A 144179-nucleotide genomic window follows, 5' to 3' on the forward strand; every position below is an offset into this window, starting at 1 on the left:
TCTAGCTCTACTACCCCAGCTAGAGGGCAGTGGCATCATCATAGCTCATAGCATCCTCAAACTCCTGGGCTCAAGCTATCCTCCTGCCTTCAGCCTCCGTGTAGCTGGGACTACAGGCACGTGCTACCATGCCTGGCTAATTTTTTTCTATTTTTTTTTTTTGGTAGAGACAGGGCCTTGCTCTTGCTCAGGCTGGTCTTAAACTCCTGAGCTCAAGCAATCCTCCCTCCTCGGCTTCCAAGAGCACTAGGATTAGCAACTCTTTCTGTGGAGGAAGTGAGTTCATAGAGTGGTTAGAGGAAGCAAAAGTGAGTCAGGACACACATGCACATTCCTTACTTACCTCAAAAATTATGCAAAATAGCATGAATAATTTTGACCAAGCAAATGTTTGAGGTTTCAGACCTCAAAGTTCTAAGTAAATTTTTAAAAACATTGCAATTGAAGGCATTAACCATAAAAACAAAACAAGGTCTAAAACCCCAAGTCAGGTGAAAACCTTGTTCTGTCTTAACCACGACTTGCTACATAGAAAATTTGTTTCACCACAAACACTCCCAGGGAATACCTGATGGGGGCGCTGTTCCCGCCCTGAAGGAGTGCAGAGTCTAGCGGAGGGGGCTTGCACCGTTTCAACAGAACATTCACGTTCCGACTACGTATGTACAAAGTGCCACAGCAGCCGTCCATGGGAAGGACTCAACCCGTCTGCGTGAGCTGGAAAGACAATTGAATTTGGTTATAAAGAATGAGTACAAGTGAGCCGGGTAGACCAGGTCTTTGTTCATTCTACAGACAGTTATTGAGCCCCTACCGTACGTTAAACACCCTGCTGGATGGGGGAGAGATCATGGAGAGTAAGATAAATTTCTTACAGTCTGAGGGGTACACACAATAACAGACAATTGTGACAAGAGTTCTGATAGGGGCTCCAGGGACCTCTGGGAACCTGTAGCAGAGGAGCCCATCCCAGTCGGAGAAGCAGTGGGAGGATGCTTTCCCACAGGCAGTGAGTGACCACTGGAATTATTCAGGTAGAAAGAAAAGAATTTCAAACAGAGGGGACATTGTGTGCAGAGGCTGGAGGCTGGAGAAAGCACAGCTGCCTTGAAGTGCTGAAAGTCTTGCCTAAGGACAGAGCACTCAGTCTGAGGGAGGAGAGACAGGGCCAGAGATGTAGGAAGGTCCCAGGGCCTGTGGTCACGCTAAGGAATTTGGATCTGTCTTAAGAGAGGTAAGAGGCTGTTGAGGGTTTCAAGCAGGAGCCACACATCATGATATCCACATTGTTCAGGGTTCACTCTGGCTATAGCATAAAAAATGGGTCGAGAGGGACCAAGACTGGGAGAAGGTTGGGTTATCCAGGTGATTCAACCCATGAGCAGGACAGTGGCAGAGTAAATGCCAGGAAGTGGAGGACTGGAGAGCCAGCTGGGATGTAGGAGTGGAAGACCTGGCCATAGAACGGATGTTGGGGGAGGAGAGCAAGACAGGGTGGAGCCCGACCCTTGGAGCTCTGCATGGGGCAACTGCATGGGTGATGGCAGCACTCCCCGAGACAGGGAACACTAGTTTGGCTTGGGTGTGGTGAGTTCCATTTCAGATAAGTTTAAAAGTACCTAAAAATATCCAAGTGGATACATGGGCAAAGATAACAGACGGGGAAACACTAGCACCAGAAAGGTAACTGGAGTCCTGGGCACAGGTGAGACCACTCAGGGGAACTGTGGAAAGGCAGGACGCAAGGTCTCCGGGACAGCTCTGGAGAGAGTGGGGTGTGCAGCAGGAGAGGAGGCTGGAGACTGGGGAACAAGGAGACTGTTGGTGTAGCAGGGGCTGTGCTCCACAGGGGATGAAACTTCAGTGACGTCATCCTCCATTAGCTGGTTAAAGGTGGGAGTAAGAAAGCTAGCTCCTGGGATCGATCCCTATGAAAACCAATTAATTTTACTCTTTTCCAGAGTTAAGGCTGGCACCTCAGATAATTTGTAAATGAACTTGCACCCTATTTGTAAGTAAATGCTTCTGGTGAAATGGACCTCCAAATGAGAGAATATGGCTAGACTAATACAAGTTCATCAGCATCACTAGACAATCAGCAGCACAGTGCTCTGAAGGGGAGGTGAAGGAGTTATACTCTCTCTTTTGACTCAGGAGACCCACACCCAGATCTAAGTTTGAGAGACATTTTTCCTGTGTCACATAGAAAGCAACTGTTTTTCTACGCATGTTTCATATGGGACTGTGGAATTGTTCTGGATTTCTGCTTAATAAACTATAACACTGGCAAATTTTATATGAAAAATAAAATGTTTCTACCCTCATTGAAACCATAACACGTATAAAAATGTTAACTAACGTGTATTACTTTCTTCCCCACAGCCTAGCATTCAAACTGCAAGCGCTTTGGATATTTGAAATGCACAGTGTCATCTAATGGCCACAAACGATAAACCCAAGTGGAAGAAAGAGAATCGGAACTAAAATAACAATAATGATGATAAAAGTAAAATCTAATAAGTTTCAAGTTTCAAAATTGTACAGTTAATGGCTTGGCATACAACAATTTTATCTGTCCCCCTAATCATTATCATGTGAGTTACAAATGATCATATTTCAGAAATAACTATATAGATTACATTTTAAATTTAATTCATGACAAACTTGAAATCATAACATATACTTTTTTAAAATCACAAAATCATTAGAAACACCTTGGGTGACATGTATGTTCAACTAGGAAAATTTATTTTTCTTTACAAAAAAAGGAAGCGAAATTAGGAGGATAGGACTTAATCTTGTTTCTACAGGATTAGTGCATGGCCAGTATTCTGGATGGAAAATAATTATTCCAACCACTCCCCCCGGAAGCCTCTCCAGACTAGGGGGATTATGGGGCTATTGAATGAATCTTGGCTCTAGAGAAAGAAAGTCAAGCTGAGATCCATTGGTTCTGTTTTAGAAAGATGCAGCCCATGGTATGATCTCTTCACAGCTCAGGTCTTGGGGCAAAAGTGTGGAGAGGGAATGGGAGGAACATATCTGTATATCATCGTAGTGGCTCTCCCCTGAGGAGCAGCCATGTTTGCAACCCTAAGAACAATGGCTCCCAGACAATGCCTCACGGCTTCATGGCCTCTTCAAGGCGAGGTCTCTTTAATCTCAGCCCTTCTGAGATGACTTGAAACATATTCTATACAAATGATAACTCTCCATAAGAACTGCTTTAAAAATATCCTGCTCTAATTTAAAAAGGATTTAAAAAAAAATAAAGCATGCTATTTTACTCTCCCCTCTCCTGTCAAGTGAGATATTCAAGATGACAGAAATTCCTCTAAAATGCTAGGATGTGAAAAACTGATATTTTACTGATTCATCTTTTCCACTTGGCTTTAAGTTCTTTGCTGAGTGAAGATCACACGTTGCCCAGCAGATTGCTTTATGCACAATTGCAAATATTCAAATATTTCTTGAGTTAACTTCCAGACTCACCTGAATTGTAAGGGGGATTTCCATAATGAGAAAGCCACACACACAAAAAAGCAAAGAGTTAAACAAAAGAGTTAAAACACAAGTTATTTTATCCAGGGTATATTAGTTTATTTATATGGAGAGTATCACAATGATTTTCCCAAATTGGCAGCAACAGTAACAACCATAGTAAGCCATTGTTTTCTTTACTTCCTGGGCTAGAAGTGTTGCAAAGGGAGAAGAGGTTAAGAACCATGGGCTACATGTTATAAAAGACCAGCATTGTCAATTCTGAGGCTTTAGCATGTGCCAGGCACTGGAGTAGGCAGATTGCATACCTTACCCCATTTAAGCCTCACCGCCATCCTTCAAGACAGATGTTAATATTCCATGTTGCAGCTCAGGAGATTTTTCTCTGGAAGCTTGAGTAACCTGAGTTCCCACAGCTAGTAAGAGGCAGAGGAGTTAGGTGTGTTTGTAGGTAATTAAATGGTTCTATCATCTAGCTGGCCAGGAAATGGCAACATTGGTATTGCCTGGTTATTCTCCCAGGGAAGATGTGTTTAAAGATCTCTTCCAGTAATTCTGTTCAACAGGGCAATCTGAGAACCACTCTGTTGGATCTGAAGGAAAGTCTTTAGAGACCACAGGAGTCTCTTTGAGTCTTTTTTCTTTTGAATTTTTTAAAAAACACAAAATTCTTTCTTGTGTCCTCTGTTTATAAAAGCAATCTATGCCTGTTAAATTATTTTTTAGAAGATACATGCAGGTATTAAAAAGAAAATGAATCATTACTGGTAGCCTGACCACTCAGATAAACACTGACCTGATTTTTTGGTGCATCTCTTTGAAGGCCTTTTTCTATGTTTATATATGCCCAAACACATTTGTAAGAACAATGGAATAAAAGATGCATTGTATTCAATGATTTTTTTTTTCAGTTTTCCATGTACTATGGACATCTTATCATGACAATATATAGGTTTGCAACAACATATTGAATGCTCATCTTATATCCCATCCACCAATAAACCTACTGCCACAGTCAACATTTTTATTAGCGACTTGGATGAAGGGGTATATTGATCAAATACTTGGGTGATACAAAACTGGGAGGGATGGCTAATATACTAAAGAATCAGAACATAATCCATGTTAATAAATGGGAATTATGATCCTAAATTCATATAAAATTTAATTAAAAAATATAAAACCTCAAACAGTGTCCATCTGGTGTCTCTGTCAAATCCCATATTTCTGGGATTGGGGAGCACGCTGTCTCTCTGAGAAGGGGGCGAAGGCAAGGCGGACAACTTGACTGACCTGTCCACGTCAGTCAGGCACTAACAAACAAACAAGGGTGGCCAGATTAGCAGGGCAACCTAAGCAATGGAAATTGTTAATGGCCACCGTGCAACACATATGTTCTGCAAAGTGACCCCCAAATGCTGAGGGAGTCAAAAACCAAAAGAATAAGGCAGACAAATTCAGTTTTTCAGTATACGATGACTTATTGGGGGGCTTAGGGGCAGAAGCATAGTCATGGGCAGCTGCAAGACAAGTGGACCTCCACACCCCAAGCCCCCAGACCCAGGGCTTTTATCTGGGGGAGAAAATCTACGTGTTCTGGAAGGAACATGTAGGTCGCTGAGAGAATGCTGCTAGTGTCACAGTGTACCAGCATCAGGGGCTGTTTTAGAGAAAAAGCGAAGACACTTATAATGAAAAGGTCAGGGTTAGGGAACCTTTTCATATCGGAAGGCCACGTTAATTTAGCTGTAATCAAATAAGGCCACATTCAAGAAACTTCAATTAGATATACTTAAAAATATACATTATCTTGTAAAAGTCTAAATAGTATATACTTAATAATTTCAAAACGTGAAAACTATTTGTTAATTTTACAGTTAACTAACCTTTTAATTACTTTGTTGTGTCTGCTTTTTGTTGGAAAGTATTTGAATATTTGGCTGCAGCATGGAGGTCTGTAGTTTCAGCTGATCCTCTAGACAGGTATCAGTCATCTGTGACCTAAAGGACATCTTGATTTGGGTTAGGTAGGAGAATGTAGATTCCCAGCATTATGGTTGAAAAGCAAGAAAGCATTTTTCAGCCATGACTATTCCATTGCATTTTTCCATATTTCAATTGGACCTTTCTTAGCATCAAATAATGACTTTAAAATGTCATCTACTGAGAGCTCAATCAATTCTGTCCGTAGTTCTTTAGATGCCTTGGAGATATCAACTAGGTGAGGCTGAAATGCTAATTTGACTGTGATGTCATGATTCTCAAAGTGAACGTTTCATTGTATTCTCCAATTAATAGGTCTATAACAGCTGCGTATTCTTCAAAATGATTTGCATATATCATCCTGCTCATTAAAGACCTTTGCTACCTGGGGAAAATGTTCATCTGAAATTTCCTTTTGAAGAAGATGTGTTTGGAAAAAAGATAGCTTTTTTTGAAATGCTTGGATTTTTTGCCACATATCATAGATAGACTTAGTTTTACCTTGCAAAAAATATTCAAGTCATTTTGATTTGACATGATCTCACCCAGAAATACTGCATTCCTATAGAAATCTTCTTTCAATAATTCACATTGCTGATTCTGTTCTTCATAACATTTAACTATCTGTTTTCACAGTGATAAAATTTTGTTAACACCTGCCCCTACAATAGTCAACACACTTTAGAATGATAAGGCAAATCCACACTGAATACCTTATTCTTCAACTGTAGCATGTTATGAAACAAATGATGCCGTGTTGCATTTACACAAATATAGTTAACAATACTTATAACTTGTTGCAAAGTGTCACTTAAAATAGCAGCTTTAGCACAGAGATTTTGCTGATGCAAGATACAATGAAATGAGAACATCTGGATCTGTTAATACTTTTTAAATCTGTGCAATAAACCCTTCATGTTTTCCTGGCAATAGAAGGTGCACCATCTACACATACACTCGCTAAATTTACCAAATTTAGTCCAACTTCATGACATTTATCCTGAAAGTTTTTAAAGACATCTATTCCCCACGTTCTGTTTGCAGGAGTGTCCAAAGCAAGAACTCTTTATATTAATAGAAAAGAAAATCTTCTGTTATGACCCGAATGAAGTAAAAAATCTTCACCAATTCAGTAGTATCAGTTGATTCATCCAAAGCAATTGAATAATATATATTTTCCTTTTGAAGTATTACATGAAGTTGCTAAGTTGAAGGTAATTCATGCTGCCTATCAGTTATGGTTCTCCTTGAAAGAGGCCGTTGTTTGTACTTTGAAATGTTATTGAGGTCTAAGCATCCTACAACTTCGAGAACGCATTCTTTCACAATTTCTGCATTACTGAATGGCTCCCATTTTTTCCCGAGTATATAAGCTACTTTGTAAGTTGCTTCAGTGGTATTATTTCCAGGTCTTATTGCTGCTTGAAAGAATTGCCTTTGTTTTTGCTTTTCATCTTTTAATTTCTGCAATACAACCTTTCATGCCTCTCCCTCTAATTTAAAATATCTGCAGTTCTTATGAGTGTTATAATGCTGATGAGCATTGAATTTTTTTAATGTTGATATTGCAGTATCACAAAGCAAGCAAATCACCTTATCTTTAGCAGAAACAGGATAATATTGTAATTTCCAATCCTCATTAAAAAATCTGTTTTCTTCCTTCATCGTTCTCTTGGTCTTCTTTGACACAATGGGCTGTTAGGCAGACAGAATTAAAAAATACTGTCGAGCTGTGCAGCTATTCACAAATTCCACTTCAGACAGAAACACAGTGCACCATTTTCAAAAGCTGATAGAGACTGGCATACTGGACCCTCATAAACTCTCACTAACCAGCCTCATGCAGTAGTGGCACCAGGCAGGCGGGGGAAGTTAGAACTAAATCATGAGTGTAGCAGCCATCAGTTTAGTCCTTCTGGCTTACTAATGTTCTAATTGTGTCATTCAGGGAGGATTATTTCATTGAAACTTATTTTATTCTTTGGCATTTTAAATGTGTTCATTTTAAAAATTAAATAAAAATATAAAAGGTGAACAAAAATGTATTAATAAAAGTAAAAGGATTTGTTCTGTAATATTTGGATTCAGTCAAAAGACTGCACTTAAGGACCTAGAAAACCACATGTGGCCTTAAGGCCACAGGCTCCCCACCCCTGGAATAGGTTTTCCTACGTAGAGTCATACATCAATTAGACATTTTGGAGGCATTCCCAGACTCAGGGTTAGTCAGGTGGATTAGCATTTAAAAATAAAGTCACTCTTGTCCCCATAACATGAAATGTAAAACTCAATATAAACATATCATTAGCTTTAAAGAGCTTGGTCATTCACTCTGTTAATAGGCAGGTTCTACTTGGACACAGTGGTGCGCACCTGTAATCCCAGCTACTTGGGAGACTGAGGTGGGAGGATCGTTCGAGTCTAGGAGTTTGAGTGCAGCCTGGGGAACATGTCAAGACCTCGTCTCTAAAAACAAAACAAAACAAAAAAACAGGTTCTGAAGCAGTGCTTTGCTGGTAAGATTCTCCTTGCAGCCCTACTGAAGTTCAGATCGTAGGTGCTGTCTGGGAGCTAACTTGTCACAGCTTGCAAGCAAAGGCTGACAGCTCTAACTTTGCGAACCGGTCAGAGACAGACCTGGAAGTAGCTTCTATTACTTAGCATATTTTAAAAATCAAGCTAAATAAAAGTACATCTTGGAGAAGATGTATTATCACCCACAGATAACTTCTAATAGATAGCCCTAATCTTAGCTAACTTATTCACTAAAACAGTTTTTTTTTTTTAGCCTTCAGGTGTTTTTGGGAACTGAATCATTTGGTCTCCTTGGTGAGTGTTGTGTGTTTGTACAAGCTGGGCAGAGGGAACTCTGTCATTTTAATGTTGGGATAAGATACCCAATGTGAGGTCAGCCAGAGGTGGGCTGTGCGGGCCCACAGGGGTGGGGACAATGCGGGCAGTGGGGGGTTTCTTCCTCTGCTCCTGGAAGGAAGACCTGGGACCAGTCCTTCCTAAATCTGTTCTTTGTTGCTGTCATACTTGCTGCCCAGCCTGCCAGACTTCTAGGCTCCGGTGTGCTGCCCCTGCCATGGTCATCTGAGATGAGGTGGAACGGGCCTGCTGATGGCCACGTGCTTCGGCTTCCAGCACCAGCTGACGGGCCCTTTGCGGAGGTGGCAGCGCTATCAGTCCATGCAGCTGTGGCCAGTCAGGCATTTTAGGGCTTTGCCCTACTGTGGTCCCCAACCCCTGGGCTGTGCTGGCCCATTACTGGTCCGTGGCCTGTTAGGAAATGGGCCACGCATCAGCACCTGCGCTCCGCACCATACGCCCCCACTCGCAACATCCCACCCCCGCATCCCCCAGTCTGGAAAAAGTCTGGAAAAATCATCTTCCGTGAAACCGGCCCCTGGTGCCAAAAAGGTTGGGGACCGCAGCAAACAGACAGTGGGTCTGTACCTCTCCTGTTGCCACCTTGGGAGGTTAATGAAGATTCTCTTATACTTTATTAATTTTACAACTTTCCACTCCCACTCTCCAATCATCTACTACTATTAATATAATACATAGGGCTCCTCATATATATACACTATTCCCACAGAACTCTTGAAACGGAAGTTGAGTCATTGCACGGTTTTTTGAGTAGTGAGGGAAGACCCCTTGGTGGTGGTATTTTTAATAAGAAATTTTTTCTTATTGATTGGACCAGAGTTTGTTCTATCCTATTTTTCTTAAGGGCAATCTATTACACTCTTCCTTCATTACTAGGTGGTCCATCTAAAATGATGCCACTTTCCTGCTTGATAAATTATAAATTTGGGGACTCTTGGGCCAATGTTCTACTCAAAGTCAGCTATAGGCACAGCTGTTTCACCACTGATCATTACTAAATTCTTTGTCAATTTTGTGGAGCAATCTGATAAGGAAAGCCTAAGAGTGCTTGCAGTTTTTATTGAACTTTCTGTAATCTTTGACTCTGAGAACTGAAAAACTGAAGTCAGTTATAGGCCAAGGTACAGAAGCTCAATATTGATTTCCCATCTTCACCTTGACCCTCAGCCACAAAGGCTTATAAGAAACCTGTACTTAATGCCACTATGTTTCAAGATTGAGAGTAATAGTCCATTGATGGACAGATACAGTGTTTACTCCAATTACAGCGTATAGAGAGACTTCCCTTCTCTGGTTCATCAACGCCAGGGTCATATTATCAAGAATCCTGAGGGCATTGATAAGACAGCTGATCCTACCTATGATTAACACAAAGAAGGGCCAGTGGCTCTAAATCCAAAACCATCACTTTCCTAATTTATATATATTTGTAAATTTATGTATATCCTTTTCAATATAAAAAGCTAGATGTTCTATGAGAGACTTACTGAGATTTGTTTATGGATAAAATAGACATCTGGTTATAAGAAATTTAAAGTTTTTTCAAGCTAAAATCACTGAAGCTGTATTTTGTGTATCATCTTATCAGAGCAAACACCAAATTATTTCTTAAGGAGAATCTGAGTGTGGACAGATGGTCCTTTCTTAGCCCACCTCCAAGCGGAGATGCAGTGGCCTTCTGTCCACCATATGTCCTTGCTAGCTACCTCAGATTTAATAAGAAGTTGTCAATCCCTCCCTAGATTGCTTGCTTATTAAAGCATATGGCTCTGTCTGCATTTAACTGGAAACATAGAAGCTCTGTGCTCCAGGAACTGATTATCAGGATGTTTAATCTTGGAACTCATTGCACATCCTTCAGTACTGAAAACTTTGGGAAATGAACAATATTTATGGAGGAGGATTAACTGAAGGGGAGCAGTGTACCCATTCTTTCAGTTCAGCAGTTTCCAACTTTTTTTTAAGGCAGTTTTGAATCCTTGTTCAAACGAAGTCTTTCTTAGAAGCTCCGGGATAGGAGAATGGGATGTTGGGAGCAGCTTGGAAATCACTGCGAGGTCCTCTGGCACATCCACAGACATCAGGGCAGAGACCCATGGAGTGGCACACCCAGCCTGGATCACAGGGCCTTTGTAGAATTGCTTTTCTGATTGTGCCTTGACGAAGCATCGTTATATCTCACTCTGGCAGACGTTCTAAGAAACAATTCTAGGAAATGATTGAAGTATTTACCATAAGGATGTTGTTAAAGATGTTTTTTTTTTACCTGATTTCACAACATCTTCTCTGGGAGAACCCTAAGGAGAACATTTTTCCTATTCTTTGTAGCTAAAATCATTAAAGTTCTGAGCTAATGGTTTGTTTTCTTTCATGGATGCAGTGATTCATCCTTCCCCTTTTCTGGCCACTAGAAAACTTGAGAAGCAACTCTACAGACTACCATTGCACAGGATTTCATACTGGGTACTTCATGAACCAACTTCTTTTACAAAATATATTCCCTTTGCCTTCACTCTTGTGCTTTGAAGCTTTTTTTCTACGTTGTTCTATCGTATAGTTTAAAGCTACCCTCAATCCTTAAAAAAAAACACTACTGGGTAGAAATAGGTAAATTATTGAATAAGAACATCTATAAACTCCAGCTATGTGTAAAGGAAGGGGACCAGAATGATGAGGCTCTAGATCCAAAGAGTACCAGGTCAGGGAACGAAGCTGGTATGGGCTGGACATAAAAATCTTGAAGTGAGCGTGATAGCCATCCTCAGCATTCTCAAAAGGCAAGGACTAAGTTTATTCTATCTTATTCCAGAGAATGAACCTAGAATACATGATGATTGTTACCAATGAAACAGTCGAATTCTTAGAACTATTGGACAAGGAATGGACCTGCAAAATGGTGAGTTCCTTCTCAAAGGAGGGCTCAAGGGGAGCCCAAATGACCCCCTACCTGGAAGTCACAAAGGTGCAGCAAACACCCTGCGGATGTTTAGCCAGACCTCATCCCCTCCCTCGGAAGAGTCCCCTCAACTATCACTGAAGAGGTGGACATAGGCAGCTGTGTGTGTGTGTGTCTGATGGGACCTTCCCCCTCCACTGCCACAATTGTTGGGACCAGGGCCAGACCCTTGACACCAACTGCAATCTCTCTTGAACTGAAGAACATGACTCCCAGAGTCAGAGGGAACTGTCAGGTGGTACAGCACTGGTATCAGAGTCAGAGCTGTGGCAACCAAAAGCGATGCAAGCTGAGCTTTGGAGGAGCAACAGCGAAGAGCCTTAGTAAGAAGATGGCCTTCCCGAGGTGCAGAGAGAAGCAGAGGCAAGACACAATGCAGAGAGAGGAGAGCTGCTTAATGATTTTCTACTGCTGTGACTTCCTTCAATTCCTTCCTTCTGTGACTTCCATATCTCTGAACAATAGCAACCCCTTTATTAAAGCCGGCTTGAATAAGTTTCTGGTTCCTTGCATCCCAAAAAATCCTTGACAAGATCAAAGAGAATCCCCAAATGGAACATGAGGCTGGAGTAGATTAAGGGCTCCCAAGGCTCGGCAATCACTAGAGTGCTCTGTGTTAGCTTCCTGGGCACCGGCTCCTGGAGATTGTGATTTAGCGGCAAGAGGAAAATTCCACGGAATGTATGTTTTTAAAAGTATCCTCCTGCCCCCAATAATTTTGCTACTTGGCCAGTTTGGGAACCACTAGATATATCTTATAGCATCTAGGTTCCATTAAGATTCCCAAACTTTGGTTTAGAAATTGATGCAACACAATCATCCTCACAGTACTCTTCATGAAGAAAGAAAATTAAAAATTTAAACACAACCACTATGCATTCAGAGTTACTATTCAGAGAAAAAAAAGTCAGGCTGCCCCCGCAACCCTCCATGGATATACAATCTCCAGATTGAATATTAACAAGTCAATATTGATCAGCACATAGGAAAGTACAGGTTCCCAAGGCCAAAGTATTTTAACATTTGAATCAGCAACCTAGATAATGGACCCAGAAGTATGTTTGTTCAGCTCATTAATGATGTCGACCAAGGAAGAGCACCTAAGCAGGTCTTTATGAGGCCCCTCAGTTTTCCTAAGAGGATGTCAGCCCTCCCTCCCCAGTTTATGGTTGTTAGAACATATGGCTTTGCCCTGATATAACAAATACTTACTTTATTCAGTTTCAAAATCTGATAACTTTCTGAAATTTCAAAAATGTTCAATTATTTACTCCTGATACATAAGGCATTCCTAAAGTTTTAAATAGATACTGTCACTGCATGAAAGGGAAAGCCAGTCTGAGGTCACTGAGGTGAGGCCTTCCCCAAATTGGCAAGGTTCACTCCAGCAGGGACAGGGATGAGAGGAGGTGGCCTCTAGCCTCAACAGATTGGCTGGCTCCACAGATACTCGGTCTTGGTGTCCCCTTCCCTCTTCCAGTTCCCACGCTGCATATAAAGCCCCCCTCACCTGCCCTGCTGGACAGTCTAATTCAGTTTTGACTCAACCCCTTTTCTTCTTTCAAGTTCCACAGCTCTTCCTTCCCCTGTGTCTCAGTTCTATCACCCAACTTGTCCTCTCCCTATTATGGGTCTCTCTCTTACCAAGTACAACCCCTACAGCCAAACTCCATCCACACAGTTCAAGTCTAATCCCACCCTTGCTGGTTTATCCACCGTCTTTAACCTGGCCATCCCACATCCAACACCTCTGCCATTGAAGACCTACTGTCATCCATCCCAGTCCCATTTTCCATTCGATACTGCCCCCTGCAGCTCAACCCACCCAACTCCGCACACAGTTCACTCTCAAATGACTTCCACTGTTTTGCAGTAAGTTAGTGACAAGGAACCAACACACTGCAGCAAGGAGTGGTGAGAAAATTTGCGTCTGTCTTTTGTACCTCCAGTGTTTACAGGGCTAGTTAACCGAAGTTTCTCCGCACCTTCCACTAGGGGGTACCACCTCATAACTTTTGAAACAGGAAGTCTGTTGAATGCTGTTTTTAATGAAAAATGAAGTCCAGGCACATTGAATTTTTAAAAACTTTTCTGAACACATGCTGTAATTTTATGAAGCAATTTAACTTGATTCTTTTTAAATAAAACTTGCCCCATGGGCAGAGTAATAGGCAACAATCTTGAGCAGTATAAACCTATATAAGGGAATGCCAATTAAAAACCTAGGCTCTGTTACAGTAAGATAAATAGTCATGAATTAAATGAAATAAATGCAAAAACTGAGTATAGCCAGACAAGTGAAGTTATTTTTACTTTAGCAAGAGAAATGGGCATGCCAAACAAAAGTTTGCTTTAAAACAAAAGCTTTTGTAAAAACAAAAATAAAGGAAACTCAGATGTTCTGGAACTCTTTGTATAAACAATACAGAATTCTCTTATCTTTGGGGTATAAGAGAAACCTGCAACACTAAAAACTGGTTTAAGGCTGAAGCCTTTGGAGTTCTCTTGAGGAGGAAGTATGCCAAGACATTACAGTGTAGTGGCTGAAAATGCAGGATGCTAATTAGGGTAAAGCTGAGCTTTGAATGCCTTACCTCCTGGTTACCACTAGGAGAACTTGGGCAGCCTTCATCACATTAGCCTGACTCTTAGTTCTGCATCAGTTCATTGGGTATGATAATTGTACCCACTGCCTCTGTTTGTGATGTGAATTAGACAAGATAATATATATAAAGTGTTCAAAGAATGATTGACCTACAGAAATGCTATTTATTTAATGAATAATTCTAAAGAAGATCATTGAGATAATTAGGAACAGAAATCTTTGCTTTGAAAGAGGAACTATCATTTTGGCAAACATAACCGTACAGATAAGCAATCACGAGACTAGAGAAGTTAAGTGATTTGACCAAGGTTGCACAGTTATTTCCTGGTGAACTTCAGGGTAGAATTTAGACTTCCTTAATGTCAGGCCAGCATTCTTTCTCCTATCCAAGTCTCCTAATATCTGATAGTTTACCAGCATAAATTAAATCTATTCTGTGGATAGCAAGTGATTTTGTTGGCAAAATTTTGGTGAAAGTAGCAAAGTATATGTTAATACATTGTTGTGGCAGTGTAAGACTCCAGCCATATGTATCTTTAAAGAGTTTGACTTTTAAGACCCTTTCCTACTTTTAGAAATTTATCCTAAGGAAAAAAATTAAAGAAAAGATTACACATGAAAAGTCATCCACTATTATATTCTTTGAAATACTGAAAAATTGGAAATAATTTACATATCCAACATTAGGAGAGGAGTTAAATATTATAGACCCAAGAATTATGGAACTATTAAAAAATTATGAAGAACACAAAGGAACATGGAAAATATTTCATTCTTCATCTCATTCTAAAAGGTGATTTGATATAGTGATAACAATTGTATTTTTATAATTACAAGCAATGAAAAATTAAATATTTACATGGATAAAATTTAAAAATAAAATGGAAAAATAAAGTGATTTTAGGAATTTTTAGATTATAAACGCCTTTTTCTTTTCCTTTGAGTTCTCTCAATAATGATGATGCAATAAAGAACTATTTAGAATGAACTCTTTTTTTTTACTTTATCGGTACTGAAACATTTATATGACCTACATGTCCTTTAAAACATCATGATAACATGTATAATAAAATGAAAGGTATGGTTATACAATGAACTCTGAGGTACACAACGATGTATACCAATCTTCCACCTTTTGGAACCTACAAGTTGGTAGGAAATGACATATACATGGATCTCGGTGCTGCTCACCTCCAAAATCTTTCACATCCCATTTCATACCAGTGCTTCTTCCTCCCAGCTTTCATGCCACCTGCCTGTTAACATCATTAGGACTGCCAGTGTATGGGTCCCTTCCTTTTCTTCAAATACACAGGCTTGGTTTCATTTTCTTTGCCATTCTGTTAAATACTAAGGCTCACCACTTTAGCCACCCCAACCACAAGGACTGAAATATCTCAAACCTTTATCTTTCTACTTCCCCTGTCCTGAAAACCCCCATATGCTGGCACATGCAGTCATTTGCCTTCTCCCAACCTGAGTTTTGGCAGCCCAAACACCAGTTGCATTCTGCATCCATCCTTATTCCCTGCCCTCCAGTTTTGAAGGTGAGATAACCCTGAACCTGTTCACTGGAACCAGTTGATCCAGTGGGTGGATCAGTGCCTCCAGCCTGCTCCTGCCTTTGTACCACCTGTAAGCTTGTCATCCTCTCTCCAGCCTCAGGTGCACTGTATCTTCTTCCCTCAGAATAAACACTTCTCTGCCACCTACGAAGAAGCCTTTCCTTTAGGATATATGCTCTTCTAGATAATCACCACTTGCTTTTCTCCTTCCCTTCCCATGCATTTCTTAAAAGAGTCTTCCTACCACGGCTTTACTCCCCTTTCCCTGCACCTGCCTCCTCCTGCCTGCCTCCTACCACCCCACCACCCAAATGTTCCCACGGAAGTCAAACCCAATGGCTCCTTTTCATTTCTTATCTCCCCTGAACCCTGAGCTGTGTGGTTCACCCTGTTGATCATTCCCTGTCTTGAAATATTCTCCTCTTTTACCTTTGGAACTCCACGTCACCTTAATTAGCAGAATAAATAAACCAATATTTTTAGGTCATCCAGGGAGAGTAGACAAGGAGGAAAGGCTTTGAGTTCAAGGAGAGCCTGTGCTTTTAGGGGTGTGGTGGTGATGCAATGGTTAGACTTAGGATCTACTAGTTAAAGTGGGGAGAACCGAATTCCTTCCTAGACACTAGTTTCGTGAACTCTGTACCAAGCTTACTGATGATTCCATGATAGAGGGGAGGGTGGAACTCAGCCACACCACCACAAAGAACTATTTATTCTTTTTATCTTATTGAAGAAAAGGTGAGTGGAGAATGGATCACACTATGGGAACTTGTTGAGAATGTTGGAATTTCCTCTCTTGTGGTGTGATAAGAAGTGTGGGAAGTGAAACTCAAGTCACTTTGGTCGCTCAGTATTCTCTAATAGCTAAAGCTTCCAAACTGCATTCATTCAACAAAATGGAATCAATTTTCCATTATTAAAATAATATTACTTTTTAATTTTAGTGTGACTCTTATAAAGCACGATTTGGTGCTTGATTACATGCTATTTATTGCCTATCTTGATTATTTCTTACTCCTTAGTAATATGCTCCCTATCAGACTGCAAATGCAGTCAAGGGTCAAGGGTCCTTTTTGGTCTTATTAGCATAGGGCTGAACATTTGGAAGATAAAAAAATTTCTGTTGTTCAATTTAATGAGTATTTTAATTTTCCAAGTTTTTCTGGATTTTGAACAATTCATGAATGCAATATATCATGCTGAGTGCAAAAGTGTACTAGAGAAAACATTTAAATTACCTGCATTTTATATGCTGGAGAAGCAAGAACATCTCAATACCTGAGGAAGATTTAGCACAAAGTCAAAATGTTCCAATGCTCCCTTGTGTATTTTGTACCAGCCTAGATTCAAAAGCCAGAATCCCAGGCAATGTTCAGGGTTAATTTGAGTTCTTTTTACAATAAGTCCTATAAAAATCATTATAGTTCACCTCCTCAGGCCAAACATTCCAAATGTCTCTGTGGATAGCAGCTAGGTCTCCTGGGACTTTGGATCAAGCCTTTCTCCAGCGGGGCAAATAATCTGAAAAGAAAAAGAAATCACATGTAGTCCCATGCATTTTTTTTCTTTCCTAGTTTCTCCACCAGCTAGAGAGATATTTAAAGGCTCTGAACCTTTCCAGTCTTTGATTCCCTTTAAGGGTCATTTTATTTTTAGAGAACTTTCTGCCTTTCTTAGTTATACAGCCAGACTGGGGGATCTGGCCCAAAAAAATCATTTCCCTTAAAAAAAACAGTAAAATTTGAATGCTACAATTGAATTCCAAAAGATTTATCATAGCTTACCTCCCTAGGCACTTTAATTTGAGGCTGAAAGCTCGGTGAAAAAGGGTCCATAAATTAATCTACAAAGGCAAAAGGGTCTAGAGTCATCCTCCCCACCCCCCCAAATAAAGGAGGATTAATAACCTGAATTCTTCAAGCTTCTAGGACCGAGGTGCAATCCCTGAGTGGATTTCTGCTGGAGGCTGCAGCGCCTATTATCTCGGGAAAGAATGGCCCAGACACTCTCGAAAGGCGGAAGGGAAGGTGGTACCTGAGCAAGGTATGAGCCACTCAGAGGCGGCCTCAGGCTGCCACTTACCTGGGGGAGGAGGAGCTGGCGTCCGAGCGATCCGGACTGGGAAGAAGCGCAGCCTGAGCCCGCCAGGTGCGGTAGTGAACGCCCGCGCGGCTCACCTCGGCAGGGGCGGGGCGAGGTGCGGCTCCCGGGTGCCGCAGGGGCGGGGCCGGCCCGGATCACCTGGGCGGAGGCGGAACTGGGGGGTCTGGTCGCGGCACGTAGAACCTGGAACTCAGACTCACCTGTGCGCGAGGCGGAGGCGGGGCCAGAGCAAAAGCTCACCTGCGCCGGAGGGAAACCGGCCTGGGAGCAGCCCTCGGGTTCGCCCAGGGCGGAGGGGGAGGCGTCCCGCGGCCGGCCCCGGGCAACCCTCCGTGGTCCGTGCGTCCGTCCCGGCGCCGCCGCCATGACCTGGAGCGCCACGGCCCGCGGCGCTCACCAGCCCGACAACACGGCGTTCACGCAGCAGCGCCTCCCCGCCTGGCAGCCGCTGCTGTCCGCCAGCATCGCGCTGCCGCTCTTCTTCTGCACGGGCCTGGCCTTCATCGGCCTGGGCCTGGGCCTCTACTACTCCTCCAACGGCATCAGGGAGCTCGAGCACGACTACACCGGCAGCTCGGACGCCGGCAACTGCTCGGAGTGCGCCGCGGCCACCGAGGGCGGCGCGCCGCCGCCCAACTGCTCGTGCGCCTGGTACTTCTCGCTGCCCGAGTTCTTCCAGGGCCCCGTGTACCTCTACTACGAGCTGACCAACTTCTACCAGAACAACCGGCGCTACGGCGTGTCCCGCGACGACGCGCAGCTGAGCGGGCTGGCCAGCGCGCTGCGCAACCCGACCGACGAGTGCGCCCCCTACCGGTACAGCGCGGCCGGCCTGCCCGTGGCGCCCTGCGGCGCCATCGCCAACAGCCTCTTCAACGACTCCTTCTCCGTGTGGCACCAGCGCCAGACCGGCGGGCCCTACGTCGAGGTGCCGCTCGACCGCACCGGCATCGCCTGGTGGACCGACTACCACGTCAAGTTCCGCAACCCGCCGCTGGTGAACGGCAGCCTGGCGCTGGCCTTCGAAGGCACGGCGCCCCCGCCCAACTGGCACCGGCCGGTCTACGAGCTCAGCACCGACCCCAACAACACCGGCTTCATCAACCAGGACTTCGTGGTGTGGATGCGCACGGCCGCGCTGCCCACCTTCCGCAAGCTGTACGCGCGCATCCGCCAGGGCAACTACTCGGCGGGGCTGCCGCGGGGCGCCTACCTCGTCAACATCACCTACAACTACCCGGTGAGCGCCTTCGGCGGCCACAAGCTCATCATCTTCAGCAGCATCTCGTGGATGGGCGGCAAGAACCCCTTCCTGGGTATCGCCTACCTGGTCGTCGGCTCCCTCTGCATCCTCATGGGCTTTGTCATGCTGGTTGTCTACATTCGCTACCAGGACCAGGACGAAGACGACGACGACGACTGATTCTAGCTTTCCAAGGACCCTTCCTTCCTGCTTCTTGCCAAAACTCTTGCGAGCTTCTTTTGGCGTCTCCTCCACCCCTCACCCAATTCCAACCTTGCCACACTTTGCCTCCCGTTGTGGATGAGAAGGCCAGAGAAAGGAATTACTCCCTTTCTCTTGGGGGCTGCCGGACTCTCTTGCTAGGATGTTTGGACTGCAGAGTGAAACGTCCTTGCAAATTCTCCCCATCTCCTTCACAACACCGAGTTGACATGTTAGGTTCTTAAAGTCTGTAGCACCTGAGAGGTGAAGGAATGGTAGAGACTCCTATTCAACCCATATCAGATGAAGAGATTGAGAGACCTAGCAGTGTTAAACAACTCATTCAAGATCAGGCAGCTAGCTGGCAGTTGGCTCCTGACTCTGAGTCTAGAGCTTCTCCTTTTTGAGGGGGAGAAGGGGAGGTTGGGATACGGAGTGAGGCCCACAAATCACCTGCAGAGGCATGAAGGGGTGGGGGTGGGGGAGAATATACTTGTTAAATGTGTAAGTGGATTAGGAGGTGCCAAGCCCAGAGATTCTGATACCATAAGGGCTGGGGTGAGACCCTTGAAGCTGTGTGTTAACAAGCTCCTCTGGTGATTTCTGTATTCTCTCAAATTTAAGAATCATTACCCTGAGCTAGGTTGGTGACTTCCTGAAACAGTCACCTAAATCAAATTTATCAGATTGTAATTTGTTCCCAGGAGCAATGATAATCATGTTGTAGGTTTGGTTTAGCACTCTGCCTTGAATGTAGGAAGTTCTTGATGATTTATGGAATGAATGGGGGAAAAAACTGCTATCTCCAGAAAACTAGTTGGTGTATAGATTTGTGGGACAGGGTTTGTGTTGATTTGTGTAATATGTTAGTGTAAAAATAAGACACTCAAACTTCACCAGGTACTGTGTAGAAACTTGAAAATGCAGGGCCAGTCTGTACAGTTCAGAGGGAATGTTTTAATTTTAGAATCAGATAGCTGAAAGGGATCTTACAGGGAAAGTAATTTCCCTAAAGTCACATCTGTGTCTCCTGACTTCTGGCTGAATCCTCTTTGTCACCTATTATTATTATTTTTATGTTTAGAGAGGAAGGGCTTTATTCATACCTTTCCCTTGGATCTGAAAAAAAAAAACCCCTTAAATTTATATTCTCAAATGAAACACGTAAGTTTCTAGTAATCATGTTTAAATGAATACTAAGGCATATAGTCTTTTTTTTTTTTTTTTGGTTGCTGAGGTAGGATGGCATATAGTCTTATCTGTAAATTAGAATCTTAAGATTATTTGAACCTTTGAGATAATGTTAAAACACTTGACTAAAATCATTCAAGTGATTTTATTGATCAACATCAATCAATATGTATAAAGTTATCCTAAGAAGAAATAGAACATTTTTATTTAAAAAACCTTCCTTTTATGGCAAAATAAAAACTTTAAAAAAACCCATCATGATATCATCTTACTGGTTTATTTGCTAAACACAGTTATTTGGCATTTGTCAGACGGAATTCTCCAGTGCCTGCTGTCTGTTACAGCTACTTTCCAGTTGCTACTGTTTATGCTCATTTCCTTTAAGGCAGTGCAAGATCTTGAAGTATTTTTTTTTTTATTAGACGAAGAAATTTTGAATTGTATTGAATTTTTATTACACAAAGAAATTTTGAATTGTATTGATTTTATTTTACTCTATTCTAGTTCTGAGATTACTGACCAGTGGGCAGTATGTGTGTGTTGATGTCTGTCTTGGGTCTTCTGGGACAATTATGATTTGGAAGATTCTGTCCCACCATTTATGCATACCAAAAAATACTTTCCCAATTCCTGAATATGACACTTTATTGTCAGATTTTGTATTGTGATTTTAGGCTATGAAAACGTGATCATTATATGTACATGGAGTGATCTTTATTTATTGTGAATGTTTGAGTAGCTCACTAGCCCAGCCCTCCTCTATGTTGGCTAAGAGAGTTATTACATTTTTTAACTGTGTATTTCAGAGCAACATGTATTTTGCTATCGTTTTTAGATAGCTATTGCTATAACATTTTAAATGAGACCAGGAAATTTAAGGGACTCTGAATCTGATTAAGTTAATGAATATGGTTCCAGGCTCTTTCCTCTGGGTTCTTGAAAGAGAATAAAGGTTATGTTTATCTTACCTTTGTTATCAGGTTTGCTTAATTCTTTTGGACTATGATCTTAAAGGCGCAAACAGTACCAACCACCTTGCTCATTTGTTAATAGCAGATTTATATTGCAACAAGAAAATTATTTTTCAGAATAAAGCTCAGTTAAAATCAACTTAATTCATTGTTGAATTTCTAAAACAGAATTTGGACTTATATCAACATCAACATGTATATGAGCTAGATGGTCCTCAACTATTTTCTGAATTTAATAAACGGTCAAGTTTTAAAAAATTTTAATATTAAAAGTTATTAAAGAATGTGGTCATAACAGTCTTACCTCTGCATTTTCTTTGAATTGTAAATTGTAATTTGTTGGGTATTTTGGGCTATAAAGCGCAGAAACTTTAAAAATGAAAATGTGAAACATTTTCCTGCAATGATCCCTGTGCATTTTTTCTGGTGTCTCAAGCTTCCAGTTGGACTTAAATTCCCATGTTGTCCAGTAAATATTTCCCACCTAAAGGTGTATCTTCTAGGAAGGAGACAGAAAAGAGTGAACTTCAACAATTTGACTAGAAATGAGCTTTGACCTACCTTGTAAAACAAAAGCACAAACAAAAGAGAAAGTGTTCTATGAGAGCTCCCAAAACAGAATAATATAACAAGAAAGATTTTCCAGGTATCTCCACAATCAAATCAAATCCACTAAACAAACAATTTGCTGACTATGTAATTGTTAAAATCAGAGACAGAATAATAGTCTGGAATTTCCTTTAGAACATATAATCACAATACTTTCTGCCTCATTTTGTTGCTCGCCCTCTTCCTGTAATCGGAGATCTCATCTATCTTTCATTACTTCTCTCAAAGAGAGTTGTCCATAGAGCTGCAATGTTATCAACCAGTTCCTTATAAACCCTTGGATGTAAGTCATCCGTTTCTATAATAAAAGTAAATTTCCTCTTCCTTTATTTTTACTGGGCATTGCTCTGTGTCCCAGATTTTTTCTCTCTACCTAAAACAGAGCTGGCTGATTTCAGATGGTGAATTTTAAAGATATTTTTAACTTTAATTTTTTTCCCCAGCAGAATTTATCTTAATTCTCCTCCAACAAAAACAGAGCAGTTTTTAAAGAGTCACTAAGAAGGCCTTAGTGAATCTGACTGAAACAAATAAGTTCCCAAAGAACTTATTTGACAAATGTCAAAGAGCAGCACTTTGTAAAGAATTTGCAAAATTTGTAAAGAATTTGCTCTTACATAAGAGCAGCACTTTGTAAAGAATTTGCAAAATTTTCTAACAGTGTTGGTGCTATGTACGTAGGCATCATCCATAATTTTCCTGATAAGACTAACAATGTGTATTCAGAAAAAAATACTTCCCCACTGTTTTGCCACCTTGCGTTAGGATTACCATCATTATTGGCACTCATGTCAATTAAGTCACTGGAGCACAAGCCAACATTCCTTTATTTAATGTACGTGGCTGTCCAAGTTCATGTAGAACAGAGAAAAATCCTGCAGTGATGGAATCCAGCATAGACTGGGGGTTGTAGAGAGATAGGAGAGGGAGAGTAAATGGGAAAGGAGGTATGAAGCATGAGGCTTTTTTTCTGGGCCAGCAGGGTCCCCAGAAGGCAAGGAATTGGCAGCCAGGGAAGGAAGCCCATGCAGAGGGCAGGGCTCACCAGCAGGGCTCATTGATGACAGAGCCTTTGAGAAATTCAGTAAGTAGATGGTGGCTCACCTCCTTCTGAACCCCTCAGCTTGTCTTTTGATCAATTTGAGTGTGATTTATCTTTTTCCTTAGAAGCAAAGGTATTAGTGTCAAGAACCTTAGCTAATAGCCTTGCCCTCTACATTGAGCTCCTAACTAAGTTCCTATTAAAGTTGCTGAAACCTTACATTACCGATGAAAACTGTAAATGATGTGTCATTAATAATGATATTCTGTTCTTCTAAAAGCCCTTTGTTCTGAAAGTCCAAGGTGCTTAACACTATGCAGTCTCATTTATCTTATCCATCAAAATGCATGAGCTTTTTAGAAAGTCATCAAGACCAATGAGGTAGAAATATATTCCTTTCTATTTTGCTCAGTTTTGTTTAGAACTCTATAAAAGTAAGTAAGTGTTCTTAAAGAAAAAACAAAAGCATAACTTCTGGATGAGGCAGTGATAGTCATTGAAATGGACCACTTGAATAATTTCCCAAAAAAAGACTTGATTAATTTTTGTTATGATTTTAATAAGTAAAAGACATTTCCTTCCCGTTGTTGTTAAAGAATCAAAAATGGGAGATGCAACACTTCATGTTCATACTAAGTGATAGAATGTGAAATACTTTCTACTCTTTCCCTTTTCATTTTTTCCTACAGGTCTTGGAGGATTAAGACATCTATTATTTCAATGTAATTTGCAAATCGCTGAATTATAGTATTTCTCAAGTTTTACTTAGAAGAGCAAATTAGCTCGCATATTCACTTTCATGAATGTTTAAAAACATCATTGAATATCACATATATAAGTCACATATCTCTGTCTCCAACCCTAACCTCTCCAAACTCACATTTCCAAACACCTCTTGGACACATCTAAATGTCCTACAGGTACCATAACTTCTGTGTGTTCAGTACTAACATCATCGCAAACTCTCCTCTAAACCTGTCCTTCCAAGTATAGACCCAGATGATGAAAATGACTCCTCTGTCCCTCAATGAGCCCAGCCAAAAACCTGAACTGCCTCCTTGACTTCCCCATCTCTGTTTCCTCCCATAATCTGACTGGCTAACAGATCCTGTTGCTTCTACATCCCAAATGCTCTCTCAGTCAATTCTCTCTTTATCACTGCTGTGGCCCAGGACTTTGTTATTTCTCATTTGGAAGTTGGAGGAGCCTCCTAACTGGGCTCCAGTTTATGTTCCACATCACAGCTGCAATGAGCTACCCCAAACACATATCTTAACCAGTTACTCTTCAACTCAAAATCACTCGTCTATGCACAGCCTGCAGGAGGAAGTCTAAATTCTTAGCAGGACATACAAGCCTTCGTGGCTGGTCTCAGTCTAAGTCTTCATCTACTTTCCCTCCAATGCCCCACCAAATTCCATCCATATTGAATGATTTGAAGAGATTGAACCCAATGTCCCCTCATGTCTTTGCTCATGCTGGTCTTGCCATCCACCTGACCACCTGCATCTCCTCACTCATTCTTCACCCAGACTCGGCTGTGTTTCCATCCTCTGCAAAGCCGTCTGCAAAGCCCCCTTCCCTCCTCCATGCCCTGTCCTCCCTTCGTGCTGGTTCCATTCCTCCCTCAGAGCATTTACTGTGCTGCCTAGAAATGGATTATTGATCTATCTACTTAGTCAGACTGTTCTATAAGAGCTGAGATATTTTTCTTCTCATTCATACTTATTATTGTCAGTGCCAAGTACCATGACCAGCACATGGTAGGTCCTCAAACATTTGTTGAATGACAATTAGAAAACCAATGATTCCAGTACTTTACTACCACTGAACACTATATTTCCTACAATATAGTTGAATGCACAGGAAATAATTCAGGAAACAGATGAAGAGATGGCACTCTAAACATCTGAAATTTTTAAAGTAACGAGTGCTGGGAATGTACACATATTTTTAGCATGGAAATCCTCAGCTTAAAGTTCCCATCTGGATAACTTAAATGTACAATCAGGTTTTCCTCTATAAACTAATTTGCAGAAATGAATAGCAGATGTGTCACATTAATCCACTGATACTGGGGACAGTTACTTTATGCTCAAAGCTAATCAATGCCTTTCCTATTAAACTGCAGTATGTTAATGGAATGTTTACATTTTTGTGGTGCTTCTAAGTTTATAGAAGAGAATTTTTTACATACTGTAGTATTCTATAATAAAATGTAAATGAACATTGCTTTCCCCTGCTGGGTAATTACCCCAGAATCCATTTAAACAAAAATAGCATTTGTAGAGAAATATCCAGAAAGGAAGGAAAAAATAAATGGAATAGTAGTTGTCCCATTTGCCGGCTGGTGTTTGGTTTATAACATTTGGCACATCTTGATATCTACATAATAGTAGTTTTAAAGCCATAAATAATATTTTACAGAGGTCACACCATAGTTATTTAAGTTCAGGGGTTTATTTCCCTGAGCACTAAGTAGCTATGAATGAATTATGTTTAGTCTGATCTGCCACAGAAGGGCCATAAACCTCCAAGTCATAGCAAACCGTGGAATATTACTTCAATACGTCAGGAAAATTGTACATGTAAAAGAATAATGCATGATAAGGGAAAGGTATTTTTATTTTTTTAAAGTAATATATGTTACTGGGCAGGAGCTATAAAATTTTGTTATGTTAAACTTTCCTCTGATTCTGGAAAACAAGTTAAGAAATGGCTTTGCATTGTCTGCTCTAAGCCAGTAAAGCAGGCTGTGGAACCAGAGGAAAGAACCAGGAAGGAGAGTTTGGCCCTGAATAAGGAACAGTTTCTGCTCCTGAGCTCCCTGCACTCAAAAAGTTGAAAACAAAGAAAAGTTGCAAGATCACAAGAGGTGATTTTACAAACTTCTCTTTACTACCAGCATTCTTCCCCCAGGCAAGTGTTTTTGTAGATACCCAGAAGTACCAGTAGAGACAGTTTTTAGCATTAAAATACACATCACTTTAAAAACAAAATCTAATTAAAATACTGAAATTAAATTGTTGAGCACTTACAACATGCCAGACAATCCACTAAGCAATTTCCCTTGGTTTTCTCATGTAATCTTTACAACAGCCCTAATATTATCCCCATTTTGCAAATTTGGAAACAGAGGTTTGGAGAGAGAAAGAAACTGGTCCGAGGTTCCACAGCTGGTGGGAGACAGCTAGGGTTCCAGCCGAGGGCAGGATGACTTCAGAAGCTCCCTGGCTATTCAAAGTCAACAGTGAAAATGTAAATGGCTGACATTTGTCAAGAACTTTCTAGGTGATGTTTTAAGCGCCTTGCCTATATTATCACATTGTAATTCTCACAACAATCCTATGTAGCAGGTACTGTTATAATATTATCTGCATTTCACAGATGAGGAAGCTGAAGCTCAGAGAGGTTAGATACCTCCCCAAGGCAGCACAGGGAGCCAGGATTCAAACCCGGTCATCAGACTGAGGGGGCTGGCTAAGGGACTCAACTTCTCATCCTCTATTTTTCTTTCATTTTTTTTTGTGCAAATGATGATTAATTATGAATGCTAAGACTAATCCTGTGACGGAACAAGAATAGTCAAGAGAGCCCTGAAAAAGAACAGGGGTTGAGGGAGTGAGGAGGTGGGTGGGACTTGGCTTGACCTACTAGAAATGAAGACTTACTAAAAAGCTTCAGTAATTTGGACAGGGTGATTTTAGTGCAGGGACAGACAACTAGACCAATGGAACAGAATAAAGACGGATTCATACTATGAAGAAAAACCCAGAAAGGATTACAATTTGGGAGAATGGTTACCTCTGAGAGAGAAGGGGGAGAATGGAAGCAGGGCGCCAAAGTGCTGGTTGGATTCTGTTTTTTAAGCTGGGAAGTGGATATTCTGGTGTCTACTTTGTCATTATTCCTTAAGTTGTGCTCATATTATATGCACTCTTTAGTATTGAAAAAACAACAACAGTCTGGGCAATTTACTCTGTACTGACGAAAATCTGTGGCCAGGGTTCTACATCTACACTTTCAGGACAACTCTAGATTCTACTCCTTTCTGCACTGTTTCCAGCGCTTCTATAGCCTCAAGGAACACACAAGGTTAGAATAATTCATTCTTTAGCATTCGTTACTTCATTAAGGAACTTGGAAAAATTTCTAATTTAACATTTTCTTTAAATCGAATAATAAAAATGGCATTAGGTGGACCACTGCCCAATGCACTCCATGTTAATCGTAAGTTCAAAGGAACAGAGGCGCCTCTGCCGCTCAGTCCCCTTGGAATTCTGGCGAGTGCAAACACCGTGGGAAGGAAGCAAAGCGCTAGCCAGTGCTAGTGGGGAGGTGCCTTCGTGTTAGAGGATATCCACGGGACCAAAGCCTGGACATCTCCTCATTGTCATTGTCTTTCGTCAGAGCAGAAAGCAGGGGGAAATGCAATCTAAGTAGAATTAACTCTAAGAAATCTTGGGAAGGGAATGAGCTACATTTTAGCCACATTTCCTCAAGTTTACTAGCAAAGGTAAGCTCAGCAGCCAATCAGTTGGGCTCCTCCAAGGCTGTCTGCATGTCACAGAGCCTCGCATTTTTCCTGCTGCTCGCACACCTCAGGGCTGGGGGAGGAAATTCCACAGAACTGGGAAGAGGAGTCTTCAACTCTCCCAGCCAGACCCCTAAAGTCACCTGGTCATGCCCTCGCTGACTCTGCCAAGGACTGTGACCATGGCCTGACCGCAGCTAGTGTCCGGTTTCCCAGGTTGATGTCTGGCCAATCCGTAAGGGGAACCCTGTTTCTAAAGGTGGGCACCACTGCCCTCCACTGGATGGACACAGAATCACCAGCATTTAACTCCTTTTGGGCCTATGGCAAGTGGAAAGAAAAAAAAAATCTGCTTTTATGTGATTGGATATGTGAAATACATGTATGAAATATTAGCTTTAAAAATTAAAGTTCATGTTTATCTTTAATTTTTATTCAAATAATATGGAACATTTTCTTCAATATAGTTCTAGTGATTACTAACAATTTCATTTTTTCTTTAAAAATTCTTTCTCACAAAATGTGTTTGTTTTAGAGCTACGTCATAAAGAAAAATCTTGGCTCCAAGGGTTGGAAAAGTACATGTCATTTACTTTGTCATAAGAGTACGCACAAAAATGGAAAGGACTGCTACTGTTCTTCTTTTTACCAAAAGCTTTGCCAGATAGACATGAATATGTTTTTTTATATTTGAAACTGTGGGTTTTTTTTAAAATGAAAGACTAATAAATATTGGCAGGATCCTTTCCCAGGAACTATATGAAATTGCTTCACAGCTTGGTGGACGGACATGCAAGTCAATAGCCACTTCTTTCAAGAAGAGAGCCTCTAGAGTCTTTCTAGAAGCAAAATTAAGTGTGCTCAGTTATAATCCTATGAATTGCTTACACTGAAACAGTCAATCTAAGTAAAAAGCTTTAGGTGTGAATGATTTTAAACTTGGAGTACTTTTCTGAGATTGATATTGAACCTAAGAAATAGAAATAGAAATTTTTTGTAAAATATTTTAAAATTTTCTGTAAGCAAATCTGGTACCATGCTTCAATGCCAAAACAAACCATATTTCTTTCATTCTAAAGTGCACATTTTTTTTTTCACATTTTAACATCTCTAAAATAAGGATGTATCTCAAATTCTTGGCTTCTCACAATCCATGGCAGCTTACAATTGCTGGCACTTAGGTTCACTGTCAGCCAGGCACTGGTCACCACGTAGTTGTCATTGTGCTGTGTCATTGCATTTGGGGGCAAAACACTGCATTGTGTACAATCACATAAACATTGAAGATTCTGTCTCTAAAGAGATTCAGAAGAGTTGGACTCTGAATATGAAGAAGTTTTAGGAAAACCTTAGCCAGTTTATATTACATATATTTTCCTTTGTATGTATGCATAAGCATGATCGTAACAAAAACCTACCTAAATAAATATAAAAGAACCTTTTTAATAAAAATAAAGTACAAAAAATTAAATGTAAAAATTATTAGGTTATAGTTTAATTGGAAGCAATTTTTTTTTCTTAGCAGTACATAAAGTAATGGTGCTTCTTGTGATTAATGACATCTTACATTCAATGAATTATACAGTATAATAACAGAGCAGTGGGGAAAAAATGCTTCTGAATTCAAAACCAGATGACATAAGATGGAATTAACTGAAAAGGCACATTCACTCAATTTCCACTGCCTGCACCATCAATCAATTTTGAGAAGAAAGTGGAATTTTAGAAATTCTCATACTCCTCAGATGTACCCGAATATTAAAAGAAGGAAACAGTGTGCCAGATGCCAGCATGGATCATTCAGCATCTCACTATAATTATTGGATACAGGCCAGCGAACCTTTGGGATCACAAGAAAGGTAGGTGAGGGGCTCAGGCATCAAAGCTGCCGTGTAGCTCATCTGAAGCCCTTGTAATACAGCTCACTGAAAGGACGCACAGGGGATTAGAGTGTCAGAAGAGTGAGAATATTGAAGAGTCTTTCTCAGTCCCTGAGGTCTCCTTTGGGCCGGTAAGCTTTGCCGGGTAGGCATACATCACGGCTCTGAGGCTTCCACCTCTCTGTGCTCTCTCAACGTGAGTTGTGTGTGAGTGTGTGAAGCTGATGACCAGATATAAATCAGAGTTATTTCTGTTGACAGGAAAGAAAGTTAGACTATCAGACATACTCAGAGCCAATATCTGCTTTCATGTTTTTCAAAGTTATAGGGGAAAGATGTCTTCCATTATTGTGAGTGCACTGTCAGACTGAAGACTGAGCCAGTTCTGTTCCCGTCCAGGTTCTTTTCTCCGCCAAGAATGGAAATCGTACTGTGCTAAAACGTTGCCAAAGGAGAGTTCCAAATAAAAGCCTCCCTGTCTATTTAGACTTGGCGTGGTCGAAGCCTCCCTTCAACTCCACCCTCTACTACACTGCCCAAGGAATCAGGTTTTTGTTTTTCCTTCAAAAACTGTTTCTTGTTCCCCACCACCCATCCTTACCTCCTCATTTCCCTCCCTCAATGAAGCCCAGGGAATCAGAATTTTTTTTTTTTTAACATACACAGATTCTTACAAGAGTTTTAGGGCCTCTATGAGCCTTAAATGTATACAAATAAGGGGAATAGCGGGTTTATAGACAACCCAGGCTTATAAAACCATTTCTATTATATGCTCTTATGAGAGACAATTCCTCTTCTGGACCTTCGTAAAACAAGTTTCCATCTGTCTTCACCCGAGGTCCACATTTCAGTCCTGAGTCAAGCCAGAGACTCCAGAGACTCATGAGTGACTCTCCCTGTACATCCCCCTGCAATGCACTCTACCTTTCCTGCGCCCTCAGAAGTTCCTTGCTTTCAAAAACTTTCTCACCTGCTTGCTTTACGCAGCTTCAGGGTCTATTTGTCACTGCATGCTTTCTGGACCTATAATTTTTCTGAAAGCTCTAATAGCCTTTAAAACTCTTTCCCTCTCCTGGAGCATCCCTTTTTCAAATTCTTGGGCTCTTCTTTGGAGCTGTCTCGAGATCCTATTCTCCTAGCCCTGTCCCACCCTAGGCAAACTTTAGCACAGTACACTAATGTAGCAACATTTCAGTTTTATGTTTTCAATCCCCCACTAAAATGATTCTAAAATTTACAGAGGATTTAGGGTTGGGACATATTAAAGGTGTTTTTCATGGCAGAGTGATGACAGAGACAAGCACTGGCTTGGGAGGTGGGGAACCTCGGTGATGGTCCATTTTCTGCCTGAGCATGTGACCTAGAAAAGTTATTTAATGTTCTGTGCCTCCTCTCTAAACCAAGAGGTTGGACTAAACCATTGGATTCATTTCCAGAGGTAGAATTCTGTGACTTAGGATTTAGATGGAAGTTTTTACAGTGGACTGGGCATAGGACTTTTTTTTTTTTTAAATATTGAAGGATTACTCATTTTCCTAAAATGTCGTCTATAGGTTATTTCTGTTTTCATGAAATGCTGTATGTAGTTGTTTTGCTGCAGTGTGGTGAGAGTCCATGGTCAAACAAGTTAAAATAAAGTTTCTTCCCTGTAGGACTTTTCAGAGCCCTTAACATGACAACATGCTTAGGAATCTCCACGAAGGAAAGCAAGTGTGTAGAATTATGCCAACATATTTGAACAGTGCCTTTTTTTTGTTCTAACACCAATTACCATCTTGTAGACAGAGGGTTCTACATAAGACATGTTGGAGAATGGTGCTCTAGGAATGGTTTCTTGAAGAGAAATGCAATTGTCAAAATTGTAAGAGTTTATAACAGAGGATAACCCTGTTATTTTCCACTGAGAATCTTTTAAAGGTTATACGGAGGTTTGTTTTGGATTTGGTTCCTTCCAATGTCAACTTCTAACCTTTTAAAAAAATTGTAACGATATGCTTATGTTACCTCCCAACGTGTGGTGGGGCAGGAGCACTGGGTGTCTGTAGTGATCTTAAGCCTCTTCCTACTTCAGTTCCAGCCCAACACATCCTTCTCCATCCCTCCTTACTCTCCTCACTAACAACACAGACTCTTCTAGAATCCAAACTGAGCCTGCATCATGAACCACACTGGCCAAAATCTAAAGAATTCAAGCCTCTATGTTTCACTGCCAGGCACTAGTCCAAAGAGGTCACTAATCTTTGAAATCAGCCAGTTCCTAAACCCACTGAAGGGGGTCAAGAGAGTTAAAAGATTCCAGATGAGGCCAGAGTAGTCTCTGCAATTTCTTTTGGCTCTGTTGCTCATTCAGGGTGTGACCTGCACAGGTCACTAAAGCTGTATGTGCTTTCAACTCCTCATTTATAAAATTTGGCCAATATTGATTTCTAGGATGTTTAGAGATATTTGAATTAAAGTCACTACAAAGAGCAAATTCTCTACCTGGTTTTTGTGTTACTACCAGTGAAGGCCCTAGGCACAGCTTGACAATCAGAAAGCAACAATGAATGAGAAATCACTAAAATTGGTCAAAATCAGGCTTTCTTAGCTCTGGGACCCCAGCTACCCAATTAAATCTGCACATTCACATAGGACAACATCTAGTTTATAAAGGCAAATATTTAATTAATGGGACCGTAGGACTGGCAATACTACTTCTAACACATGTAACAAGATACCCTAAGCTTGAGAAGCAAACCCTGTAAATTTAAACTACTGTAAAATTATAAAGTTTAACATACAAATGGAAAATCTTTAAATAGCTTTTTTGTGCAATGTTCTTAACAGACAAGACTGCCACACAATGGAACTGTGTAACTGCTAGCAGCAGGCACTCCAGGAAGATAAAATAAACTGGCTTTATGGACCCAAGGAATTGATTTTTAATGAGATTCTGCTTGGCCGTAATGGCATCCTGAGAGAGTGATCCAGTTTCCATGGCCTCTGGTATACAGTTATAAGATGCAGACCAAGGACTTGGTTAAACAATGTTTGTGCATTTGCCCTTTTAGCATATGAGATTAAATAGAATAAGGATGTTGTTCTAAGACACTCTCCAGAAAGTACCCATGCATGCACATACACACCCATATGTGCACACATACATTACTCTGCCTTTAGATGCTTTTCCTAAGACATTACCTGCTTGTATACTCTGACTTTTAGAGGACTAAACCCCTTGAAGTTATAAGTGTATGTTAATATTTCTCTACCAGAGTATAATGACCCGTAAATTATTAGATGAATTTGGCCGATTCTTTCATATTTCATAACCTGGGTTCCCTGTTGACATTTATATTTGTAGCAATGGATATGGGTGGGCATAGGTATAGACAGAGATAGGGCTATAGATAACAGGCAATATAGAATTGATAAGGCAGTGGAGCATATTAGTTAAGAGCTTCAGCTTTGAATCTTGCCTCTGCCCCTTCCTAGCTATGTGTCCTTGGGCATATTAATTAACTTCTCTGAGCCTCAACTTTATTTTCAATAAATGTAGATAGTAACTATTTCACAGGGTTGTAGTATAGATTAAATGACATAGAAACACACATCAATTTAGATGAATCTTAGCAATTAAATTAAAGGAAAAAAGTAAATCCCCAAAGATTATGTACAGCATATTTTTTCATAAAGTTAGAGCTAAATACCACTGAGATCTATTTGTTTATGCTTTCTTATAGCATCAATAAAATTATATATAAAAAAGTGAAAAGGAATCATAAACACAGGGTTCAGGCTGGTGATTATTTTGAGTTGGGGGAAGGTGGGAGAAAGGGAGGGAGAGTAGATCAAATAGCAAGATAGCAGGTTACAGTTAAGGTTTGTGCAGTGGGCTTGTGAATACATATTATGAGTAAAATAACTAGTTAAGTAAAACTAGCCATGTATGGACCAATGAGAATGTGTCATGAACCAGGGAATATGAGTAATCCAAGTCTATGTACTGGAGGGTCAAAGAAAAAGAGATTAAATGAAATAATACATATTAAAGTGATTAGCACAGTGTTAGACCCTTAGTAAGCACTCAGGAAAATTTTAGGTAGATGTCTAGGTATTTCTACAGACATCCACATGTATTCTCATTCTTAATTAGTTTAACTTCCCCCAGCATTGTCAATTTCCCCCATTTTCCTTATTTCCTGATTTCCTCATCCTTTTTTTCCTGTTGCATCACCTGTATTTCCTAAATCCCTAACTTTAATTTTTAAAAACTTTGAGATATTATTTACATAGAGTGCCATGTACAAATCTTAGGTGTTCAGCTTGATACATTTTGTCAATTGTATTCCAAATATAACCATGATTCAAAACAAGATATAGACTATTTCCATCACCCCAAAATGTTCCTTTGTACCCTTTTCCAGTCAATTATCCCCCTGCAATGCAACTCTTTCTGACTTCTGATGTCTATCACTGTCGATTAGTTTTGCCTATTCGTGGACTTCATATAATGAATTATATTGCTTGTACTCTTTTATATCCAGCTTCTTTTGATCAACATAATGTTTTTGAGACTCTCCATATTTTTGTATATCAGTAGCTCATCCTTTTATTGCTGAGTGGTGTTCTGTTGCACAAATACACAAATTCAATTACCCTTTCTTTCTCCTATGGGTGGACATTTGGGTCGCTTCCAGTTTGGAGCTATTATGAGTAATGCTGCTACGAATATTCTTGAATGATTATTTTTGTGGACATGTCTTTTGATTTCTCTTGGGTAACACCTAGGAGTGGAATTGCTGAGTTGTAGGGTAAATATCTGCTTATCTTTACGAAAACTGTCGGTTTTCCAAAGTGGCTACATGGGTCCAAATCCTTAACTCTGTACTAATTCCATTTAAGAAACCACACCAAGAAGGATCCATTTGTGTCAGGTTCATGTCTTTTACCAACTCCAAGAGGGCTTCTAGGCCAAGAAAAATAAATGAAAAAAAAAAAAGATATGGATGTAAATGGCAACAGATGAATTTAGACTTGTCTGATGCTAGAATGTATAAAATCAGAACAGTAAGAAAGCACTTCCCCGCTGATTCAGACCACAAAATGAATCATTTTTAAGAATACAACTTAGGTGAAGTATGAGCCTAAATCATATGTTCTCCAGCTGGGTGGATGCCCCTTTCTGCTCTTGGCCTCAATAGTCAGACCAAATAATCTTTCAGGGGAATGGGTGGGTGACCGATGGTAGGGACATTAATTGCCTTCCACTGGCTGGTTGATTTGGCTGTAAAGAGAAATGCCTGCCCAATTCCCAGAGAGCTTACATCTGTTTCTCATACAGCCCAGCCACCCATGCTGCTTCAACCATCCCTACTGCTGGCCAGGCTACCACTTTATTGATTTTTTTCCCCTGCCCTTTTAAAAAGATGAAAGTTCCTAAAAGCTTTTTGCATGTAAGTGTGTGTGTTTGTATGCTATGCACATGTGTGTTGGTGACAGCAATGGTTTAGTTTAACAAACTAAACCACAGCCTGGTGAGTCATCCATGAGTCGATTGGTTTGTTTGGTGTTTTTTTTTTTCCAATTACTCTAGGATTGTACACCCCTAGTGCTGGAATTGGCAAGGGCATAACAATTAGAATGTGCTGACAACAACTTAAAGATAATTAGTTGACAATGAGTTGAGACCTCATTAACCTCTTTAACACCTCGTGGTATGTGATTAAAATGAAATGCTTAGTGATCCTTTAAAGCAGCGGTGCGGTCCCCAACCTTTTTGGCACCAGGGACTGGTTTTGTGGAAGACAGGTTTTCCATGGATGGGGTGGGGCGATGGCAAGCGATGGGGAGCAGCTGTAAATACAGATGAAGCTTCACTTGCCCACCCGCCACTCACCTCCCACTGTGCAGCCCACTCCCTAATAGGCCACAGTACCAGCACCAGGCCATGGCCTGGGGATTGGGGACCACAGTGCCTTACTACCAGAAGTTGTTTAGGTATAGTTGGAATATTTGGTATTTCTTTGATATGTCTTCTATGTCATATTTTGTGATTATTCAAAAAGGTTAGCATTATTTCCATGGAAATCAATGGATTAAAGGATTTGTGCTTTTACTCAGAAACCTACTATTTTACTTCTTTCCCCAACAATCTCTCACTCTCATCCAGCCCTTTTAACTAAGTGATGTTCAAATTTTCTTTTAAAGTCATCCATTTGTTCTTATAGATTACACAGATTGATACAGTAAACTGTGATTTTTACTGAAATTATTCCAACTAGAAGTTTAATGGATGGAGAATGCCACCATGAGAATTCACAGGTGTGCATATGTTTAGATGAACCTGGGCTATTTCACAAATCTGCTAGCCTCAGACTCCAATAAACATATGATAGTTTTTATTTTTCTTGATAGGCTCTCAATAAATGTTTAATAGATGGATGAATTGATGTTGAGATTCCATGATCTTCTGGAATTTATTTGTTTCACCCTGTTCCAAAATAAACTCCATTAAAAGCCCTAGAGGTAGAACCTAGGGGTTCTGTCCTTTGTTTCTAAATGTTCCTTAGGAAAGAAGTTGCAGAGCTTCTGGGACACTGCGTATTAAATTCCAAATATCAGACAACATTCTAATATTTCAGAAGGTTGAAATTAGCTTTATTTTTATTATAAAATGTTAATCCCCTATAAATCTAGAACCTTAATATCAGTTGTACTATTTAGATATGTAATCAGTTATACTAGACATTGCAACCATTTATTTGCTATAGAAGTTTCATATTAATGAGGTCAAGTTTGTCCACTTTTTTGGGTCATAGACCCATTTGGGAATATGGTAAAATATATGAACACTCAATCCAGAAAAAGATTGGAGTCACTTACCAAATTTATTGATTACTGGATTCCAGATTAACATTCTCATATCATCTGTAACAGAGGGGTGATTTTAATCCTCCAGACATATTGGTAATTATTAACCTATGAAACAAATGAAAGTGAAATAGACCGATTGTGAGCCAATCATATTCAAATTGGAACTATGATTTGAGAGATCAACTACCTTAGTTAGAAATCCAAGCAGGAAAAAAAATGCCTTGTCATAAAATCAAAGTCAAGTGTGCAGTGGACATTTATTGAAAAGATTGACCAAAAGCTCTAGGCAGGTGTTTCTCACAGTGTAATCTATATCTGTGGTCCCTCACCCCCCGGGGCCGCGGACCAGTGCTGGTCGGTGGCCTGTTACAAACCTGGCTGGAGAGCTCCACCACCCGCCTGTGAAAAAATTGTCTTCCATGAAACTTAGGAACTGGGCTACACAGCAGGAGGTGAGTAGCTGGAGAGCCAGTGAAGCTTGTGTATTTATAAACACTCCCTGTCGCTGGCATCACTGCCTGAGCTCTGTCTCCCCCCAACCCTGTGGAAAAATTGTCTTCCATGAAACCAGTCCCTGGTGCCAAAAAGGTTGGAGGCCACTGGGATATGACTCCTCTAATAGAATTAGCAGAGATGCTTCTTTAAAATGCTTATTCCTAGGTCCCCCCTCAGCAGATGAAATCAGTATCTCCTCTGATGGGGGCTGGGACCCTGCATTTCAGTCTAACAGGATCTTCAGGTGATTCTTATGCATAGTTAAATTTGAGAATCTGTCTTTTCCACTCTTATTCTTAACGTTACTTCTTTTGCAAACCACTTTATTTATATTGGTATCGTTAGTCAGTCAATGTGAATGAAGATCTTCCATAAACACCCAGAAAATGCTTTTGATAACTTCAATTTGGGTAGTGAATGTCACCATCAGAGAGCCCTCTGGAAGGCAGCTGCAAACAATTGTCACTCTGCTCCACTTACCATCAGAGGAAGGCCACTTAGATGGGCCCATCACATTGTTTCATTTTTTGGTACTTAGTCATTTGTTACAATAAAAATTAAGTTACAGGAAAGGAACACTCTGACAGGATAATGGACTCCCACTCAGAAGAAACCAGTCTGCCTCCAATTCATCACGGCATTTATAGTGCATTAGAAGACATTACAGTGACAACATCATTCCTTTGGGGCAGGAAGAAAAACCAGATTGAGTGGGAAAGCGGGAATTTACTTCATGAACTTGGCAAAAGTGAAATAAAAATAGAATCCAGTGCTGCTTTAAATTGTCATGTTCTGCAAAGGACAAGGAAAGAGCTAACAATCTCTGGGACTAACATTCCAACATGTTAAAAAATTAGCTTACTTCACCTTGCAGCACATGAGTAGTTTGCAGGTTAAAATGAAATGGTTGCCTGAGCAGTAACAGAGAGCCATGGAGAAAAATGGGCAAAGTTAAGGCAATTTAAAATGATTAAAGCCCACAAAATATTTTGCAAATATAAAGTCCTGGAGGGAAGCTTAATAATAATATTTGTCCAATGGACCGGGCCAAAGATATCTATATTGTCTGGGTATTTTAATTGGAGGACTGAAGTATCATTATACAATCATAAGAAATCTACGTCTGTGCTCTCATAAAAGTAAAAATGGTTATTTGATGTTGGAAAGTGGTGTTTTGAAACGTAAGAGCTGAAGGAATGTGGTGCTGGGTGGGTATGTCTGCCAATTTAGACCCAGGAACTTAATAACTTTATAGTATTTTTACTATTTTACCCTACACTATGTTGAGCCTGGGAAAAAAATGAAAAAGGGTACCAGGCAACTTTGTATAATGGGAGCGATGTTTTAATTCTGTGATTTTTAAGGTAACATTTAAAAAAACTACATGCTTTATTAAAATAACATTATTTCATAGATCCCAGATAATTTTTTTTTGTCCAAGTTTCCCCTTAATAAAATCTTTAATTCACTTAAGAGTCTATTTGAACAAAAGCCTGTGTGGTCTCATTTTCTTTCCCTGTCAATCTGTGTTATTTCCAGGGTGAAAGGTAATTTTGACCATAAACATGGTTTCCATCACACATTTCTAATTTTAACCTATTTGTCTCAGTTTGATTTACATTGAGTCTAGAGCAAATTAACTATTGCGAGCTTTTATTGAAAATTAATTAGGTGGCTAAAGTGCCCATGGCAGAGTCTCTGCCAGTATGTTTCTCTCTTGGTCGCCAGCCTTCTCCAGTTAAAACACCTAGCAACTTAAAAAATCCATAAAACAAATGATATAATTAGTTCCAGAGTGGAACTCAATCTCTTTGAAATCAGATGCTTTCTTCTAGTGCTGAAGTGCCACGCTATAGCAAGCGTTTTATGGTATCAGGGGATTTTCCTGGGGGTAAAGTGTAGCTCGTTCTAGCTGAACATCTCACGTAACTTACAAACGGTGTCCTTACAGTACTCAATACAGCTGAATCTATGTTCTGATTCCTAAGTTAAGGTGAGGAGAAAGAGGAAAATGGGTTTACAATATTATAATGGTAAAAAAATAAGCTACTCAGATTGGAAAGTAGGCTCCAGGAATGTGTGTGTGTGTATGAGAGAGAGAGAGAGATCTCATACATAGTAAAAGCCAGAATGTAAATGTGATTTATTGTAAATAGTTCTCCAACATTAAAATGAGTTTTTATTTTCTATGTATGCTGCTTCAAAAAAGAGCTCTGTGGGCTCATAAAAATGCAGAGAACAAATAGGGGCCTCAAAGTCCAATTTATATGCCATGCCCACTGTGTGCTGAGACACATATAATCTGTAAAATGTCAGCTTCAAAGCTCCACCGAGATCGGTGTTAACCCTGACCTCTGACCTCGCTGCCTCTGGCTGGGCCTGCGTGCTTTCTTTACCAGCTGTTTTAGATAAATGTGTTCCATTTTTAAGAGATTGTCTCAGCGTTTTTTACATGAATAGTGGTAATATTATTAACTCTCACTGGAGAAACCACCTTTCCTAAGAGTGCTTTACAGAAGAACCAATCATTTCATGCCCCATGCAGAGAGTAGTGGATTAATAAATATGTCATTGTACTGAAAATATTTAAACAACACTGGGAGAAAAGAGCAAGGCACACAACAAAAGGAAAGCATATTAGTAGTGTTTCCTGTCAAAATACACAGAGGAAACACTTTATTTGGACCATTTTCTCCATAAAGAGACATGGCAGGCCAAGATAAACACAGTGAAGGAATCTGGTTTATCCCACTTTGGAGATTGGAGACCATCAGCTCAACCAAAGTTATGAGACCAAAACCAGGTTTTCTCTCTTGAGGCTGCTAAGTGAAGCCATTGACAAAGGCAAGCAGATAGAATTAGTGGATCAATATTGCACCATTAAGTTGTATATACGAGTTCTTACATGGTTGAGTGGATCAACTCACTTACAAGGATCAATAAGTAGAAAATTCAGAGCAACATATATAAAATTTGAGCATAGAGGCTTTACCCACCCAAGACTATAAACAACGGTTTCAGCCAGAGTCTGGGGAAATTTTTACATTTCAGCAGAACAAAGTAAATCCTGAATTAATGTTTACTGAGGGCTTCCTCGATGCAAGGTAGTTCTTGATGTGGAGTGAATTTAAGGACGTTAAAAAAGTATAATTTCTACTTAACTCAAAGAATTAACTTTCCAGAGTCAAAAAGCCATCAAACTTCACATAAAGGAGCATTGCCCTCAGGAAGAATAAGCACAGATGGAACTGAAGTTGTGACAGGATAGAAAGTGGTCCATGTGCAGTATGCTTCACTGAGAGAGCTTTGCTCTGAACTCAACTCTGGGAGACTCAGGTTAGCAACTGCAAAATGGAATATTATTCTGTTTGTTAAGGGAGGTCATGACAGGAGACAAAGGGGGCAAAGGACACAAAATAGACCACCTTTTTGTATGATTCATTCAGGAGACAATTTAATCCACTGTTGGTCGGCTTTTACCCACTCTCAATGTCTTTCATCTTTGGTGATGAGATATAGAAATTCTGGCTGGTACACCTTGTGACAAATCATAGAACTATGATTTGTGATCTGTTCAAAATTTAAAATGATGACAGAAGACATTACAAAACCCTGAAATTATCACAACTCCTTCAAATCCATATGCATTTGAAATAGGATCCCAGGTTCTCATCATTAAACTTTATGTACTAGGACAGTTTGGAATTCTTTCATGTACAGAGACTGACATCATTTGGATTGACTAAGCCACAATTAGTATTTTTTTTAACATTAAAAAGTTCCTTCAAATAGATAAGACTGCCTAAAACCACTAAAGAAATCATTTTGAAAGGGTATGTATGTTCACTCTAGGATATCATATTATTAGTAAATCTGGCACTTCCCAATGTGTTATCCAAAAGTATTAAGTCTAGACCAGGTGAGAAGGCTGTTTTTGAAACTGATCCTATAGAATTGTCCCTTTTAAGTGGCTGCTTTCATAAACCAGCCAGTATTTATGTATTATTATAAAGATAATACCCTTACTCACTTCATAAGGCTATTTTGAGAATTAATTAATGTTTGCCAAGTACTTTGAGCTTTATAGATGAAAGGTGGGGTGGAAATGCTAAGCAGTATTATTATTTTCATCTGTATTTGAACTTGCCTCTTAAAAGACTTTGTTTTTTTTTTTAAGGTAATAATCTCTTCTTTGGGCAGAAAAGATAAAAATTTGCCTCATCCACAATTGAACTCTCATAAGGAGAACAGGTGTGATTATTAGGATTTGGCCCAAAGAATAGATTGAAGTGGAAAGCACACTTTAAAAGAATGCATTCCCAATCCCAAGACCTCTCCCGGGAGTCTCACAAGTGTCAAGTTCACCCAGTAATCCCTGCAGAGATATGGCTAAACGTGGCCAATAAATAACAACACAACCCTGTCAGTTGACCTCTTTGCTCCTAGGTTTGAGTGAGGTCCACAATCTGCCTACTGAAGAGAAAGATACTACTTTAACCCTGCCAAGAGGTTAAAGGACAATGTTGAGGAACTGGTTTGACTAAATTGGTTGGAGAGGAATTGAGTTTGCTCTGTTGTGAGTCCACAACTCTAGCCCTAATCCTGGTCAGTGCATTGACAAGGGTTGCTGTAATCTTGAAGGGCCCACCTGAGAGAGAGTGTGTGGAACTGGGGAAGATGCTGCAGTGCAGACCTGAGAGCCTGAAGAACTCAGAATCCTACTCTTCTCCTGCTGATGATGTGCACTTCTTACAGGCAGGGGACGGTTATCTGTGGGTCTGTATCAGCATCTCTCCCAGTACATGGCAGGCGACAGTATGGAACTGGTGAAGGAATAATTAAGGAGGAAACGATGTTGCACTGATGCTAAGTTGTAGGTGCCAGTCTATGCCAAAGAGCATCAGATCCCTGTAGAAAAGAGGTGTGAAATTCTCTGAAGATTTCTGACTGTGTCCTTTGGTATAAATATTCCTATAGCCAGAGGGACCTTAAAATTAACTTGCTTTTATTCTTGCTCCAAATTAAAGTCTTGGACTTTAATGACTACCATCAATGACTTTGCTCTCAAAAACTGACATATATATATAATTGCCAATCTTTTAGCATTATTTTATCATGTTTTTTTTTATGTCTTCACCTCTAAGATTTGAAAGGGATAAGTTCATTTTTCAGGTAAAGGCTTATTACTTATTTTCCGGAGAATTTGGGGCATTTTCAGCCAGAGTCAATTTGGATTATTCTAGGGTGTTAGCCAACAGGTTTTAGAATCACTGACCTATATTCAAATGATAAAACATCGAGACTGGAGGCTCTCTGAGGGTAAAAACACATCATTTTCATCTTCTTATATTCTTCAGTGTCTAGAACAGAGCTTTACACATAGTAGAAACTCTATAAATGTTTGTTGAAAGAAGGAAGGAAAGAAGGAAGACAGAAAGGGAGGAAGGAAGAGGAGAAGAAACCCATTTGTGTACATGTTTACCTCAGTTTAAATAATTAAACTTGTGTATTTTGTGCATTTACTATAGGGCAGCTACCACCATGCGAAGCACTGATCATACATTATCTCATTGAACTCTCCCAGTAACCCTTTGGAGTGGCACTATAACAAATCCCACTTTAGAGAAGAGAAAACTGAGGCTTAGAAAGTTTAGATAACTTATCCAAAGTTACCTAATTAGGAAACAACAGAGTCAGATTAGAAACCAGTGTAATTTGGCATTATATGAGAGGCAGTGAGTTGAACCGTCAAACTCTGCCTTTGCCATGCCCATGAAACAGTGTATGAATGGGGACATTGCAAAGCAGAACATATTTTAATGCATCAGAATATATGCTGTGTGCAAGGGAACTTACTCTTTTTTCAAAAGCACTCACATCCTACCCCCTCCAATTCAGGACCTAAGAATTCTGAAAATATCCAAATTTCACTGTGGTTATGGGGAAAAGTTTGGCAAGGTGTGTCAAGTTTTTCTTTAATGTTTTTGACCCCCATTGACCTATCTCAAACATATCCTTTTTCCCCAGGAGTTCTGCAAACTCAGTCTTGATGTCCAACATACAATTTCAGGTGTATCAGAATTACGCTTCATTCATTCCTGCCTGTGCACAAATAATTTTGAGTGCTGGCAGGCAATTAGATAGAAAAGAAACAGTTCAGCTATTAGGTAGTTAAGCTGCTTTTAGAATTTGTGCACAGAATATACAGAGCTCTTTAAAAATCACTTAAGTATCAGCATGCTGTGGAAATGGAAAACACTCAACAAAGTTTGTTTCTATAAACCTAAAAAAAATAAGTCTAATGGGTTTGTTTTTCAATCCCATAAGGTTATAAAGGTCATTTAAAAGCAAAAACAGAAAAGAAATTTTCTGCTCCTCCAGAAGCACCACTTTAAAAAATGTTTCTTCCTTTTTCTGTTAATGCAGGCCAGCGCTAGTTTGCCCGCGGTCATCCAGCAGAGGTCTCTCTTGCTTGTCTTAAAAGCCTTAAAAGTCTTAAAAGGCTTAAAAGCCTCCCTAGCTTGTCTCTGTTCTGTACCAGAAGCTCCTGGACAAAGACATTCAGGCCTGAGAGATTGAGAAGAGAATCTGTGGCTTTGGAGCTGGGATTGCAATATTTGGGAAATGGATTCTTTAATAATGACTCTGTCCTTTAAACTTCCCAACATACTAAATAAACTGGTCAGTTCCTATTGCAAAATTATTATTACAGCTTAGTTCTACTCTTGCTGGTAAATCTGCGTGTATACTGTGTCTCTTTTCTGTGTCATTATCAATCTGGGCAAACAGGAAAAGGGGAAGTCAAGCTGCAAGTGTTTCCATTTTCCAGGCTGTTCTCAGGCAGATATTTCATCACAGTGTTGAGCCAGGCCGAGGCGAGTGCTCTGGCCTTGGTAGAAGTGTGGTTGTCCAACCATGGTGTGTCTTAGTGATTGTCTAGGCTTAGGGAGAAGTTAGCCTTTAGCTCAGCAGCTTCCTCCATCAGAAACTCAAAAGTAAGCTCACATGGGCTGTTGGGACCAGATCCCGACTCTGTGGGTGCATGTGAAAGGGGTGCTGGGGAAAGTCATGGTCTTCCTACCTCCTCAGACAGCAGGGCCTTCTGAGGCCACAGGACAGACCCAGTGGGAAACAGGCTGCCCCATGGCTGGGTTCTGATATAATACTGAAGTCGACAGGCGTGGGGTTTTGAGGCTGGGGAAGGTGATCTGTTAAGGATGAGGCTGCAGCAACAAAGACATTCCTTTTTAACTGTTCTAAGCCTTGTAGTGGCTGAACATTGATACCTAAATCAAATATTTAAAAGACTCATTTTTGGCTCTGCTTCCTATTTTTTTTAATATATGGGACTTTTTAAAATAGACTTTATTTTTTAGAGCAGTTCTAAGTTCACAGCAAATTGAGCAAAGTACAGAATATTCCCCTGCATTCCCGGCCCCACATGCATACAACCTCCCCCACTATCAACACGGCCCACTAGAACGGTATATTTGTCACAATCGATGAACCTACATTGACACATCATTATCACCCAAAGTCCATAGTTTACATTAGGGTTCACTCTTAGTGTTGTACAGTCTATGGGTTTGGACAAATGTATAATGACATGTATCTACCACTGTAGTATCACACAGAGTAGTTTCACTGCCCTAACAATCCTCTGTGCTCCATCTGTCTGTCCCTGCCTCCCCCTGACCCCTGGAAACCACTGATCTTTTCACTGTCTCCATAGTTTTGCCTTTTCCAGAATGTCACATAGCCAGAATCACGTAGCATGCAGCCTTTTCAGATTGGCTTCTTTCATGCAGTAATATGCATTTAAGTTTCCTCCATGACTTTTCATAGCTTAATAGCTCATTTCTTTTTATCTCTAAATAGTATTCCACTGTCTGGATGTACCACAGGTTATTTATCTACTCACCTACTAAAGGACATCTTGGTTGCTTCCAAGTTCTGGCATTTATGAATAAAGCTTCTATAAACATCCATGTGCAGATGTTTGTGTGGACTTAAGTTTTCACCTCATTTGGGTCGATACCAAGTATTGCCATTGCTGGATTAAATGATAATCTCTACACCTGTTTATCATGGTATTCCTAACTGTTGTTATCTTCAGAATTACAGAAAAGATACCTCCTCATATTTGGAGCGTGCATTCGGGTAGACTGACTGCTCTCTGGCTCTAGCATTCATTTCTGGAGAAGGGCGCTGTGCCTGAGCCGTTAATAGTCAGAGGAGAAGCAACTGTGTGGAGGAAGCTGCAGTCACCGCTGAAGCCTCTTCAGCTGGAGACATAGGTATGGATAGGTGGTTTTATGAGTGGTTTATCTAGAATTAGACCACACCATATACAATAAAATGTGCTGCTTATTATGCCAGGGTTTCCAATTGCTTGTTGCCCATATAAATTGAACCATTGAATTAGATGAGTTTCAACTTCATATTCTGAGGGGGAAAAAAGAAAATATTGTGTTGTGGTGGTGGTGGTGGTGGTGGGATTTTATTGAATAATTTGATGTTAAATTTTGATTTCTAGCATTTGATACTTGTCAATAGGAGTTGGAGGCCAGGCTGGTGGCTCACACCTGTAATCCCAGCACTTTGGGAAGCTGAGTTGGGAGGATCACTTGAGCCCAGGAGTTCAAGATGAGAATGGGCAACATAGGGAGACACTGTTTCTATTAAAAAAAAAAAAAAAAAAGGCCAGTTACGGCGCACCACTTGTAATCCCAGCTATCTGGGAGGTTAAGGCAGGAGGATCACATGAGGCTAGGAGTTGGAGGCTGCAGTGAGAGCTATGATCGCACCACCGTACTCCAGTCTGGGTGACAGAGTGAGAACTTGTCTCAAAAAACTAAAACAAAACAAACACCCCCCACCCAACAAAAAAACAAACAAACAAAAAAGAGGAGTTGAAATTTCTGAGGTATGTCCTTGCCCCTTTTGACCAAATAGGCTTTCCTTGTCAGCCCTCCCCAGATGGCACGATGGTCATGGTGTTGGTAAGCCAGTGTGAAGTCCAAGGGCTGTTAGCCAACACGCACCAGCCCTCCCTCTGCTCCTGCTGCAGGTTGAGTGGCGGCAACCAACATCTTAGCTTTGTTTATGCTGCTCTGGTCTCTCTGTCATTAACATCCTCTTTCTGACTAAAGATATTTTGATTTGCAGCAAATGGTTTCCCAAAGAATAAACCAACTCCAGATTATTTTGATGGTTGAGGTAACATGCTGAATATAAAAATGCAAGTTTTCTGGTAACTTCAGGGGGGTAAGCTCCAGGTGAATGAATGAAGTTGCTCTCTAGATATGGTCCAACCCACCATGACAGGAGGCTAGAGAGTATCAGGAAGATAAAGACATCTACAGGATATTGATCACAGGTGACAATGTCGTCAGAGGATACAGTTCATGGGAACTGAGGTATTTTGACTCATTCCATTTAGCACACCCATTTCTTAGGAACAGACTCCCAGACTATACAAGGAAGTCTTATAGCTGCACAACTGTGAAACATATCAACAACGCTGATATGTCTCTACTAAGTTGATGAAGTGGCCTATATTTTAAAGCCATTTTAGAAGTACAAAAAAATAAGGCCTGTAGGGACATGAGGCCAGCCTATCAATGCACTGACAATAATCTCTGCTATTGTCTCCAGGTAACTGTGGGACTTTGCCTCCTCTATTGGGGGATGTAGTCTAAAGCCTCCATCAGTCGGATACTCTATGGTTTAATTTTCCTGTTTAATTCCTTCCAGTCATTCCACTGAACATCCTTTAATTCATCAGCTTTCAAAATTTTTTGAATTTTCATTTAAACCAATTCTTAATGGGCTGAGGTGTACACAGAACATATAGAGAGAACTAGTAACAATAATTACCTATGTAAGTTGTGTTCCTACAGAGTTAAAGAGTCTAATGCTCTAGGGAACTTTGATTTGGGGGAAAACTTCCATTTTTGGCAAGTTATCATTTAGTTTAGTTCATCAGAGATTTGTGAATGCCAACTCTTATCAGATACTATACTGGGGAGCATTATTTAATAAATAAGACATAATTCCTGCCCTTACAGTGTTCCCAGCAAAAGTGGGGATAAGGTGTTTCAACGTGACATGGGGAGTTCCGTGTTAGAGGAGGAATCAGGGCTGGGGGTTGCTAAGCACCACCGCCTGCAGGTGTTATTCCTGAGCTGCTTCTCAAAATAGCCACTGTAAGTTGGGCAGGTTGACAATGGGGACAGAAGACTGAGAAAAGAAATCTAATGGGCCTCAAATGCCATGAACTAAAGTGCTGACATAGCTGGTACCTAACAGGCAAGCAGAGAATTGGAAAGACAGATGAGGTTGTAGAAGTACGTCGGGGAATGTTCAGGGGGTTTGGACTCTGTGCTGTAGATAACAGGGAACCCTGGAAGGCTTTTAAGCAGGAATTTATTTTTTTGGATAGAATAATCAGACGATTATGTGAAAGATCCTGACTTGGAGGAAGAAAGACCAGAGGCAGGGAAATTATTGAGAAGGCTTTGCCAAAAGTTCAGGAGCGCCATGGATTCATGATGACTAAACAAGCTTAATGAGAAAATTCTCTTTTACATGCAAATATGTTGCAAGTGCACTCAACATTTTCCCAAGAAACAGAAGAACTTCAGGAGGGAAGAAGACCCTCCCACAGGAGGTCTCACATCAGGTCTCACCTGGAAGTTTTCCCTCACATCACTGCACGTCCACAAGGCCAGACACTGCCAACTTTTGGATGTGATTTTGGAAACAGAGAAAGGTCTTCTTTGCCCTACTCCCAGCTCTGCTCACTGACACTTGAAAACTCTTTAGTGCAAGGATTAAAAATAAAATACTCAGAGGATCCCTAAATTTTCTCTCATACTTACTAGGTTTTGGATACTAATGAACCTGAATAAGGTAGGAGACTGAATAATCTAATGTCAGATGCTGTGCTGTTTTTTTCAGTTTGCCCTTCCAGATGGAGTCTCTGTCCTTCCATGGCTATGCCGTGCCGCAGGAGGCTATCCACTGCAGGCTGCACCACCAGATTCCTTTCTGGAAGCCTCTGCTGGATTCTCACAAGGGCTCATCCACCCCGGCCCCTTTGGTGTGGGGGTAGAAACAGTTCCCTGCTGGTGATAGTCCTTGGAATGCCCTCCTGTTCCTCATTGGTTCCCTTTACCTGCCCACATTTCACAAAGTCGTTTCATTTAATTCTCCTCAGTTAACTCTTTTTTTTTTTTTTTTTGAGACAGAGTCTCGCTTTGTTGCCCAGGCTAGAATGAGTGCCGTGGCGTCAGCCTAGCTCACAGCAACCTCAAACTCCTGGGCTTAAGCGATCCTACTGCCTCAGCCTCCCCAGTAGCTGGGACTACAGGCATGCGCCACTATGCCCGGCTCTCCTCAGTTAACTCTTTTGAGAGTTTCCTGCCATTCCCCTGCTGATAGGGATCCTTTCCTTCATTTATATCATAGTAAGAGTAGGCTACTGAGTCCCTGAGCATGAGGGTGGCTATGGAGAAATAAAGAGGATTCTGGGGTCACAGAAGACCCTCCCCCCTATCCTAGGGCTACTGGATTGCCCATCTGCTGGGGCTTCTCCTTTGCCTCATGCTTATGCTGTCTGGGGAAAAGCTGGCCTCACAGATCTGGTTTGAATTTATGTTAAAAAAAATTTAAATTGATTTGCAAGCTCCAATCTGTAATTCATAACCACTCCATCAATAGGTATTTCTTGTCTAAGCATGCAATGTTGTAGACTCATCACATGGAGGGAATCAAGAAACATGCAGATGTCATCTTATTAATAAGCTGGGTGCTTAACAGAGTCTTCAAGAGTTAAGAAACAGCCACACGCTGTGCCTCAGGTACAGTGGGTTTACCAAAGTTTTTCTTTTGTGTTTAAACAATAAAGTAGTTGGTGGTCTGCTGGCTACAGTCTGTTACACATTCCTTGGTTTTATTAGGATAACCATAAGCCTCAAAGACCCACCCTGATGTCAGTAGCAGGTTTTATAGAATGCTCAAAAGTTTCTTCTTGTTGTATTCAAGGGTATATACTGTGTAAGGCATAATAGGTAACAGGTTGGAAGACCAGTGGAGGGCGGACAATAATCCCAATTCCTGATGCAAATATTTAATAACTCCTCATTACAGGAAAAGGTTGACTACCAGATGCCTATTATTGCGGTTCCAGAGCCCACTAAACCTTGGAGTTACTCCGGGAGTGCAGTGTGTTTGGGCAGTTACCTCTGCCATTCAAACAACCTGGAGGTCCGGACATGCTCAGTTGATTTAGGAACACTGGGGAGAAGTATTTGCTGGAAATATCTCAGCTGTTATTCAGCAGTCAAGTGGTTAATTACTTCTGATACAGTGATTTCCTAAGAGGATAGAGCACAGTGGATTTAAAAATAAAAATTTAAAGTATACTCAGAAACATTGTAACAAATGTAAACTTCATGTTGGCATGAGTATTACTCATACACCAGCTCAGGATAGGGGTCCCTGAGATCATCACCTAAGCTTGAACTAGAGTTAATCGGCATGACAGTGACCCAGCTTTGCACTCCTGAGCTGAAAAACACCCTCCCAATTTGTCAGGTTCTAGATGCTGTCATCTCTCCAGCTGTGTTTTGGCCATGGCTGGTGTGGGAATCACATTGTTTTGCATTTCCACGGCACATGAAGTTTCATGACCAAATGCTCATGTGGTGGTATCATGCCTCAGCTCCCTGGGGGACAGGGGAGGAAAGGGTCTGTTGCTGCCTAGCCTTCTACCATCTGCTCCTGTCTTTTCCAGCATGTTCCGTGGCCCCAAACTGATGATGGGAGAGCCAGGCTGCAGAGATATGCTGGTTTCAATATCCCAGGTACTGTACAGAGGAAGCTAAATTTTAAGAAAAAGGCTCTTTATAAAACACTTTCATGCAATATTTTAATAAATAGGATGAGTCTATTGAACTGGCCTTGAAAATCCAAATCTAAGAACTCCTTATGGATAACAGATGATTTGAAATATTTTTGTTATTTTCTTTTAAAAAATACTCTTCTGTAACAGACATAGCTTTATGTTACCATATCCTGCTTAAAACCCTGGTTTTCCAATTCTCTGAAAATAAAATGCAAAAAACATGAATAAGATCTATAGGGCCCCTGCTCTGGCCCCTGGCTTATCTGAATGTCCTCCTTTCCCCAGCCATAACCACTCTGGGCTACTCTCAATTTCTTGAAGTCACCATGCCTCACGGTCTCTGAACATGTTATTCTTTCCACCTGGAATATTTTCCTCTTTATTTTCTCTTCCCCTCCCCCTTCAGATTTTAGCTTTAAAATTATTTCTTCAGGGAAGCCTCGCAGACCCCAGCCTACGTCAAATCCCTGTTGACTTCCTAGCCCCCTAGATGTCTCTGTAGGGCCTATCCTTCTTGGAAGCAATTAATTATTTGTGTAATTACTTACTCAATGTCTTATTCCCTTTTAGACTGTAAACATCAGAAGGTAATGGATGCTGTATTCTTGATGCCTAGCAGAGTGCCTGGCATATAGGCTAATATCTAATTGTTGAATTAATTATTTAGAGTATGCATGCTTATTACAAAACAAATCACAGAAAGTGCAGAAAAATACAAAGAAGAAAATTAAAATAATCTCTAACCTTATTTCTCAGGGATAACAACTATTAATTAACATTTTGGTGCATATCCTTAAGGTCTTTTTAAAGAACAAGCATATGTGGTGTATAAATAAATATTAGCTGTTGAAAACCAGATCCTTTGGTCATTTGGAAAAGTTTTCTTAAAATGCATCAGGCTCCTGGAGTTCAATACTGATGTCAATAGGGGAGAGCTTTGAACAGAAATATCACCATACACCATCTGTAAGGCCGGTCAGCCATGGGGGATGTGGATTGAAATACAGCTCCCCAGAGAAAATGTGAGGCTTTGCCTACCATACCCCATTGTCACTCTAATAGCATTTATTTAAACCCTTTTGGTAAAGTAAAAATTTCTTAAATATTTGAAAATATGTCACTTCAATATTTGCTTGATTTTTTTTGCTGCTGTTGTTACTCTTTCCCCTAATTCATATTATAGGGGACATTTTTTTTTTTTTTTAGAATTGTGGTGCCCGATTGCCAATTCCTAGTTCCTAGACAGGGGGAAGTGGCTGGAAATGGACTGGGAACAACTTCATAATCCTCATTCCCAACGGTATGATTTTGGTATGATTTTCTTGTACCTAGTGCCTGACACAGTTTATCCCATAGAACCTATTTCTATCAAGGGGCCAAGTCCACAGGATAGGTACTGTTACTATTCCCATTTTATAGGTGACGAGATGCAGCTTAGAGATGTCATGGAACTTGCCCATGGCCACACAGCTAGGGTCCAAAGCCCAGGCTCTGAATCACTATACCACGCTGTCCAAAGTGGCTCCCTCTATGTTCCTCCAAGTAGATAAGGAATATGAGTGGACTTCAAAGAGCCTCAAAAACTCATTGTGATATTGTAAAATATATATTTGGTCTTTGTCCCCATTTCCTGACATATGATTAATAAAATCCTTAGAATCTCCAAAGTGATGTCTTTTGTATGTTAATGAGTTGACTGATGGCTGGAAGTCCCCAGGGTAGCATCAGGATGGGGGCTGGTCACGGGAAAGTCCAAGGCATGATTCGATGGTTGAAACTTTCAGCCCACAACCTCTGGGGCGAGGAGAAGGGCTGAAAGTTGATTACCAATGGCTAATGATTTAGTCAATTATGCCTATGTAATGAAGCTTTGATAAAAACCCCAAAGAACTGCGTTTAGGGGACTTCCAGATAGCTGAACAAGTGGAGGTTCCTGGAGGGTACAGTGTCCAGAGAGGGCACGGAAGTTCTGTGCTACTTCTTACATAACCTCACCCTATACATCTCTTCATCTGTATCCTTTGTAATATCCTTTATAATTAGCCAGTAAATGTAACTGTTTCCTGAGTTCTGTGGACCACTCTAACGAATTAATTAAACTGGAGGAGGGGGTCAGCTGATTTATAGATGATCAGTTAGAGGTTTCAGAGGTCCAGACTTGCAACTGGCATCTGAAGTGGAAGGGCAGTCTTGGGAAACTGAGCTCTCAGCCTGTGAGATCTGACACTACCTCCAGGTAGATAGTGTCAGAATTAAATTGAATTAGAGCTGCAGAATTACTTGTTTGCTTGGTGTGGGAGGGTAAAAAACCCACCCATTTAGTCACAGAAGTGGTCTGTATTGTGAGACTATAGTAAAAAAAAAAAAAAACTGAGTTGTTTTTCCTCTGTACTCTCAGATTTGGTGTCAGAAGTGGGACTTGGTAGCCCAACCCTGGCTCACAGAAACATGTGCTTTGGGAAGAAAAGGGTTAAAAGGGCAGGGAGTGAGAAAGCCCTGATTCCTGTGTGGCCACGTGGTCACTCATGGTATGGAGCAGCAGCTGTGTTACACTTAGTTACTAAAGGTAAAAGTTACCAAAAAAAATTTAGAGATGAACTCAATTCCTGGGGAATTGGTATACTGGATGCGTAAGGAAATGCAAACTAATAACATAAAAGCAAAATATATAATCCTGTGGTTACTGTTATCTGTAATATCTAAAATGAAATTAAAAGAAAGTGCTGGGTTGAACCTTGATACTATACCCAACTCTGGTTTCATGATTCTGAACTTCAGCCATTAGCCTCAGAGCCACCTTCCAAGAAAAAAATTATGCCAGGCCTACAGAAAGTATCTCTAAGACCAGTGGTTACCCAGGAGATAGTCAATGTGGAAGAAGGGCAAAACAAAGACACTACTGAAACCACAGGGTACAGTGTGAAGTACTCATTTCATTTTGTAGATCAGTGTCATGAGCTTCCTGAAGAACCTCTACTAAAATGGATTGTGAGAGTAGCTAATTTAGGGGCAATGTCTTGGTTTTAAGCTGCAGAGTAGAAGAACACATTTGGGTTGATACAAGATCCATACAGGCTATGAAACAATCACGAGTGGCTATCTGTGATTCAGACTCACAGGAGGTTATTCCCAAGCAACAGCCAGCCTGGTGGACTGGATAATAGCCACTAGAAGGTCTGTTTACCCTGAGGCTGCCTGACTCTACCTATAAATGCCAATTGGAACACTCCAGATAAAGCAGCTGATATGCTTGGTCAGTAAGCCCTGTGGGACTGGCTTTATGGTGACTGGGATATTCACATGCTGAATATGCCTGTTACTCAGGTTATGGTCAATGCTGTTACAAAGGGTCCTCTTTAATGTGGACCCCCATATAACCTTACTGCTGGAAAACCAAAAGGCAGTTCAGAAAGCCTTATCCAAATTGCTGTCTCAGCTTTCCCCCATGGGTCTTACAGAAGCTAATAAAAATATTAAGTTACTTAACAAGAGAATGGGAAAAGGTAGAGGGGAGGGTCAAAGGACTCCTCCCAGGAAGTTGAAACTTTTTAAATGGTTATTAAGAAATAAGATAAATGAAGAAAGTATTGACAAAGATGAAACTAAGAGGAAAAAGAAAAGGGAAAGTCACAGGACTCATCCCAGCAGCGTGGAAATCTTTAGGTGGTTATTAAGAAATGATATGAATAAAATGGAAATTGATTGAGTTAAAACAAAGGTCTTAATACAACACTATCAGCGGTTGGATAGGCCGAAAGGAGCCCCAGCTGGTCCTGAAACATTAAAGGGCTCCAAACAAATTAGCTGTACTTACCCTACTTTGGAAAAATCTAAAAATTTAGAAGGCAAAGATTACAAATATGATCTGAAATTGGCTGAATCAATAGCCAAGCAGTTAATCAATATAAAGATTGAGAAAAGGGCAAGGGCCCCTTGGCTCAACCCCCAGATTGGCCTTTTGCACCAGAGTGGGTAAAATGATCAGGGAATGGAGAAGTTTCCAGGGCTTCTTGACACAGAAGCCCAAAGCACTATGATTCCAAAACCTGTTGACAAAGTCCTAACGGAAGCCATAGCTATAAAAGTCGGGGCTGATGGAATTAAGATGTTAAATTAAGTTTAGTCTAAAGCTGCCTCTTTACATATTTTAAGTTTGGTCTAAAGGTTTCTCCATAGATAGTGAACCATAAACTGGATGTGTAAACAGACTGTAACCTACCCTTGTAACAAGTAGCTGAGTCTCAACCAATCACAGCCACTGAGTTTCTGCCAATCACGGGCAGCCAAGTGTTCCAGCAGTGTTCAATTAAGGGAAATGCCAGCCTGTCACCAATCTATCTGTTTCTGTACCTCAGTTCCATCTTCTGTAGGTCAGTTTCCTTTTCCTGTGCATAAATCTTATCTGATCATGTGGCAGCCCCGGAGTCACTGTGAACCTATGCTGCCCGATTTGCATATCATGATTTGCTCAATTGAACTCTGTTAAATCTAATTTGTCTAAAGTTTTTCCTTTATCAAACATAAAAGTTTATAGGAGAGTTGGTATATTTAAATACACTTCATGTGAAGTGGTTGTGTCTCTTTTTATCAGATTGTACTTTGGAGATGGACATTGTATCTAACTGGGAAATGTTTTCTGTACCTAGCATTATAAAACAGAAGGTATATAATCCACCTTTCAATCACTATTAATTGGATGTGCTAAATGGAACCAGTAAGATTACCTGAACCTACACAATGTAGAATAGAGACTGGAGTGCTGGTAGGAACAAATTCTTTGTCTGAGAGCCCCATATGGAACTTACACTGGGGCTTCTGGTTCAAAAGTGATCACCTCCCAGTGACAACTACTGAGACTTTGGACTAGAGAATTTCCACCTGAGGGGCATTTACTACCTTGCTGTGGGACATTAATTGAAGCAACCCTTATGACTGAAGGACATAAAATATCTTGAAACCTGAACTACCCATGATGTCTTGGGTGTCAGAGAAACACTCTAATGGGAACGGCAGTGCCCAGAAGGGTTCCATAATGAAATGGAAATGGTTTGTACAGGATCATGCTACCTGGGGAATGCAAGGAGGAGACACTCACAAGGAGGGAGCCTCTTTTTCCCTAGAACTGACTCTGGAACTGTGTGAGGAGCTGTTGGATTCTATCAACACTTGGACAGCCCTAATAAACTGCTCTCAAATGACTGACGAGTTGCTTGGTTTGTGGGTGACAGTTCCAAGGTGACCAGCCAGCATACTATTGGGAAGGATGCCACTCTGATTAAAGAAGGTCAAAACAAATTAGCTTGGTGGGCTGAATTGCATGCTGTTTTCCTAGCAGTGGTGGAATAATTGATCAGTGGTAGAAGCCCCTGTGTTTGAGATTTTTACTGACTCACTGGCAGTGACCCTGACCATAGAGGAGGACAATGAAAACCTGGCCCATTAACGAGATGCTTGTATGGGGCAAGGCCCTATGGAAATTTGAGGGGTGCATTAAACTAGGACATGTCAATGTCCATCAGAAGAACCCCTTCCAGATTCGGAAGGTGCCTGGAATTGACAAGCAGATAGATATTCCCGTGTGCTCCCTTAAGGTGGCCATCTGGGTCCATGAAATGAGTGGCTCTGGAGGTCCTGCATTAGTGCATAGACAGGCTAAATCTAGACATGCACCTCTTGCATATCTGAGGCACAAAATGCCAATGAAAACTATTCTGTTTGTCAGCAAAAGAGACAGAAACTGCTGATGGCTGTATGGCAGTTTCCCTGGTGGGAGGGCCCTGAACATGCTGGCAAGTGGGACTGATGCTGGTGGCTATGCGGGGCTACACATGGGTCTTGACAAGAATAGACACTGAGTCTGAACTGGGCTTTGCTGGCCAGGTGGAAGATGCAAATGCTCACAGTGCTATAAAAAAAAAACCAGAACAGATGATATTGCACAGATTTGAACGGATGGCCTTCATTTCTTCAGGCCAAGGAACACACTGTACAGCCCACAATGTCCAGCGATAAGCAGAGAAATATCCTCCTCAAAGTAATGGTTTGATAGAAAACCCGGAAGGGGTAATTAAAACACTCGTTGTCTAAGACAGGCGGAGATAAAAGCATGATGGGCTGGCTTACACGCCTTCACGAGTGTGTGTTCACACTCAACACGAGTAGGGTTAAAGCAGAGTCCCCAGTAGACTTTCCTGTTTTTCTGGTGGATCTGGGGAAGAGAGGTGAGGGAGGATGGTGGTAGGACTGTGCAATTCTTGCCACAGGAGCAGTATGTTGGTGTAATGACTATACTTTTTTTCTTCCCCAAATCACCTCAATTTTTTCTCTACCTAATGCAGTGGTCACAGGACGGTGCAATCACAGTGCTGGAAGCAGAGATGATTCCTAAGCAAGAAACAGTAACTGTGCTTTTAAAGCTTATGTCAGAATTCCTAAGGGTGTGATGGGGGGTTGTTGTGCCTTCACCCCATCTGGCAAAATTGGGGTTAAGAGTGAATGCAGCTATCTTGCCTGGTGGTAAAAATAGCCCCCTAGTTCTGCACCTGTGTAACCTTACACTATCTGAATGGGAGCAGACTGAGGGGGAGGCGCTTGCTGGATTAGTATTGTGCCTGTAGTCTAGACAAGCACAGTCTTCCTTCTAAAAGTAGAAAAGTTTGGGTACAAATGGAGAGAAAGAGGAATAGTAGCTGAGGGTAAATAAATAAATAATAAATGAGTTATATAATAAGAGAAATCCAGTATTGCATTAATACCTCAAGAGAGGCTGAGAGCAAAAGATGACGTTGCCTCTTAGCTCAATTATACCAGATGCCCCAAAGGGTGAAGCTATATTTTCTGAAACTGCTTCTGCTTTTAGAACCTGAAAAGATTGAGTGGAAGCCCACAAATCTGAGTGGCCTCATCCTGGGAGACATATTCATACAATATAATGAACTGGACCAATTATTAAAGATCGAATGGGATTCTAGTAATGTATCTTTTGAGTTGTATATCCTTTTGGTATAAGGGATCCATATTGGAAGATTAGAGGTGGACTGTGATATTGTAAAATGTATATTTGGTCTTTGTCTCTGTTTCCTGGCAAATAATTCCTAAAATCCTTGGACTCTCCAAAGTGATGTCTTTTTCTATGCTAATGAGTTAACTGATAGCTGGCAGCCCCTAGGTAGCTTTAGGATTGGGGCTGGTCATAGGAATACCAAGGCAGGATTGGAAGGTTGTGATGTTCAGCCCCACCCCCCAACCTCTAGGGAGGAGAGAGGAGCTTAAGGTTGATTACCAATAGCCAATGATTTAATCAATTATGCCTGCATCATGAAGCTTTCAGGAAAATGCAAAGGGACTGGATTTGGGCAAGGGGTGGGGGGTGGGCATCCAGGAAGGGGAACAAGAACACATCTACATACTGGAGATCCACACCCCACCTCCAAGGAGATGGGAGCTCCTGCATTAGGGACCCTTCTAGACCTCACCCCATATATCTCTTTATCTGGTTATTTATTTGTATAATTTTAAATATCCTTTAAAATAAACTGGTAAACATAAGCATTTCCCTGTGTTCTATGAGCCATCCTAGCAAATTAATCGAACCATAGGAGGTAGTTGTGGGAACCCCAATTGACAGCAGATGAGTCAGAAGCACAAATAAAACACCCTTGGGCTTGTGAATGCTACGTGAAGTGGAGGGGATGGAGTTGGCAGTCTTAGGAACTGAGCCCTCAACCTGTGGGATCTGACACCATCTTCAGGTAGACAGTAACAGAATTGAGTTGAATTAGAGGACACCCAGCTGGTGTCTGCTACTGGATGATTGGTTGCTTGGTGTGTGCAGAAACCACCCCCAAAACACCTACTGTCAGAATTGTTATGTGACTGTTGTATGTAAATTTTTTATGTCTATACAGATGTATATTTTGGGGGAAGAGAGGATCTCCACATTTCAACAGATTAGTTTGGAATAAGAAAAATAAAGATTCATCTGGATTATCAGTTATACTAATACTTGTTGATTTGTTACCAAGGACGGTTCTAAGCACTTCAGGTACTTAATCCTTTAACTCCTTGCAATAACCCTGTGAGGTAGACACTATTATCACCATTTTATGGTTGAAGAAATGGAGGCACAGAGAGGTTGTTATTTGCCTAAGGTCACACAGCTAGCCATCCGGTGTTAGAGGGATTTCATCCAGGCAATCTGCTCCAGAGACTGCGCTCTAATGTAACCACAGTAAACTAATGTCCCCTTTGCAAACATACCAATGCTCATGTGCATTTTCCTGCCCGAGAACTTGGAATCTATCCCTCTGTTAATGCATACAATCGATGTAGTAGCTTTCCCTTCCTCTAGAAAAGGAAAAGCTATTATTAAATTAAATTGACGGTGGATCTTACAATAGAGAACATCCTGGAGTAGAAGAAATAAGCAACTCTCCTCAGGATTAATCATATTAGTCAAATCATTCACACTTCTGTAACTATTTTAGTAAGATTGTAGTCGCTCTATATAAGATTTGGGCAATCCAATTTTTAATGGAGGCAGGGTCTGAATTAGAAGGGGCCTCTTGGTGGCGACAGGGACTGGGAAGTGACTAGAAGTGAGAAGGAATCCCACTAGAAACCACTGTATGCACGGGGGGCGGTCAGGGTTTGCAAGCACTTTCTCTAAGGTGTGCGCTTGTGAATATACACTTCTGTCTTAAAGCAGACTGAAACACATTTGATTTCTATATATTGATTAAGATGCATGTGATTTAAATGATCTGACACTTTCTCTACACCTTTTGAGAAAATGAGACACGACCTAAGTTGTTCCCAGATGGCCTTAGGTATTGCTGCATAAACACACTTTGCAGTGCTTCCCTTTACAGATGGAAAAATAGAGGTGAGGGAGTTGGGCTACTTGTTCAGGGGATCCTGGAGGATTTAATACAAAGCTACAAAGAGAGTTATGACTTTATTCTCCCTGCTGAGGAATTAGCATTTTCCTGATTAAGTGACATTGAGACCAAAAACTGCAATAACAGAGTCTCAAAGATGAGAATTGAATCTACCCCAGGGTCCAGATGAGGTGAAAGACAAAACAGGAAGAGTATGCACTTGAAGCATGAGGCTTTGGCCAGCACCCACACAGACTCCAAGGTTGAAGCTGAGTGGGTGTGGGAGAAAGGCCTGGAAAATGTACCCTAGGCTGGCTTTGGAGAGAGGAAGATCTTGTACCTTTTTTTCTTTGAATGTTAAAATCCTGGCAGACTCCTCCTTTCAGCCCCATTAAAATTCAGGAAGGAAAAAAGGAAAAAAAATGAAATAGTTTTAAAAAGGAATAAAAAGACAACAAACACACCCACTCTTGCAAAAATAAAATCCCACCCCAAAAGCCTTTATGAAAATGTTTTTCAGCTTTAAAAAACAGAAGGGGGTTGGAATGTTGACAGGGCCCAGACCATGGAATTACTCTTAAATGTGGCATTCTTACTGGCTTCCATGCAAATGTACGTTAACCTTGCTTGATCATTGGAGAGAAACAGATCTGTGCTCTCCCCGGAAGAAGGAATAGAACCCATTTCTATCGATGGGCTAACTCCCACTGCGTATTGATGTGGTTAGGTGGGGTGCTGGGGACAATTTGTTCTACCTCGATGCCTCCAAATAAGGGCCTCTCGCTCTGGAAAAGTTTCCTTTCCTACCCACCCTCCAATGCAATCAACAGTCCCTGCCAAATCCTTCCTTCAGTCTCAGATTTCAGTTATATAAACTGTTCTAATCAAACAGACTCCTTCCAATTCAGGACAGGGTAAAACAACCATTTACACAAATAGCTAGTAGCTTATATAACCATAGCCCAGTACACAAAGGATGAGAAATCTGCTCACTCATTCAGGTGCCTCAGGTGAATGATGGCAGGCAGATTCCATAGCTTTGGTCTCATTGACTAAGGCAGACTTTTGTTCAGGCAGCTAAAAGCCTTCTTGACTTTTTTACCTTGCACGGCTGGCCCTTCCTGCTGTCTGTCTCCAGGTTCAAGAGCCCAATGGTACAGTGCACTTTACAGCCTGCCCACGACCTCAGTGAACCTTGAGTACTGCCGCATAGTCCAATGCTACTAAATACTTCTCTAAAGAAGCTTTTAGACAGGCATGGTGGCTCGTACCTGTAATCCTAGCACTTTGGGAGGCTGAGGCAGGAGGATTGCCTGAGGCCAGGAGTTTGAGACCAGCCTGATCAGCATGGCAAGACCTCATCTCTACAAAAAAATAGGAAACTTAGCCAGACACGGTGGTGCACACCTGTAGGCCCAGCTACTCAGGAGGCTGAGGTGGTGATGAGCTATGAAGATGCCACTGCACTCTAGCCCAGGCAACAGACTAAGACCCTGTTTCAAAAATAAAATTAAATTCAAATAAATAAAATAAGATAAAATAAAGTTTTAGTGACAGCTTGGCATTCCCATTGTATCATAGTTAACCCAGCCTCTATTTTGGAGTATTTAGATTATTCCCATTGGGGGGCGGTTATTATAAATTACTCTATGAGGAATGTTCTCTTACATAAATATTTATGCTATTGTTTCCATCACATAAATTCCTAGCAATGGAGTTTCTGGGTCAAGGATATGCCTATTTTGATGGCTATTTGTTACATATTGCCACATTGCTTTCCAGAAAGGTGAAATGAACTTAAACTACCACCAGCTACTCTCTAATATTCTAATCAAAGTCATTTTATAATTTTAAAAAATTTTTAATGAGAAAAGAAAAATGTTTCTCAAACTGTTTTCCTTAGGAAAATAAAATGCGTATAGAAAAGGTTTGATGATCCATCGTCTATCTTCTCATTTGCTACTAGAAAACAAATCTTGGGAGGGCTAAAACACAACTGTGAGCTGCTACTAGACTGATGTGATGGATTCACCTTCTGTCCAATATTATTAAATGTAAGTCCTCAAGGGGTTTTCCCTTTTTCTGTTTCCCATGCCCTGCAGACTCCAACTACAGCTTATGATCGCCAACCCTCCAAGGGTGCAATGGAAGAGGTGGCGTCTAACGACACAGCAAAAGGGAGCTTGCTAGATGAGGAGAAAAGGGGCTCAGGTTCCGTGCTGTCAGCAAAAAGCTCCTACACACAGAGTACAACACATTAAGCCCTTGCTGTCTAGACTTAAAAAATTGCTTTTCTGTTTTCTAAGCTTCAACTTTGACCTTGTTTCTGTCCTTGTATCTGTACAGATGACTGATTTCAAGCATTTCTTCTCTCCTGGGAGTTCAACAGCCAAATTACTTGTTACCCAAGCTACAGTAACCATCCAATGTGGACATGATTCTAGCCTCTTCTCCACTATGTAATGAATGAAAAACTTGACAACATTTGAGCCATGAGGCAGAAAATACAAGAGTTCTCCTTCCTCTGGGACAAGGTAAATCGATATCCTCTGCAAAAATTGGATTAGACAATTCCTGTGTTGACTGTGGATGAAAACCTGGAAGGTATTTGAGGGAGTGTTAAGAAGAAAAGTTTGTGGGTGCCACACTTACGGGAGAAATAAATTGCTAGTGAAATGATTATGAGCCTTTGCTTTTGAATATATTTTACCCAGGAATGCTTCTCTATCCTTTCCACATTATTAAGATCCCCAACACCTGTAGTCCCAGCTACTCAGGACGTTGAGGCAAGAGGATTGTTTGAGCCCAGGAGTTCGAGGCTGCATTGAGCTGCGATCATGCCACAGCACTCCAGCCTGGGCAAAAGAGCAAGAATCTGTCTCTAAAAATAAATAAATAAATAAAGATCCCCAGGGCCCTTATGCTAATGTCTGGCTACTCAGGTCCTTTTCTAAGATGTAATATTTATTAAGCACTTACTATGCCAGGCATTCTTATGCAGCACCATAAAAATATTCCTATTTAATCCTCACAGCTGCATTCTTCTTATTATTATTCCTGTTGTACAAATGAAGAAACTGAAGCAATAAGCAATTAAGAAATGTGTTGAACATCACAGAGCTAGTACGTGAGGATAGCAGTCTGACTCTTAGAACCACATGATTAACCACTATTCTAAACTGCCAATCAATTTAGATTCTTTTGTTCTAGATTTTCCTTCTCTGCAGCCAAAAAAATCACTTGTCTCCTCATTCTATCTGGGCTTTGTGAGGTGGCTAAATTAATCTGATAAGCAAATTTAGGCTATTAATGGCTGAATAATGGACCAAAGCATTACCCATTTCAGTAAATTTATATAGTTCATTAGAATTTTCACTTCACCATGAAAAGACTAGTGGTGGAGGTGAGGAGATCTGAGAAAGCTATGTCAATGGAAAGGGACAGTAAGGGACAGTGAGAATGTGAGGTGGTGGGTGTGCGGGGTAGATTATTGTTGAGTAGGGGAGCCTCTTTTATTATCAGCCAATGGCTCACTCACAGCACACAGGACAAGACAAGCCCTGGATATATTAATAATTTTTAAGTCTTTCTCAGGAATGACTGACTGCTCAAATGTTTGCCTTCATGTTTAAGGGAACTTAGAATCTTTAGAGAACCACCATTGTCTGCCATTTACTGGCAAACACCATGCTTTGTGGAAACCACATAATTCCATGGTCTATCCACAACATCCAGTTTCCTGCCACATTTTTTGTGATTAAGGAAAGCAAATGGAGTAGGACACAGTTGCCCCACACAAATGTATCTGTCACCCCAGCCTGGTAAAAACCAATTGAAGTATCACAAACCCACATCAAGTTGTCACATCCTTTTTACTTGATTGACCCACAATACCCCCCAAACACTTTCCTCTCCTGACTCTCTTTGGGGCCAGGGCAATTTGTGTTAGAGAAATGATGACTTGCTGGAAGGCGTGGCCAAGGAATAATATAATCTTTGGCTTGGAGATGTATATTTTGGTCCTGGGCAAATGTATTTAAAAGATTTTAATGAGTCATGAAGGTAGTGCTGACACTTAGAACAATATTTTTCAAGTTCTTTAGGATGAATAACTAACAGTGCCTGGCTCAGAGTGGAGGCCAATAAATGCTTGCTGGCTGAAAGGACGAGGGAGTACTGAAAACTTAGCATGGTCTAATTCACGTACAGTTAGGACTGTGCTGTAACAGAGGTGAATCTTTAGCAGTGTTTTGAAGGGGCAGCCAAACTTTGATAAAAGGAGTTTTCATTTTGTTAGTTCTACAAGTCCTATCAGCTGATCTAGGTATTTTGCCTTTCAGATAAAATGTTCCCACTCCTGAGATTATATTTGTTTCTTTCAAGAATGTTTATACACTGTCATTAAAATAGGTTGTTTTGTTTATTTTTATAAGCTGACTTTAAAAAGGGGAAATTTTGTGTTACTGCTGAAGTAACAGAGCAGACAATACCTGCTCATATGCAGGTAAAGCTCTCTCTCCCACAATCTTGGAGCACTTATGAATATTATAATGCATGCCATGCTGCTTGCCCTGTGAACCCTTCTCAGGGGATAGAGTGGGAGCCCGGTGCTCCAGTGTCTTTGCAGCACACCACCTCTGGCACCAAAAGCTGCCCATCTTGAGTCCATCCAATCCAGCTACAGAGTGTTTAGTAGGATACTCTGATGGGGCCTCATGTTGTCATCCCTACTTGGCAGGAGGCAGTTCTGAGGCTCCAGGAGGCAAAATGAATTTCCCAAGCTTACAGTGTAGGAGTCAGTGGTAAAACAAAAATAGGCTTGAAGATTTTTATTTCCTTGAAGAAAGTTCTAGAGATAGAACTAAAACACATACATGTAATTACAAGCCAGTTTGCATGTTTCCCCCAGCACCCACCCCAAACACTGACCGTCCTGTGAGCCATATATTCTTTTTTCAGGACTCACATCAAAACTAAATGCAGTGCAAAGCTACTGAAATTTAATGGAGAAAATATTTTCTTGGTGCAGACTAGAAGGTCCACGTGGTGTTCACCCTCATCAAAGCTGCTTTTGATGCAGAGAGCTTAGGTCGGAAAGCATGATTAGAATGACAGAGTGAAAGCCCGGTCATCTGGTAAGTGCATGAACTGCTTCTGAGAGTGCAGAAGCAAATACAGACTACGAAACACTAGACTCTCTTGAGTGTAGCTGCACTCAGTAACTTGCTTCCAAAGAGCAGAGTATGAAAAGAGGGGGTGGGCGAAATACCTTCACAATGGAGACACTACGTTGGCCAGGTGATCAAGGTTAACATCGCTGATGGTAAGTTACATTGACAGCATGGACCTCCTGATATGATGTGTTGGGAATAGCAATACATCCCCCTATATCCATAACCCCAGTCTAATCATGTGAAAAACATCAGAAAACCCCCCATGGAGGGACATTCTACAAAATACTCAGCATTCCTCAAGACTGTCAAGGTCATCAATATCAAGCAAAGTCTGAGAAAGTGACATAGCCAAAAGGTGCCAAAGAACACATGATGACTAATGCAGTTTCTTGAATGGCATCCTGGACCAGAAAAAGGATGTTGTGGAAAAACTAGTGAAATACAAATAAAGTGTGGAGTTAATAGTAGGTACCAATCAATGTTCATTTCTTAGTTGGGACAGATATACCATGGTAATGTATGTAAGCTAATAACAATAGAGGAAGTTAGATGAGGGGTATACAAGAATATTCTGTATTATCTTTGCAATGTTTCTGTAAATCTAAAACCATTTAGAATTAAAAGTTCATTTAAAAATGTGGAAAAGTAAAAATAAAAAGGACAGTAAGTTATCTAAGAAACTAATAAAAAGCGCTTACATACTAGAAATGGGTGCACCTATCATTTGGAGTGATGAACCACGTGAATGTATTACCCACTTTTTAAAAAATACACCCTGGGTCTATAGCCTGCTTAAACATATTGAACAAGAACAACAATGACAAAGAGGAGGCTTATAAGGCAAAATGTTAATTTTTTAAAAATATAGCTAGCATACCAAATGAGGGCCAGACTTGTGGGTGTAAGGTTGCCAGTTGCAAATGCACTCCCCCCCAAGGAGCTATTTGTGGCTGCCTGTCTGGACTGCTGGATTGACGGTGTGAAGTTTTGAGAAAGCCATTTGGCTCTGGGAGGCCTCCAGAGGGCTAGCTCTTTTGCAGGCCTCTGGCCCTTCCTTTCTGGGTGCTTACTTTCTATGACTGTTTCACGGCAAGCAGCGCCTCTCGTTCACTCTGCTGTGTAGATACCATGTCAGACAGGAAGGTAGGGCTGTATATTCTAGATCTGAGTCCTAATAAATAAACGCGGAGGCAGATGTCATGCTGTATAATGGAGTGTGGGAAAAGAGCATGGAGAGCTGGCAACAGAGTCTTCCCAGGAGGCCTGGGAAGAGGGCAGGAGTTGGAGAGAAGCTGACCTTGGGCCAAATGGTCATGGCCAGAGATGAAGCTGTAAAGCTGTAGGCTGCAGGCAGTGGGGAAGTAGAAATTGTGCAAAGCTCATATCAGCTGAGGTCTCAAAAGCAAGACACTTGTAGTCTGTCTAGAAGCTAAAGAAATAGATTGTAGGGAAACTCTGTCACTTCATTTTTAACCGAAACCAAAAGTCAAACCTTTAATCCCCACCCCCTTCTTGTCCCTTTGATGTCAGACATTTTATGGGGCTGGACAGTGAAAGATGTGTGGAGCCTGAAGGTCGAAAGATCTTTTCTTTCAGTGGAAAGTTTCCCCTGGTGTTGTGGGATTCCTTCTCTTTCTACCTGGACCCTTTCCTGTGTTGAAACGGTTCAAATGGGTGAGACTAAATGACCTCTAAGGTCTCTTCAACTTCTAAAAGCCAATGAAATATCTTTGCTTATGGGGAATAAGATTTCACGGTTTAAATCCCCTGGGATGATCTGACAAGACTAAGAGATGGGATGGTTGGTGCAAAATTAAAAAATGAGAGTCAATGGCTCTTTTTTAAAAGTTAAAGGGGGGGGGGGGGGAAAGGATGTCCTGACAAGATGAAAATATCTCCAAGATTTTCCAAGTCTCTTAATTGGTATGGGTGTGAAACTGGCCACCGGGAATAAAATGTGGAAACAGGACTAGATCAATTAGATGAATCTTTGAGGTTCAAATTTCATGAGCTCATGAGAGCTCTTTGGTCTCCTGAGAAGACAGGATATATGCAAGAAGCTGAAAGCTTTTTGTCCATGCAGAGTTTATTTTCTCAAACACTGCTTATCCATTGCAGAACTAACAGTCTTTGCTGAAAGACTAACCTCATGATACATTTCAGGTAGAAGCAGAATATTTTATGCAATCATATCTCCCCTTGAGGAAACCCATCCAAAGCTCAAATGATTCACACACAGAAAACGTTCACAGAGTTGTTCATGTCTGAACTCACAATTCTCGGGAGACACATTAGCTTGTTTGATAAACCAGAAAGAATAGTGTTTTTGTGCAAGTATTTTAATACAGGAAATATGAGTCTAGTCTGTATCTTTCTAAGTCCATGTGTATGAAAGAGTTTTGAAGTAAAATGCCATTTATTGTCTTAAAAACATAAAAAGATACACACGAGGATACTACCAGTGAAAATGCTTCTCTGATCTGTACCTGTGCTCAATAAGTAACACACAACTGAGTAAGGATAACAGAATTCAAGCAAGATTCTTAGCAACCAAGAATCATTTCAAAGATATTTCCCCATGAAAACCATTTTCAATAGGTCCTGGATATGCTAATTTCATGATTAAAACACAATAACACATATCAAATTGTGCAGCAAAGAACAGTGCCTATGGGAGGCTCAGAACCAGTCTGACAACTTTTCTGAGGTTAGAAAAGGGGAAAATATCACTTTACAGAAGCTATTTTCAGAAGGTAGGCACCGGCCCTCTAAGAGGGCCAGGGCAAGCCCCAGCAACACGTGGGGAGGGGGCACTTGGGCTGCCTCCTACCCCTCCATCTCAGACCCCCAGAGAATGGTTAGATAATGAGGAAATCACACTGGTTGGCAATCTCTGTGGACCATTTAGATTATAAATATTCTCCCAGGCTGCCTTTTAGCAAAAAGTCACTTAGTGAAGTATGCACCTGAAATCCTTCCTTCTCCCATAGGGTAAATGTTTTAGAAAATGATCCAACAAAGCTACAGCAAGACGGAAGAGGAAGGGAAGCAGCTTCAGAGGTTGAGGTGTAGGAGGGGGGGAGCCTGGGGGGGTCTGGAGTGCCTGGCTTGGAGGGAGGACACCACCCTTTTGGAGAACAAGAAGCTAAGAAGCTGCTGTAAAGGCAGCTGTGCAGCCAGCAGTAAGGTTCTCCAAATGGGGAGCCCGAGCCCCCCACCCCCGGGAGGCACCGTGCTGGCTACAGAGTCAGTGTAGGAGTGTGGGCAGCAGCTCAGATCTTGCCCTAATAGGCCCCATCCCTCTCCAGAGGAAGAGTAGCAAACGAGAGAAAGAATGGGAAGAGGGCCTCTGGGGCGGGGGGAGAGTAAAATGTATCAAAATTTTCCCAAGCAGAAGGGCAAACAGGAGGGGGGGTGGACAGAGGAAAGAGGGAGGGAGAAAAAGCAGAGCTAACCATGTATCTAACATCCAAACACAATTTCAATGACTTTGTCTAAGCTGTGACCCATGATGTTAACTTAATGGGAAATCCCTAGAGAAGCAAGCATCCAAAGACAAGTTCCAGGAAATAAATGTCTCTAGTTTGTCAGGGATCTGGCAGCTGGGTTTCTCTCACTGTTGGTAACTGCCAGGTTCTCCAGCTGTCTCTGAGCCTGTTGCTGTCCACCCGGTACCTGGCACCCCACCTTCTCAATGCCGCTGTCATGCTTTCCTTTATTTCTTTTAAACTAATCTGAAACCCTCACCTTTGTTCTCAATTTGAAGTTCAAGTTGCATTTTTTTTTTTAAGAAAAATGACCTGCCACTACAGCATGTAATTTTTATAAATGTCTGCCCAACACTAACAGCACCAAGTAATAAGATTCAAATCCCCACAGCAACATCATTCTGCCAACTCCTCCCTTTCCCCCAGGCTTACCAGAGAGTAGGCTATCTGCCAGGGAAATGCAATAAAATGTGGGAATAGGAATAAATAAAAATAAAACTTTAAATTCTGTATTTTTGTCTGCTTAATTTTCTTCCTTTTTATTTTAATCTTTTCTTGCTCTCCTTTTCTTATTGTTGTGTTAATTTTTATCTAACTTTTGTTTTTGCTTCCTGTGTTGAGATGTTAATAAATCTACCCTTTCTTTATGAATTTTCTCAGCAAGCAGATTGCCTTGGGCACCATTCTCACAATTTTCTCTGTCCAGTTTTCTTACTGTATCCTTCTGTGTGGAGTTAGTCCTTCCTAGTTGAGCTCTTGCTTGTCTTTTATGTTCTGAGCCACAATTCTTTGCCTTGGTTTCCTTTTTGTTGGCTCTTGCAAATCTTAGCTGGTTTTTCACTGCCCCAGAATTTCCTTGTAGTCACTATTTGTGTTTCTTAAGAAATCTCTTTAATCTTCAGATGCCCTATTCTTCCTATCATGTGGGGCAATTCTGGGCTTCCTTTTCCTTTGTCCAATGCCTTAAGTTTCTAGTATTGCTTTTTCCATGTTTTGTCAAATAGCTGTATCTCTGGCTGGGATGGTCAAAAAAGTTCCCCTCTTGGGTGTATAACTGCTAGCAGGACTCAGCTACCTAACCGAGGAGGTGTCCTTCTTTAGAAGGACACATTCAGGAGTATTCACCTGCTTAGGAGTGTGGAACATTCAGTAGAAAGTTGAAGTTCGCTGTTGGAGCAGTTTGGTTTGGGAGAAAAGGGGAATGGTGAGGTCTCAGGACTGTCCATCTTTCCAGGGGTTCACTAGGACTATGGCAGCATCTCCCACCATGAAACACTGAGTTCAAAAATACTGACGCCCCTGCACCAATGCATTCCTTATTCCCTCAGTTATACGGGAACCCTCCCAGGGAACGTAGTCAGGTAGCAGGTTCTGAAGTCTTACGTGGTAAATCCATTTAAACATTACAATCTCCTTGAAACTTCTGACTCCTTTCTCAATATTATACCAAAGCAGCTCTGACATCTCTACTTCATTTCTCATAAGCCATTTTCCATGTGGGCTTTAAACAACAGCAATGAAAAATATGGATTTATAAAGAAGCTTTGTTATAAAGTTGAAAAACATGGCACAATGCTCTTAATTATTACAGTTAGAAAAAATTATAACTCAAATGTTATTTTTGTGTTTATTCATTATTTGATGATGAGAAATGACTCTTTTGAGTAACATCAAGTAATACAACTAGTAAGTTAACAAAGCTCTAAAATATAAAGGAAGTAATCCATATAATAATTTTAAACATTCACTTTCTGGCTAATGGGGTGGTCGTACCTACGGGCAGCTATTACCCTGTTTACTCATGAGGGCAACTCTAACTCCTTGCCTGGTTGAGGGTGACAGGAAGCTGGTGTTAAGGAGAAATCACAGACCAATAGGAACAGAAACTACTCAAGGTTTTCAGATGGAGCCTTACAGAAACTTATCACCCTTGCTTAGTGGGAAGGAGGTAACATAAAGAACCTAATAGCTCCTTCACTTCTGGAGTGTAACACTATGGTTCCTATGCAATATTTGGGACATTTATATTAAAATATTATTTGTTATTTATCTGAAATTTAAACTTATTTGGGCATCCTGTATTTTATCTGTCAACCCCAATATTACACAACTACCACCCAGCATACTTTGTTCCTGCGGAGGTCCAAGTATAGTTATCCATCTGCTAATGATAACCTGTAACACACCTATGAGAGATTCAAATTCCTCCCCAGCTCCAAAGCCAAAGGAGGTTTATGAAGTCCAATTTCAGGTCATTTCCAGCCACAGTTTGGACTGTTTACTTCAGGGATACTGATTAAGTCATATATTACAAGGAAGCCTCCCATTGTCTCTAATTCAAAACAGCTGGGCCAGCTTCTCCTGCCAGCCAGCCCTGGCGGTGGATGCCTCAGGAGGGGACTGTGCTTGGAAGGAGGGCAATCGGGGGACAGGTTTAATACTAGGTGAGGACATCTCTTAATGCTCTTGTGGAAATGCTCTTTATAGAGCATCGGGTTACAAAGCCTCTGTTAGGTGGGGGGTGAGGAGGGACAGAGCGTAGAGGGGGTACTGGAGAATTCACGGAAACATTTGAGGATCAAAGAATTCAGCCTGCCAAATGCTGCGATATTTTTTCAGTGAGGAAACAAGCTCACATTTTTCCCCTGAGGGCTTAGAGACAAAAGCCAAGGTTCAGCTAAAAATTTTAAAGACTTTTTTTTAAGCTGCCAAACTATGTCTGTATATGCTGTGCTTCCACTTAGGCTTTTTTCCCTTGAAATTTGGAGGGGCAGGAGAACATTTTATTTTGAGGCTATACTGATAATAATCCAGTAAATTTGGCCACTTTGAAATGTACAAAAACATTCATTTGTGCCTATAAGTCTGGTTAATGTATTCATTTTCTTACCAAAGTCTATTATTCCAACACTGGGGGAGGATGTTTTGCCTAAACCTATAAGGTATAGCTCAGTCATGCTTCCTGTTTCTTGTTTGTTTTCTTCCCAGAAGCTTACCTGCACTGTATGGAGTTGGAGAAGAGGGTGTAGGGTTGGAGGTTGAGGAGAGACGGAGGAAGAAAGAGGCTGAGATCATGGGAAAAAGATTGGGATGAGTGAGGCAGATGTATTTTCCCTCCCTTTAAGAAATATTTCAAGTTTGCTTTTTTTGGAGAGAACCCAGCTTGTTTTAACTTCATTTTCCAGTAGATAATGCTGCTACGAATTTGGTTGAACTAGAGAACAGAAATGAAAGAGAAGTCAAGGTAAGCGTGGTGGGGAATGAAATGCACCGGTTCAGAGCAGCTCCACATTGATGTCTACGGACCATAAACATAACGTTAGCACTGCCAGAGAAATAAACAGAAGATAAAATCAAAACTCAATCTTCATATGGCTCCAAGACAGGCCCTCTATTTGCCTTTGCAAGAGGTTTACAATATCTGCTCTAGTCTGATAGAAGTTTAAAAGAACAGGGGTTCTTGGAAAAAGAAGAAGAGGGGTTTTTGGAGAGCAGAGGTTGCTTGTCAAAGATGCTAGCTGACATCTGAGTCAGCCCTGTGGATGCCCGGTGCACATCTGTGTATCATTTTCATTCTTTTAAATGCCAGAACAAGCTTCTTCTGTGGCCTGGCCCAGAGTGTTCCCATACCCATCAACAAGATTCTGGGGGAATTTCCACTAGTTAGCGAGAAGGGAAAAGGTGCTGTTCCTGTTGAGTTTAAGGTAATAATATGGCGAGGCCAGGAGCCGTGGAAACAAGAAGTGAAAAAGGCTGGACTAAGGAGACTTGAGGCTGCTCTTCCCCATGCTAAAGGGGACCTAAAAGATGAACTCATCACCAACTGCCCTCGACACTCTAAGTTCCTTTTTTTCTTTTTTTTTTTTTAACTGAAGCACAGCCCACTTTTTGTAAAGGGCACAAATTTCAAGTGTAGAGCCTGATGAAGTTTTACAAATATATATGCCCATCTAGCCACCTCCAGGTTAAGGTATAGAACAGGGGTGGGGAAACTTTTCATGTTGGAAGCGTGCATTAATTTAGCTGTAATCGTACAAAGCCACATTCAAGAAACTTCAATTAGATATACTTAAAAGGTACATTAATTTGTAAAAATCTAACTACTACGTACTTAATAATTTCAAAAAATAAAAACTATTCATTAATTTAAAAGTTAACTAACCTTTTAATGACTTTTTTGTGTCTGCTTTTTGTTGGAAAGCATTTGAAAATTTGGTTGCAGCATGGAGGTCTGCAGTTTCAGCTGATCCTTTAGAGGGGTATCAGTCATTTGCGACCCTAAGGGCATCTTGATTTGGGTTAGGTAGGAGAATGTAGATTCCCAGCATTATGTGGTTGAAAAGCAAGAAAGCATTTTTCAGGCATGTTGCTAAAGGTGTGGGTATTCTGCATTTTTCCATATTTCAACTGGATCTTTCTTAGCATCAAACAATGACTTTAAAATATCTACTGAGAGCTCAATCAATTCCATCTGTAGTTCTTTAGATGCCTTGGTAATATCAACTAGGTGAGGCTGAAATGCTAAAAGTGTGATGTCATGATTCTCAAAGTCAGTGAACTTTTCATTGTATTCTCCAATTAATAGGTCTATAACAGCTGTGTATTCTTCAAATGATTTGCATATACCATCCTGCTCGTCACTGACCTCTGCTAACTGGGAAAATTTTCATCTGAAATTTCCTTTTGAAGAAGATGTGTTTTGAAAAAAGATAGCTTTTTTAGAAATGCTTGGATTTTTTGCCACATATAATATATAGACTTAGTTTTATCTTGCAAAGATATATACAAGTCATTTTGATATGACATGATCTCACACAGAAATGCTGCATTCCTGCAGAAATCTTCTTTCAATAATTCACATTCCTGATTCTGTTCTTCATAAAATTTAACTATCTGTTCTCTCAGAGAGAAAATTTTGGCTAACCCCTATCAGTGGGATAGCCAACACACTTTAGATTGATACTGCAAATCCACATTGAATACCTGAGTCATTCAACTTTAGCATGTTAGGAAACTGACGATACCATGTTGCATTTGCAGGAACATAGCTAACAATACTTATAACTTGTTGCAAAATGTCACTTAAAATAGTAGCTTTAGCACAGAGATTTTGCTGATGTAAGATACAATGAAAAGAAATGAGAGCATCTGGATCTGTTAATAATTTTTTCATCTGTGCAATAAACCCTTCATGTTTTCCTGTCTGGGAAGGTGCACCATCTGTACATACACTCACTAAATTTACCAAATTATGTCCAACTTCATGACATTTATCTTGAAAGTTGTTGAAGATATGTATTTCCTGTATTCTGTCTGCAAGAGTGTCCAGAGTAAGTAACTCTTTGTAGCAAAGAAAATCTTCTCTTATGACCTGAATGAAGTGTAAAACCTACACTGAGTCAGTAGTATCAGTTGATTCATTCAAAGCAATTGAATAACATACATTTTCCTTTTGAAGTATTGCATGAAGTTGTTCTGTTAAGCTGAGGGCTAATTCATGCTGCCCATTGGTTATGGTTCTCCTTGAAAGAGGTAGTTGTTTGTACTTTGAAACGTTATCGGGGTCTAAGCATCCTACAACCTCGACATGCATTCTTTCACAATTTCTACATCACTGAATGGCTTCCATTTTTTTCCCGAGTATATAAGCTACTTTATAAGTTGCTTCAGTGGCATTATTTCCAGGTCTTATTGCTGTTTGAAAGAATTATCTTTCCTTTTGCTTTTCATCTTTTAATTTCTGCAATACAAGCTTTCATGCTTCTCCCTCTACTTTAAAATATTTGTGGTCCTTATGAGTGTTATAAGGCTGATGAGCATTGAATTTCTTTAATGTTGATATTGCAGTGTCACACAGCCCTGACCACACTATTCCACAATGTGCAATATTTTGAGTGTCAGAATAACCTTCTTCCCTGGCCTGGCCTCAGGTCTTTCTGATGAAGAAATGGCCATGTTAAATTAATTATAATTTTTAAAAATTACCTTAATTTTGTGACATCAGGCTACACAAAACAACTGAAAGCTTTTACTTTCACCTTTGAGCTGAGTCAGAATCATCCACGTGACAACATCTTAAGAACTAGCCATTTGGCAGCCCAACTTCTCTTAAGCATAGAAAGCATAGAAAGCTGCAAAGGGCTTTCCAGGTGAGTGATGTAAGCATGAATTATGAGCTTGGAGAACCAGAGGCGGAATTTGCTAGGCTCCCCATCCTTCAGACATTCTGTAAATGTCTCCTTCTGTCTGTCTACCACTGTTTCTCATTTCTTTGGCAAACGTTGATTTCCTGATTTTTTTTTTTAATCCCCAGGCTTTTTGCCAACTTGACAACAAAAGGTGGCTAGGATCTGGATCACAAAATAAATGTGGAGAGAAATGGCCCAGAAAGGCTTCAAACCCTGAGCCACACATTTTTATTAGCCAGCAGAGCATGTGAAATTTTTACTAAGAATTTTGTGCTGCAACCTTGGACAGAGTAGACTGTGAAGTCCCAGAGGCCCTGGTGGTTATCCTAGATGTCTCTTAAAACCCATACCAATTCTGAGCAGCAGTCTCTATTCTGAAACTGGCACAAAGGTTTTATATTGCACACAAAATTGAACACAGGTTGAAGAACAGGATCCCAATTTAGAAATATCTGCCAAAGCCTTATTGCTACATGGAAAGTGAAACATAGCTGAAGAAGGACTGCACTGTTTTATCAAAATATGGCAAAAAGAGAGGCAACCCTTAAGATACAAGCCTCAATAAATCAGACAATTAAACAGCAAGCACTTATTAAATACCTATTGTTTATGTTTATTTAATAAATATTTATTGAGTATCTGTATTAGGGTTCTCTAGAAAAACAGACCAATTGGATATCTTTATATGCAGAGAGAGAGAGAGATTTATTTTAAGGAACTGACTCATACAACTGTAAGGGTAGCAATTTGAAAGTTATTGGGCCGGCTGGCTGGCAGGCTAGAAATTTAGGTAAGAACTGATGTTGCACTCTTGAGTTTGAAATCCACAGGACAAGGTTTCTATGTCATAGTGTTGAGACAGAATTCCTTCTTCTTTGGGAAACCTCAGTCTTTGTCCTAAGGCCTTCAACCAATTGGATAAGGCCCACCTACATTATGGAGAGTTCTCTGTTTTACTTAAAGTCTACTGATTATAAATGTTAATCACATCTTAAAAATACCTTCACAGAAACATCTGGATGGTATTCAACCAAACTACTTTGCACCACAGCCTAGCAAAGTTGACACATAAAATTAATCATCACAGCATTTAATTGTTTAATCACTGTGCTAGGGTCTGTGGATAACATCCCTGCAATAAGACACAAGGATTAATACAATTAAGAAAATCAATCTTTAATTGACACAAAGATTAATAATCCCTCCTCAGGGAGCTTTCACCTGGTAATATAGAGAAGATATAAACACCTTTCCTTCTCTTTCCAGAAATATGGCCAACTAGACAATCTGAAAAGCCCTTCTGATGGATAAAATATATGATTTAAACAATGATGTTAAATGATTTGCTGGACTAAAGGAAAGCAATAAATCTTCAGAGGCCAAAATTGCATCGAAAGCAGGAATTCTAGGAGGCTGTCTGTCAAATCCTGGTGACCTTAGGCTTTCACTGTGACAACTGCTCAGGACATGAGACAGGAGATAAAGCCCATGAATCAATCAAGGTAAGGAATCAAACAGGAGACCTTCATATAAAGCGGGGATTCAGATCCCAATAAGCCACATGTTCAAGTTAAAGTACACTAGAAATAAGATCCTGTGTAGAAGGGGGGGTCAAGAGAACTTGACACCGGATGGAGTCAGTCTTTATATAGATAGACTTTTGACCTGAACTCACACTATTTCTGTGGTCTAAATACCTCAAGTGGAGAATTTAGTTAAAAGTAGTTCGAAGTTGTAATTTCCCCTAGGTGACTGAAAAAAGTAAGCACAAATCTTTTCTGGAGTTGTCAACTACAACCTAGGTTTCACAGATAAAGTATCAAGAACATGAACTCACAGTCAAAAATTACAAAAACATATAAACAAACAAGGTGCCATTAAGCACAGTCTGAAAAATTAGACCTACAAAGATTTCAGGTACTGAAATCATCACAAACAGAACATAAAATACAGGTTGAGTATCTCATATCTGAAATGCTTGGGACCAGAAGTGTTTTGGATTTCAGATTTTTGAACATTTGCATTATACTTATGGGTTGAGCATCTCAAATCTGAACTGCTCCAGTGAACATTTCCATTAAGTATCACATTGATGATCAAAAAGTTTCAGATTTTGGAGCATTTTGGATTTCAGATTTTTGGGTTTGGAATGTAGCTTTTATATATTTTTAAAAGTAAGAGACAGACTTGAAAATATGAGCAAAGAAAAGGAAATTATAAAAATGGAATTTCTAGAAGTTAAAAAATTCAGTGGATCTGTTGTTAACTAGCAGATCAAGCAAGTAAAGGATAATTAGTAAACTAGTAAAGAGATTTGAAGAAATTATTCAGAAATTAACCCAAAGAGACAAAAAGATAAACAATATGAAAAAGTGGCTTAGAAATACAAAGTTTAAATTGAAAAGGTTTACCATAAGTCTAATAAGTGTTCCAATTATTTCCAGAATTACTAAAAAACTCTAAACCTGATATTCAGGAATCCAGTGCATCTTTTTTAAGATAAATAACAGAAAAATATATCCAGACACATCAGAATGGAAATGAGGAACAGCAAAAACATAAAGTCATAAAAACACCTTGAGAGAAAAACAGAACAAATATAAAAGAGCAAGTAGCACTCAGCAGTAACAGGAAAGGCAGAAGACAATGCAGTAATACTTACAATGTGCAGGGGAAAAAAGTCAATCTAAAATTTTTATTCTCAGAAAAACTGTCAAGAACAAGTATGAAATAGAGTCATTTTCAGATAAACAAAAATAGAGGCTGGGCATCGTGGCTCATGCCTGTAATCCTAGACTTTGGAAGGCCAGGGCAGGAAGATTGCTTGAGGCCAGGAATTCAAGACCAGCCTAGGCAATAGTGAGACCCCATCTCTACAAAAAGTAGAAAAATTAACCAGGTATGGTGGCGCATGCCTGTAGTCCCAGCTACTTGGGAGGCTAAGGCAGGAGGATCACTTGAGCCCAGGAGTTTGAGGTTGCAGTGAGTTATTAACATGATGATATCACTGCACTCTAGCTTGGGCAACAGAGTGAGAGTCTGTCTCAAAACAAAAAAAAAAAAAAAAAAAAGAAAGAGAGAGAGTTTAACACCAAATGTTACTCAAAGAGAATCTAAAGAATATGCTTTAGGATTAAAAAGGACTGAAATGTGAGAAAGGATGGTGAGCAAGTATATTGTTGAGAATGTGTTAAATATTGTGTCTGTTTTGTGAGGCTAAAAGAAAAACTATAACTAAATAATGAACAGGCCGGGCGCGGTGGCTCACGCCTGTAATCCTAGCTCTGGGAGGCCGAGGCGAGTGGATCGCTCGAGGTCAGGAGTTCGAGACCAGCCTGAGCAAGAGTGAGACCTCGTCTCTACTAAAAATAGAAAGAAATTATCTGGCCAACTAAAAATATATATACAAAAAATTAGCCGGGCATGGTGGCTCATGCCTGTAGTCCCAGCTACTCGGGAGGCTGAGGCAGTAGGATCGCTTAAGCCCAGGAGTTTGAGGTTGCTGTGAGCTAGGCTGATGCCACGGCACTCACTCTAGCCCGGGTAACAAAGTGAGACTCTGTCTCAAAAAAAAAAAAAAAATAAAAAAAAAAATAAATAAATAAATAATGAACAACAATAACTATTAATATAAGTTGGAAAACAGATTACTGGAGTTAAAGTGTTTTAAGTTCCTTATAACACACAGGAGGAAGGAAAAGATATTAATTAATATATTTAAGTTAAATTTGCTCATGAAATACCTAGAGTATCCATTAAGAGAAAAGACATAACATGTATAAATCCTACTTCTAGAAGGGAGAAAACGGAATGAAAGAAAAATAAACTCAATCCCAAAATAAGACAAGTAAAGAAAGAAAATAAAGTTAACAGAAGAGATATGACAAATAGAAGGTACAAAATAAGGTGGTGGAAATAAAAGTAAAAATGGTAATCAAAATAAAATGTAAGAAGGAAATCCAGTTGGATGTCATTTACAGAGATTCATAAGGACACAGAAAGGTTGAAGTAAATGAATAGAAAAATATCTACCAGGCATATAAAGCAAAAGAGGGCCAGAATAGTTGTATTACTATCACACCAAATAGATTTTTAAGAAGGAAAAAAAGATTTATTAGTGGCAAATGGGGTCATTATAAAATGAAAAAAGATTTGATACATTAAAAGATATCACAAGTCTAAACTGATTTGCCCTTGATATATATATAAAAAACAAAATTTTATTAGACATAAATGGGGACAAGTATAAATATGTTTTCAAGTGACAACTGCTAGAAGAATGAACAAAATGTTTGTTAATTCAGAGGAGAAAGAGGATAATGGTTAATAAATCTGGGAACGTATAGTAGGACCAGATTACTGTAGTCCCCCTTCATCTATATGTTCCAAGGCCCCCAGTGGATGCCTGAAACCTCGGGTAGTACTGAACCCTATCTCCATTATGTTTTTTTCCTATACATACATACCTATGATAAAATTTAATTTATAAATTAGGTATAGTAGGAGATTAACAACAATAACTGATAATGAAATAGAACAATTATAACAATGTACTATAATAAAAGCTATGTAAATATGGCCTCTGTCTCTCTCAAAATATATTATTTTCTGTACTCAAATTTCTTCTTGTGATGATGTGAGATGGTAAAATGCTTACATGAGATGAAGCGAGATGAATGACGCAGATATTGTAACGTAGCAAAATTTCATCATGTAGTTGATCACCAGTAACTGAAACCTCCAAATGTGGAACCAGGGACAAAGACCAAATATTTCTTACTATACCAGTTACGTAGTTTTCTGGAGAGGATGGACAGGAGAGTAACACTGCACAAGTCTAGGCATTTCAGAATTGTCCCCGTGGTTGCTTATGCGGATGGGTTTCTGGATACACCTCCTTAAGCTGTTTTTTTCCCAGGCTGAAACTATTATAACTGTGCTACAGGGAGTAGAACATTTGGGTCTTGATAGCTCATCGGCTTACGTATTAACATAGGTTCAAAATGGTTTCCGTGGAAACTGTTTTCTGCCCACAGGTGCTCCCCTGGCTCACCTGTAAGCAAAGGTATTAGGGCTGCTGACTCATGTACACATCTTTATTTGATTTCTCAGTTCTTGCAAACCAACATTAAAACTAATCTCAGAACAAATGCCTACAAAGGCAGGAAGGTTTACATTCAACTGGAAATAGAGAGTAACTGCAATTAAGAGAGAATTGAGGATAAAATCAAAATCATTGTAAGTGAATATTTAGCAAGAATTCAGTTACAAGGAGCAATACTCAAAGTAGGTTGCTTGAGGTCATGTAAAATTTTCCAAGAAATACTCTCTGAGGTATTCTAAAATCTATCCCTGGATCAAGCAAAGACAAGCAAAAGACCTGGTCCATATATCCATCCCTCAACTGCTTGTGTTTGGATGAGATGTCATCAGACTGTCTTGAAGATCATTATTTTTAAAATAGTTATGAAATTCAGTGTTACTTTTTTCCTGAAGGAAGTTATAAGGAGGTTATTTATAAAAATCATATAGTGGCCTCTTTATAAAAACCAGGGAAGAAATTCCTGTTCTATTCTAGGGCCAAAAATAATTGCACTTATAAAGGTGGTATAGTGCTCCTATCTTATCTGCAGTTTCACATTCCAAGGTTTCAGTTACCTGTGGTACAATATAGTAAGATATTTTGAAAGAGAGAGAGACCACATTCACATAACTTTTATTAAAGTATATTTTTATAATTGTTCTATTTTATTTTTAGTTATTATTGTCAGTTGCTTACTGTGCCTGATTTATATATTAAACTTTACCAATAGGTATGTATGTATAGGAACAAACACTGTGTAACTAGGGTTCAGTATTATCTGTGGTCTCCGACATCAACTGGGAATACTGGAACATATGACCGAAGGATAAGGAGGGATTACTATATTTTTTGGACAACAAATTGCACAGTTGACCAAGTTTCCCTTTGTCATTATAGCCAAGCATGTGGCCTACCTATGAAGAATGTGTTAATCATTATAATACACATTTTTAGCCCCAATCCTGGCTTCTTTCTTATGCCTCTCCCCTATTCTCTTTCCTTTTTTCTTTTTTCTATCTGTATGTGATCTTGTTGTATTTTATATATCCTAAGAATTTGCCTGAAATCCTGTATGAAACAAGTTTGGTATAAATAAGTAAATAAACTGAAATGGTTTGAGACATGCTAGCGTATTTCCCGATGGGGTCAGGCCAAACCTACCCTCCGTGCAATTCTGCCTAAAAGTCACATGCTTATTTAACTTCTGTTTTCCTGTCCTGTTTTTTTTTTTTTTTTTTTTTTTTTTTAGACAGAGTCTTGCTCTGTTGCCTGGGCTAGTGTGCCATGGTGTCAGCTTAGCTCACAGCAACCTCAAACTCCTGGGTTCAAGCAATCCTCCTGCCTCAGCCTCCCAAGTAGCATGGTAGCATGAGCTACCATGCCCAGCTAATTTTTTTTTTTTAATTTTTAGTCGCCCATATAATTTCTTTCTTTCTTTCTTTCTTCTCTTTCTTTTTTCTTTCTTTCTTTCTTTCTTTCTTTCTTTCTTTCTTTCTTTCTTTCTTTCTTTCTTTCTTTCTTTCTTTCTTTCTTTCTTTCTTTCTTTCTTTCTTTCTTTCTTTCTTTCTTTCTTTCTTTCTTTCTTTCTTTCTTTCTTCTTCCTTTCCTTTCCTTTCCTTTCCTTTCCTTTCCTTTCCTTTCCTTTCCTTTCCTTTCCTTTCCTTTCTTTCTTCTTCTTTTTTTTTTTTTTTTTTTTAGCAGAGACAGGGTCTCACTCTTGCTGAGGCTGGTCTTGAACTGCTGAGCTCAAGCAATCCTCTCACTTTGGCCTCTCAGAGTGCTAGAATTATAGGTGTGAGCCACCATGCCCAGTCTCCTGTCCTGCTGCTACCATGCTTACTCAATGAGTCACTTGCAGATGAATCTTTTTTGTCTCACGATGGCCCCTTCACAGTATCTCCCTCACCCTGACCTTCAAATGATCACGGAGTCACACTGACTCTGCCTCCTACCTATCTTCAGAACTTGTCTGGTTCTTTCCTTCCCCACCGCTTTGTTTCCACTGGACAGCAGCCTCCTGGATTCCAGTCTTATCCTGTATGAATCTGTTCTCCACATGGTGGCCAAGAGAGATCTTCCCAACATAAAAAGCTATCATGTCATTTCTCTGCTTAGAATTCTTCAGGGTGCCCTGTTGTCCTTAAGATAAAGTCTAAACCTTAAACTGGGCTTGTAAGACCCCACTGCATTAGGACCCATCTTCTGCCCAGCCTCCTCCTCTCTCACCCTTCCCTGTCTTACTCTCTTTCTAGCCTACTGAACTTCTTTCTCCACCCCGACCTTGGGCATGGGCTGTTCACTCCTTCCACTCTCCCTCTTCCTTCCCACCCAACTCTCCGCCTTTGCCTGAAGAAGCCATTTACTTAACAAATATTTCTTGAGGCCCTGCCAGATACCAGGCATTGAAATTGGCTCTGCAGAATGCCACGGTTAAACAGACATTCTCAAGCTCTCAGCACAAAGGACACTCTCCCAGAAACGCCCTGTCAGTACACCCACACTCAGTTGTGACTCACGTGGGCTGCTTTGAGCTCCTATACCACAGCACCTATACCCACCATCGAATTCTATGCTAACTACCTGTTTAACATGTGCCTCCAAGTTGTCTCTAAACTATAAGCTCCCAGAGAGCAGGGTCTGGATCTGCCTTATTTCCTACAGTATCTCCAGGTCATAGAATAATAGCTGGCTTATAGTAGGTGCTAAATAAATGGTTGTTAAATGAATTGATTTCTCCCATTTTTGAATTGCAAAGATGATGGTTCACATGGTAGTCCTTTTCTCTCTAGCCCCATTTACTTTAGACTCAGGAGCAGGGAGAAGCACAGAGCAGCCTCCCTGGACCCTTCTTAAACCGTTCTTGTAGGCAATTTGGGTTTAGGAATAACCCAAAATGCCTTTGACCAGAAGATATTTTTTGCCCACTAATTTTTATAACCCTGTTTGTTTAACAGGAAATTTGATCCAGATGTTCCAGATTCATTTACATTAAACTCATCACCACATGACACTATAACAGCATTTGATAGCCATGAAGTCTTTTTTCACAAACTAGGCAGTTGCCTTTTGCCAGCTATGAATGAGTACAAGAACCCAGTTCTTTGCATTTGGGTCCAAATTTAGACTCAGCAAGGACTGGGAGAGTGTGAAGTCTGGCAACTCTACCTTCTCCTCTTCCCATGGATGGGATTTTATAGACCTTGGAATGTGGATTTCCTAATGATTCAGATGAATGTCACAATGTGATGGTTTAATCTACTGGAAGGACAAGAATCAAGGCTCTTCCTTGTCTTTGTGATTTTTTCTGCCCATCTTAAAAAGGGTGAGAGACAGAAGAGGGGTAGGGAAAGAGTTTCAGAAGGACAATTAAACACACACATACACACACACACACATCCAAAGTTCACAGTGACCTAATGGTTCACTAACAGCACCAGGGAATTTAAATGTGCTAGTCCCTTGGCAGGCAAAGAGCCAAGGGCCCCCTCCCCTCTTCCCTCTCCCTGACATAAGGGTAGGCTTTGGCACAGAAACACAACTCCTCATTCCATTGAATTAACTCAACACTGCAAAACTAACTCAGAGTGATCTGTAAGGATATTTTATGGCTCAGAAAATGCATGCATGGGGGTGATTCTCTGAAACAACTGGGAAATATGTCAGTCCAGTGATTTGCTCCCTTCTCTGCTCATGGAGTACACAACTCTGTCTCTGCTCTTAGCATCTTGCAATTTATCTGCTTAAAAGGCTTTTCCCACCAACATACTGGTAAGATCCAAGGACAGGACTTGTGACTCATTTATCCTTGTATACTTTGTACTTAGCACAGCCCCTGGCACACAGTAGTTGCTCATGAAATGTCTGCTGAATGAATGCATAAGTACCTCCACATTAACCAGAGCTTCTAGATTACTGTACCATCACATAGATATAGATAAATACATAGACAGATATAAAGGGATACACAGACATAAACACAGAATGAAGAGGGAACATGGAAAGAAAACGAAAACCTTCTATTTCTTAAAAATCCTGTGAGTGGAACTAGAGACTTTTAAATAACTCAAACAAATAGTAGCAATACATAGATTTAAGCATGTCTATACATTACTCTGATAATAATTTCTGTTTCCACGTTTTGGTAGTTTTTTTTAGGGTGACAAATCCCAGAAAATTGACACTTTTCAGCTCTCTGATAGTGCCATAGTTACAACCTCTCTGCAGTAGGCAAGTCCAGGCCTTCAGCAATATTGAAAAACACTCTGCAATTCCTTCAGTGATCTAGGACAGTTATGCCCTTGCTTAGACCCAAAGTTAATGGCATCTGTTTATAAAGGCGGAAAGAGATCACAATTTTTTAAATTGTGTTTTTCCATGTACAATTGGATTTTCTAAGCCAGCCTGAAAGCCACAGGCTTGCTAGACCACAACAGCATCCTAAAGCAGAAGTGGTGAGCCTCAGTCTGAAACGAAGGAAAGGATGATGTCACCCTCAGCAGTTAAGGACTGAGGGGATTATGGGATTTGAAGTGGGATTTGGAAAAATCTCTGGTGCTGTGAATATTGGGGCTGCTGACGGCCTCTTCACCTGGGCCGAAACGCCTCTCTTCCTGTCCTCCAGTTATAATAACTGCCCTCTGGGCTAGGTCTGGGACAGGTTATTTTTTGTCATTTTTTCCACTGCAAGTTTCAAGGAATTTTTACTGTGGATCTTAATTTTTTTCCACTTTTGTTCAAATCTTTTTGACATCATTTCAGATCCTGAGCAATCTTGAGTGTGGAGGGATATTAAATGAATGGTGCACTTGGCAATTTAGGAGCTACAATGGAGAAGTAATTACGGAGGTGAGGAGTGGGCTGCAGTCATTTGGGGATTACTTCTACTCTCTGATGGCTGTGCAGCTGTGTTTGGCTTACTTACTCATGCGTGACTGCAAACTAACTAGACTGATATTTAGGTTATTTCATCAAAATGGAACATATTTGTGGAGTACCTACTATATTGAAAGCATCCTACTAGATGTTGTGTAGAATTTTAACAATTAATAGAGCTTTCTTGCCACCAAGGCATCTTCAAGCCAGTAAAATCTACGCAAGAACACATGGTGGTTGTGTACTGTCAACTTAGCCAAGCTGGAACTACCTTTCTCATAATTTCCTTCTCTGTTTGGTTCTGGATTAGGGATGGTCATTTGAGAAATTTGTGGAAGTGACGGAGCCTCCATGTTGATGCTCTGAAGGTTAGTGCAGGTGCCAGGCACTATAGCACTGTGGCACAACTCATCTTGTCGCTGCTCTGCTGGCTCACCTAGCACTGTGGGGACATCACCTGGAACCACAGTTCCTGGAGCTCCTCCTTCAGCTTCTCCAAGTCCTGGGCCACATGTCAGTTACACTCCCTGGCAAAGGGCACCAGCTTCTCTTGCAGGACAACCCAGAATCAAGGCTGGAATTGTTGAGAGACAAAAAGCAGGCTCCGGTTTGTCCTCATGGGTTTCAGTTGTCCAGGTAGTTTGCCCTTTTCCATGTTCAGCTTTCCTTTTCAACTGCTGCAGAGGCAACAGCCTGGCATTGGCTCCTCTTCTCTTTCCCACAACTGCATATGGTCTAATCCCTATACTCAGTGCCTCATTCCATATCACTCCTGGTTCTTCTGCTTATCTAACCCAACCCTGACTGATACACACGCGCACACACACACACACACACTAAATTTGATCTTTTTAATGTGATCACTTGAGACTTCTACACATTTCTTCTAATGATATTGACTGATTCTTTCTGAGACTTGGAATGTCACTTTATCCCCTTTGACTTCATGTGTAAAATGAGGGCTTGATCTAAATCAGTGTTTTTCATTTTGTCTGGTCATTAGAATCACCAACGTTCTCATGATATGTACAGAGCCCCAAAACCACAGTTCATACCCACTGAATCAAAATCTTCAGGGGAGTGACCAGCAAATCTTCATTTTACATCAGTACCCTAGGTAATTCTTATCATCAGGTAAAGTTGGGGCAAGGCTGACAGTATGGGTGGGGGCAAATGGAAGCTGCAATCCAACATGTGCTTCACTTACCAAGCTATATGTTCCAGTGTCTAAGAGGCACTTTAAAAAATTTGCACAAAGGCTCATGGCATCCCTGAGTTTGGAAAATCCTATATTACATATTCATCATGGTCCAGTCTACGTCTGACATTCTATAATTTGAAGCCGTAGTAGCCAAACATTTTAAGCATGAGAACCCTTTACAATGTCCTAAAATTAGGCTTGCCCCTCCTCATATCTTCATGATAGTTACTCTTGGTAGTAATTATTCTTGGTCATTGTCTTAGTCAGCTCAGGTTGACAAAGCTATGACAAAATACTTTAGAGAGGCTAGCTTAAACAACAGACATTTATTTCTCATAATTCTGGAGGCTGGAAGTTCAACAACTAAATGCCCATACGGCCAGCTTCCTAGTGAGGGCCCTCTTCCTGGAGGGGAATGGAGAGGAGATATTTCTTATAAGGGCACATCTTAGCCTGTTTTGTGTTGCTATAACTATAGACTGGGTAATTTATAAAGAAACTAAATTTATTTCTTACTGTTCTAGAGGCTGGGAAGTCCAAGAGCATGGCAGTGGCATCTAGTGAGGGCCTTTGAGCCGCATGATCCTATGACAGAAGACAGAAGGGCAAGAGAGTGTGAGATAGCAAGAGGGGGCTGAACTCAAATTTATAACAAACGCATTCTGTCAATAGGGAAACTGTTCCCATGATAATGACATTGATCCATTCCCTATGGCAGAGCCCTCATGATCTAAGCATGTCTTAAAGATCCCACCTCTCAACACTGTTGCATTGGGGCTTTCTAACACATGAACTTTGGGGAACACATTCAAACCATAGCAGGCACTGATCCCATCTAACAATCTATGTACCTCCTAAAACCCACATTTACAAATACCATCAAACTGGAGGTTAGGGCTTTAAAATAAGACTTTTGGAAGGACATGATTCAGACCATAGCAATGATAATTGAATTTTTGGTATTGTTAATTAATAAAAGGCTACTATAAAATCAATAATGCTTTAAAATTATTGTTTATCTTATTAATCACTGCTATTAAAAGTTATATGTGTGTATGTGTATATGTGTGTGTTTGAAATCTTACTTAAGCTAAGAAAATGCTTAGTCATATAGACTTATACTCTTCAGGAATCCTGACCTTGGGAGTCATTGAGCATTTTAAGACTTTCACCTCTGAAATTACGTTAAGAACTAGTCAAGGAAATCAATCTCATTACTTAGGTGTTATATCTCATCTTTGATGAAAATGGGAATATCTAGCTTGGTCACTCACCTTTTTCACCCAGACATGTTGCTGAATAGTTTTTAGTTGTTTACAAAAATTATACTCTCAAAAATTAATTATTACAAAGTAATTGAGAAATCCCTAAACACAGAAACTGTCTTATAATCATTTATCACTTATAGTACTTTCTCCAGTGCCACAAATCTGGTAAACTTCAATAAATACTTATTGAATCAAAAACACAAATACATGACACTACTGACCTGTACACTTTAAAATGGTTTAAAAAATAAAAAATACATGAAAGGGGTCTCGCTCTTTGAAGATAATTCTTTCAAAGAAAGAATTCAGCAAACACTGTGCAATTAAATACTGATTAAATTTATTAAATTAAATAAACATCTAGTCTCTCAAGGTGAGTACTTTAAGGGATATTTTTAAAAAATCAGTTGTCATTTAATAATTACAATTTGATGTGGGCTTGAAGTTTTCTTTTCCTTTTAATGTAAACCCCATTTTACATACAAATGGCCACATATTTGGTGTTTTCTTATTCCTTGGGGGATTCATGTCCATGCCAGGTTGAGGACAACACAGCAAATCTGAGGCCATGGCTGCCCTCAAGGCAGGACCAGGCAGAGTTAGTTCATAGGGAGTAGGTAGCTGTGAGGGGAGAGTCCGTCACCACTGAGTTTGAATTTTGGCTCCACCACTAAACAAGCTATGTGACCTTGGGCAAATAACTTCATCCCACCTTCCTTATCTGTAAAATGAGATTGATAATGCCTACTTTTCCAAGTATAGTGAAGATTATATTAGATCATGTAGATGCATAAATAAAATAATATCATAAAGAATACTCAGCATAGCCCTAGCAAACATCTAGGTACCCAATAAATAGTAGCTCTTAATAGAGCCATAATTTTATTATTTTAAAAGAGAGGTTTATGTCCGTCACTTATAAATCTGAAACATCTATCTGCTGTAAGAATACAAGAGTTAGGCAAAATTGAAAAGTACAGTTCAGAGCCTGGGCCTAGGAAATTGGAGGATATAGGCAGGAAACATCAAAACATTAAACCAAAGGGGAGTTAATATCCAGGAGCCCCTATATCTAATGACTGGTGTCTTCATAAGAAGTGGCGAGGGCATACTGACCCACAGCGAAGAAGGCAATGTGAAGAGGAAGGCAGAGATTAGAGTGATAGCCAAGGATAGCCAGGAGCCACCAGAAGCTAGGAAAAGGCAAGGAAGAATTCTCCCCTACAGCTTTCAGAGGACTTGCAGCTCTGATGGCACCTTGATTTCAGACTTCTGGCTTGCAAAACTGTGAGAGAGTAAATCCAGTTGTTTTAAGCCACCAAGTTTGTGATTATTTGTTGCAGCAGCTGCAGAAAACTAATAAACTGACCTTACCTTCTTACCTTAACTTCTCCTTGATCCCTCCAACTACAGCTTATTGGACAGCCCCCTTTCTATGGTGTCTTACTGGTATCTTTTTCCCAAAAGCAGACACTGAGAAAAGCGCTTGGCTGAAGGTGATTTATTGAGGAGATGATGCCAGGAAGCACAAGTGAGGGAAAGGAGAAATGAAACAGGGAAAGACGAAAACCCAAGAGAGGGAACTCTGATGAGCAGTAATCACTGCGGGCACGAGAGGCCCAATCCTGTTGACTCTCTGAGGAACCGTGTAGCTAGAACTCCTCTCAGTATCTTCCGACCTTAGATTGAAGAATCGGGGCTGTTTAACCACTGACCACCATCCCTAGTTAGTTAAGAGTTGCCCCTGGGGGCGTTCCATCAGGTGGCATTTTAGTTCTGTCCTGTGCACGGGCTGAGCCAGCTCCCTGGAACTGGGTTAAAGCGCTCTGGGAGGAAGCAGAGAGGAGTTGCACCTGTCGGCACGAAGGGAGGGGCCCACCTCACACAGGTAACTCAGATGTGGGCCAAGGGAAGTCAGGGCAAAGCAACAGCGTGTGCTGCACGAGGCGCCAGCTCCCCCTGGGCGGCCTCCCCTCCCGCTGGCGGCCGGCAGTGACCATGGGGCCTCCTAGGGTTGCAGGTCTGGGTCACAGGGCGTCCCCACCGCCTGGCCTGAGCCCGCCCGCCCAGTCCGTCTGGAACTCACCTCTTCATGAAACTGTCTTCAGACTCTCAACTGCTTCCGCTTCCCGTCAGGATCCCGACGGACAGAGTGGGGCAGGGCCAGGCTCTCTCGAAGGAAACCCATGGGCTCCCTCAGCGCTAATTGCTTAATCAGTCCGTCCGTCACTGTTGGCCACGGAAACATTCGTTCCGGGTGCAGTAGGACCTCAATGCCCACTGGCAGTTTGCTTTCCTCTTGAGGGTCACTTGCTGAAACCTCACTGTCACAGGTCCAGTGTTGGGGATGTTGCTCATGGCCATCTTTGAAGGTTCTGGTCCCAAGGAGAACTCAGGACTCTTTTTGAAACCTATATCAAGCTTAAATTTGAATTAAATTTCATCTAAATAATACACAACACATGGTAACAAATAGTACAGAAGAGCTTACCCAGTTTCACTTTCTAGAGACAATTTATTTTAATTTCTGTTTTTAGTTCTTTTGGTGGTAACCTCCATAATTCTGGGGAGTATGCCTATACCACTATTTCTTATCAATTTGAAACAATATCTATTGACCCTCCAAGGTAAAAGATGAAAATGATCTCATTTCTTCCCTCCCCTCCTCTTCCCAATATTTAATATTTATATTCTTGTTCTTTTATTTGTTATCTTTGCAACTTTAAATATTACACAATGTGCCCACATAACTATTTCTTATTCCACCAACTTTATTTTGTATCTTAAATGCTTTATTTTGAAATACAAGTATAGAGAATAACATAACACCTATGTTACTTAAATATTTTGTATATATACATTTGTATCCATAAACAATGTATAGTCCTACCTTCTGTGTTTTAAAAATGTACATAAGTGGTATTATTACTTTGAACATTTTATTTTATAATTTGCTTTCTTCACTCAACTTGATGATTTTGAAATTTATCCATGTACACGTAAGTTGTAGTCTTTTCATTTTAACTGCTGCCTAGTATTCCTTCCTTGAATGTACCACGGCTTAGTTATTCAGCTCTTGTTGATGAAAATAATAGTAATAGTAATAGTAACAACAACACTGAGTGCCTACTATCTGCCAGACATTACTAAATACATTGCTTAACTAATTTGTCCCTGTAGCAATTCTCATTTATTTATGGGAAAACTGAGGCACAGACAGGAAGTCACATGCCTAAAATCTCAACAGTTAACAAGTGACCAGCTGGCTCCTGAGTCCTCTCTCTTAACCACCATGCAGCGCTGCTTCTTGACCTAGATTGATTCCTTTGAATCACTACATACAATGCTGCAGTGGGCCTCTTTGTGCTCATGTGTGAGAGATTCTCTAGGAGAATTATTGGGATATAAGATATGGGCAGCTTCAGTTGGTCTTGATATATTGCCAAATTGCTCTCCAAAAATTTGCTCCAGTTCACATTCCCACTAGGTTCTATTCACTTTGAATGGTATCCCTTGACTCCCTACTTTATAAAAAGTGAGGTGATTGTCATCTGATTATGTCTTCTTTCTTTCCTTTCTCCTACATTCTATCTTTTATTGGTTACATCTCACCTTTTACAGAGATAAAGTTGTCACATATTCTGTACAACCTTAATCAACTTTTCTCTGCTTTGGCCATAGGTTGACTTTAAAGTTAGACATCAATTAATAGTATTTACACACTTATAACCATTTAAATGTTTTTCAGTGCCTGGGTAAGCAGTGCACTGGAATTGCATTCTCTTCCTTACAGGTCCTATATTGCCCATCTGGGACCACATCAAATGAAATGATCATAGCACCAATAACTAACACAGTCTCTTCACATTCAGCATGCCATGTTTAGTTGACCAAGGTATTTTGTATAGTTTCCTCTGGCCTTTGGAATTTCTTATTGTCTTTTTTCTTTTCATACCATTTTCTATTATCACATTCTCACATTTCTCCTAAATGCTCTATAATACCATCTTTTCTACTGAGTGAGTTGGCTTTTTCCCCAAAAGGCTCCATTCTGGAATCTTCTCTTCTTCTGTACCAATCTGGGCTTTGTCCTCTAGGCCTGCTATACTGCTGTCATCCTGGAACCTTTTATCTGCCCCTGTTTTCCTGGATCTGAATTGTTAGTTGACAGATTGCTTGTCTTCTTCCTTAGTTTACACTCTTATTTTGCTGGAGTATATCCTTAAGTAGTGTCTCACAGAAAGGAGCATAGAAGACAGATTTTCCAAGTCCTCACAGGTCTGCAATGTGTTTACCCTCACATTTGATAGCTTGGCTGGATATAGAATTCTGGCCAGTTGTCAAGCAGTGTGTGTGTGGCGGGGTGTGGGAGACATGTTGAAATGAGAAGAATAGTATCTATATAAGAGGTCTAGAAGTCTTAGCTTTCCCTCAGATGACCATTTCAAATTTTTGGAGCACAACTGGCAGATTTTTCAGACCCTGGGAAGTGACAGCTGCCTGTGCTTTATGCACAAGAAAGGTGGGGGATTGTAGGTATATGCCGATAAGTATAGTTGTCTAGTGTTCACTTGCAGTTATCACCTTGACCCTTGGCCAGAGGTGGGGAACCTGCAGCCTTTAGGCCACATGTGGCCTTCTAGGTCCTTAAGTGCAGCTTTTCAACTGAATCCAAATTTTACAGAACAAATCCTTTTATTTTAATTAATACCTTTTTGTTCGTCTTTTATATTTTTATTTTATTTTTAAAATGAACACCTTTAAAATACCAAAGAATAAGTTTCAACAAAATAATCCTCCTAGATTGACCAGCACAATTAGAACATTAGTAAGCCATAAGGGCCAAATTTATGACTGTTATGCTTATGATTTAGTTCTAACTTCACCTGCCTGACTGGTGCCACTACTGCACGAGGCTGGTTGGTAAGAGTTTATGGGGGTCGAGTACACCAGTCTGGGAACAGCTTTTACAACAGTGCACCGTGTTTCTGTTTGAAGTGGAATTTGCGAATAGTTGCACAGCTTGACAGTACTTTTAATTCTGTCTGCTTAACAACCCATCATGTCAAAGAAGACCAAGAGAACATTAAAGGAAGAAAACATATTTTTTAATGAGGATTGGAATTTGCAATATTCTCTTGTTTCTGCTAAAGATCACATGATTTGCTTACTTTGTGACACTGCAATATCAACATTAAAGAAATTCAGTGTTCATCAGCATTATAACACTCATAAGGACCACAAATATTTTAAAGTATAGGGAGAGGCATGAAAGCTTGTATTGCAGAAATTAAAAGATGAAAAGCAAAAGCAAAGATAATTCTTTCAAGCAGCAATAAGACCTAGAAATAATGCCACTGAAGCAACTTTTAAAGTAGCTTATATACTCGGGGAAAAAAGGGAAGCCATTAAGTGATGTAGAAATTGTGAAAGAATGCATGTTGAAATTGTAGGATGCTTAGACCCTGATAATGTTTCAAAGTACAAACTGCCTCTTTCATGGAGAACCATAACAGACGGGCGGCATGAATTAGCTTTCAGCTTAACAGAACAATACTTTAAAAGGAAAAAAATATATAATTCAATTGTTTTGGATCAATCAACTGATGCTATTGACTGTGCACACTTTATACTTCATTCAGGTCATAACAGAAAAGTTTCTTTGCTACAAAGAGTTACTTGCTTTGGGCACTCTTGAAAATAGAACACGGGAATAGACATCTTCAGCAGCTTTCAAGATAAATGCCATGAAGTTGGACTGAACTTGGTAAATTTAGTGAGTGTATGTACAGATGGTGCACTTTTCCTGATAGAAAAACATGAAGGGTTTATTGCACAAATTTAAAAAGATATTCTCATTTCTTTTCATTGTATCTTGCATCAGGAAAATCTCTGTGCTAAAGCTACTATTTTAAGTGACATTTTGCAACAAGTTATAATATTGTTAGCTATGTTCCTGCAAATGCAACATGGTATCGTCAGTTTCCTAACATGCTAAAGTTGAATAACTAGGTATTCAATGTGGATTTGCAGTATCAACCTAAAGTTTGTTGGCTATCCCACTGACAGGTGTTAGCCAAAATTTTATCTCCGTGAGAACAGATAGTTAATGTTATGAAGAACAGAATCAGCAGTGTAAATTATTGAAAGAAGATTTCTATAGGAATGCAGCTTTTCTGTGTGATATCACGTCAAATCAGAATGACTTGAATATGTCTTTGCAAGGTAAAACTAAGTCTATATATGATATATCCAAGCATTTCTAAAAAAGCTATCTTTTTTCAAAACCCTTGTTCTTTGAAAGGAAATTTCAGATTAACATTTTCTCCAGTTAGCAAAGGTCATTGATGAGCAGGATGATATATGCAAATCATTTGAAGAATATGCAGTTGTTATAGGACTCTTAATTGGAGAATACAATGAAGCTGACTTTGAGAATCATGACATCACATTCAAATTAGCATTTCAGCCTCACCTAGTTGACATCACCAAGGCACCTAAAGGAACTACATATGGAATTGATTCAGCTCTCAGTAGATGACATTTTAAAGTCATTGTTTGATGCTAAGAAAGATCCAACTGAAATATGGAAAAATGCAGTAGAATATCCAAGCCTTCAGCAACATGCCCAAAAAATACTTTCTTGCTTTTCAACCACTTAATGCTGTGAATCTACATTATCCTACCTAACCCAAATCAAGACACCTTTATGGTCACAAGTGACTGATACCCATCTAGAAGATCAACTGAAACTATGGACCTCCATGCTGCAACCAAATATTCAAATGCTTTCCAACAAAAAGCAGACACAACAAAGTCATTAAAAGGTTAGTTAACTTTAAAATTAACAAATAAGTTTTCGTGTTTTGAAATTATTAAGTACACAGTAGATTTTTACAAAATAATGTACCTTTTTAAGTATATCTAATTGAATTTTCTTGAATGCAGTGTTATTTGATTACAGCTAAATTAATGTGGCCTTCCAACATGAAAGGGTTCCCCAACTCTGCCCTTGGCCATACTGATCATTCTGAGCACAGAGCCTCTCAGTGGTTTTGTCAGGTAGACTGGCTCAGCCACCTTTGTAGCCCCTCCAGGAAGAATATGTGAGGTGTCAACTTTCTCTGCCTCTTTCATTCAATAGTCTTCTCCGGTCCACTTTCCATCATGTAGAAATCTGTTGACCATTTTCTATCCCTGGTGTGCTTCCTGCTCTTTCCTTTTTTGTAGTTTTACTCTTTTATTTCTCAATTTATAAGCTCTGTGACATGGAAAAGTTATTTAACCTTTCAGTACCTCAATTTCCTCATATATAAAATGCAAAATAATGGAACTTGCCTGATTAAGGTTGTTAGGGTTGAAGGATTTAATATAAGTGAGGCACTAGAATAGCTCTTGGCACTCAGCAAGCTCCATAATATAAATAAGTTATCATTAATTTGTGGTGGGGTCTTGAGGGGGGTGGGAGACAGGATACCAAGGCTGCAGTATTTAGACAATTTACAAAGGGCTCTGGTCTCCAAGGAAGAAAACTCGTGGAATAAGATTACCTAATATGTTTATATATAGTTTACTCATCTTTAGCGTGGGGTCCCTTGATCCAGAGCTTCTTAAACTTTAATATGCATCATAATTACCTGGGAATCTTATTAAAATGCAGGTTCTGATTTAGTACGTAGGAAGTAAGCTCCACATTCATTTCTAGCAAGCTCCCAGGTGATGCTGAAACTGTTACAAGAGTGTAGGTATGCACAGGTGTGTGACCACCTGTGTATACTAGATGCCAATATGAAATATATTCTGACTGTAGGTCACAGTAAAAAAGTTTTGAAAAACACTGCCTAGAAAAATATCTTCCAGCCTTGCTCTGAACTGTCTTCACAAGAGACTCCCTGCATGCCAACCTTGGGAGTCGGGGTTTGATTTTATCCAGAAAGCAGGAGGGCTCCACTCCGCTCCTAATCACTCTGCAATAAAAGTGCCTCACAAATCTTCACAAATCTTCAGTCCTGTTATTTGAGGCCCCCTCTCCCCACAGCGCCTAAGATGTTTCCTGGCATTATCTGCATTTCTGTGCTGGTTTTCCCAGCACTTTGGGGCTTCTGACTTGGCGCCTCTCTTGCAGACCACCAGGGACCTCACATCCACCACCCCTTCCCTGAGGCATCCGGTTTCACTCCTTAGCTACTGGTTTAGAGTTTCTCTTCCTTGGAAGACAGGGACAGCTGGGAATGTGGATCTCATCCTGTCTGGGTTTTCCCCTGACAAGTGGCGGTAGTGGCAGGATATGAGGTGCTTGAAGACCACTCATGATACTATTATCACAAAGAGCAGAGTCAGTAACGGAAGGAACAGGTGCAGGGGACTGGGTTTTACTTTGCAGGCAAGACAGAACAGCTAGCAGGGCAAGTGTGGGAATCATGGATTTTTAAAAAATCAGTTGGGGCAGGGATGAACAGGTGGAGGACAGCAGAGTTTTAGGGTGGTGAAACTATTCTGTATGATGCTGTAATGGCAGACACATGACATTATGCATTTGTCAAAGCCCATAGAATGTACAACACCAAGAGTGAACCCTGATGTAAACTATGGACTTTGGTTCATGATAATGTATAATATCAATATTGGCTTATCAATTAATTGTAACAGATGTGCCATGCTAATGCAAGATGTTAATAATAGGAGAAATTGGAGGCGGGATGTGAGGAGTAAGTATATGGGAACTCTCTGTACTTTCTACTTAGTTTTCCTGTAAACTTAAAACTTAAAAAAAGTCTATTAATTTTTTTTAAAAAGTGGGGATATAAACTAACTTCACAGGACTATTGTGATGACCAAAACTGATACATACAGAAGAACTAAATAAATGCCCATAGTACCAAAAAAAAAAAGAAAAGAAAAGAAAAGAAAATACCCACAATTACCAAGTGTCCTATATGAATAAGATCTCCCCTCCCCCACTCCTTTCCCCAGAGGTGACAATTGCTCTTGAAGTGACCTGTGTCACTGCAGACTGTTTCCTATGCATATATATATATGTATATGAGATAATACTTTTCAAATACTCGCCAATATTGTGCACCCTTTTTCGTGGGTTGCTTTCCCTTCTTGTACCCCATCTACCATTAAGACCATACTATGAGGCTTTTTGTACCCCATGACCAGAATGGTAAGACAGACTGGTAGAGGGAGTGGAACCTACACCTTCTTACCTGGGAGTGTATGTAAAAGAGAAACAGATTGAGAAGCTCAAACAGTAGGGTCCTTGTTTTCTCTCATATCTGGGCTGAACCTTGGGGCAGGTGGGAATGTAATGACCATTCAGATAGGTACAAAAGAACCCAAGACCACTGGAGCCAGTGGTGTTTACCCAGTGTCTCTAGGCTGTGGTTCCAGCCTTTAGAGGAAGCCCCTCACTTCGCTTAGTGCCCCTTCTGTATGCACATGATGAGCATTTCTCTGGGATGGAAACTTAGATGTCTACTTACTGAAGTGAATAGTATGGGCATGGTTCTTATTATAAAACATAATATGTGCACATGGAAATAATCATTTAAATGGAAAGGTGTAAAATAAAGAGTAAAAATCTCACTCCATAATCTCCACCCCAGGCCCATTTTTCAGAGGTAACTGGTTTTCACTTGTTTATAGTATTTTTTTTTCCTGGTAGTCATCTACATAATTCAAATAACATGTTTATACAGTTTCCTGGTTTATTAACTTTAAGAAGAATCTATTGAACACTGCTTTGAAAAATAAAAAGTTTGACTCATATTAAATCCTCTAACTTTTGTTAAATTATTTTTATTTTTAGTTCTAGCAGCTATTTTTATATCTTTAGAAATACAACTTTTTTTGATTCGATGATGTTCAATATTAATATTAATTAATTAATATTTCTTTCACTGAGAAATATGAGGAAATGAGTTCTGTTCCCCTCTCTTTCCCCTAACTTTCGTCTATATTTCTATTCTTATGTGACCAAGGTTGATAATGTTTACATTCTCTTTTGTAATTATAATCAAATCTTACATGCTTTATTTATAGAATGATTCTTCAAAAAAATCAAAAGAGCATGTATAGTAATGATTGTGTAAATATTCTTTATTGCTGATTGGATAATGTAGCTTAGCCAGAAGCAATATATCAGAGGTAAATCATGTGGCTTAGAACAGCTCTGCCACTTAAGAGCTGTGGGACTTGGCCGGGCACGGTGGCTCACGCCTGTAATCCTAGCTCTGGGAGGCCGAGGCGGGTGGATCGCTCGAGGTCAGGAGTTCGAGACCAGCCTGAGCAAGAGTGAGACCCCCGTCTCTACCAAAAATAGAAAGAAACTATCTGGCCAACTAAAAAAATATATATATACAAAAAAATTAGCCGGGCATGGTGGCTCATGCCTGTAGTCCCAGCTACTCGGGAGGCTGAGGCAGCAGGATCGCTTAAGCCCAGGAGTCTGAGGTTGCTGTGAGCTAGGCTGATGCCACGGCACTCACTCTAGCCCGGGCAACAAAGTGAGACCTGTCTCAAAAAAAAAAAAAAAAAAAAAAGAGCTGTGGGACTTGGTATAGTTACTCAACCTTCCTATGCCTCAATTTTTTCCCTGAAAAAAATGAGATAATAATACCTACACTCATAGGATTGTTTGAAGATTGAATAAAATAATCTATCTAAAGCACTTAGCACAGTGCCTGACACCTAGCAAGAATTTTGATAAAAGTTCATTATTATTATTATTATTATTATGTGAATGAATCCATAAGGAAGGTGTTGTAATTCTTATGTTATTAAACTTGTATCATGCTAAGGAGGATATTCCAAGTACCAAGGTTAAATAGATTCTCTCTCTTGGCACTTCAGCAGTTCAAAATCACCCCATAAATTATGTTGCTTCAGTTTTAAAACTATACTTTTTGTATTTTCTGACATTTCTAATTGCCTTTCTATTGTCTTGTTCAATGAAGAAACATACAATAGCTTCCTCTTATCCCAGGGAAATATGTTTCAAGATACCTAGAAGATGCCTGAAATCTTGGATAGTATTGAACCCTATATATATTAATACTGTGTTTTTTTCCTATACATACATACCACTAATAAAGTTTAATTCATAAATTAGTCATAATAAGAGTGTTTTTTTGAGACACAGTCTTTCTCTGTTGTCCAGGCTAGCATGCAGTGGCGTCATCATAGCTTACTGCAACCTCAAACTCCTGCCTCAGCCTCCTGAGTAGCTGAGACTACAGGCGCATGCCACCACACCCAGCTAATTTTTCTATTTTTTGTAGAGACAGGGTCTTACTATGCTGCCCAAGCTGGTCTCAAACTTCTGGGCACAAGTGATCCTTCCACCTGAGCCTCCCACAGTGCTGGGATAATAGGCATGAGCCACTGCATCCAGCCCATTTCTGTTTTGTGATAAGAAAAACCAGCTGATCATTCTATACATCTTGGCAGATGCAAAATCAAAATTAGAGGAGATGGGATCCAATCCAGAAATCCTGAAATGTTCTAGGAATGAATATTCTTAGGGTGTAGCTTAAGATTTTACTTAATGCCAAACTTCCCTGAAGACCAGATGGGAGGGAGGTAGATATAATAATAAGACCTAAGCTCTCCATGGGGAACTAGTGCCTGATGTTTCATGGCGCTTTCCAACAATGCAAATGGTATCAGTTCCCCTACATTGGCTGTGATGTTTTAATAAATCAAATTATCAAAGCCTCATAAATGTAAAAAAAAAATGAAACAAAAACAAGTGAAGCAAGCATAGTTTGCCACTCTAACATCAAAGAACCCTAAACCATAAATCCATAACATTCGTTTTCAAAAGCAGATGATGAAAAATATGGAATGAGTTTCTTAGATTTAATTTTAAAGCAGCAAAAGTATGTGAAAACAGAAGAGAAATGCTGAAAAGCAGAAACAAGAGCAGAGGGCACTTCATTTTAGAATTTTTAGCTTCTCCAGGGAGCAAAAGAGCTTAGTCCCTCAATGTCTGGAAAACCATAGGCAAAGTTTGCAAGCTCTTTTTTTTTTTTTTTTTTTTTGTAGAGTCCAATCATTCAGCTCAAGTCAGTAAATCAGATACCCAGGGGGTACATAACACATTATTAAATCTATGCAAGAGTTCTGAGTTCATCAAGGAAAATAAAGAAAGGTGCCAAATGTCACGAGTGATTTTGCTGGTAACCAAACCATCGAATGTTAAATTGGTTTTTAAATCGTACAGTCTCCTTTCCTGCAAAGTTTCACTTGTAGTAGACACTGGTCATTTTGGAGGGTTAGACACATCTCATTCTCCTTCTGATGACATCCCAGTTTCCTTTCAGGGAATTGCTCTTCCCCATTGTGTGTAATCTTGGTGAGAAGCAGTGCCTACCTCCCACCTCCCACCCTTGCAAGCTGAAAGGGTCAGGTCAGCCTCATCCCAGCCTGTCCATGAGTGGGCAGCCAGAAGGTGTGCACATGACACAGGCTCACTCAGTGGGACACTCTCCCCAGCCTGAAGATCTCATGGGAAGTACGCAAGGATATCAGTGGTAATGAGAATTTATAATATTTGTCCCTGCTGATTGGCATCTTGAGCTCCCTTTCATCTGCCCATTTCCAAAACTGACCTTCTAGCCCTTAGTTGATCTGTCCCCAGTAGCTATCCAGTAAATCTGGAGACCATTACAATCTATTTCAGTTACTTGTATTAATAACTAGGAAGTCTGACTAACGTACTCATTCATTCAAAGAAAAAAATTCCCTGAATATCTACTATGTTTTGCACTAGGAATATGGGGATATGGTTCCTGCCCTCAGACTAACTATAGGGGAGATCGTTATGTAAATAGATAATTGAAATACAATACAGGAGGGGGTACCATAGAAATGAACAAAGGTCACAAAGGAATAATTCCTCTTAGGAGGCACAGGGAATGTTCCAGAGAGGAGGCAAAGCATGAATCTGGTTTCAAAGGACAAGTAGGAGTAGGAGAGGAGTTTGTTCTCACAGAACAGATGGGGCAGGCTTTCCAGGAGAGGGGACAGCACACACAACGGCATGAAGGTATGAAAGAACAGGTCAGGTCAGGTGTGGGGAGCTTCCAGTAATTAGGCTGGGGCAGAGTGTACGTCATGAAGGACCATGTATGCAGTGCAGAGGGATTGGCATTAAATAAATAGCCAGTGGAATGGCTGATGCAAAGAAACTCAAAAGCACTGCCCCTAAATACATGGGGTCTCAGAAACTAGTTGGGCAGAAGTAAACCTTCAAGTGGAAAGTAGACGCTTCAGATCAGTCATGATCTGAAGGACCAAATCAGGAAAAGTAAAAATATTTGCCGGCAATATTTTAAAAACAAAACAATCACTGTAAATCTCACGGGATTCCAGTTTTGATGATCTACTCTATTGATCATAAGAATGTCAAGGATTTAATTAGCAATTCTTATTAGCTGCTAAAATGTTAACACTTGGGAATATTTGAGAATTGCCTACTGTTGGGGAGATAATTCTCCATGGGTCTCTCACATTTCTACACACATCACAAGCAGAGACTCTGACTGCCTTTTGTTTCAGACTACCTTTTCAAGGAGGTGTGTGAGGTAGGCAGCCTTGTAAAATAGAGATATAGTGTCCCCTTGCTATGGTTTGAATGTTTATCACCTCTAAAACTCATGCTGAAATCTAATCCCCAGTGTGGCAGTATTGAGAGGTAGGGCCTTTAAGAAGTGATTGGGTCATGAAGACTTTGCCCTCATGAATGGATTGATTCATTTGTGGATTAATGGATTAATGGGTTGTTATGGTGGCTTTATAAGAAGAGGAAGCAAGACCAGAGCTAGCATGTTTCGACCCCTCACATGTGACGCAGAGTTCCTATCAGCAAGAATGCCTTCACCAGATACGACTCCTCGACCTTGTATTTCTCAGCCTCCATAAATGAAGGAAATAAATTGCTTTTCTTTATAAATTACCCTGTGTCAGGTCTTCTGTTGTAAGCAACAGAAAATGAACTAAGACACCCCTACAGAGCAAAGGGCATTATTATGCCCTTTGGAAAGACCCTATGGGAGATAAGAAGAAAGAATAAAACATGACCCCTACTCTCCCTATATGTAGGGAGAGGTGACCAACACATCTAAAATTAGAGTAAATAACACAAAAGAATATATAATCAAGTATACATTCCATAGCTAAAGATGGCTTTGTATTTATACTGTTTTGTTGCTTCACACAATGTTTTGAACGCTGCCAAATTTGAAAGGAGACAAAAGCCAGTGAGGGCTGGATGGTGCACAGGAAGCTTCTGTGGAGAAGGCTTGCCTGGGGCCCTGAAGGACGGGAGGGTTGCTATGAGAGCACAGAGGGAAACGTTCCTTGTGAAGTCAGGAATGAGATGGTTAAGGAGCCAAGTTGCTGGATGTCGGTTGCCTATGCTGTTTCCTGGATTTATCCTCTAGCTGTCCTAATCTCCCTGTCTGTGAAGTCTGGGCAATAATGTCCCCCTGCCCAGGAGAAGTTACAGGGATACAATCAGCCAGCAGGTGTGAAAGCTTTTTTGAAGTGAAAGCACTTAATAGACAAGATAAATAGACTGATTACATCGACAATTATCTTATTATTGCTGAATCTTCTCTGCTCCAGGCTAAATGTCCCTGGGCATCTCCGTCCGTGTGTCACATGTCAAGGCATGAATCCTGTCTGTTGTTCTGTATAACCACAGCATCATTTACCTATGTTCTTAAAGTTTAGTACTCAGAATTCTCCAGTTACAACCTGACAGACAGATTGGAGAGGGGATTTCACCTTCTTTGCTATAGGTGTTATATTTATGCAGCCAAAAATGTCATTAGTACCTTTACCTCTTATGGGCCCATCAACTGAAATTTCTTTTCATTTTAATGTAACTGCTATTGCATTTTTCTCTATCCTGTACTTCTGGACTCAAAGGTAGGAATTTAAACTCAAGCTTCAATTTGCTGTCTCCAGAGGAGAGCTGATGCAGTATGATAGTGATGGCCAAGCAGATTAGCAACCTCCAGGATGTGTGAGGTGGTGACCTAAGCTGGGCATTGTCACCCAGTTAGGAAGACCAGACCATTCTCAGTCCTGGTCTCCTGGTGCAGCTGGGCCTTCGGCGATCACATGTACACCTATTTCCTCAAACTCCTTATTCCTAACCGTCACCTTGTTCTAAGATGACTTTTGCCTCCTAACACTGGGCAGGAATGTCCTCCCAGGACACCTGCAGATGCACTCATCTCCACCAGCACCAATCCCTTTCCCCTGCCCCTGTGATCTAAGGTTATGCTTTGGCTTCTTACGGTCACCATTCCAACAACCCATGTTATCTCTCTCCTGTATCAGTAATATTGCCCTTCTTACTGGCTCTGCTACCTCAGCACAAAAACAGCCTTTCCTTCTTTTTCATAAAACCCATCTGTTATGCACTGAATGTTTCTGTGTTCCCCCTCCATCCTCAAATTCGCACGTTGAAGCTCTAACCTCCAGCATAGAGATGGGCCTTCTATAGGAATAATTAAGATTAAATGTGGATATAGGTGTGGGACCCTGATCCTATAGGATTAATCTCCCTATAAGAAGAGATACCAGAGAGCCCCTCTCTCTTTTTCTCCCCTTAGCTCTCTTCTCCTCCTCTTCCGTGCCCACTGCGGAAAGGCCATGTGACAACATGGTAAGAAGGTGGCCATCTACAAGCGAGGAAGCAAGTCCTCAGCAGACTCTTAACTGATACCTGGGTCTGACAACTGCTACTCCTTTAAAAGTCAATCCAACGTGTCTCTCCTGGGAAGTATTCTCTGATCCTTAATTATGATGTGGATATTCTTCCTTTGGCCCCTAAAATAACCTAAGCATAATTCCTTCACAGAGCTTATTACACTTAATGTAACCAGTTATTTGCCTGTCTTCCCCTCTAGACTGTGAACTGTTAGAAAACTGTGTCTTATTTGCTTTTATATTCCCAGTGATTTGCACATTGTCTGATACACTGTAGGCTTTCAAGACCCGACACGATAGGTTTTGTGTTATAAAGTGTACTTTGAATCTCCCTTTTAGGCAAAAGATACACCTTCAAATCATACACTATAAAAATTTATCATAATTATGGTTGTCTATCCTTGAAGGTGAAAAAACCAATTTATTTACATAAATTTGGACATAGAAAGTGCCACAAGTAGAAAAGAAAACTCATAAATAGATCTTAGAGTGAGGTTCAAAACAAAGACTATCAGACAAAAGCAGAGAATGTGTTGGCAGATGTTTACTTAAAAAAATACTAAAGAAAGTTATTTAGGCAAAAGGAAAATAATCCTAAATGGAAACATGGTAATACTGGAAGGAATGTAGAGAAATGGAAAAGGTAAACATGTGAGTAAAACATAATGAATATTGACTGTTTAAAACAACAATAATAAGGTTTTGTGGGAGTACAAGTATGCAGAAATGAAACACATGACGACAGTAACAACCGCCAAAACAGGGGAAATGGGTGTCTTAGTCTGTTCAGGCTTCTATAACAAAATACCATAAACTGGGTGGCTTATAAATAACAGAAATTTGTTTCTCACAGTTCTGGAAGCTGGTAAGTTCAAGATCAAGGCAGAGACAGTGTCTGGTAAGGGCCCACTTTTTGACTCATAGATGGTACCTTCTTGCTGTGTCTTCACAGGGCAGAAGGGGTGAGAGATCTCTCTGGGGTCTCTTTTATAAGGACTCTAATCCCACTCATGAGGGCTCTAACCCCATGACCTAATCACCTCCCAAAGCCCCCCACCCACCTCCAAATAACATCACTTTGGGGATGAGAATTTCAACATATGAACTTGAAGGTAACATAAATATTCAGACCACAGCAATGTACTTAAATGTTGTAAGTTTCTTTCAATGTCTGAGAAGTATTAATGGTACTAATTTATAGTAAACTCTAATAAGTCAAGGATGCATGTTTGTAATCCCTGTGGTAACTAACCACAAGAAGAATTATTAAAGACTGTATAATCAACAAGCAATTAGAGAGTGGGAAATGGAATAATTTTTTTGTTTTTGAGACAGAGTCTCGCTTTGTTGCCCAGGCTAGAGTGAGTGCTATGGCGTCAGCCTAGCTAACAGCAACCTCAAACTCCTGGGCTCAAGAAATCCTCCTGCCTCAGCCTCCCGAGTACCTGGGACTACAGGCATGCACCACCATGCCCGGCTAATTTTTTCTATATATTTTTAGTTGTCCAGCTAATTTCTATTTTTTTTAGTAGAGATGGGGTCTCGCTTTTGCTCAGGCTGGTCTCTAACTCCTGAGCTCAAACGATCTGCCCTCCTCAGCCTCCCAGAGAGCTAGGATTACAGGCATGAGCCACCACGCCCGGCCAAGGAAATGGAATAATTTTTAAAATCCTAAATTAATGTAAGAAAAGACAGAATACAAGAAAGGAAAGAAAGAGGAATAAAAAACAGATGGGACAAATAGTATTTGAGGAGGAAGATGGCAGATTTAAACCAAAATAGGCAGCCATGGTGGGCCTATTGTCTAGCTTACTAATTTCAGAAAAGCAGAAAAAGACAGCCCGGGGAATCAATGTGTTTATCATGGAGTAGATGTGCCGAGAGAGGTAAAAAGAAGACGCTTTGTGCCTTAAGAGAAAGATGGAGGGATGTATTATCAGATGTGCTTTCTAGCCCAATTACACCCCCTGTGTATGGGTTCTCTGAGAAAGTCTCCTGTATCCTCACAATAAACTCTTCTTTCTGAGCTGGCTTCAGGCTGCTCTGTTCCAACCTTCTGTTGCAAACAAATGACCCCTGACTGAGACAGTGGTCACAGTCAGTAGAAGCTGAGAAATATGGTCTCATCACATCAGCCTCTGGGGAGAAAGAACTAGTGTCTTGGTCATGAAGCTTCTATCACAAGAATGCTTTTATATTCCAGGTTCCGATTATGATGATTTCTAATGTTTTTAAAAAATATTCTGAAATGCTAAATAGCCACTCTTTACATTAATCTTAGTAGAAAGATGGTGGTGTTTACAATTAATAGAATATTGAAATTTGTAAAGTAAAAATTTTTCATGCTAAGAAAACAAAAGAAAACCAAAGGCTTCTTGGTTGATTTTTCTACCATGACCATCTGGTTTTGTAATTAATGTCTTGCCAATATACTAAAATGTTTTCTATGTAAATCTGTTACATTCTTGCTGCATTTTCAATTAAAGTCTCTGAATTAAAACTTTGTACCATGAGTCAGCAGTTAAAGCAAACATGTTTTTTCCATTTATCTTCCTTTGGGAAAACCCAGTCCCAAATGCAGAATGCCTGCCATCCTTCAGTTCTTTCCATCAATCCAGATGTCCATAATTACTTCTGTAGGTTACCACAGTGGTTTTCCCTGCCATCTGACACCATCTTTCCCATGATTGCCTGGGATGGCTTCTCCTGCCTGTCACTGTTCCCTATAAATACTCCCTTTCAACAGTGAAAACATAACCCGTGGTCTGCAGATCATAGGACCTGGAGACACCTCATGTTCATGGGTGGCTTCATGCATGGACTGCTATGCTGGGACAAAGAGACTCTCTTGATATCCCATTTTATAAGTGGTTGTTCTATTCACTGAGCTGTATCACAGAAATATTCTAACAAGGAGGGAAGGTAAAGTCCCAAAGATCATGTACACAAAAGCCATGAGATCCATGTAGACATTATTTATGATAATATCCTCCAAAGTGTGGCCCCAAAGCCCTAATAACACTTGTCAGCATTTGGTTGGCCTTAGGCAAATGGCCAGTTGACCGCTTACTTAGGAAACATGCTAAACTCAGCAGTGTCTTGTTGCCTGAGCATCTATGCCGGCAAGCTCTGCTTCTCTTGAATAAGCCCTGCTAAAAGCAGCTCACCGAGGGTGCTACCTCGGCCACATGGCCACTCAGTGGACATTGCTTTTTGCATGCTTCTCTACACACACACACACACACACACACACACACACACACACACACACACACACACACACACACCCTACAACCAACCTGGTGATGATAATGTAATATAGAACTTCATAAAAAATGTTACTAAAGACTAGTTAGATCAGATCATTTGTTACAAGTCTACTACAGCCATATATTATTCTAGGAGCTTTGCCTACGTTATTTCTAATCTTTGCCACAACTCTGTAGACTGTATACCTTTATCCCTATTTAACAGATTAGGAAACCTAGGTTCAGAATGGTTAAGTTAACTTGCCCCAAATCATATGGCTAGTTATTTTCTCTTACTGACATGGCTTTTCACATAGGAACATTAATCTAGTCTGGGAGTATTTGCTCAGGATTTGAATAGAGAAGGGAAAATCCTAAAATGACAGCAGGATAATAGAAATAACGCCTTCTTAAAAATTAAATTCAAATAATATGTTGCTGTACTGCTTAAAACCTTCCTATTTCACACATCAGAACAATATGCAACTAATGGAGTTGCCTGTTTTAAAAAGAGTTTCTTATTATTCATACGCACCAAATATCTATCTATCTCTCTGCCAGTGACCCTCAGATGAGCTGAGCATAAATGACTCTCAACATGTGGATTACATTTTTCTGGAATCGTATGATTTGTAAATGAAGGGGGAAAGAATTTAGGAAAAAGTATATTTGGGGATTTGATCAAAGCCAAATTACTCAGGAAAAGACTATATATATATATAATCTGTAACAGTTCAACTAACTCCCAAAGCCATCAAAACCAATGGCTTCTAAACAATCTAGGCCAGGCACATCAGAAAGAGTGAGATGAGACTTAAAAAGTTCCAACCCAATTGCTTAGTCTATGTTTCTAGAATTTTCTAGAAGCCAAAAATTTCTTTTAAGTCAAGAAAATAGGCTTTTAGGAAGGGCCTAAGGAAAAAAAAATGAGTGAGCGAAAGTAGGTTATCTTAACAAACAGTATAGTTGTGGAATACACAAAAAAATTATCATAGCTACAATAATAAACCCATTCTTTCCTCCCATTTTCATTGAAGCTGCTCGGGAAAAATTTTTTCACCTTCTTCAGGCTGAGGGGAAGTCAGATTTTCTCTCTCTTTTGTGAGTCCTTCAGTAGCTTTCCTGGGACAGAATTATCCTTACCCAAGCCCTAACCACAGGCTATAGAATCAGGCTTCTTCTTAATAATATTCTTTTTTGTTGTTTCGAGTTTAGAAATTAGTTAATCCTGTGACTCTCTTTTCATTGAAATCTATTGCATTTGTTTCTGTGGTCTTTTGGCTTGAGCTGACTGTATCAGTGTTTTCCTCCCCTGAATTTTAGGTTCATTAATTCAATCAATAGATGAATAGATATTTAATTTTGGTGCTATGGAAGTAAACAAGGTGATGTAAACAGAGGGTAACTGGGGGTGAGATGTGGGTGTTACTTTAGGTTGGGTGGTGGGATGGCATCTCTGAGAGGTGGCATTTGAGCTGAGAATCAATTGTTCAGGGGAAGAGAGTCTCAGGTCCGGGGAACAGTGAGTGCAGAGCCTCAAGGCAGCCATCAGAGAATAGAAAAGTCCAAAAGCCATCGGGGAGTTGAAACTGGTGAGGGATAGGGATGGAAGACAGGATGGGTGGGCTGGCACAGGCAAGCCCTTGTCTTGGAGGATGCAGTTTAGATTTCACTCTAAGAACAAGGGGTAAAGCATGAAGGATTTCCAGAAAGGCAGTGACATAATCTGGAATTGCTGGGGTTTTTTTGTTTGTTTGTTTTGTTTTGAATTTTTGTTTTTAAAAGACTACTTTGGCTGCTGTTTAGAGAATGGACTAAAATAGGACAAGAGTGGAGTCAGAGAGACTATTTAGGAGGCTGAAGCAGACGTTCAGGTGGGAGGGATCCCCCTTTTGGGGAAACGATATGAATACTAAGTCGAAAGTCTGTGAAGACCAGACTAACCTAAGATCCTAGAACCTGGAAACTGTTAACTATTTTCTTAAAGGGCAGTGAGCAGAAGGGATTAGAAAACTTGTTTTATTCAGAAGACCAGCACCGTAACTTATCATAATAAATGCCCTCGGTGAGTGTGTTATACGAGGTGAGTACATTATGATGTACAATGTATTTTATCAGTCCAACAATCTTATCAGTTGGGCATTATTAACTCTGTTTTGCAGATAAAGTAGAGGCTTAGAATGGCTAAATGACTTGTCCAAGTTCACAAAGCTAATAATTGATGAAGGTGAAATTTGAATAAGTCCTTGCTCTCTCTGTCTCAGAAAGAAAGAAGGAGAGGAGGAAGGAAGGAAGGAGAAAGAGAAAGAAAGAAACAAAGGCTACAAGGTAGAGAAATGATAGAACCATTACAGGAAAGACCATATAAAAATTGTATCTACGGTTTCCCTGACTTGGGGGGGTTCAAAACATATACTAGAAATTAATTTTGAACACTTACTTCAAATTTTGGCTGACTGCAAGTGATGAGAAAGAAAAAAAAATGGCATGGTCAAACTTACAGAAAGCAATAGATTAAAAAGCATGGTGATTATAAAAACAAAATAAAGTAACATACATTTAACCAAAAAGAAAGAAAGGGAGGGAGGGAGGGAGGGAAGGAGGGAGAGGAAATGTTTCCCTTGCCCCAAGTAGGAAATAAAAACCCTTAGCAGAGAGGCAGCATTTCCAATGCAGCCTCTGTGCTGTCAAGGAAGGATCTGTGGGTAGACCGACGGGGGAAAGGCCCTTCACTTTAGGGGCACAGTTCCATCCCCACGCGATTGCCTTTTCCCTACGCTTAACTGAGAATTTTGCAAAAAGAAAATGGACTTTGCCTCATTTCTGTTACTCTGTTTTCTAAAGAAACAATGGCCTAGTGAGAAATCTCAGCGAGGTCAGGGCAGAGAGACTGTTGAGTTGGGGACACCCGCTGGGATTCCCAAACACAGGCGGCCTCCCTCGGGCAGGGAACGGGGACACTGTCTGGGCCTCGCTGGGGGGCGGGACGCGCTGCCAGTCGCTGCCGCTGCACCGTGGGTTTTGTTCGGAATGCGAGGATCGCCTTTTAAATTCCATTCTCCTCGGTTGCCATTGTTTTGTTTTGTGCATTGTTGGTTTTTCTGTTCAAAATACAACAACGTCTGGGGGTGGGGGCGCCCCAGATGCAGCAGGGACCCGGGGCTTCGGACTCCCCGAGCGGAAGCGCTTGGCTGCGGAGCCGGCCAGGCCTGCGCTTCCCAGACTGAATGAAGCCAAGGAACCTCGGCGCTGGCGGCGGAAGGTGTCACCGGGCAGTGCCCCGGGGAGCCGAGGAGCCAGGAAGCCAGAGTGCTCGGCCTCCCTCCTTCTGCAGGCTGGGGGCGGGGACAGAAAGCTGAGCCCGCAGCTGCCTCCTGGCCCACAGCTGCCCATCCCTGCCCTGGCCAGGCACATAGAGCTGGGCGGCCTCACCTCCCTCCCCGGGAGAGCCTGAACTCCTTCCTGGCAAAGGCAGAGGAAAACAAGCGCTGGTCTCAGGACAGCCATGGGTGCCCTGGGGGCACATCCAGTGGGGGGTAGAGTATATTTGAGATATGTACGATGTATACCATGCATTATCTCCTTAATACAGATCACATGTAGAATATATAGTATGCTTTATTTTACTTATCCTTCCAACAAATTAACCTGAAACTCAAAAAGATTAAGTCATCTGTCCAAGGTCACACAGCTAGTAAGTGGGCTGCTGAGAGTCAAACTCAGATCTTGACTCCAAACCCCTGCTTTTAATTTTTAGTATTCATGAACGGATTTGAAAAATCTGTTAAGCACCCACTACGTTCCAGGGAAGGACAAAGACCACTGGAGGGCCAAGGCTCAGAAAAGGTAGTGATGCCCCCTTCCTGTCCCACACCCAATGTGGAATTCACAATGAAATTGATTTTTTTAAGGTCACAGCATTTCAAAGGCTATGGAACTGAAGATAGCATATCTGATTTTTAATTTATATTTTTCTGATTGAAAAGTTCTGAACAAGGTCACTAGTGTGCTAATTTTTTCTCTTTTTTGTACACTCAAGCACACGCATGGGTAATCCAGGCCTAGGTATGATGGTGGACCAGACAGAAGCAGCATCCTTCTAGTCCAGGAGCTTGGAGCTCTTGCAAGAGGCAGGCATCCTACCCTATAAACATGCAGCGTTCTAAAGGGGAAGCCCGCAGCCCCACTGCAGGCTTCTCCCCCAGGATCTGGGATCCTGACACCCCCTACCTTGTCAGACCCAGAGCAAATCTATCTGGAGGCCAGAGAGCAGGGCTGGCAAAGCATGGGCTCCCTGGGGTAATTAGGCCTGAGTTGCCCACAGGTGCTACACAGGTGGTCTCAGCCCCCAGCGATGACCTAGGAGAAGCCCATGGGAGCCCTCAGCTGCAACCAATCCTCCAGCCTGCCTGCCTGCCTTCTTGAAATAGTCCAGATTTCACTTATTAAATATATTAATCCGAAGTTAACAATTTGAGCTTGTTTCCCTAAATGGCTTGAAGAGAAGAATGTAAGGAAAAAGAATTTGATCTGATGGGAAGGCTTAACCCTGATGGACTAAGTGGCCTTCATAGCCTGACTTTTAAATAACTGGAAATGGAGGGATTGTTCACAGAAGTGGAGAGCCGGAGGGTGAGCCCAACTGGAGTTAAAAAAACACAAACAAAACCCATCCCCTTCTCGGCCCCAACCTGCCATGTGACTCTGAGGACATTGCTTACTGCAGTGACAGCATTTTAAACAGCTGCCCAGAGGGGTTTTAAATAGACTTGATGTAATTCAATGATTTATAGAGTATGGGTTACCAAAATATTAAAGTTCTGAAATGTCCCTAAACCAAGACCATGGCCCCAGCATTACCCATTCTGAACCAAATAACTCTCTGCTGTTGGAGTGTGGTACATGTGGCTCCTTCAGAAAACTGTGGCTGCTCTAAATGAGAGGCCAGAAAAAGATAAACAGCCACTGATGAATAGAGACAACCTTCCATATAAAAACATACTCTCCCGGTCTTCAACAACCAGGCACCAATCTTCAGGAAACAAGCCAGGCAATTATTCTTTAATTGCATATCAAATCTAAGTATTCAAGGAAATTGCAGGGGGGATACACAAAGAAATGAATCTGGGTAATGAAGTGCCCCCAGACCTCTACTTTATAAAATAAGCCACAATTATGTAAACATTTTACAGCCTTAATCAATAGCCCCCTCAAATGTGATGGCCTAAAAGTGCACACAAGTTTGGACCTGGAGATCATTTCCATCCTTCCATTACATTCTTTTCATTATATCAGAGCAATCCTCCTTTTTCCAATCCTCATGTATCCCCCAGCCTCAAAGAGAACACCCTGAACCAAAGGCAGGTCTCAGAGAGTTCTGACAGTTTTGTTTATGTCAAAAATAATGAAAGATGACAAGCTATCACATTTAGACTTGTAACATGATCATTTGCTTCAGGACTCCCTGCTAAGATTAATTTGGAGACAGGAAAGAAGAAGGAGAAAGAGGAGGAGGACAAAGAGGAGGAAATGTGGTGCAGAAGGAGAAGGAGAACAGCTATTAGATGCTTTCTTTAAAAGTAAGGGAGTGGGATTGGCAACCTGGTAGGTGGTTTTTACTTAGCCAAGGGGCAGGAGAAAATTGAGTGAGTCTGTGTGTGGGTTTTTATCTAATGTTCCTTATTTGTAAATGCATATTTTGCTGAAGAGCATTACAGTGAGAAACAACAGAAACAATAGAAATCATTGATGATATGCCTCAGGTGTGGAAGAGAGTGGTGAGAAAGATCACTCTCTCCTGTGTGGTCACTATCACCACCATTACCACCAACACCACCAGTACCAACACTACCACCACCACCATCGCCAGCATTACCACCTCCATCACTGCCGCCACGAACACTATCACCACTACAACCACCACCACCACTATCTCCATCATCACTACCACTTCCACCACTCCCATTACTACTGCCACCACCTCACATAAGGAAGCATAATTTCTCTCGGGTAAACTTACATACCCAAAATAGTTACTAGCTCTCTTTCTGTCAATCCAAACCAATTATATTGTAGACTTCAACTTTTTTCTTTTGCAGAAATTCCTTTTCATCCTCAAGCTAAGGTCCTGCCATACCAAAGGGAAACTGAGTCTCAAGGCGAGGAATTCTTTTGTGAAATGCATCTTGGTTCTGGGCTTGGTAATTAGAAGAAGCCAAGATAATATGGCAAGCAAGGAACTTCTCTCTCAGATGGACTTTGGGGAAGACATAAAGGATTTCCAGCTAACAGACCTGGGTGCAGAAGACAAAGCACTTAACTTTTAGCTTCAAGTAGAAAACAACACACAGAAACCTCTTTTGAAAAAAACACAAAGGCATTGGACCCAAGCCTTCCACCCTCATTAGCCAGAGTCTTAGATGGGATGGAAAGAAGGTTTCATATCAAAGGCTAATTTCTACCTATTGGTGGTGGCTTCCTGGGACACTATATTGAAAGTTTTTTTTTTAAAGCTTGATAAGAGAAAAGTATACAAACACCACATATGCGCGCGCGCACACACACACACACACACACACACACAGAGTGATTAGTTGTTACTGAACACCCATGGGGTGAGGGGAGGAAAATGGAAACCTTTCCACCACCTATTTTCCATCTCCATCCTTCCCCCAACCCCCTCCCTGATAGCCATGTGTCTGATAATTCCACCTTTACACATGAGCACATCCTAAGGCACTAGCCTCAGAGGTCTAATACCATCTTCTGAGAACTAGAAAATCCATTACTAACACATTGGTTATTGGCTCACATTACCAAACCATACAAAACCAGAGGTAACTTGACTCGAGGCCTTGAACACAGTCAGGATGCACACTCAGTCTCTCACCTCCACTCCTCATAGCTGGTGTCTGCTTTACTCTCCCAAACTCACTTTCTCCGTGCCCCTGGCTATGGCTACTGGAAGTGTCAGAATCACATTCATGGCCTCAGGACCAGAGAAGAAAGGCTCTTCTTCTTTCTTTCCACCTGCTTTAGTTTGGGGGAAAAAATTCTGGGGGCAGGACTCTGTTTGGCCTAGCTTGAGTCGTGAACACATCTCTGTATCAATCACTGGGGCAGAGGTAGGGCATTATAATTGGCCCAGCTTGGGTCAGATGCCCATCCTCAACCCATCACTGTGGCCAGAGAGGTGAAGCCCTGTAAGCAGAAGGGCTGGGTCAAGATTGAGTGGAGAAGAGGAGGGGAGGAGGTTTGATTCAAAGAAGAGCAAGTAGAACAGTTGTAGTTACTAGGGCAATCGGTATGAGCTACACAGCCACTACAATTTGAGCTTGCTGAAGGAGTGATCTGAAAAACCCACAAGATGATGATGTAACTCAGCTATGCAAATATAAGCAAAATACTTGTTCTTGGCCGTGAAGACCCTGCCAGTTCTAGGGACAGTGGTGGCAGAGATGTTTATAAGCTCTAGCCTAAAACTGCAAAAGAATCAAACAGTGGGGGAGAAGGAGAAGGGCAGGAAGATGTTTATAATGCAGCTTCCTGGTCTCATCCCAGAGATTCTCTTTTACTATATTTGGGGCCCATGAATTTACATTTTTAAATCCCCTTTCCCCAGGGTAATTTTGACATATCAGGTTCACAGAGCAAGCTTTGAGAAATACTGTCCAGCACTTTGACACCATGTCCCAAGGTCAGATGCACAGCCAAGTTCTAATGAGAGTGGAACTGGGCATAGCAGGAAGTCTCCACCCTTTTTCAGCTATCCCAAGGAGTCTCCTACTGTTTCAGCTGCAAGCTAAAGATCCTCCTTCTCCCCATACTTTAGTCCTAAATTCTTTTAATCGAAGTCTTAAAACACCCAGGTATCCACCTCCCAGCTAACTTACTGCCCCAGGCTCCCAGGGCTTCACCCTTGCCTTCCTCCCTAGAGTAGCTACTCTGGCACTCCAGCCAGATTTGCCACTACGGCTATGGTGGGTGAAGACCCTCAGCTGAGTCCCTTTCCAGGAACTACCCTTGGACTACACCTAGGCTGAGGCCACATGCCCTGGCAGCAGCCTGTACCCGATGACAGGTCTATGCAGAGGTATAAAGGCCTGGCCCTTCTCTTGGGCAGGGTGACTCTGAAGAGTTATGCTAGCCCTGGAGCTTCCTGTGGGATTAGCTGTGTCTTGGTTGCAATTACATTGCTCATTGCTGTTAAATCCTCCCTCGACCCAGTCCTGCTTCCCCACCCCCACTCCCAGGTGTTGATCCTGAGGGCCTTTTGCAATAAACTTCCTCCATGCAATTTCCAGAGTGGGCTTCCCTGAGAACCTGACCTAATACCCAAGCCAACCCAAGCACCCTGTCCTTCACAGTGCTGTTCTCCTTGTTCCTGTTTTCAAGTAACAAATGAGCTCAACTACAAAGATGATACATTAGTCTAGAAGGTCTTCCAGGTAATAAGTATTTCAGAAAAGGTTTCTGCAGAAAGAGAGCAGGGATGGGCTTGTAGGGGAGAAAATTTGATAAAACTCAGTCAAATCACCTTGTGTTCAGGTCCTGTCGCAGTCTGAGCATCACTGTCCTAGGTGGTCCCAGGAGGCAGCACAAAGCCCAGAAGTGTGAGGAGTGGTGAGTGTGTGTGTGTGTAAAAGGCAGGGAGCTCTGCCTATCTTGGAAAGGACAGGGAAGGGAGCGGCCTTGAGGAACTAACGACAGGCCAAGAACAAATGAATTCAGCTTTAAGAGAGAATGTGATGTACAGATGGAGCCTTAGCGAGGACTCCAGAGCTCTGGGGTCCAGTCATGGCTCTGCCAATTCTAGCACTGTGCAAGGGCCTCCATTTCTTTATCTGTGAAATGGGAGTAATAATGACTGCCCAGTTTCTCACTCCCAGAAATCTCATGACAATTAAGTGAGATAATGCATGCAAATGTCATGAAAAGCCTGCTGTGCCCGTAGCCCCACCTCCTCCATGACCCTGAACTCTGTACTCCCTTACTGCCACTCCCCAAACCACCTGGAGCAGGGACCCTGCGCTTTCCAAAGCACTTTCCTAACAATCATTCTGCCACTTATTGATCACTCACCAGGTACACTTCCCACCAAAGGCCTCCATAACAGAGCGGGGAGGAAAATCCCAGTACTTTACTCATGTTCTGGAAAGCAAGTGTTTTCTGTGGTTTACAGAAGAGGAACATGAGCATCAAAAAGTTTATCAACTTTCCCAGTTTCACTCAGCTATTAAAAGAGGGAGTTAGGATTTGAATCAGTTTTGTCTGGTACCAAAGCTCTTGACCACTAGCCAAACTGTCTGAAAAAAAAAAAAAAAAAGAAAGAAAGATTCAAGTGACTGTTCATACTCCTACCTTAACCATGCCATTTTAGGAGAAAACTTCTGAGTAGTTAACAGAGTTGTGTTTTCTCTGGGTTTGGATAAAGGGTTAACAATGCAAGGTCCAAAACACACTAGGAACTTTTCTCTTTTGCTGCCTTCCAAACACACATGTACTCCCCGCCTGCTCCAGGGCTTGTAACATCCTTGCAGAGGCTGTGGCTTTATGACCTATCATCACCTTCGCGATCAGCCTGGAAGGGAAGAAAAAATATTATGTGAGAAGTTTTTCTCTCTCAAAGCCAGTCTTAAGGAACTAGTCATTTTCAGAGGAAAAGCAGGATTGTTGAAGGGCAATACACAGCGGGTTTATTTTAACCCTATGTGATGCAATAATAATAATAATTATTATATATATATGTAAAAAACGTGTTGCTTAAGCAAAGACTGAGGAGAATTGGGAGTCGGCTGGCTTGGGTTTAAGAACTGGTATGCAGCAAAACAGACAGAAATAGTTCTTTGGGGGAAAAGAAATCTAAAAAGAAAAGAAAAGAAAAGAAAGCTCCCTAGGTTTCAGAAAGGGCAATAAAGCGTGTGAAGGTGTATGCACTGTGCCAAAAGCAGAAGAATATTCCACTATAACCACAGCCCCAGTCATATGTTATTACTTACGCTATGGTTGACAATGACTGGCACAGGGCATGAAACAATAATGTCTGGTGGATTTGGCATCGCTCTATGTTAACAGGAAACCGTGTTCTTTTGATTCTGTGGGTTGGTTTCCTGCTGAAGGCCATCCATGGCAGAGCAGAGAGTATACAAGACTATTGTCCAATTTCCATTTTTCCCAGTGCCTTTGGCTTCTGGCAGGGGAAGCTGGCAGCCTTCATTTGATGTGATCAGGCCCCGGTTGGGTGCAAATAATGTCTGCAAGGCTGGTTGTAAATGTTGCATTTAGCAGGTTGGTTAAGGAAGGAAGAAATTATTGAAATGCAAAAGCGTACACATGTACAAACAACCAGGGATGAAGCTCCATTTGTTTGGTAGCAAATGCATACATTTGATTCATTCATCGCCATCAAGATCAAGGGACCATGATACAATGTAGCAGATCTGCCTCCCAAGGAGACCCTTGGAAATGTTTCAAAGGGCTAGACCCGCTCCAGGGAAGGGAATAAAGTAATAGGAAGGGTTTGGCTGGGCTTTGGGTCTCCTTCCTGTGTGGTATCTAAGCCACAGCATCTTGAAAAGTCACTGAAAACTTGATGGAGGCTAGAATGGTGGGCCTGAGCCTGAGCAAACCCAGGTGGATTCACTGGCGTCACCTTCCAGGACACATCCACCTGCATGTTTGGTATTCACAATAACATCATGGGCAGAATTTCGTGTTTGATGTATAGCATGACTACTTTTCATTGATTTGATTTCAGGATGGGATTGGGAATATTTCTGTTTTGGCTTCCTTATATTCTAATATCATGTCTGTAATAAGGTCATTCATTTTTAAATGATAAAGAAATACAATTCATGTTAATAATGGGCTTTGGCTGATCCTTGGTAAGGCAATATCACAACTGCTGGGGCATTTCCATCCTAAGCATTCCTGTCTGTCTCTGGTCAGTCACTGGGCTGCCAGCCAGGATACAGATTCTCTCTTTCTCTCTCTTTCGCCAGAGACATGATCGACTCCAGAGGTTCATCCTGAATATCTCTTATAACTCTCCTCACTGACCTGGGCCATCAGCACGTCACATGCTCTATCTCCTGTTTCAAGCAAAAATAATAGTTACAACAATAATAGTCATTTATCTCACTTCCAGGTAAGGAATTGTAGGCCACACAGCATATACAGGGGTAAATGACAAATACTTACTCAATCACATTTCTGCTGGGTCAGGCTTAAATAATATCTTTGGATCACCCAGGTAAGAGATCCTTCTTAGCCTCTGATCTATGAAATCCAAACCCCCTTTGTTGGGGCTATAGATACAACATCTCCATTGCCCCTACACACACACAGAGTTCTATGTCAAAAGCATACTCTCTGCCAGCATCAAAGCTCTGAATTGGTCACTCCCTTGATTGGCTTTGATAGGCAACCTGGAGACACTGGGGATGGCTAGAGCCAGATGGACAAAATGAGGCCTTGGAAAGAATAGTGAAGACCTCTCCAACAGGATGAGATTTCTTGGGAATGTGTAAGAACAGGAGGGGGAATCTGGCTATTGTTGGGGGGTGGAGAGTAAGAGCAGAATTTTGAGAACCAAGGCAGATGGATGACAGCAAGGAAGTCAGGAGTCACTGGGGAGAGGCTGGTGGGGATACACCTTTGTTGTCTCTGGAGATTAACAGGAAGTGCTGGATTGGTTCTGGCTCTCTTTTTGGTTAGCATTACTCACTCTCACATGCTCCTGTCTCCTCTGGCTCAAGCCTCAGCCAGCCTTTAGTTGAAGCCTTCATGTTGCTGTCTCTCTCCTTCCATGTTTCTTTTTCTCCTCCCTTTCTTCTCTCTCTCCCTCTCTCTCTCCCTCTCATTATTGTAATGTTTTGTTACTGTCTTTAATACTTTGTTCCAAGGCTGCCTGTCCTGGATGGATTGGTGTGCAGGGTGAGTGGCAGGTCAGTCGGGAGGACAGGGCTCTGAATGGCAGGCCAGAAGGTAGGGTCAAGAGAGCAGCCAGATGGTCAGGGTGTGTGTGGACAGTGGGTGTAGAGGTTTCTGACCTGGGTTTGGAGAACACAGGCACCAATCAGGCAAAGCTGCCACCCCCAGCAGGAGGGTAGCCAGCAGGAGGGTAGGCAACCAGCCGTCAGTCCTTCCTCCAGATCCACTCAGCCCAGCCTTCCTGGATAGGGTCACTCGGGCAGCTTCTCCGTCCCTCACCCGGCTTCTTTAAGGTTCTGTGAGAACCTGGGATCCTGGCTGCTCACAGAAGCTCCTGCCCTTGATCTCATTTGTAATACCTCCATTCTTCTCAGGTATCCACCCTCTTCCTCATCACGCCTGTTCCATTCCTGGTTGGGGCCCTTTCCTGGGTCTCCCAGTGCTCTGTCCTCATCCACCCCACTCGTGGGACTGCCTCGCCAGGGCTAGTCACTGGAACACCCAGATGGCGGCCCGGATCTCTGATTCCTCATCCTTGACTCTTTCTGCCCCTCAGTATTGCCTGCCTTTGCTTCCCAAATCACTGCCTATTGGCCACAAATGGTGCTTTTGTTAGATATAGCCTGAGATTCATTGGTCCAAGTCAAGCAGGAGTGATGCTAATCTGATAAAAAGTGTTTTCTGTTTGTTTTTTTTTTCTGTTGATGGTTTGAACTCCTACTGGAATTGGGACATTGCTTTTCCAGTTTCCAGATGCATTTTTGGAGCCCATGATTTAACTGAGATCTTCTATGATACATTTACGTTAAGGAGGCTTTTTAACCTCAGATGAGGCTTAGAACACACATAAAAGGGAGATCAGGGACACTAGGGGCCCTCAGTTTCCCCCTCACCCAATCAGCCCTCACACCCCTGCCATTATTCCAGAAAGGGGAGACTCAGGACCCAGAAAGAACCTTTGAACTGCTAAAGCCCAGTGCCTTTGGCATGTTCCATTCCTGTGTCCTCCCTCTTGTGCAGCAAAGTGTGCACATTTGCAGCATCCTGGATCTGTATATTCTGAATGTATTTCTCTTAATGAAGTCAAAAAGGTTGGCTTCCAAGCTGCCATTTGATTGGCCGTTTCTGTGTCTTTTTTCTTCCACTGAGACATACCCCACCACAGCAGGATTTTAAATTGTTTCTCATTGTATCTCTGGTTCCTAGAACAGGATCAACAAATATTTGTGAAGTAAATGCATGAATGATGGCTCTGACTCTTAGGTTCTGGATTTCTGTAATCACAGTAAGAGGCAAAAGGGCAAAGTCCATCTGGGCTGTGCCCATCCCTTCATCACCAGGGTCATGAAACTGCAAATCCTGTGACCCCAAGTCTCCTCATTCCCCTTGGAGATGATTCCTACTTACTTACTGTCCTTTCTTTTTTGCCTTGTTTTTCTTTCCCTTCTTGCATGTCTTTAACTCTCCTACTAACAACACAAATGACCCCGTTTCCTCTGCTGTTTCCAAACCACTATCCATGCCATTTTCCCTTCCATTTGCCTCTGGTGAAGAAAAAATAAAAAATCCTCCCAGAAATGTGACTCAGAAGTAATCAACGTAAATGTCATCCAAGGCCATGGGGAATTTCTCAGCCATGAGTCACATCCCCTGTGCTGAGAACCTGGGTTTTAGTTAAGGCACAAAGTTTCAAAACCAACAGCCGGAGACACCTCCTTCCTCCCCAGCCACATGCCCATTGGCTGCAGGAATTTCTCCTTGTCCCTCTTTGTTGTGGCCGCCCTTGGCCACATCAGGTGAAGGCTCGCTGCCCTTCCCAGCGAGGCTCCAGGGCTGTCGCAATGGACTTGAGCGCCCAGGCAGGAAGCACAGGGCTGCACCGCCTCTCCAGCAGCTGTGGCTGCCAGTTGAGGACCGGGAGACGCCACCCACAGCCAGGCTTCACCGTGGGCTCAGGGCCAGGGCACCTCAGATTTTCCACGCTAGCTGGAAACAGGATATGAAAGGTACAGGTTAGGAAGGAGCCATGGCTGCTGAGTTCAAAGGCCTCATTCATGAAGCATTTTTTTTTTAATCTTTCAGCATTTAGATTGCTCTGCTTTCTTTGTTCTTTCTCTTTTCCACTCAAGTTTGTAGAACAGGTCCCAGTGCATGAATCTGAAAATAAGAAAGAAAGCAGGGGGGAGGGGGGAAAAGTTCATCAAAACATACACAAAGGTGACACTCACACATGCTGCCAAAATGGAAGGGAACTAAGTCTGTATCCACGCTTCACAGGCAGGGACAAGTTGAGAAATTGTTATCCAGGTCACGCAAAGGTCATTGACAAAGTTTTCAGGTCTCCAGTAGGTAGGAAAATGATTGGAGCAGACTGAACTTCTAGCAACCTTGAATGAGAGAAGCAGAACAGCACAGGGTTGAGTGCGTGGGCTTACAGTCAGTCTGTTTGGGCGTTCAAATTATAGGTAGCAAAAGAGATAACCCACACAAGGAATGATTCTGGCATTTGATAGGCCCTCAACAAATACTGGTGGGATGAATGAATGGATGAATGTGTGAAGTGCTTCTCAGAGGTGCTCACTGAACGGCAGCAGCAGTGGTCATGCCTGAGCCCAATGTTGGAATCCCTTCCTGTCACTCACCTTGGGTTTGACTGGCAGCTGTCGGGACACCACCAGGCAGGGGAAAGAGAAGGCTTGGCTACACCCAGAGCATCTGCTCTCCGGGTGAGCAAGGCTGCAGACACAACCACAATGGCCATGACAAGGACAATGAAGAGTCACTGTCTTCAGAAAGGGCAATGAATGTCTAAATGGGTACAAATTGAGCCTGACTCCCTGCAAAAGAAAGATCCCAGCTGCTCTGCCCCAGGGGATGAAGGAACAATTTTCCTTTATCCTGTGCCTGCAGCACAGCATGGCACAGGCAGAACCTCCTATTTCATGGACAGACCTGGAAATTTAGGTTACCCACTACCTGAAGATGGTTAATTCATAAGTTAAAACGTGGAAGAAAGTCAGAACTGAGAGAGAATTTGAGCATTACCCAGGCAACCCTGCCTTCACTGAGACCCTGCATTACTCAAAAAACCTACCTCAAACTACTTTAAGCAAAAGAAGAAAATTTCCCAGCTCACAAAACCAAACTTGCAGAAGATGGGAGTAGAACTGGCTTTATGACCTAGTAGGACCAGGGACTGAAACACAGTCAGAACGCTTATCATGAATAGATAAGTAGTTCCAGGCTCATGTCCAAGCCGTGGGATATTCCTCAGCTTCAACTTTTTTCATCTGTATAATAAGAATATTAACTTTCCTACCTACTTTCCAGAATTATTATCATGATCAACTGAAAAAAATACGTGAATAGAGGTACCATATACAGTTGGCTATAACACTTGTTTTAAACATGTGAATTTATTCCAATTGATTAATATATGAGGGGATGATTTGAGCATAATTCAAGTTTATCACAGGCAATTTCATCTGTGAGAAAAACTAGATTAACATAGAAAACTGCACCCAGCTGAAGTGAGCTTTGCCGGGATTCACAAAATGCACACATGCACATACCTCCCACGTCTGCCCCACTGCCTGGGAAATGTGTTATCCTAACTAGCCTACTTATCCTAACCAAGTGTGTCACCCTACAAGGTTACGTTTTGCTATCCTTTCACATTTGTGAACTTCTATATTTTAAAAATGCTCATTCAACATCTCAGACATATCTAAGCATTCTGACTCAAAAACGCCAAGGAGGGCATGGACAAAGAAACCCTTGCATATCGAGGAGAAGCTTGAAGTAAAAAAACAAAAACAAAAACAAAAAGCATTTTGAGAGAATCAAGAGAACGTGTGATATCTCCCAAGCAACAGAGCATAGAGGTAAAAGAAACATCTATGGATGGAATAAGTTCGAGTGTTGAGGCATCAATAAGAATAGGACCTGAAGAAATAGAAGAGATGGAACGATGAGCATTGTTGAGGCTAAAACCCAAACAGTGAAAAATGTCAGGGGAAAGAGACAGCCTGTCTCACAAAGGAAAGCACTATCTGTATACAAAGACCTTAATGGAAATCGCCAAATTCTGCAGAAGTGGCACCTTTTGTACGAGGAGTGGCCGGTTTGGTGGTTTCACATATCACTGCAGTTTCCAAAGACCAGCTGTTGGGTGAAGCCCCAGGTGCAAATGAGAAAGCTGTGAATTTCCAGCAGGGACATAGAAGTTAACCTAAGAAGAAAACTATACATTTTCAAATTTTCAGTTCGATGAAGCAGATATCTATGAGAAATGTGTGCTTCAAAGGGCCTGTATTTCAAAGACAGAAAAATAAGCTTTAGGATTTTAAGGCAGCAAAAAACTAATAATTTCAATAACTTTCCTTGATCACTTCATCAAAACACAAGCTGCAATCTTCCCAGCACCCACTTCCACAAGCAAACTTCAGGTCTTTTTAAAAGGTAAAGTGCCGTATTTTTTGTAGTATTTACGTGTTTCATAATTATTTAACAAGCATGGCACTGTGCTACTATTTTCATTAGGTTCCTATCTTTTGTCATGTCACTGACAAAGTGTTTAGGTACTATACCCTGACCTCCCTCTCCTCTAAGCCCTGTGGGTTTTATTGTGTGATTTTGCACGGTGCAGCGAGTTTTAGGAATGTAAATATCATGTTGAAGCAGAACTGACTGTCCTGTAAGGTAATATATTAATATAAAAGTATGAGGGTGTTACTATTAATATCTGGATCTTTTAATTCCCATGTTTCCTCCTCAGCCATTGTTTGGCTACCACAGGCTACAGGTGTGAACCTATAAATTAAACTTGTCTCTCTCCTCTGGGCCCCAGGACCAGAACCTCTCAAACTCCTCTTCACTCCTCAAGGCCCTCAGGGCAAAATCAAATTTCTTGACAACTCTACACTGTGCAGCTACTTTTTTGAAGGACCCTACAGAAACCCCCTTTGTCCTCCGTCAGTAAGTTCTTTTCTCATCAACTCCGCTGATCCTGTCCTTTCTTACTCGAGGTACCTGCTAGAAGCTGGGATCTCTGCTGTGGCTCCTGCTGTTTGCTTTCCATTGAACAGTACCTCCTCCCCTTCCTAGTTGTCGGGTGCTGCTGGCTGAGTTGTCAGGACTGAATTGAAGCTAGAGCCATTTCCTGAGCAATCAAGAAAGCAGCCGTGGGAAGCTGGCATAGCTCTTGGGTGACACAGACACACTCTCAGAAGGAGCCTCCGCTGTGGGCTGGGCAGCCTCTGAGCTATCCTTGGGTGGTTCTGGAAGGCCCAGCTTTCCTGCAGGATGCTGTAGATCTGTCTCTGCAGGAGCAACCTGAGACCAGCCCTGCAGGAGGTGATAGCTACCTAGAAAATCACATTTTAACCACTGCCATTTGTGAACCGCTTTTCCTGGGGAATTTTATTATTCTTTCCTGACTACCTAACACATGTCAGGGTTTGGAGAGTTAAGGAAATCCCCCACTGGGTAAGCTTTATTTTACTTTAAAAAGTGAGTTTCTAGCCCTTCCTGTTTCTAAACTCCAGTAGCTTTGTCTACATAAGAACACCACTGTGCAGCTCAGTTAAGACAACCCCAGAATGAAAGGTATAAATTATGTCATTCCAATGAGGTAGAAACTTCCAAAATGTTTTAGTGCCAAAGAGTCTAGAGGTGGAGATCAATAGAATCCTCCTGAAATTTGACAGGCTTTCTTTAACCCTTTAAATTCAGCTGAATTATGTGTGGTTTGGGAGTGGTTTTCAAGGGGATAACACTGAATTTGACTACAATTAGAATTGCATTTGATTCCAAATTCATCTCCTGACGTGTTGGCATCTGGATATTTGAGCTTAGATCACAGACCTCAATAATATACTGCTAAACAGTATCTACCACCAATGTGAAAAGACACTGTGTCTTAGTCTGTTTTCTGTCACTATAACAGAATACCACAGACTGGATAATTTATAAAGAAAAGAAGATTATTTGGCTTGTGCTTCTGGAGGCTGGGAAGTCCGAGAGCATGGCACTGGCATCTGGGGAGGGTCATCCTGTGGTGGAAGAGCAGAAGTATAAGTGAGCCAATGAGACAGAGAAAGGAAGGGGACCAAACTTGTCACTAATTCAACTCCTTCAATAATGACAATAATCATGACTCAACTGCCCTCCAAAGGCCCCGCATCTTAACACTACCACAGTGGCAACCAAGCTTTCAACACATGAACTTTGGGGGTACGCATTCAAACCATGGCATGCTGTTTACAGCATGAAGGAAGTATGTGTGTTGGGAAGGGTGTTGTGGAGAAACATCTAAATAAGTACATTGCTTTTAAAGCCAGGCCAGACATCCACACTGAAGGTCAGGTATATGCCTAATGCCGTTCCTACTCAGAAAGGTAGCTTTGGCGCCAGGTTGCCTGGGTTTGATTCTTGGCTCTTCCATTGATGAGTCACCTGACTATCATGAAGTCACTTTCTGTCCTCTATTTCCTTAAGCATAAGATAAACATCACAGTAACACCTGACTCATGGGTCCCTATAAAAACCCAATGGAGAGTTCACGAAAACATCAAGTACATAGTAAGGACCCAATAAATGTTAGGTATTTTTAACCATCTCAAACTTCCTTATGAACAGCCTTGAATAAAGTGTAGTTTCATTCAAAAGTATTCACTGTGGTTATTTGTTTAAAAGGTGCAGTTCTTCTCAAAATAGCACCTTCCTCACAGGGTTACAGTAAAGATTAAATGAGTCAATACATGTAGAGTACCTGGTACATAGTGGGCACTCAATACATGATACCCATTATTGATCGTCTTAAACTATATGTGACTAGGAGAATGTGGGAAGAACACTAAAAAATATTTGTTATTGCTATTTTAGGAGAGGTGCAGCCCTCAGTCCTTTCTGCCTATGTGGGTCCAAGCACAGGTTTTGGTTCTGGTAAATGACTTATTTTGCTCCTGAGCTCATGAGGTCATACTTGAAAGTATCACAGCTGAAGGTTGGTTGATTATCTTAAAAGAAGAGGAAAAACACACACAGTGCAGAAATTTATAGAAAATACCCTTGTACCCTCTAATAATTTGCTGGGTTCCTCCCTCCCTTCCGCAAGGACCCTACAGTCCTAACTCATGGAGGCACGGGTGTGCAAGAGTCTGCTCTACAGCTCCCCAAAGTTGATTTTGCACATTTCTTCCCAACTCCTCTTTCAGTGACTCCTTGTGTGGGTTGGTATCCTGAAATTGGCAATGGTGGGAGCATCTACTTCATGGAAATTGGCCAATGCTATAAATCAAGATGTTTTTTGGAAGCCATTTGTTAAACACTTGCTAGCACACACTGCATGGTGGTGTCAGAAAGTTTGTTTCTTGTACAAATCCTTCTCCCAGAGTTCCTCCATAGACTAGGGACTGTCTGCCACTCCTGCTGCTGGCGTCCCTGTGGGGGCCTATTATCCTCTGGTGCTCTGCAGAGCTCCGAGCCTCCTGATGGGCTGTCCACCTTTTCCCCAGAAAAGGAGGATGCAGGTCAGCTCTCTCCCCCTTGCCACTTTGTCCCCTCAGTCAACACAGTATTAGCACACAAGGTGCAAAGACACAGGCAAATTTCTTTACTGGTGGTAACCCACTAGTAACACTAACATACACTTTTAGAAAAGCATAGGAAGGGAAAAGGCTGAAATTGAAGTAAACTTGGACTTTCTCTATGGGTTCAGAGCCCATTTCTTGAAAGAAAACTACATCCCCTCCCCTGAGAGAACTCTACCTCTCTCCCTACCCATGGGAAGAGATCTCACTCCTGGAATGCTTACTGAGAGCTGCAGTGGGGAAATCCCTCCCCTGCAACCTTCGGCAAGGTGAACATGAATGTTTATTTACACTTTTAGCTTGGGACACAATGAGACATGAAGTAATATCTGCAATTTCATGGATGTGGGTCAACATAGATCCCTCAATTCAAGTTTATTTTGCAAGATTCCCACCTGTGAGAGAGATACAGGATTGCCCCTTTCCATATTCATTGACCTCTTAAAGTAGGTACATCTCCAAAAAACAAACAGTAATTTTTCTCAGAAACAGTACAATTTAAACCAATGATTCTCCACTCTGATTGTACCTTAGAATCACCAAGGTGGTTTTTTAAATGCTGATGCCTGAGCTACACCCAGAGTTGGGTTTGAGCCCAGCCATTTCTACTTTTTGAGACTCCCCAGGTGAATCTAATGTGCAGTCAGGTTTGGAAACCACCAGTCTAAATCAATGGTGAGGAATGAACAGTTCCCTAATCAGCAGGCTTGGTCTCAGGGCAATGGGCCTCCATTCTCATGACAAAACACTCAGTTACCATGGCAAAGAACTGGTTATGATTAAGTTCTTTAAAAGAGCTTAATCAAGCAGGAGTCCCCATCTGATTGAAGTAGGGGGTGGGGAAGGGAAGAGAAAGATTGCCAGCCCTTCCAACATGCACAGTTTACTTAGTCATTAATCTTTCCAGTTTACCTAGTGATTCAGACATGAACTAAAACTTTTTAACTGCTAAAAGGAAGCATAGCTGATCAATTTGAGTTTTATCTCTTTTCCTGACTTGCCCCCCTTCGAGGTCCTAACTGTCAAAATTACAAAGAGAACCAGTAGAAAGGAGTACAAAAAGTTCTGAAGACCTGGTTAATAAACAACTTGAACCACTGCCCTAGTTACATGTAACTGTCTGTCACCGGTCTGCATCTGCCCTTGGCTGGACAGGTGGGGGGATTTTTCATACTTGCCAACATCCTTCCCAGGAGCCCACATGTCATTGGCCCAGGGCACTCCAAACAGAATTTTCCCTGTCCTATTTCCATTGACAACTGCTTCTGGAAATTTCTGTAGCCATTCATCCCAGATCAGTAGGAATTTCTCCTCCCAATATCTTGGCCTTGAATTCATTGAATTCTCCACTGAGTTCTTTGAGGTCCCCAGTGGTCTGCATCCCCTTCCACAATCAGAACAGTCCAGACTTAGAGCGAGGCTCCTCCTGACAGGGAGTTGGGTAAGGAGAGAAAATGGCATTTGTCCCAAAGAGCTGGAATAGGAGTGAAGATGTCCTACAGAGGTAGCCCAGAGTACAAAGAGCAGACAACCGAGTTAGAGCAGAGTCTAGAGAGAAAACAGAAATTGAAGATTGGATGTACCTGGGAGGTTTTGGAGACTAAGTGGAGCTGAAAATGGAGAAATTTGTTACCTTTGTGAATGGGATCCATTTACAGTGGGTGCCACTCAAAGGCTCCTAACTCAGTTGGTGGACACTAGGCTTGGGGCTAGGTGGCGCTGCATGAGAACCAGCTGTCCAAAGGAGGCTTGGGGACTTGCCTGATGTAGGCTTGGGCTACTCTTAACTGTTGACAGAACCTCCCATCTCTCTGAAAATTGATTTCATTTCCAAGAAAAAAAAATTATGAAAACTTTCCTATCACTGTGACAATTGAGGTATAAATACTGAAAACAAACTCATATTTGTGGGGACAAAGCCAAGCATTTTGTTTGCCATGTAAAATTTAAACAAAACACCAAAATAAAAACACTTCAGTTTGGAATGAAGTCTGAGTTCCCCAAATGTTTTGAAATGGTTTGTCAGATATTTAAACCCAACCCAAAGTATGTTTGGCTAGTACTTAATTATTAAAATTGGAGGGAAATTTAATCCATATATTTCTGATTCATTTGCATCCAACTTACCAAACCAATATTTAGATGCTACTTCATTTCAAGAAATCTTTGTAGAATAAAAAACCAGGAAGTTCTATTTTACGAACGGTAAACAAATTTTAAACACCAAACTGTTTTCTTTTGGTGCGATTAGCATAGACTGAGGAGATAGAATGGATTTTAAACTTGGCAAAACACAACCCTTTCTCCCTGCCAGACTTATATCAACATATGCAAAAAGCCACGAAGTTGTGCTCCTAAGAGAAAGTTTTAAAACATATTTTTGATTTGCATAGAAAGCTTTGTTCATACCAAACTGGAGTAGAAACTTGAAAAGCATGAAAAGTTTCTGTTGTTTGTGTTTTGGTTTCGGTATCAATGTCACGTGGAATTCTACAGCACGGGGCCAGTTGGACCATTTTGCTGGAGCTCAGGTCTCTTGAGGAAGAGACAGTCCCAGCACATGTCAATCTAGTAGAAATATGCTACAGCCTGCAACAGCAATAATTTATTTTTCATAAGTTGTAATCATGTGAACTGCTTTGTTACATTTAAAGAGAAAGTATATAAAAATCCCTAAATGGCTTTTCATGATAGCTAGCTCATTAACTTTATTTATTTATTTATTTATCTTTAGTCATTCAGCTTTTCTACTGGAAAAGGATAATATGTGAAATGCTGGCATTGCAAATACCAATGAGTTTAAGACCGGCTTAGATTGACCAGATAACTATAAACTTTTGAATTCTTAGTCTCTTAGTCACTGCAACAGATCCAAGCACGAAAACACTAAACTTAAGTTTAAGAGATAGTAAGAAATGACATCACAGGACCAGCAAAAAGGCTAGAATGAAAAGAAACATAAGGATGGGTGTGAAGTAATAGATTCTTCATCAAGGGAAAAGTTTTAAGCCCCAACAATGGATAGGTTCTATTATAGTCAAATCCCATATAGTAGATTGATTCCCTTAATTGCTCAATTCTTCACCTTTCCCTGCATCCACACAATTTGTCCTTTGACTTTGTGGGGCTTTGACACTCTGGGGTAAACGCCCCAAATCTAGACCCTTTGTAAAAAATCAACTTTATTTATAATTTGTTTACAATAAAACTCATACATCTTTTAATGTATAGTTTGTTGAGTGTGATAAGTATATACAGTTGTACAATCAAAATATGGAATATTTCCATCACTCCAAAAAATGTCCTTATGCCCCTGTGCCAGCCCCAGGGAAAAACTAATCTGTTTTCTGTTATTGTAGCTTTGCTTTTCTTAGAATTTTATATAAATTGAAATATACAGCATGTAGTCTTCCACATCTGGCTTCTTTTTCATTTAGCATAAAGCTTTTGAGATTCACCATGTTGTTGCATGTATCAGTAATTCATTCCTTTTTGTTACGGAGAAGTATTCTATTGTAAGGAAACACTGTAATTTGTTTATCCATTCACCACTTGATAGATATTTGAATTGTTTTCAGCTTTTAGCTACTGTGAATGAAGTTGCTATGAACATTCATGTATGTATCTTTTTGTGTAGACACGTTTTTATTTCTCTTATATAAATATCTAAGAATTGAATTGCTGCGTTATGTAAGTATATGTTGTTTCATTTTTAAAAAACTGTCAAACTGTTTTCCAGCTGTACCATTTCTCATTTCTTGTAAGGTAAGAGAGTTTCAGGTGCTCCACATCCTCACCAACAAAGGGTATTATTAAGTATTTTAAATTTTAGCCATTCAAGTGCATGTAGTGATACCTCATTGCATTTTCAATTTACATATCCTTAATGATGAATGATGCTGAGCATTTTTCATGTCCTTATTTGACTATCTTCTTTGATGAACTGGCTGTTCAAATCTTTTGCCCATTTGTTTGTCATTTATTATAGAGTTGTAAGAGTTCTTTATATATTCTGGCTACAAGTCCTTTATAATGTATATGTGTTACAAATATTTTCTCTGAATCTATGGATTGCCTTTTAATTTCTTAATAGTGCTTATGAAGAGCCAAAGCTCACAATTTTAAAGAATTCTAGTTTATCAATTTTTCTCTTTTAAGGTTTGTGCTTTTTGCATCCTACCTAAAAAATCTAACTAACTCAGCTCAAAATTTTTTCCATATATTATCTTCTAGAAGTTGTAGTTTAGCACTTACATTGGGTCTATTATCCATTTTAAATAAATTTTCCATATGGTATGAGATCAGGATAAAGGATCGTTTTATTTCCTTATGAACATCCAGCTGCTTTTTGAAAAGATTCTTCATGGAATTACATTGGTGCCTTCACTGAAAATCAATTGACAATATATGTGTGGCTCCATTGCTAGGGCCCCTATCTGTTCCCTGGATTTATCTGTCTATTTAATACCACACTATCTTAATTAGGTAGCTTTATGGTAATTCTTAAAATCAGGTAGTGTAATTCCTCCAACTTTGTTCTTCCTTTTCAAATAGTTTTGACAATTCTAGGTTCTTTGCATTTTAATAAAAAATTTTAAATGACTGTCAGTTTCTACAAAAACTCTGCTAGATACATTGATTTGGATGTGTTGAGTCTACAGATTAATTTGGGAAGAACATTATTCAGTTTTCTGACTCATAAATATGGCATGTCTCTCCATTAATTTAAGTCTTTAATTTCTCTCCACAAAGTTTTATGTTTTAGTGTCTAGGTGTTGCATATATTTCATTAAATTTATCCCTAAGTATTTTCATGTTTTTAAGATGCCATTGTAAATGTTATATTTTTAAATTCTCAATTTCTAATTCTTTGTGACTAATAAAGGTATAACTAATTTTTGTTTAATAAACTTGCATACTTCAACTTCAATAAACTCACTTATTCATTCTCATAACTTTTTTGTGGATTCTTTAGGATTTTACATGTAAACAATCACATTGTCTGCAAATAAAGACAGTTGTACTTCCTCTTGTCCGTTCTCCATTCTTCCTCCACCTGGCTCCCAGGTCTCTAATACAATGTTGAATATAAGCAGTAAGAGTATTGAGAGAACATAATCTTAGAGGAGAGCATTCAGTCTTTTACCATTAACTATGATGTTAACTGTAGGTTTTTTACACTTGACTTTTTATCAGGATGAAGAAATTCCCATCTATTTCTATTGCTCAGTTTTTATCATGAATGGGTATTGAATTTTGTCAAAAGCTTTATCTGCATCTATTGGGAGGATCCGTCAATTTTACTTTTTCAGTTTGTTAACATGGTGATTTTACATGGATTTTTAAAATATTAAACCAACCTTACATTCTTGAGATAAACACCACGTGATCAGGATGTATTGCCCTTTTTATATATTGTTGGATTTGATTTCTTCAATATATGTTATATATTTTGGGTGCTATGTCATGAGGGAAATTGGTTATTAGTTTTCTTTTCCTGTAATACCTTTGGTTTTGGTATCAGGGTAAAGCTGGACTCACAAAATGAATTGAGAAGTATTTCCAGTTGAATTGGTAATAGTTATGCCTTAATATTAGGTTCACCACTGAAGCAATCGGATCCTTCCTTGTGAGAAGGATTTTAAATAGAAATCCAATTTTTTAAAATAGATATAGGATTATTTGTGTTACCTAGTTTTTCTCGAATTAGTTTTAGTGGTGTGTACCTTTTAAAGAATTTGTCTTTTTAATCTAAGTTGCTAATTTTATTGATATAAAATTGTTTATATTCCTCTATGATGCACTTTTGGTTTACCTAGGAATAAATGATGTACAGGAAAATTTGCCCTTTTAGGGTATATTGTTTTATCAATTTTGACGAACACCTGCAGTCTCATATAACAACCACTACAATCAAGACATAGAACACCTTCATCACCCCAAAAAGTTCCCTCATGCTCCTTTGTAGTTGGTTCCATCCTTCCAACTTCATGCCCCTGGAAACCAATGATCTGATTTCTGTCCCTTTAGAAAAGCTTTGCTTCTTCCACAAGTCATATAAATGGAATCATGTAGTACATAATCTTTTGAACATTCCTTCTTTCAACTTAGCGTGCTGTCATATGCATTAGCAGTTTATTCCTTTACATTGCTAGGTAGTATTCTATTATTTGGATATGCCATAATTTGCTTATGTATTCACCAGTCAATGGAAATTTGGCTTGTTTCCAGCTTTGACAATTGTGAATGAAGGTACCATAAACATTTTTGCACGGGTTTACGTGAGGATATCTTAAGTAAATATTCAGGAATGGGATTGCTGACTCATATATAATAGTACATGTATGTTTAACATTATAAGAAACTATCATACTGTTTGCCAAAGTGCTTATAATATTTTGCCTTCTTATAAGCATTTTTGAAAGTTCCAGTTGGTCTGCATCCTCACCAGCATCTGGTATTACCAGGTTTTGTTTTGTTTTTTAATTTAAGCCATTCTAACAGGTGTGTAATAGAGTCTGATTAGAGTTTTAATATTTGCTTTTTCCTAATGATGGATGATAGTAATCATCTTTTTTGTGTATTTTGCTTTGTTCTGCTTTTAACCATCCACATCTTACCTTTGGTGAAGTATTTATTCAAATATTTTGCCTGTCCTTTCCATGGTGGTGTTTTCCTTTATATTTCTTTTAATGTCTGTTGGATCTGTAATGCTGTCCCCTCTCTCATTACAGATGTTGGTAATTCTGGTCTTCTATTTTTTTTAGTCAGTCTCACTAGTGGTAGGTCAATTTTATTGGTTATATCAAAGAACCAGCTGTTGGTTTTATTGATTTTTATTTTTCTTCCATTTTCTATTTCATTTATGCTCTCAGTATTATTATTATTTTCATTGTTATTTTGTGAGGTTTAATTTGCTATTCTTTTTCTAGTTTCTTAAGGAGGAAGCTGAGGTCATTGATGTGAGATCTTCCTTCTTTTCTAATTTAAGTATTAAATATTACAAATTTCTCTCTAACCTCTGTACTGGTTGATTTCACAAGTTCTTGATATGTTGTGTTATCATTATCACTCAGTTAAAATATTTTCTAATTTTCATATTTCTTCTTGGACTCATGACATATTTAGGAGTGAGTTTTTAAATTTCCAAATATTTGGGGATTTTCTAATATCTTTTTATTTCTAGTTTAATTTTTGTGGTCAAAGAATATATGGTGTATGATTTCAATCTTTTAAAATTTATTGAGATTTGTTTTATATCCTAGGACATGATCTATCTTTGTGAATATTTCATATTCTCTTGAAAAGCATATACATTTTCGTGTTGTTGGGTGGAATGTTCTGTAAATGTCAATTAGGTCAAGTTGGTTGGTAGTGTTGCTCAAGTCTTCTGTATTTTTACTAATTTTTTTCTACTTATTCTGTCAACTTATTGGGAGATAAATATTGAAATCTACTATGTCTATTTTTCCTTTAGTTCTGTTTCTTTATTCTCAATTTTAGTTAGTTTTAGATAGTTTTAGGTTACAGAAAATTTACAAAGATAGTACAGAAAGTTCTGTGGCTCATTTGTCACAGTAAAGAACCAATATTGGTATATTACTTTTAACTAGACTCCATAGTTTATTCAGTTTCATAATTTCTTTCCTAACATCCTTTTTCTGTTCCAAGATCTAATTCAGGATACCACATTACATTTAATCATCACGTCTCCTTAGCCTCTTGTCTATGACAGTTCCTCAGACTTTCCTTGTTTTTAATGACCTTGGCTGTCTTGAGGAGTACTGGTATAATATGTTGTACACTGTCCCTCAACGTGGGTTTGTCTTATGTTTTTCTCATGGTTAGAGCTGTGTTATGGGTTTGGGAAGGAAGATCACAGACAGGAAGTGCCATTTTCATCACATCATATCAATGGTACATGCTGTCAACAACTCATCACTGATCATGTGAACCTTGACTACTAGACCAAGGAGGTATTTGCCAGGTTCCACTTTAAAGTTACTCTTTCCCTCCTTTCCACATTCCACCCTTTATTTTGTTTTGTTTTTTTCTAGCTACCCCTGCTGGAATGGGAGATACTCTACTCTTTGTAAGCAAATCACTAAGCACAGCCACACTCAGGGGAAGGGTGTAATATACATTATTTGGAATTTTTCTCCAATGGAGAGTTGCCTCTTCGTATTTATTTATTTATTCTATCATTTTTAATATCTGTGTTGATTTAAGGGTATTTATTTTATACTTTACAATATATTTAGGATATAACTGAATACTGCATTATTTATTTTGTTGCTCAAATTGTTCCAGCTTTAGCCATTGGGAACTTTTTCAGCTTGGCTACAATTCTATCAGTTTTTGCTTCATGTTTTTTGAAGCTCTCTCTTATTAGGTTTAAGATTGTTATATCCTCCTAATGAATTTATTTCTCTCTCATTAAGAAATGTCCCTCTTTGTCTCTGGTATTATTTCTTCTGTGTGGACCAATATACTGAGTTCATGGCATAGTCTGTTAACAAATATCCGGGAGGTTTCTGGAAGGTCTTTTACCCTGACATATGAATTAAGATCAGGGTTATCCTGGTTATCTCAGTCCAGGGCTACAAAGCAATGCTTGAATCACTGTCAGATCAGAGCCTGTTCAAGGAGAAATCCGGTTGGCAAGAAAGAGCTGGACTGCCTAAAAATATTTTCAAATATCACAGTCTTGAATCTCCTCAAACCAACAGGAAATTAAAATTTATTGCAAACTCCTATATCAAGGCTCACAAACCAGAATGAGTCAAAAATGAGATGATGAAATGTCAGAACTGATTTATGAGGTTTTGGTTCATGAACTATTTCGTTATTTTCTATCTGTCTTTTTCTCTCTTCTTCTGTTTTTCTCAGTTTCTTCTAAACTTTTCACAAATAATGTAAACCATGCCTGGCTGTGCCATGATTTCTACACACATTGAGGCTAGAAAATTGTCCTAATGTCCCTCAGTAGCTCCTTCCTCCATTCCTCCCTGCCTCCTTTCTTTTCTTCTTTTCTCGATCTTCCTTTGCTTTCCTCCCCATCATTAAACATTTATTTATGAAGTGCCCCCTATGCATAAAGTGTAGTAGTACAGATGCTCTCAAACTTTTTTGATCATGACCCATACTGGGAAACATATCTTTACATCAAAATCTAGTACACGCTCTCTCTCTCTCTCCCCTGCCTGACACTCTCTCTCTCTCTTCACTAAACAACTCTTATCTTTATTAGGTGTATTAGTCAGCTCAGGCTGCCATAACAAAATACCATAGACTGGGTGGCTTACACAACAGAAATTTGTTTTGTCACAGTTGTGCAGGCTGGAAGTCTGACATCCAGGTTCTACAGGGTAGGTTTCTGGTGAGGGCTCTCTTCTGGTTTGCAGACAGCCACCTTCTTATTGTGTCTTCAAGTGTGTATGTGAGAGAGAGCAGCTTTCGTATCTCTTCTTAGAAGGACACTAATCCTATCAGATCTGGGCCCCACCTTTATGACTTCATTTAACCCTAATTACCTTCCTACTCCAAATAGAGCTATACTGGGGCTTAAGGCTTCAAAATATGAATGCAGGGTGGGAGGAACACATACAGGCAGTCCATAACACTAGATGTTGTACAGTCATTTTCTGTTCTATTCCATCCTGATTGCTTTTATTTAATGCTGCTGAAGGCCACTGAACTGATTTCATTACCTCCTAATGGGTCAGGGCCTCGAAGGAGTTAAAAGACAAAGTCCCTACCTTCTAGAGTCTTATGTTCTGATTGGGAGAGTAAGAAAAGCAAACTGCAGCAGGATGGGAAGTGTGCTCACCAAGAGCACTGTCTCTGATACCTGATACCTGATACCAGCAGAGTTTGCCTGGGGCGATTCAGAGACACTGGGTGGAGAAGGTAGGATTTGAATCAGGTCCTGGAGGGTGGGTAGCCTATGGCCCACATTAAAACCATGTCCTTTGGACAGTTTTCCATGGGATGCACATCTTCAGGATGCCTGCTCCACACCTGCAGACCCCCAAAGCCCTACATAAGTGCATGAAAGGAGCAACCACTGGGGTTCTCCCTCAGTGATCAGGGTGCTCCCTGCCTTGAGGATCAGATGACTCTGCCAGCTCAACCTGCCCACCAGGGAGGCTGTCAGAGCCACGTTACTGTCAGATGGAGTGATGTCCAAAAGTTCCTAGGACCTTCATCTCGGGAGACTAAAGTCACACCTTGCCAGGACTACAAGTGGGGAAAATGAACTTAATGGTCACATCTTCACCTCCTTGTGGACATTGGCAGACCAGAGCCCCCAGTCACCATGCAATTTAGGACCATTTGGCATGGGTAACAGTTCAGGATGAGAATGGCCCAATTCAGAAAATGTGTGGGGTCAAATATAATATCAACAACTATGGGTTCCAATCTCAACTCCACCACAATTGAGAGACTTTGGCAAGTCACTTACTCCTTCCTTGTTTCTCAGCTGTAAGATAGGGGCAGTATTAGTACCCACCTCATAGGGTAGTTTGAAAATAAGCTGAATTAACATCTGGAAGGTGATTAGAACAGTGTCTGGCACAATACGCACTATAAAACAGTATGTTAACTAAAGCCACCACTACTTCAATTTATTAAATACTTTCTATATTGGCTACTGGGCTGATTGCCTGAGTGATGTTATTTAATTTGATCCTCACGTCAACACTAGGAGGTAGGATTATTATCTTGAAAAAGAAACTGGGACCTAGAAAACTCAAATAACTTTCCCAAGAGCAGGCAGCTAATAAATGACAAAGTTGGGATTTAAAAGTGATGGTTTCAACCATTATAAGTGTAGATGATTTTGTTTTATAGTTATATAAAATATTCACATGGTTCCAGAGTCAAATGTGCAAGTTTAGTTTCTATCTCTGTCTTCCCTGTCTCTTCCCTCCTATTCCCATTCTTCTTCTATAGATAATTGCTTTTTAAAATCGTGTGTATGTATAGGTTCATGTATTTTTATATACACATGTACTATACAGTCATCCCTTGCTATCTGTAGGGAATTGGCTCCAGGACCCCCAATGGATACCAAAATTCACGGATGCTCAAATCTTTGATATAAAATGGTATAGTATTTGCATATGACCTATGCGTATCATCCTGTACAGTTTAAATCATCTCTAGATTACTTATAATACCTAATAGAATGTAAATGTTATATAAACAGTTGTTATACTGCATCATTTAGGGAACAATGACAAGGGGAAAAGTCTGTACATGTTCAGTAGAAACACAACTATCCTTTTTTTTTTCTGCATATTTTTGATCTGTGGCTGGTCAAATCCATGGATGCAAAACCATGGATATGGAACCCACGGATATGGAGGGCTGACCGTACTCCTGTTCTTAGATAAACAGTGGCAGAGTATACATATTTTTCCCACCTTGCTTTGTTTTTTTTACTTACCAATCTATATCTCCTGATGTCATACCCTATGCTCACTCTTTGCCTAAGCTGCAGAGAACTCCACTGTGCACCTTTACCATAGTTTATTGAACCAGTTTCCCACTGATGGACATTCAGGGGGTTCCAGTCTTTGCTTTACAGATGGTGGTGCAATGAATAATTTTGTGCATATATTTTTTTCGTATTTTCTCCAGTGTATTTTGGGATAGATCCCTAAAAATAGGACTCCAGGTCAAAAGGGATATGTAGATATGTTTTTGCTAGACCTTGCCAAAGCCCCTTTCACAGAAGTTGTACCATTTTGCACTCCTCCACCAATGTGCCTATGTCCCCACAGTCTTTTCAAGAAAATATTTTTTCAAATTTTGGTATTTTTGCCAAACAGATTTTAAAAATAAGTTTTTCCTTGTTAGAGAAATAACATGCGTTCATTGAAGAAATTTTGAGGGGAAAAAAGCACACTATCCAATTCTCAGCAGTCCCTTTTCCTGGAATTACTTGCCTTTAAATATTTACTGGCCAGCACCTCCAACTCACTCATGTGGGACATTCAGGATCCCTCCCAGTACCTCTAGGTATTAGTGGGAAGCTTACCTGTCTCTTGGTCATGCTGGGCTTCAAGTCACCATTCCAACTGAATCCTCGATGCCTACCTATGCCTATATGAGGCACATCATTTACCCTGGTCACTTCTAGTCTCCTGTGCTAAAGAGCCACAATTCAAAGCTGCGTATGGAGCCGACTGTACTGAAGGTTGTAGCAGTGGAGGGGGTTACACTCACACAGCAACAGCCAACAAGCTTCTGGGGAATAGTAAACAACACCAGTCCCCAGTCTGTACCCCACAGCAAGGAGCTCTCACCGCTAAAGCCGTGGCCTCCAGATGCCCTGGGCTTGCTGTGCTCCTTCCTTGAATACCTTCATCTCTTCCTTCCAACTAGCAACCCTGAACTTCTCACTTTACTACATAAAGAGTTTCAATTTCCATTATCACACAAACTCCCCCTATTCTCATTTCAGTGTTTTGATTACCAAAACAGTTTCTATCCATAAAAGGAATGCCACTAGCATATATTTTCTTCCCAATTAAAATTTAAGAATATAAAGAATAAAAGCAAAATCAATGATAATCCTCCCACTTAGACAGATTAACACTGTAAACATACGAGTATATATCCATTTAGGTCTGCCCCCTAGGGTATGTGGGGTGCCAGGTAAATATTTTTTGCAAGACCTCTGTCTATATGAAATATTTGAGTCACCCAAAATCAGCAGGTCAGCACCATTCTGGCTGTCCAATGTTGAACAATCCCGTGAAAGAAATACCTTGGCTGTCAGCAGGACTGCTGAAACTGGAGCCCAACCAGGATAACCCCATAAACATGAGTCCTGGGGCTCCTTGAGTCATCTGGTAGATCCCACATACACAGAACAGGGGATAGCACAGGGTCAGGGTGCACAAAAGGAAGGGGAGAAATACAGACCAGGTGCCCCACTTGGACATCACTGCTGGTCCTATCTGGTCCCAGCGACCAAAGGAGGACTTTCTTCAAAAAAGGGATTTAAAGTGGGGGTGGGGGGAGCAAGCCTGAGATGTGGGGCCGCATAAAGGGCGCTGTATGCTGGTCTGAGGGCAGTACTCTATCAGCTAGCAGAACCATGTATACCAATGCCAGGGTCTCATCCCCAGCGATTCTAATCCAATTGGTGTGGAGCAGAGCTCACATGCACTTTTTAAAAGCTGTCCAGGTGAGTCAGGGTGGACAGCCATGGAGAGCCGTTCAACTTAATAGTGTTTAAAGTCCTTGTATCTCCCTTCCCAGGAAACTGAGATTATAGTATCGAAGGAATTGGCCCCAAGGCATCCAGTGGGCCAAGACTAGAGCTACACCCCACAACCTGCATGCCTCAAGAGGCTGAATATATAGGCTGTCTGTGACTTTTACCTATCACAACTTGAGAACTCCCGTCTTCTTTTTTGATGTACTTTTTAGGTACTGTAGCTGCCCATATCATCTCTGCTGGTACTGGCCCTTAATAACCTTTATTCTGTCAAGGTCAAATGTGTGCTCACTAATAGCTGGGAAGTGTCTTAGCAAGGAACCAGCCTTTTTCAACTAATCCGCATTAATCACATCCCCTGGTTAAACTGGCTGAGACAAAACCCAGAGGCAGGCTTGTCCTTTTTTGCAATTAGTGAGATTCCATGAGGAAGTGCAGGTGATGTGACTTCCAGGCCTATTCCCCATGCGGCAGAACCAGACTGAGAGCAGAGAGGAGATGAGGGCACACATCTCCCTCTGCTCATGGCCAATGACAGGCTGGCCTGCCGACAGCTGATGGGTCTGTTGCAGACATTGTAGCTCAAGCTGGGGGTTGGATTCCTTCAAATAATCTGCACATAAGGAAAGGAAAACAATGTGATTTTCTTCGACACTTTCCTTGAGTTCCTTTTCCATTATTATTGTTAGAAGTTCCAGAAAGAAAAACACTGAATTAAGCATTACATACATTCCTCTCTGGAAGAGAATTGGGTGTGTGGATTCCTGGGTTTATGATTAAAGTTCTTGTATACCAAGTTACTTGGTAACCCAGGAAAATCCACAAAAACTTCATGCTTACCTTTCTTGGGCTATAAAATGGGGCCAACATATTGGCTTCAAAGGCCAAGCTACTAACTCTAGCCTTGGTTGAGTTTTCCTGATTGGTTGTTGGGATGGTCGAGAGAAAGATGCGGACTCTCCCCAGCAGAAGCTAAAGTGAGCTGGAATGTCAGCCAGTCGGGTCCTGCCAGGAAGCAGATGGCACATTCAGGAGAGTTTCTGAATGGATGATTTACAAAGGTGTGGGTAAACCTATGAGAAATGAGGAAGCTCCCTGGGGCTAATGACAGCTCTGTGGCCTTCCCATGCCAGGCCTGAGAGGACAGGAAGAAAAAGTGGTTTTAGGAATCTAGTGAGACCTGTCATCATAAGAGCTGTGCTCTTCCATAGAGAGATGCAGCCCCTGCCAACCCACAGCCCAGCAGGGTGGACCCGGGAGCCAATACCCCAACTTCACTCCCTTCCACCCTCTGATCTCCTGCTGTGCTTCCCCTTGGCTGAGCCCAGATGGAAACCAGAAAGCAAGGGAGCCCAGCTGATGCAACCCATAGAGGTCAGCCTCCCCAGGCCCAAAGCAGGGTGAAGAAAGGGAGAGTCGATCCAAGACGCCAAAGGAGAATATCCCCCAGAGCTGGACAAACAGCCCCATTGTCCTCTCAAAATAACAAATGCCCAATACACATCTGCAATTTACATACTTCCTTCAAGGTTATGTCATGATCCACAACTGTTAAACGACCACATACACAAAATCACATAATCGACTGTAAAGACCTATACATATTCCAATAAAACCCTGCAGCCATTAGATGTCAGGGGCTGAGCAAGTAAAACAATTCGGCAACTGTCAGATCCAGATGCTGTTATCAAGCTGCCTCCATCTCTGTGCTTTGGCGCATCCGCCCCATCTGTGATACCAAGGGCCCCACTGGAAATTCCAACAGGGTAAGCTACGGTTACTCTGCCTGCTCACTGTTGATTTTCCTCTCTCCTCAACTCCTGCAGGGTGGAATGTCAGCTAAGTGGCAGGGAGCCTGCTCATCAAGGGGCTGGCTGATTGCTTAGGAAACCCATCCCTCTAACGGAATTTAATAAAAACCACCCACCAGACGCAGGGTGGGGGCACTGGCTCTTTAAATGATGCTTTTCTTTAAGGGGGGAAAATCTATCTTTGCCAGTAAAAGAAAGAAGAGAAAGAATCTAGTTATTCAAAGATGGAAGAAAAATGTTTTTAATTTGTAACACTGCTAATTTCACTCCCCCACTCAAAACTCTTTGATGGCTATCATTGCCTAGGGAATAAATTTCAAATGCTTTTAGCCTGAGATCTAGCCTCAGCTTTTCCGACCAAATCTTTCAGTACTCTCCTTCAACTATCCTTCCATCACATTGGGTGACTCAGAGGACATTTTTTGGGGGCAATTCCAAGTATATTCCCATACACAGCTTTTTCATGCTATAGACAAGTGGTTCCCAGCTCAGTGTGATCTTGCCCCTCAGGGGACATTTAACAATGTCTGGAGACAGTTTTGGTTCTTACACCAAGGCAGGGGGTGCTACTGGCATCTAGAAGATAGAGTCCAGGGATATTGCTAAACAATGCACAAGACAGCATCCCACAACAAAGAGTTATGCGGTCCAAAGTGTCAACAGTGCCCAGACTATGCCCAATTGTCTTCCCACTTCTCACACTGAAATTTTGTCTATTCATCAATATTGAAAGCTGCATTGTCCAATGTAGTAGCCACTCATCACACGTGGTGATTGAGCACTTGAAATGTAGCTAGTCCAAACTCAGAAGTGTTTGTCAAATGCAAGTCAGATCTTGAAGACTTAGTATGCAAAATGGAATGTCAATGTTTCATTAATAATTTTTATGTTGATTACATGTTGAAATAATATTTTGGATATTCTGGGTTAAATAAAATACATTATTCAAATTAATTTTACCTGGGTTTTTTTGTTTGTTAGTTTTACTTATTAATGTGGCTACTAGAAAATTTTAAATTACATATGTGGCAGAATTGTAATTCTGTTAACACTGGTCTAGCCCAGGGTTTGACAAATTTTCTGGAAACGGCCAAATAGTAAATATTTTAGGCTTTGTGGGCCTCTGTCATGTTTCTCCTCTCCTCCTCTTTTTCCTCTGCCTCCCCCTTTTCCTTTTCTTCCTCTTCCACCTTTCAAAAACATAAACATTTTAAAAACATAAAATCTTTTTAAACCTTTAAAAAATATAAAACCTTTACAAAATGTAAAAAACATTTTTAAATTGAGGGCTGTATAGAAAATAGGTCTTGGCCCCAGATTTGGACTATGAGCTATAGCTTGCAGACTGTGGGGGCCAATGAACTCCAGAGTCAATGTTTCTCTCTTGTCTGTGACAGTGGACTTTTCTTGGACTTCCCCACATCTTCCCTTCTATAAATTCTGGCATCTGCATCTCAGCCCTGTCTAAATCCAAGGCTCCTAGAAAGTTGATATAGTCTTTCCAAATGTGGGTGCTCCAGAGAGACTGGTGTGATGCCTTACTCCAGCATGGCCTGTCGAGGGGGCAGTGGCAATCAGCAGTGAGGCGCCCAAGCCATGGCTAGGTCTGGGCCTTGTCCTCCATGACCTCCCATTTTCCTCACTTTAAGAGAAGCAAATGATGGACTCTGAGGGAGCTAGTGTAAGGATTAATGTAAAAATAGGAAAATGGAGCACTTAGCACTGAATATCCCTTCTCATTATTATTAATTATTATAATTTATATGATTAATTGTAATTATTAAAATTACATATTTGTTGAGATGTAGATGAGAGAAATATGAAAATGATTCTTGTTATTGTGAATGATTATTTTTAAAAACCCATGTTTTTCTTGAACTGTACTATAAAGTCTATAGAATTATGCTCTACTACTTTCAAACATCTGATTGTTTTTCCAGTGTGTTACATACATGCATAAATGTGTATATGTTGGCAGCTCAGAATTAACACGGTATTTTTTTAAGTTCTAAATTCCTCTCAAATGGGAACGAAGTGTTCTCCTGACCCTTCCTGCACTCCTTATTACTGTCGACATCTGCAACTAATTGATGATCTATAAGTCAAAACTGTGACCAATGCAAAAAACCTTTAGCAAAGGCTGACTGGGCCTGGCTGACCCTGCTTAATGTATTTCAGATTAAGAGTAAAACAAGCCACCTTTTAACTGTCCAACTGAGCACCAAACAGTAGCAGTGAGTATTTATCAAACATCAAATAATAACATGATCAGATAACATGCTTACCAGTGAAAATCTAATTTAGAGCTTTTAAAAAATTTCATTTGAATTTTTAAAACCCAGACATTTTTGATAGGTACAGAGAAATATATTGTCAGCATGCAATTTGATTGATTAAAGAACCTCTTTCTGTCAACAAAATCAGATTATGACCATCTGAATATCTTTGTAGTAGATGAATGGCACTGTAAGTAATCACAGGAAAAGGCAACATAGTCTTTTGGGAAAGAATTTGGGCTCTGGAATAAACAGCAAGAGTTTGTGTCCCAGCTGTGCCGTTTACTAGCTGGGTGATGCTGGGCAAGTTACCCAACCACCTAGAGCCTATTTCCTCATCTGCAAAATGGGGACAATAGAAGCTTCCTTGTAAAGGAATCCTTGTTGAGAATTAAATGTGATACAATTAAAAGAAAGTGTTTGGCAAACTGGAGTCTATGTGTTTCAAACACTAGTAACAAAAAAGGCTACAAATGTACATTGTATATCTTTTTAAAATTAAACTAAATAACGGTAATAGACTTCATAGCCTATCAGTGTTTGCTAGCTGCCCTAGTATGTACTCTCCAGGGGAAGAGATAAACAAATAAAACTGTTTTACTCACCTTGAAGCTGACTGCACAGAGTTGTCTGTGTAAGAAGCAGCTTGTTGCAAATCAATAACCACATTCCAAGCTGGGGTTCATATACCACGATTTGTTTCCTTGGCCCCCCATCTTAGTTCTAGAGCCAGTCCTCCTGTGCTGCCAGTCACAGCTACCTGCTACTAAATTTGTTTCAGTTGCTACTTCTTAGCATTGGAACCCTATCCTGTGAAATGAGGGGGCAGATGCAGGCAGGATCCCTGGAGCCAAGGATGCAGGCACAGTGACCATATTCATCTCAAAGGGACAACCTCCTTGGGCCGGAGGATTGGTGCACATTAGCCTCCTTCCACCTGTAGCGTTCTGAACCTGTCTGGGGTACAGGGAAGTGCACTGGCCTCATGTCCACACCGAAGCCCCCAGGCCCTTCAGGCAGCTACAGCCACCCCTGGACTGAGTGTCAGGTCACCAAGGAGCCCTGAACACAACCCCCTGGAGTCACACTTACGAGGAAAGTTGTCTTCCCACAGCTGAAGCCATTGATGGGCTGGGCCAGCCCCTCTTCTATGATCAGGGCAGGGTGTGTCCACGGGCAATGGAATATCAGTACTGACTGGCACCTGCCTTTCCCCTTCAGCCCAAGCATGCCCTGCAGCAGGGGCGGGAAACGTGGCTATTGATTAAGGCTTCCACGGTGCTTAGACAAGATGCCTGGTGCTCTGTACACATTATCTCATTTAATCCACACCCACCACTACAACAAGGCATCTTTATCTCCATTTAGCAGCTGAAGAAGTTGAGGTTTAGGGAGGTTAAGTCACTGACTGAGGTCTTGTGGATCATAAGTGACAGAGTCTGACCCATGTTCATACTCAGCCTGCTTGCTAGAGCAGACCAAGGGGGGTTATGCCAGACTGTCCCTAAGTCACACCTCAGACAGAGGTCACCTACATCAGGGTCACCCTGAGTGGGTCTTTGTTCCAATGCTGAATGCATGAGCGGGCGCGTGCACACACATACACACACACTCTCTCTCCAGGGTGCCAGCGTAATGTGGCTGTTTTGATCTGCTCTGAGGTTCCTAACTCCAGCACTGAAGTCCTCCATTCGGCTTGAATTCATTCTGAGCCGAGAGCTGGCCAGGCCTCAGAAACGCAGGGCCGTCCATCACGTCTGTCTCAGGTTTGCTCCTCAGAGAGCCGGAGCTGACCACAACTGCCTTGGCACGGTTCCACTGTGAGGGAGTCACAAAACTGGCATTTAAGTCCGGAGCGGAAAAAACACCCCAAGCTTGTTCGTTTTTCTGACAGGTGCTGGAGCCCATGAAAGGTCAGATTCCAGCTCGCAGTCACATCCTGGCTTAGCTGGCTCCAGGCACACAAAGGCCCGTCTGTCTCCCCCGAGCATGGGGAGTGGGGACGGAGGCCAAGGGCTTAAAATGGCTGCCTGATGGCCGCTCCTGCTGATCCGCTCCTTCACGGACATTGGTCTAAATGAAGCATTGGGAAGCCCAGCTGCCAAGGATGTGTGAAACAGGCGGAATGCAGAAGAATGCAGGCTTTTTTCTTACGTGTAATTGCAAGAGATATTAACCCCCCCGGCAGCCCATGAATCCATGCCCTGACATCAGCCTGCTGTGGCTCATTTGTAAGAGCCCTGGGACGCTTCTGTTTCATGTTCAAAGCCTCACCGGGCTGGAAAATTGAGTGAGAGCTGTCCCTCCAAGGCCTCAGCAAGGATGTTGGGAGAGGAAGGAGTTTGTACTCTTCCTTGCTGATACATCAGGGATAGCTCAGCACTGCGGTGTTATTGGAACAGAGGGCGTGTGTTTAAATGCACGTAGCCACATGCTTTCAACCAAGAACGTTTATTTTTGCAGCCTTTATGAAAACATTCCCCAATTCAAAATGGCTCCAAGGACCCACAATCCCTTATTTTAAGTTCCTCACCAGCAGCTGTAGGCTGAGGGTCTTTAATGCCCCTAACTTATTCAAAAGATCTCTACCGCCCTTGCTAGTCATGTGACTCTATCCCCTCCCCCCTCCCCCACCATCCCCCTAACTTTCCACCAAACTGTGATGCTGA

General features: G+C 40.8%; 1 protein-coding gene and 3 long non-coding RNA genes across 9 annotated transcripts; 2 read left to right on the plus strand and 2 right to left on the minus strand.

The window, feature by feature from the left end:
- The first annotated feature begins 17753 nt into the window (after positions 1–17753).
- Positions 17754–19252, plus strand: TMEM30B (transmembrane protein 30B). Its single transcript, XM_045566073.1, has one exon. It carries the CDS (start codon positions 17970–17972, stop codon positions 19026–19028), a length of 1059 nt encoding a protein of 352 aa, XP_045422029.1. The 5' UTR covers positions 17754–17969; the 3' UTR covers positions 19029–19252.
- Positions 19253–21394: 2142 nt separating this feature from the next.
- LOC123648346 lies at positions 21395–59530 on the minus strand. Its single transcript, XR_006738580.1, has 3 exons — positions 59409–59530; positions 36141–36236; positions 21395–21710 (listed from the first exon to the last, which is right to left on the minus strand). It is a non-coding gene; the product is annotated as an uncharacterized LOC123648346 (long non-coding RNA).
- On the plus strand, positions 59350–61022 carry LOC123648352. Its single transcript, XR_006738584.1, has 3 exons — positions 59350–59425; positions 60382–60469; positions 60762–61022. It is a non-coding gene; the product is annotated as an uncharacterized LOC123648352 (long non-coding RNA).
- A 23711-nt stretch (positions 61023–84733) lies between these two features.
- On the minus strand, positions 84734–118314 carry LOC123648357. Of its 6 annotated transcripts, none has more exons than XR_006738588.1 (6): positions 115638–117856; positions 114665–114927; positions 114027–114246; positions 87776–88110; positions 84938–85006; positions 84734–84826 (listed from the first exon to the last, which is right to left on the minus strand). It is a non-coding gene; the product is annotated as an uncharacterized LOC123648357 (long non-coding RNA). The 6 variants fall into 6 exon arrangements; XR_006738591.1 differs by adding an exon at positions 118009–118314 and having other exon boundaries at positions 84815–85006; positions 115638–117799; XR_006738594.1 differs by having other exon boundaries at positions 84815–85006; positions 115638–115756; positions 117554–117856.
- Positions 118315–144179: the final 25865 nt, after the last annotated feature.

This window comes from Lemur catta, chromosome 1, assembly GCF_020740605.2.
Source record: "Lemur catta isolate mLemCat1 chromosome 1, mLemCat1.pri, whole genome shotgun sequence".
Classification (NCBI taxonomy): Eukaryota; Metazoa; Chordata; class Mammalia; order Primates; family Lemuridae; genus Lemur; species Lemur catta.

Coding starts and splice junctions, on each gene's coding strand:
- TMEM30B (XM_045566073.1), top strand. CDS start 17,970: ATGACCTGGAGCGCCACGGCCCGCGGCGCTCACCAGCCCGACAACACG.